The sequence below is a fragment of the Mustela nivalis genome (assembly GCF_964662115.1).
Source record: "Mustela nivalis genome assembly, chromosome: 2".
Classification (NCBI taxonomy): Eukaryota; Metazoa; Chordata; class Mammalia; order Carnivora; family Mustelidae; genus Mustela; species Mustela nivalis.
The window spans coordinates 143,115,464-143,237,359 of NC_139021.1; the positions used below are offsets into that span (position 1 = coordinate 143,115,464).

At 47.6% G+C, this 121,896-nt stretch overlaps 5 protein-coding genes across 5 annotated transcripts; 3 read left to right on the forward strand and 2 right to left on the reverse strand.

The window, feature by feature from the left end:
- Nucleotides 1–8,825: 8,825 nt before the first annotated feature.
- GHITM (growth hormone inducible transmembrane protein) lies at nt 8,826–27,380 on the forward strand. Its single transcript, XM_082719672.1, has 9 exons — nt 8,826–8,985; nt 10,365–10,529; nt 11,955–12,054; nt 13,340–13,451; nt 14,053–14,194; nt 17,368–17,476; nt 23,691–23,879; nt 24,320–24,491; nt 25,929–27,380. The coding sequence occupies exons 2-9, from the start codon at nt 10,401–10,403 to the stop codon at nt 26,011–26,013; spliced, it is 1,038 nt and encodes a 345-aa protein (XP_082575798.1). The 5' UTR covers nt 8,826–8,985; nt 10,365–10,400; the 3' UTR covers nt 26,014–27,380.
- Nucleotides 27,381–52,375: 24,995 nt separating this feature from the next.
- CDHR1 (cadherin related family member 1) lies at nt 52,376–74,764 on the forward strand. The gene is made up of 17 exons (XM_082719683.1): nt 52,376–52,734; nt 53,320–53,415; nt 54,396–54,541; nt 55,552–55,602; nt 56,774–56,863; nt 58,047–58,133; nt 59,385–59,501; nt 60,581–60,724; nt 62,407–62,485; nt 64,023–64,123; nt 66,743–66,946; nt 67,445–67,597; nt 69,312–69,476; nt 69,971–70,038; nt 70,514–70,742; nt 71,413–71,670; nt 72,362–74,764. Exons 1-17 carry the CDS (start codon nt 52,680–52,682, stop codon nt 72,896–72,898), a joined length of 2,580 nt encoding a protein of 859 aa, XP_082575809.1. The 5' UTR covers nt 52,376–52,679; the 3' UTR covers nt 72,899–74,764.
- A 6,102-nt stretch (nt 74,765–80,866) lies between these two features.
- LRIT2 (leucine rich repeat, Ig-like and transmembrane domains 2) lies at nt 80,867–85,223 on the reverse strand (the record flags this gene model as incomplete). Its single annotated transcript, XM_082719057.1, has 3 exons — nt 80,867–81,615; nt 83,834–84,615; nt 85,114–85,223. The coding sequence occupies 3 exons, from the start codon at nt 85,221–85,223 to the stop codon at nt 80,867–80,869; spliced, it is 1,641 nt and encodes a 546-aa protein (XP_082575183.1).
- A 5,790-nt stretch (nt 85,224–91,013) lies between these two features.
- Nucleotides 91,014–101,259, reverse strand: LRIT1 (leucine rich repeat, Ig-like and transmembrane domains 1; the record flags this gene model as incomplete). The annotated part of the gene is made up of 4 exons (XM_082713675.1): nt 91,014–92,270; nt 93,335–93,640; nt 97,076–97,542; nt 101,138–101,259. 4 exons carry the CDS (start codon nt 101,257–101,259, stop codon nt 91,300–91,302), a joined length of 1,866 nt encoding a protein of 621 aa, XP_082569801.1. The 3' UTR covers nt 91,014–91,299.
- Nucleotides 101,260–104,159: 2,900 nt separating this feature from the next.
- RGR (retinal G protein coupled receptor) lies at nt 104,160–115,430 on the forward strand. Its single transcript, XM_082719390.1, has 7 exons — nt 104,160–104,284; nt 106,149–106,305; nt 107,408–107,529; nt 110,440–110,593; nt 112,060–112,177; nt 114,233–114,346; nt 114,778–115,430. Exons 1-7 carry the CDS (start codon nt 104,206–104,208, stop codon nt 114,907–114,909), a joined length of 876 nt encoding a protein of 291 aa, XP_082575516.1. The 5' UTR covers nt 104,160–104,205; the 3' UTR covers nt 114,910–115,430.
- Nucleotides 115,431–121,896: the final 6,466 nt, after the last annotated feature.

A 121,896-nucleotide genomic window follows, 5' to 3' on the forward strand; every position in this document is an offset into this window, starting at 1 on the left:
GACTTCGGCCATAGCAACTTCTTCCTAAAAACATCACCAAAGGCAAGGGAAGCAAGGGCAAAAATGAACTATTAGGACTTCATCAAGATCAAAAGCTTTTGCACAGCAAAGGAAACAGTCAACAAAACCAAAAGACAACTGACAGAATGGGAGAAGATATTTACAAATGACATATCAGATAATGGGCTAGTGTCCAAAAATCTATAAAGAGCTTAGCAAACTCAACACCCAAAGAACAAATAATCCAATCAAGAAATGGGCAGAGGACATGAACAGACATTTCTGCAAAGAAGACATTTAGATGGCCAACAGACACATGAAAAAGTGCTCAACATCACTTAGCATCAGGGATATACAAATCAAAACCACGATGAGATACCACCTTACACCAGTCAGAATGACTAAAATTAACAATTCAGGAAATGACAGATGTTGGCGAAGATGTGGAGAAAGGGGAACCCTCCTACACTGTTGGTGGGAATGTAAGCTGCTGCAGCCACTCTGGAAAACAGCATGGAGGTTCCTCAAAAAGTTGAAAATAGGGCGCCTGGGTGGCTCAGTGGGTTAAACCGCTGCCTTCGGCTCAGGTCATGATCTCAGCGTCCTGGGATCGAGTCCCACATCGGGCTTTCTGCTCAGCAGGGAGCCTGCTTCCCTCTCTCTCTATCTGCCTGCCTCTCCATCTACTTGTGATTTCTCTCTGTCAAATAAATAAATTAAATTAAATTAAAAAAAAAAGTTGAAAATAGAGCTACACTACAACCCAGCAATTGCACTACTGGATATTTACCATAAAAATGTACTGATCCAAAGGGGCACATGCACCCGAATGTTTATAGCAGCAATGTCCACAATAGCCAAACTATGGGAAAAACTTAGATGTCCATCAACAGATGAATGGATAAAGAAGATGTGCTATATACATACAATGGAATACTATGCAGCCATCAAAAGAAATGAAATCTTACCATTTGCAATGACGTGGATGGAACTAGCAGGTATTATGCTGAGTGAAATAAGCCAATCAGAGAAAGACAATTATCATATGATCTTTCTGATATGAGGAATTTGAGAGACAAGGTGGGGTATTGTGGGCGGTAGGGAAGGAAAAAATGAAACAAGATGGGATCGGGAGGGAGACAAACTATAAGAGACTCTTAATCTCACAAAACAAACTGAGGCTTGCTGGGGAGTGGGGGGAGTAGGGATAGGGGATGGGATTATGGACATTGGGGAGAGTATGTACTATGGTGAGTGCTGTGAAATGTGTAAGCCTGATGACTCACAGACCTATACCCCTAGGGCAAATAATAAATTATGTGTTAATAAGAATAATTTTTTTAAAAAAATACAACTCAACAACTACTCCTGAAGCACTTGACTCACTAGATTTGCAGAATCTCATCACCTATGCTGTCCCTCATTGGCTCTGGACCTAAAATAAAAGTTAGATTTAAGCATAGTCCTAACAGAGCAGTATAACTCTGCTCCTGGAGAGACATATCATATACCAAAAGGAGTGATGGGATATCACCAACTAGTATCATCAGGATTCCAGTTAACATGTATGGATGTAGACCCCAAGAGTATTATATTAAAAAAAATTAAATATGTGTTTTGAGTTTCAATATAGATGCACTTGCTGGAATTTGGGGTTTTTTTTAAAAAGGTTTTATTAAGTAATCTCTACACCCAACATGGGACTCAAAGTTACAACCCTGAGATCAAGAGTTGTATGTTCCACTGACTGAGCCAACCAGGAGCCCCCAGAATTTGAGATTTAAATGTGTTAGTGTAAGCTTATGAAAGTGCCTTTATAGTTTCTAGTTGGTGGACTAAGACTGAAGCTTAGACACAACAACAGCCTATAGTCTATGAGTTTGAGATGCCAAAATTTCTGTGGCATGCTGTAGAACAGTGATTTTCTTACATTTTTACAGTGATTTTCTTACATTTTTACATGCATCAATATCCCATGGAGATGTGCTTAAATAGTTTCCTGGATCTCACACCCAAAAATTCTGATCCAGTAAGTTGAGGGTGTCCTTGAATTTGCATTTCTAACAACCACAGGGAGTATGCCACTGCTGCCAGCACTGGGACCTGGGACTACACTTTGAGAAGCACTACTATAAAGGAATCTGAAGACTAGGGGAAAGAAGAACATTGGAGTATATCCATTATGTGCAACTGCTGAACCACCACTTAGTCCTACTCACAGAAAGTGCTTTGGTAAGAGGATACCCAACATCCTCAGAATTTCCATGGTGGTTGTCCTCTGCAGTTTAGAGACGACAATTTTGTGATGTCAACATGGAATTGTGCTCCCTGATCTCAATGGGAATGATGATATCCCAGTGCACTAGAGGCCAGATTTTGATCCTTAGCAATTAGGTAACAATGGTAATAATTGCTATAAAAAACCTCAAAGACAGAGTAGTACTCAGAGTAGTGCTGTGTGGGCAAATGTGACTAACAAAATGGACCATTCAGTCCCTGGAAATGAAATAAACAAGTAGCCTAATGAAGTGTTGTTTCATAATATATAAACAGAAAATGTCTTAGTCCGATAAGTGGACAACAGATTGAAGTTGCCTTAGTGGAGATTCAGTGCTTCTTGCCTAGTTCCTGGACCAAAACCATTAAACATACTCAGAAATCTTTGTTTGAATGGGAGACTAAGTCCCTCTGAAGAACGATCTTGAAATACAGCCATAAGCATGGACTATGACGCTCCTTCGAAGTCTTCTTTGGAAAGATCTATGACCATTTACTAGAGAAACAAAAATACCCAGCCATTCTGCACGTTATTAGATACTGCCTCTGAAGTGTCACTAATCCCTGAAGAATCACAACATTGCTGTGATCCACTGTTAAGCATGAAAACTTACGGAGGTCAGGTGCTATGTAGAATCTTAGCCCAAGTCTGTCTTACAGTAAGTCCAACAGGTCTATAGACACATCCTGTGGTTGTTTCCCAAGAACTGAACCATAGAGTAAAGAAACTACTTATAACTGGAAGAATCTACACATTGCTTTCCTCCTCACACAAATTATGGAAGGGTCAAGAGGAAGCCCCTGGAATACTCCTCGCCAAAATAGTAAACAAAAAGCAATATGCATTCCCAAAGAAATGCAGGAATAATGTCATTCCCAAAGACCTGTAAGACCCAAGGGTGGTAATTTCTTCATATCTCCATTTAACCTTCCAAAATAGCTGGTGTGAAAGTCTTCTACACCTTGGAAATGACTCTTAATTATCATAAATTTAATCAGGTGGTGATGTCAAGTGTGCCTGAAGTTCCAAATATAGTATCTTTTTTAAATCCCAGTATAGCTAACAGACAGTGCTACATTAGTTTCAAGTGTATGATGTAGTGATTCAAGAATTCCATACATCACAGGGGCTCATTACAAGTGCACTCCTCAATCCCCACCTTCTATCTTACTAGTTCCCCCACCGATCTCCCCTCTGGTAACCATTAGTTTTTCTCTATCCATAAGAGTCTTTTTCCTGGTTTCTCTCTCTCTCTCTCTTCTTTACTCATTTGTTTTGTTTCTTAAATTTCACATGTGAGTGAAATTATATGGTATTTGTCTTTCTCTAACTGACCTATTTCTCTTAGCATTATGCTGTCTGGCTCCACCAAATATAGTATCTTTACTGTAGCAACCACAAACACCCTAGCAGCTGGTAGGTAACAGTTAATGTAGAAAATATTTCCTTTTATATTCCCATCAATAAAGATTGGCAGACAAAATTTGTCTTCTTGTGTTAAGGTGATCAGTCCATCTCTGTGAAGCATTGTTTCAGCTGCATCACACGAAGGTTCTATGTTCCATTTTTATTTTAATTCAATTAAAAAATATTTTCTATATTCCTTTGAGAATTCTTCTTTGATTCATGGGTGACTTAGATATATATTGTTTAATTTTCAAATTTTCTTTATTCTGAAGTTTACTCTAAAATTAAAATAGTTGCTTCTCCTTTCTTTTTCTTAATGTTTGCAAGGTATTTTTTTTCCCATCATTTTACGTTTAATCTATGTTATTTTATTTAAAGCGGGCTCCTTCCAGATGGCATGTACCTGGGTCTTCTGTCTTTAAAATACAATTTGAAAATCTGTATCTTTAATTAGGGTATCTAGACCATTTATATCCCAGTTAATATTGATATGGTTGTATTTGTTGTATTGATAAGTTAATATTGATATGTTTGTCCCCTCTTTTTTTTTTTTTTTGTTCCTTTTTTCTCCCCTCCCTGCATTCTTTTGGAATATTTGACTATATTTTAGCATTCCATTTTAATTTATTCCTTGACTCTTTGGCTATATAACCTTGTATGATTTGCTGTTGTTGCTTTGGTTTTATTTTCTTTTTTGTTTTGGTGTGGTTGCTCTGGGACTTACAATATATACAAACCAAACTTTCACAATTGACTCGAATTTAATATTTACCACTTCAAGCAAAATTAAGACTTACCACCATATAGATTTCTTGATATCCTCCCTTTTTGTTAGGATTGTTGTAAATTGTGATTTACAAAAAATATATATTTAAGTGGCCATGATTACTGGCACACAATTCCTAAAAACCTTAGAATTTCCTAAGTGATAAGAAGGGAGATAAGAAGGGAGAGATCACAGGTGGGCAGAGAGGTAGGCGGGGTGGGGGGTAAGCCAGCTCCCTGCCGAGCAGGGAGCCCGATGTGGGGCTCTATCCCAGGACCCTAAGACCATGACCTGAGCTAGAGGCAGAGGCTCAACCCACTGAGCCACCCAGATGCCCCAAGAACCAGCTGGGGGGGGGGGTTACTAGAAAACAATTTTATTAGTTTTTCTTTTTTTTTAATTTTTTTTGTTTTTTTTAATAAACATATAATGTATTTTCCCAAGAACCAGTTTTTAACCCCCGTTGAGAATGCTTCTTCTAGACCCAGATCTACCATTACCTTGCTGTGTTTACTTAAGTTAACATCATTTATGAGTTTTAGTGTCCTCTTTGCAATCTGACCAGAAAGTGTGAGATTATTCTCAAGATTCCCCCAATGTTCTGCCCCTTCACAGATACTATCCCATTAATGAACTTGCTCTTTTGATCCATATGCAGTATTTGGATGCATCTCAGTGAGGGGTATACACTGAAAAACTGCCAGTGAAATGAGTATGAAAATGAACTACATTCTTCCTTAATCTGGAATCAGTGTTACTTTTGAGCCAACAGTCGGCCTAAAGCACATAGCTTAGTCTATTCCATTCTGGTAGGCTCAGGACAGTCTGACAATTTATTAGTCAGATTTAGGACATCTCATTACCAGTCACCTTCCAGTTCAAAGAATTTTCTCCTCTCCTGGGCCCCTTATGGCTGAGAAACTTTACATTAAACAAGAAGAAACAGGTGTGGACTGCTTTCTATTCCTCCACTCTATTTTCTGGTCAATGTACCTGCTTCCAAGTAATCCTTCCAGCAGAGCCCAGAGGGAGCAGTTTCTTCTTAGCTATGGCTTCATTTCTCTTCGGTTGAGGTTGGCACAGTTGGATCTCTGACTCAGACAGAGAGATGCTGGCTCTGTTGTGTATCACCCACCATGATCTGCTGGTGCCCATCTAAGTGTATTTCTGGAAAGGGACTGCCTCACTGATGAACAGTGTCTTAAAGGGTGCAAACAAGCTAGCCCATACTCACAGCTACATTCTTGGGTTTATCCAGGTCTCAAGAATTCTAGGAATCTGACCTGGCAAATTTTAAATCCAAGACAAAACAAGGAGGGAAGATCTTGACCCCTTCCCACCTGCTTTGTTTTCTGCCACTTAACAAACACCATATGAAAAGCAGCTACCAGTTGGCCCCCCATGTTCACAAGCATAACCAACCTTTCAGGGAGAAGCACCTTTTCTTTGTACGGAGACACATTGAGCACATTGGGGAGAGCAGTGGTAAAACCTTCACAAACTCCCCTTCCAACTCTCTTTCACCTACCCCACGTCTCCTGATCGAAAAGTTTAGTGGGGGAAAGGGAAAAACATCTCCACAGTCCTCTTGAATCTTTTTAACCAAAAAGAAAGAAATTCTTTTTTCTTCAGTCCTTGAATCTGATTTTTCTCCTCTACAACCCAGCAGTTTTCATTTAGTCAGCAGGTGGAGGATAAGGAACCAGTAAGCAGGCTTCAGTAAAAATAGTGGTGGATATACAGCATTAGGATTCATGACTCAAGTCGTGTTCTGGTTTCCGTCCTATGCTCCAAGGCCTTAAAACCTGAGAACTTAGAGTTTAACACTTCATTCTGATGCTCGCAGGCAGGGTCCAGGGATCTAGAGGGGGTCCTGCAGGACCAGCCAAGAGGGTCCTTGGTTTCCTGTAAGATGGAAATTAATTGCGAGCCAGCAGGAAGTGAGAGTAGAGCTTATGGAAGATACAGAGCAAGCAGATAGAGAGGGAGTGTCTGGGAGACACAGGAAGGAAAGGACCATGAGTCTTGTCTTTCTTTGTTCAGGGTCTGGGGGTTTTAACTGAGGAGGGTGGTATGGTATACATGTCCCCTTAGGCATCCAGGAACTGGTTAGAACAAAATGGGGGCCCAGGTGTTATTCCTTGGAGCCAGGGGGCCTTGGCTTCTAGATGTCTAGCACTGTAGTCTGGAATATCCATATAATTGCTCTGTCCAGCTATTGTCACCTTGTCCTTCCTTAGATATTATTGATTCTAAAGAAATCATTAACTCCTTGTCCCTTACAAGGAGGATATTACGAGGCATATGTAAAGTGGGGTGGAAGTGCAGGTCCTCGCAAGAATAGAAGCAGGAAAAGAAACAAAAACATAGATTTTCGTGGAGTCCTTCAAATTCCCTGTCTCAATACCAACTTTTACTTACCTACTTCCCCCACATCTGTATCTCTTTCCCCCTCCTATCTCTAAATTAATGGTGAAATTATCCACCCAATTTCACTCAATTCAGAATACATGGATTACCTTGGGTGCCTCCCTCATCCTTATCAGCTATATTCCATCAGTCATTAAATCCTGGATATTCCTCCTTAGTCATATATCTCTGTCATAAACCCCCTCTCTGTCCCTCTACTCTCTTAATTCCAGCCCTCAACACCTTTTGCTTGAACAATTGCAATAAATTCCTAATTAGTTTCCAGTCAAGGAAATCTCTCCCCACCCCACACTCAGTATATCTTCCCAATGATGTGACCAGGTAACACTGCTTTTTCAAAATATCTGACATCTGTGGAAACAATACAAACCCCATACTCGAGAAAAGAAAATAATGCAATCAGAAATGTATTTTTCTTTATAAGGAGAATAAGCTTTAATTAATAAGAATCTTATAAATAGCCCGGGTGGCTCAGTTGGTTAAGCATCTGCCTTCTGCTCAGGTCATGATCCCGCATGCTGGAAAGGAGCAGGTCAGGGTCCTTGTTCAGCAGGGAGCCTGCTTCTCCCTCTCCCTCTGCCCCTACCCCTGCATGTGCTGGCTCTCTTTTTTCTCTCTCTCTCTCAAATAAATGAAATGAAATGAAATGAAATGAAATAAAATAAAGAATCCTACAAATCACTTAAAAAGGCATATTGTTTATTCAGGTACTGTGTTGTGAATCCCTTCTCTTTGCTGATAACAGAAGCTATAGGGAGAAGAAGAAGAAAAAAAAAACACTAACGTAGCTAAACAAAGAATCCATTTGCTAGCTAATCAAATTGGGTGAAGATCTAAAGATTAAATTGATCTTGCTTGACCTGTTCACTATCTTAAGTGACAGCTTCTCTACAGTGTTTTCTTGCTATTTTCAAAGTACAGATATAAAAATTGTGAGCTGCCAAACTGTTTTATTATCCACATAAAATGTAAACCTTTATGTTTGTCAAGATTTACATGGTTAGAGGATTATCATAAATCACAATTAACAATAACTGAGGAGATAAGGCTCATGAATTTTACATGTTGTTAATCATCTTATCTAAAATAACATCCCTCTAAGGCTTTATGCGGCTTTATTTTTCTCCATGGTACTTATCACCACCAAACGTTTTGTCTATTTTTTGTCTCCACCAGAAAGTCAACACAGTAAGGGCAAGGACTTTGTTTTGTCCAAACAACAGTATTGGTTGTGTTTTATTCATTTGTATACATCCCTAGTTCCGTGTTTGGTACAAAGTGCGACTCAGCAAATATTTGTATAATGATAAAAGATAGTGAAAGAAAAAAACAAAACAAAATCTCGGTCGTGTAGCCGAGACGTGGCTTTTCACTTTATAAATTGTGTGTAATGAAAACATCTTCACAGTTCTCAGGACAAAGTAAGATGCAGAGACTGTTGTATCATGCTTGTAATACAAGTACACTCCGAAGCTTGAAAATGTTTCGTGGAAGATCAGAGCAACCGGGAGGAAACCCTGCTAAAATCCGGCCGGTGACCTTGTGTGATTTAGACCCCTTTCTAGATTTCATGAGCCAGCCTTAGGCGTCAGACCCAAGAAACGGACTGGCTCCACTCTGAAACTACCACGTTTGGCGCACTCTCCATCTCGCAAAAGGAGAAAAAAAGCAACATGAGGAAAGTAAAGGGGCAACGGAAATTTTTTTAGTTCTCACACATTTAATATTCTTTTTCAATTTTTACGTTTTTGTTAAGTGCCGCTAGTGAAACTGTTCAGACAAAAAAGAAGACTAGCCCCGCTACCCATAGATAACATGGCTGAAATGCCTTCGCTGCCCACACCCAAAATGGACTCCGACTATGACGCTTCCCTCTGGCCCGGAAGCCCACCTGCCTACTGTACCAGCCCTTCCGTCAGAGATCTGCTCATGATTGGGTGACCCTAGTGTTTGGCGATTCTCCGGATGTTGCGTCACTCAGTGAGTAGGGGAAACTGCGCGCGCAGAGGCAGTAAGGAGCGGGCGGAGGTCCAGAGAGGTGTGCGCGTTTGCGTTTCGCCGGCCCGGAAGGGTAATTGTGCGGTTGAGGTGACCGGGGACTGAGGTATGGCAACTCCGGGCCTGCTAGCACCGGAGATCCGCTGCCCTGACGATCGGCTTCGTGGGGCCGTTGGGTGCATCTGAAATGGGCTGAAGGCGGCGTCGCTGCTGGATGCGTCACAGCCTGGCGGTGCCACAGCTTGGCGGCTCGTTAGGGTCATCGTTCTGCGGGTGACCGGGTGAAAGGGGGCGGCGGCGGCGGGGCCTGGGCTGGCGGGCAGGGGCTCGTCCCCGCTGCCCTCTTCTCCCTCGGGCAGAGGTGCTGAATCACCCAGCGGCTGGGCCGCACAGCCGCCGCCCTTTCAGATAAGGGAGTGCGGGAGTGGGGGTGTTAGAGGCGAGGGTGTTGTAGGGTTATGCGTTAACTTTGGGAGACTGGACACTTGCTGCCGAGTTCTCAACCGAATCTGGAGAGCTGGGTGAACTTTCTCGGGGGACCGGGCGTCTGGGCTCGGTCATACTTCATCCGTTTTATAGCCAACGCACCTGAATCTCGGAGGGCAGACACTCACGAGGCCACTTCGGGCAGATTTCCATTTCGTTCTGTTGCGCGACATGCAGGCCACTCAACGAGGCCTCGTTCCGGGTCAGTGTGTTAACTACCGAAGGAGGTAAACCGCCACAGGCTGAGATGATGTAATGGCGTGAAAGTTGTAGAAGGTCTCGGTACTTTCTCAGTGGTGTACACCCGGTATAGATTCAGGGGCAGAGCTGGAAGTTCGCTGGGTCAGGTATTTTTTAGCAAAGATTCTTAGCTTTGGGGGAATGCTAGGTAAAACATTCGTGGGTCCCGGTCCTAGAGGTTAAATCATTAGGACCAGAGTTAAGACCCAGCATCTGTATTTTAAGATGCATCCCAGGTGGTGTCAGTGCCTTGAGTATTTTTATCACATTTTGAAGGGAAGTAATATTTGGCATGTTTAGCAGAAATTTAAATGTTTGATTATTGTTGTGAAACCTTACAGTGCAGCATGACCTTGAAGAGTTACTAATCTCTTCCTTGGATGACATTTTTCTTCTGCTCAAAAGTTATACAGTCTTGTTTTAAATTTTCCCATTGAATGCTTAAAACCACAGTTATAAAAGCCATCACATACACTGCAGTCGTAGTAAGATATTAACATCTGCACAGACAAGTCATACATCATACTGTTCAAGCTGGGATTTAATTCTGTTTTGGTGATCATCCCAAATTGGGTTCTGTGGAAACCCAATTGTGAAATAACAAGGAATAAGCCGACAATTCATCATTAAATTTTAAAAGGTCCCTACTCCATTTTTCTACTAAAACATGATTGACCGGCCCTTCTGTGTCTCTGCATCTTTTCTGTGCCATTCCCTTAGTTGGTTAATGGGTTATTTTTTGTTTGTGTCTCAAACTAGCATTTCAGATCTGCTTGGTAAACCTGGTGCACCACCATGCTGGCCGCAAGATTTGTGTGTCTCCGGACACTCCCTTCCAGGGTCTTCCAACCAGCTTTTACCAAGGCCTCGCCTATTGTGAAGAATTCCATCACGAAGAATCAATGGCTCTTAACACCCAGCCGGGTAAAGATAATCTGATATCTTAATATTATGTCCATCTCTTTGTGCACGAGGAGGGGACTCTTTCCTTTTTTTTTTTTTTTTTTTTTTAACTGTATGAAGCTCCCTGTTCTACCATTAGTGATTTACTGAAACACTTAGCCATGACAATAGTCCCACATCAGCTCTTACTCCCCATTAGTTTTGTGTCATTGTGTTCCTCATCATATAAGATAGAAAGAGCTGCTATAACTTTCTCTTTACCTACAGCTTTTAGAGTTTCATTCTGAGAATTTACAGTGATTGTGTGAGATTGAGAGCTGTATGGTACAACAAGGAGATCTTGGAGCCTATAGTCAAAAGCTTAAGAACACAGGAATATTAACATTTCATCAGTAGCTTATTAATAATGTCATTTCAGCTCTTGATTAAAGAGTGGTAAAATCCATCAGGTTAGAGATTTTCTTTTTCTTTTCTAATAGATTTCTCCAGAATTCAGATTAGAAGTATAAATTTTGAAATGTGAGGTAGGTAAAGAAATATATATAAGCTAAAAGAGACAACTGTTTTCCTCTTGAATTAACTGTTCTGCTGTTGAAAAAGAGCTAAAAAAAAAAAAAAAAGGGTAATAATCATCCGTCCCTTTGACTTTATGTTAAGGAAAGGTAATTTTCTTGAGCCCATTTCCCAGGTGAAAAATAAAAGGTAGCCAATACTTAATGCATGAATGTTTTTTATAATTTTTTTTAATATTTTATTTGTTTATTCAACACAGAGAGAGATCACAAGTAGGCAGAGAGAAGAGAGGGGGAAACAGGCTCCCCGGTGAGCAGAGAGCCCGATGTGGGGCTCGATCCCAGGAATCTGGGATCATGACCTGAACTGAAGGCAGAGGCTTAACCCACTGAGCCACCCAGGTGTCCCTGCATGAATGTTTTTTAAAAGCTAGTGTTTAAAATATGATTCTGGAGATATAAGTCTGTATTTAATGAAGTAATTATTATTGAAACTTTAAGAAGTTAAGTTGTAGGGGCACCTGAGTGGGTTAAAGCCTCTGCCTTCAACTCAGGTCATGATCTCAGGGTCCTGGGATCGAGCCCCACATCGGGCTCTCTGCTCCATGGGGATCCTCCTTCCTCCTCTCTCTCTTCCTGTCTCTCTGCCTATTTGTGATCTCTGTCTGTCAAGTAAATAAATAAAATCTTTAAAAAAAAAAAAGTTAAGTTGTAAACTAAGTCTTTAAGTGAATCACTTCAAAGATAGACCATAGGTAGGTAGGGTCTGCATTTAATTTTTTAGATTGGCTAACAGACCTTTATAATGAAACTACATACATAGAAAGTACCAAGTTATATAGAGTTTTCTAGTATAATGAGATATAATTATCTTCTATTAATAACATTCTGTTTTGCTTTATGTGTTAATTGTCTTTGTTTTCATGTATATCAGCAATATGCCTCCAAGACAAGAGTTGGGATCCGGCGCGGGAAAACTGGTCAAGAAATTAAGGAGGCAGCAATGGAACCATCAGTGGAAAAAATATTTAAAAGTAGGCAGTAGTCTTCAGTTTTTGAACTAGAGTATGTGAAAATGTTTTAAGAAGTCCATGAACAGCCTTCTAAAAATGTGTGCAAACTTATGTATGTGACTGTTTTCTGGGAAGAAAGGCAGTCATTCTTCAGGAACTCATGATCCAGAAAAGGTTGATACTTCACACTGGTTTCATTGATTCCAATCATATTTCTTCTAAAGAAAATTTTACTTTTACCATTAAAGTAAAAAAAAGGATTAATAGTTAATATGCCATGATATAAAAAATACAATCTGTTAAGGAAGTTCAGTTGAAGTTACATGAACTCTTAATTCAAGCATGTAATTATGAATGTTTTAGGAGAAAAATCACTAAAACAGATATTAATAAAAGCCTAGCTCTTCAATAAGAGTCCTCATAATTGGTTGTTCATATATGGCCTCCCTGGAAACAATACCTTAATGAAGTTTGTTTGAATTTCATCTTTGCAAGTTTAGATTGTTAATCTACCCAAATCTATTCATAGAACACTTGCTGGCTAACAACCTTACAAAGTGTCAATATAATGGGAAAGAGCTGTAATCTGTATCCATCTGGACAATTCTTCCTGATTAATAAGTTTGCCCTAAAAAATAAATTACATGAATCATAAACTATAACTTAGTAGTACTCTGAGTGAACAGATTCAAACTAAAAGGAGTGAGGTGCAGCCAGGTAAGGGTTGGTCAGTTGTTTGTTTCACCTGCTCTTCTTCAGGGCACCCTCTCCCTTGATTGTGCTACATAAACACTGATTACATCCTTGGTTCCTTTTTTTCTTTGTCTACATCAAGCATCATCTTTGTTAATGGCACTTTATTTTATTTTTTTTTAAGATTTTATTTATTTGACAGTTAATGGCATTTTATACACTGGTATAACTATTAACATTTCTTTCTCATCTTTTTCTTTCTAAGAGCATGAGGACATAACCCAGATTCTTATGAATGAAATAGTATGTATTAGAGAAATATCCCCATGTCTACAGACACACTGCCTCCTTAAATTTCTTCAGAGTGAAATTAGAGGCTAATCAGTTCTGGTCCTTTTTGTATTATTACACCTGTGTTTTAGCAGTGCCCATTTTACTGGTCCCCTAATTTTGAAGCCACTTATATCCGCCTATGTTCTAATTATGGCTGTTCACAAAGGACTGTGGTATATAGATTTTCCCCATACAAATATTAGAAAGGGCTTACCGTTAGCATGTTTAATTTAGTCAAGACATGACTGTATTAATGTGCATTTCCCCATGTGTTCTGCAGTTGATCAGATGGGAAGATGGTTTATTGCCGGAGGGGCTGCTGTTGGTCTTGGAGCATTGTGTTACTATGGCTTGGGAATGTCTAATGAGATCGGGGCTATTGAAAAAGCTGTGTAAGTAAATCATTCCCAAACATTTCCTATCTTCAAGGCTCCAGTTTTGTTTTCATCCATCTCTTTTGCCACTTTTGGAATGTTTTATATCTAAACTTCTAACTATAGAAATACACTTGCATGAAAAAAATTTCTTAGCATCTGTTCAAACTTAAGTCTTTTGCTAAGGTTATATGTGTTTAAGCAAGGAGGAAATGTGTTGCTTTGTATATGTGCCGAGTACTTACGTTTTGTATCATTTAATTTTTTGTTTTAAAGATTTTATTTATTTATCAGAGAGGGGGGGGGAGTACAGGCAGACAGAATGGCAGGCAGAGGCAGAGGGAGAAGCAGGCTCCCTGCTGAGCAAGGAGCCCGATGTGGGACTCCATCCCAGGACGCTGGGATCATGACCTGAGCTGAAGGCAGCTGCTTAACCAACTGAGCCACTCAGGCGTCCCTTGTATCATTTAATTTTATAACTCCCAGTATATCCGTCATTTCCATAATAAATAAGACTAGAGGAATAAATTGGTATTTCCCAAAGTTTCCCAGCTGTAAATGATTTAACCAAAACTTATATCCATATTTCTGTAAATTAATCATGTTGTGTTTCTTACAGAATTTGGCCTCAGTATGTGAAGGATAGAATTCATTCTACCTATATGTATTTAGCAGGAAGTATTGGTTTAACAGCTTTGTCCGCCCTGGCAGTGAGCAGAACTCCTGTTCTCATGAACTTCATGATGAGAGGCTCTTGGGTGGTAAGTCAGATTTGTTTTCCTTTTTCACTAATTATCAAATGATTAAACCAAAAATATTGGGGGGTTATTAAATGGAAGGGAATCCCTTACTATATTGAACAGTTGTTCAGATCTATGAATTAATAAGGCAACTGAGACAAAGTAGAAATTATATTCTGAGGTAAATCACAGATTATTCTTTGTTGAGTATTGTATTCAAATAGTGGCAAAGGGGTTGAAAATCAAACTTTACAAGGAATATCCAACTCACCTGGGAGCAGAGATCAAACAGCCTGTGTTTTATAGTTTGATTAATGGGAGGTGGGGGAGGCCGGCAATAAATGCAAAATCATCAGTGGAAAATATTTGTTGCTAACACTCTGAACTCTCTTGACCCTGTGTAAGGTTTTAGATTCTATGTTTCTTGAGCTTTTGTTATTTTGCTAGATACAAAAAAAATTCAAAAGTGATAGCTATTTTTCTATTGTCTGGTTGAAGAAATGAGCTTGAGTAAGTGGTAAAGGATGAGCAATAGGAATTAGAAAATGTAAAACAAGTTGAAAGACTGTTTTTGTCTTAGACCAGTAGTGACGTTCTATGCAAGAGACATTGCATCAGAACTGTTGGAGGTTGGCATTTTTTATTGCAGGAGAGGACAAAGGTAGTCAAGGTTTGCAGAACAACTTGAGCAGAGGAGAAGAGGAGTCATTAAAACTGGCTTCACACATGATCTGAGGGTCCTGGGATTCAGCCCCGCACTGACCTCCCTGCTCAGTGGGAAGTCTGCTTCTTGCTTGCTCACTGTCTCACTTGCTCACTCTCTCTCAAATAAATAAAACCTTAAAAAAAAAAAAAAAAAAAGACTGAGGTAAAACTGGCTTCACAGTAGTGTCAAGAGTGAAGTTGGAGTATTTGAGGTCTAGAGTGTGAAGAAGACAATCAGGAAGACAATGTTCAATTGCCACACTGAGGAGAGTACCCAAGTAGTCAGAGGCCAGGGCAAATACTGAAACAGCGAAAAAATTTTTTTATTTAAGAACTCAAATGAAAGACACGAGAAGCGAGTATACCAACTACGGCTTTGTAAAATCTGTGAAATGAGGAATTGTAAGAATGTGAACTATGAATTTGAGACTAGAAGGGACTGAGGGAGGGGAGAGTTTGTATCATACAGATGTCCCATCGCTAGCCAGATCTAACTAACTTCCATCCATCTTCCAAAACCATACTATTTCCACTGCACTTTCCAAAGGAGAACCATTTAGGATAGCGTGGCCTTTTGGACACAAGTATAATTCAAATGGGTGTTAAGAATCTCCTAACCCAGAAGTTCATGAGGGCGCAGACTAAGCATGGTGCATTCTCACCAGAAATGTAAGTTTTTATCAGGTAGATAATATAAAACAGGGCTTTTTAACAAAACACTATGGCTGCAAGAGAAAAATTAAAATGTACAGAAGAGTTCAGCCCCTGAAGTAAGACTTCAAAGAAGTTTTGTGCTTGGGCCATATTCTCAGCTTCCTGTGGGCAGAAGATGACTCACCTGCTGTTAGGGCTACTTAAATAAAATAGTTTGGAAAGCCAGGCAGCTGCTACAGAGATGAAGATGAAGCTTTTGAGGGTTGACAGACATACCAATAAGGTCAAAGTTAGTACCAAGTGATTTTGGAACAGAGAAGAGGCTTGTGGCAGTCAGGGTCCCTCCCAGAAAAACTTCCCATGCGAGAAGGTAACCCTTGGATAAGTCAGCCAAATAGAAAAGAGGATTTCTTAGGCAAAATGAATAGAATTAAAGATCTATTTGCAGCTCCACCATTTCATGTAGCTGGAGTGTGTAGAGTATGGAAGAGTAAAAAGCAAAAAATGCAGTTGGGTCATGAACATGAAGGACCTTAAAGAAAAAAAAATGTAATTGTAAATATCCTGAAAATGCCTTACATTTGAATGAAGTATGAAGAAATGTATGAAGTCGTTTTTAGTAATTATCTCTCCATTAAAAAATGATTAAGTAGAACCCAGTGTGCTTATTTATATTAATGGGAGAAAAAACATCAGTGGTTGAACATTCTCATGCCGTGGGTCAGACAGGTAATGCAGAGGAAATAAATTGATCTTTGAATAGTTGGGCTACAAAATATCTGCCATTTTATCCAAGAGCTGCAGGTGTGCAGTTCCTGCTTCATGTTTTTTAAAGGTTCAGTATCATTTTCTATTATATGCACAAGGAATATTTAAGTGTGAATATGCACAAGCCATATTTAAGTGTGAAAAACAATATGGCAATCTAAGGCAAAGAAGAGGGATGGAAGACCAAGTCAGCCAGAAAACTAAGAGAATAGATAAGTAGAATCTTACCCCTCTCCTCTATTTTCCATGTGCTTCAGTTTTTTAGGTTTTTATTTAGCATATGATGGAGTTCAAGACAATGCACTATTATGTATATATTCTAATTGGTGTATCATGATTAATTTTTTTTAAATGCTGTCTGTGCTATACAAAAAAAAATATTTTGGAATTCTTATTTTTTAAGATTTATTTATTTAAAGATTTTATTTGAGAGAGAATGAATGTTGGGGGTGGGGGGCAAAGGGACAAGCAGACTCACTGCTGAGCAGAGAGCAGGATGTGGGACTCAGTCCCAGGACGTGAAATCATGACCTGAGCTGAAGCCAGATGCTTAACCAGCTGAGCCACTCAGGCACTCTCAAGATTTATTTATTGAGAGAATAAGTGTGATGGAGCATGTGTGCCTGAGGAGGTGGGGGGTGGGGGGGTGGCTGGAAGTAGTGGGGTAGTTGGGGCAGAGAGAGAGAATCCAAAGCTGACTCCATGCTGAGCTCAGAGCCAGACATGGGCTCCATCTCATGACCCTGAGCCAAAACCAAGAGTCAGATGCTTAACCAACTGAGCCATCCAGGCACCTCTATTTTGGGATCCTTAAAGAGGTTTTGTTAGACCTCTCTGTCTAGCAAAAATAAAATTTTAAAAAGATGGTATCTGTCAAAGCTCAACTCACTTGAAGGTGTCTGCAAAACTTTGTGTGACAGTAGGGGGCACTCTTGCCTCCTGCTTGGATCCCTTCACTATCCTTTAAGTGGGGTGTTTTGGAGGGACTAGCAGAACTTGGAACTTGTAGGCTTCTACTTGGTTGTTGTATAAAGATTGATTTTTCTCAGTAATAATGTGTCTTTTAGACGATTGGTGCAACCTTTGCAGCCATGATTGGAGCTGGAATGATGGTACAATCAATACCATATGACCAGAGCCCAGGCCCAAAGCATCTTGCTTGGCTACTGCATTCTGGTATGTCTAATTTTAATTTTTTACTTAGCAACCTTCATTACTTTTTTTTCTTCTTTTTTTAGTGGCTCTTCATAACTGTAAATAACTTGTGTAATTTAATAAAACCTTGTGTTTAGAAAACACTTACTAGTTCTTTTGTACTTACTAATGGTTGTTTATTGCTAGACATCTTCTCTGAAAAGTTAATGATTCTGCTGCTTAGACCATGGGCATCCCCAGTATTACATTTGGCCTCCTATGGCAGTCTAGTATATATGCAGAGATTTCCTTTATGTATTTTGTGTGCTTCTGGGAGGGTTTCAGACCTGGTACACATTACCTGAGAATTGTTCTTAATGTATTTTTAGAAAATTTTTTAAATGAGGGTGGAGAAGAAAAGGAGGAGGTAAGACACATGAAAGAATAGGAGTAGAGGATTTTTCAGTGGAGCATTGGAAGAAAGAACCCAGTAAAAAAGATCATTGGAAATGCACATTTGTGTCTGATATGGTTAGCTCAGTCATTATTTAGATAGGTTTAGCACAAAGTTACTGTAGACAGGGTGAAGGCTACCCACCTTTGGTATTGTAGGACAGTTTTAATATCCTTTTGTAGGTGTATGTTGTGATTCCTCCCTTAATTGTGGAGACACAAATACTTTGGATAACGTGTTTTCCTTCTCAGGTATCCCAGGAGAGTCTGACTGTGGGTTGAACAGAGGCAGCTAGACCCAGAAACAAAAGTACTTAGATACATGTTCTTTACCACAAAATGAGACATATTTTGGTTTTTTCCAATTTTTTTTTTTTAAATTTGAGTATTGCTGACACAATGTTACAGTAGCTGCAGGTATAGTGATTCAGTTTCTCTGTATGTTTTGCTATACTCCCCACAAGTAGCTACCATCTGTCACCACACACAGCACTATTGCAGTATCACTGATTGTGTTCCCTGCGCTGTGCCTTTTGCTCCTGTGACTTGATTGCATAACTGGAAGCTTGTATCTCTCACTCCCCTTCACCCATTTTGCATACCCTGCCACCTCCCCTCGGGCAACCATCAATTTGCTCTCTGTCTTTATGGATCTGTTTCTGCTTTTTATTCTTTTATTCACTTAAATAAAACAAGACAAATTTTATAAGCATTTTCCTGAAACTTACAGGGAAACAGACGGGAATGTTTCTAACCTGGGTCAGTAAATGGAAATTAGGTATTTGGCATCCAGTATGAAAAATTTCTGGCGTGAACTGTCATTTATATTCTTCCCGTGCTGTCTTTGTTTTGGTAAATATGAGACAGCATGACTTGACAGCCTTAGTTTTGAAAAAGTCTCTTCTGTTAAGGTCTGAGGTTATTCAACTGTAGGTATTCTCCAGGGAGCTTTACCAGATAAAATCCTTGTGATTGAGGGAGGTGGTCTATTGTCTTCTAGTACCAATAACCTGCTTTTAAGGAAAAAAAATTACTCAAGATACATGTACTTCTATGCCATGTAATATCTGAGTGCTATCTGCAAATATTTAAGGATTATTTTGCTTTAGAACAACTACATACCATAGTAGTATACAAAACTTTTTTCTCTCAGGTATATGTATTCTTGCATTAAAACACCAAAATCCTCACCATCTGAGTTTAGCATTAGTATGTTACCCAGAGAATGGAGTTCTGCACCTTTTTCCCATTTTAGACACTGTTTTCCTTGAGAGGACAAGTTCAGTGTTTTTATCTCTGATAAGTATTAAATACTTAGAGGCTTATTGAATTAAATCAAAATAGCTATATAGTGTGAGTTTAGAATAAGGGCTCTCTGGGTTGCTTAGAAAACTCCTTTAATGTGCTATAAACTACTGGGCTCAAAGTATTTTATGTGTTGGAGGAGGCCCCCAAGACCACCCATTCATTCGTTTAGAGTTCTTTTGGTTTTTTTAGAAGAAGCATATACTTGTACTCAGAGCTAAAGTTTATTACAATAAAAGGACACATGATAGCATTTGCAAGGGGAAAAAATACGGGTAGAGTCTGGAGAAATTCATCCACAGGCTTTCAGTGCTCCCTGCTTTCTTTGAGGGGACTTAGCAAGGAAGTGAAAAGTACAGTGAGATGGAAGCCCATTAGAGACTTGAAGCCTGAGGGCTGAGGGTTTTTATTAAGGGCTAATCATAGAAGTACCTTCCTAGTAACTACCAAGATACAGATTTCCAGAAGGAAAGCAGGCTTTCAGCATAACTCACATGGTTTTCACAAGTAGTCTAACCCTGCCAGTTACAGAATGCTTCATGTGCCAAGTTCTTAAGTAGCCAAGGACCAGCCCAGCAAGCAAGTCTTTTTAAAGATGACCTTGGGCTTGCTATAGTGACCTTTCGCTGTACAGCATGAATGTCAGTTTTTGCTTTACATTTCATCTGTATCTTGAGCCATGCAGACAGGCATTCGCATTTCCATTTCATGGATGAGGAAATAGAGGCTATGTGAGGTCACACTGGCAGGTGCCATAGTCAAAACTGACACACTTCTTCGAGTCCAGCCCTCTCTCTCTTCTACTCTTTCTTTCGCTGGTATGATTGAAATGAGACTTGCAGGGAGTTTGGATGACCCAAAGGCAGTCCCTCACAATATTAAAGGGACATCAGAGTTGGCTTTTGACGAGTATTAACTTACCAGTGCATTCCATTTTCATTTTTCACCCAGATGTCAGTTATCTCCTCATTTCCCCCACATTTCTACCCCTGGTAACCACCACTCTTCTCTGTTTCTCTGAATTTGACTTTTTACTATGACTTTTTTACTATGTAGGAATTACTGAAATGATCATTTTTTTTAGGTTTCCTAATACAATTGAGATCATGTGCTGTTTGTCTTTTTATTCTTTCTTTTCTTTTTTTTTTTTTTTTTTTTAGATTATTTATTTATTTATTTGACAGAAAGATCAGAAGTAGGCAGAGAGGCAGGCAGAGAGAGAGAGGGAGGGGAGCAGGCTCCCTGCCAAGCAGAGAGCCCAATGCAGGGCTTGATCTCAGGACCCTGAGATCATGACCTAAGCCGAAGGCAGAGTCTTTAACCCTCTGAGCCACCCAGACGCCCCTCTTTCTCATATTTCACTTAGTGTAATGCCTTCAGGGTCCATTCATGTTGTCAAAAATGGCAAGAGTTTATTTTTTTTATATCTGAATATTACTCTGTTTTATATATATACCACATCGTCTTTATCCATTCACCCATTAAAGGACAATTTGATCTTTGCATCTTGGAGATTGTGAACATGGGGGCACTGTCACCTCTGTGACATCCTGATTTCAGTTCTTTTGGTTAAAAGCCCAGAAGTGGGATTGTTGAATGATATGGTAGTTATAGTTTTAATTTTTTAAGGAACCCCCATACTTTTCCATACTGGCTGTACCAGTTGGATGAATGCCAGTTTGATCCACAATAATGTTGAGCTATCCTTGTTCTGTAACTGATATGTCCTTAAGTAGCAAACATCTGTTACCATTTAAGATTTTTATGAGAAAATATTGAAAGATCTCTGACAGCCTCCCTAAAAGTTTTGCTAAAGGTGCAGGACAGCTGGACTACAGCTGCCTACACCATCAGAAAATTAGCCTTAGAGAACAGACTCACCAAAGAGCCAGATGGTGCGGAACAGACCTTTGGAGGGACCTTCCTGCAGCTGACAAGAAAGTCCTGGAGGACCAGACTACCCCCCACAAAGGCCTCTAACTTAGGGGCTACTGTTGTGAAAAGGCCAGGACTCAGGTGCCCACATTCTGTGAGGACAGGTCTCCCAGAGGGCCAGAACACACGAGCCTGATTGCCAAAGAGTTAGGCCACGAGAGTTGGACCTCTCAGAGGACTGTGGCATCTAGGATGAGGCCTTGGCAGAGCATGGTGGCCAGGATCTTTGGAAGATTAAGCCACCCAAGGGCCAGCCCCCCAGTGATAAAAGCTCCAGAGATAGAATCTCCAGTGAACCTAGCCATGAAGAACGGAAAGAGGATTGTACCATGGTTGTCAAGGCCAGCTGGGAAATTGTTCGGCAGGGTCAGCCTACATAGGAGAGGACCATGGGAGGGACAGACCATGGAAAACAGGACCACCAAGCTAGACCCTGGAGAGCCAGGGGAGGACCAGGTGTCATGGGGTGGGAGGTGAAAGGGCCATGAGGAAGACAGGGCCTCATTCATCCTTGCTCCCTGGTACCAGCTCTGTGTCCTACCCCCCGCCATTGGTGGCTAATGGGGTCAAAGGAAGCTGGAGAAATTAGCTGGCACATCAGTATAGAGAAAGGAGGAAGAAGGACACTCTTTCATCCTCTTCCTGTGGCTTAATCCAAATTTCAGGACAGGGAGTTACCTGGGGTAAGTAAAGTTGGGAGCCTGATGGAGAATAAAGGTTTTTCTTGGCTTCTGCAAAAAAATACATTTTGGGAGCACCTGGTTGGCTCAGTGGGTTAAGCCTCTGCCTTCAGCTCAGGTCATGATCTCAGGGCCCTGGGATCAAGCTCCACATCAGGCTCTCTGCTCAGCAGGGAGCCTGCTTCCCCCTCTGTCTCTGCCTGCCTCTTTGCCTACTTGTGATCTTTCTCCCTGTCAAATAAAATCTTTTTTAAAAACATCTTTTTGCTAAAAATTTTGCTGTCTGTTGTAAAACTGATGGGATTCCTTATACACAATGGAATACTATGCAGCCATCAAAAGAAATGAAATCTTGCCATTTGCAACGACGTGGATGGAACTAGAGGGTATCATGCTTAGCGAAATAAGTCAGTCAGAGAAAAACAACTATCCTATTATCTCCCTGATATGAGGAAGTGGAGATGCAACATGGCAGGTTAAGGGGGTAGGAGAAGAATAAATGAAACAAGATGGGATTGGGAGGGAGGCAAACCATAAGTGCCTCTTAATGTCACAAAACAAACTGAGGGTTGCTGGGGGGATGGGGTTATGGACATTGGGGAGGGTATGTGCTATGGTGAGTGCTGTGAAGTGTGTAAACCTGGCGATTCACAGACCTGTACCCCTGGGGATAAAAATACATTAATATGTTTATAAAAAATTAAAAAAATTAGAAGAAAGACAGTAGAGTAACCAAGAAAATTAAAAACATACACACACACACATACACACACCCCTACACCTCTGTTGGGATTCCTAATAGAAATGTAAAGATTCCTAGAGGAATGTTTATCCAGTGTCTTTCTTACAGCAAAATATATTTTTAATTATTTATTATCATGAGTTATATCTTCCTACTCAATCTAGAAATGTTACTCTCAACAAAAGAGATACTGGTGTTGACATTATATATGGCAATAGCTGTGCCTATTCCATGAGTTAAATATGGACATTTAATGTTTAAGAGGATGGATAACTTGCTCTACTTACCACTGAAATAATGCCTTGTCTACAATTAATTTTTTTTTTTTAATTAGGGAGTTCTGTTTGCTAATTTTTGATACCTTTTGCTGTAATTTTTCTGAACTTGTTTGTAAATATCTGACAACTGAAATTACTATTCAGAAGCTGAGATGATATTCCCTATTCCACAAGGAAACAGCACTGCCTGTCCTTGAAGTTCCTGCATTTTAGGATTAGCATCCTATACCATTCTCTGGCTCTACCTTGTTCCCTCTTGGCAGGAGCCAAGACCTTCAGTTATTCATATCAAGGCGTTTAATCTCAATTCTCATACATAATGGTCGTTGTTGCATAGAATACCAGTAGGCTCACATCCCGGTAATGACGTATAAAGAATTTGATAAAGTTACTTAAAAATCTAGATTAGTGTTTGTACTCTTGAGTTGAGACAGTTTAAGAATAGTGTTATTGGGGCACCTAAGTGCCTTGGTTAGTTGGGCGACTGCCTTCAGCTCAGGTCATATTCCTTGGAGTCCTGGGATTGAGTCCCACATCGGTCTCCCTGCTCAACAGGAAGTCTGTTTCTCCCACTGACCTCTTTCCTCTTGTATTCTCTGTCTTATTCTCTCTTTCCTTCTCTCTCTCTCTCAAATAAGTAAAATCCTTAAAGGGAAAAAAAAAAAAGAACAGTGTTATTGTTGTGATTTCGAATTTGGATAGCCGCAAGTTTAGGTTGTGGGATTCAGGGGTAGTATGACCTAGATAAGGGAGAGACTTCGTAGTTCTGTTGTTTAACAATGAGGTGTACAATATTCACCTAAAAGTGGCTTTTTTTTTTTTTTTTTTAGTTATTTAGTAAAAACTGCTTGCTGTTTCTCCAGGTATAATGGGTGCAGTGGTGGCTCCACTGACGATATTAGGGGGGCCTCTTCTCATCAGAGCTGCGTGGTATACAGCAGGCATTGTGGGAGGCCTCTCTACTGTGGCCATGTGTGCACCCAGTGAGAAGTTTCTGAACATGGGAGCACCCCTGGGAGTGGGCCTGGGTCTCGTCTTCGTATCCTCACTGGGTAAGCGGCTGTGTTTTGAGACTCTTGGTATCCTAAAACCATTGTTGGTACTCAGTTATCCTAATGGAGGGAATTTATTAAGAGTCACTTTTAAAATTTTAAAAGGAAGACACTGATTAGAGTGTATTTTCCTGTTTGGCATCATGGTAAACTATTATTTTTTGTTTTACCCAATACATCTAAAATGGAAAAGTTGGTCTGAAGAACATGAAAGTTACTCTTGATCAAGAGCCTTTCTGTAATGTAAGCAAGTGACCTGCTGCAGGAATGAGTATAATGGATTTGGAATTGAATATGCATGAAATTATATAGTGTGTATAGTCAGTCCTTTTCTTATCTGTGCCGTACATCAAAAGAAGTTTGCTTGTTTCTGTCGTAAGTAACATTCATCATAGATCAATTATAGAAATGAGGCTAGTTTTTTTTTTCTCCCCTTCCAGGATCTATGTTTCTTCCACCTACCACTGTGGCTGGTGCCACTTTGTACTCAGTGGCAATTTATGGTGGATTAGTTCTTTTCAGTATGTTTCTTCTGCATGATACACAGAAAGTAATCAAGCGTGCAGAAATAATACCAGCGTATGGAATTCAAAAATATGATCCCATCAATTCGTAAGTAGTCTTTAACGTCTTCCCTTTGTTACATAGTATGTTTGTGGAATTATCTATTTTAGTTTCCTAGGGTTACTGTAACAGACTACAAACTGAGTGGTAAAACAAGGGAGATTGACACTCCGGCATTTCTGGAGTCGAGAAGTCTGAAATCAAGGTGTGACCAGGATTGATACCTTCTGAGGTCTTTGAGAGACTGTTCCATGCCTCTCTTCTAGCTGTTTGTTTTGGCCAGCAGCCCTGGGTATTCCTTGGCCTGTAGACACATTACCCCAGTCTCTACCTCTGTCTTCACAGCACTCTTCCTATGTGTCTGTCTCCAGTCATTTGGAATTGAGCCCACCCTACTGCCATATTAACCTCATTTTTTTTTTAATTTTATTAATTTATTTGACAGGCGGAGATCATACGTAGGCAGAGAGGCAGGCAGAAAGAGAAGGGGAAGCAAGCTCCCTGCTGAGCAGAGAGCCTGATGTGGGCCTCGATCTCAGGACCCTGAGATCATGACCTGAGCCGAAGGCAGACGCTTAACCCACTGAGCCACCCAGGCGCCCCATATTAACCTCATCTTAACTCACATCTTGTTTACATTTGCAGACATCCTATTTCCAAATAAGGTCACCTTTACAGGTAGAGGGATTAGGATGTCAGTGTATCTTTTTAATTCAACCCACAGCAGTAGGTTTGTCAAATTGTATCATATTTATTTCTGTTGCTGTTTGGTCTGTTTTTTATCTCGTCAGTAAGCTAAGTATCCACAGAACATTTGATTAGATCATGACTAAGTAATATTTAGGTATTCGGTTAAGGCAGTATTTACCTGTTTTTGTTGATTAGCTTTATGGTGCAACTGTTACATAATAATGCTTTTCCCTTGGACTCTTCACCAGAATAGGTTGTTTTAGCTTTCTTGAGTTTCATGTTGTCTGTCACATTTTTTGAAGTAATTTTTTTTTCCTTGAAACTGAAATTCAGTGTAATTTTTTTTTTTTTAAATGCTGCTTTAACACAGATTGTAACACTTTTCTTTGGTTGGTGGTAGGAAGAGGGGTTGCCTTGAGGAGATATATTTAAAAATGCTAGACTTCTGTCTAACACATTTTTGTGAAGGTGTTTCTTTGGTTTTGGCTCGATCATTTCATTGTCTATCACCCAGGGGATTTTTTTGGCAAGATACTACACTCATAAGAACATGTCAGAGGATAGAATAATGATTTTTTAAATTGCCTTTTAACATTTCAAAGATTAATCTGCCAGAAAACCTTGACTTCAGTCCACGGCTTCCTTAGTTGACATCTTTTCTTTTTTTAATTTCCATTTCATATACCTATGACAAGTAATCAGTATTAAGAAATAGCTTGTCTAGATTAAGAAATAGTTTTTATCATTGTTATTAGAATTACATCCTCTATAACTGACCATAATTTGCTTTTCCAGGATGCTGGGAATCTACATGGATACATTAAATATATTTATGCGAGTTGCCAGTATTCTAGCAACTGGAAGCAACAGAAAGAAATGACATGCCTCAGCTTCTGACTTCTTTATACGTCAGATATCTTGCTTGTTTAATAGGGACAAGTATTCATTAAATAGTTCGTACAAGCAGCTTTCACTGAAGTTTAGAAGATAAGACTTGTCACCATGTTTCAGTTGTTCCGGTGATGTGATGCTTCTGGTCTCCTTTTTCTTCTGCAGAATAAATTCATTTCTCTTCCAAATAAGCACACACATTTCTAGTGCTCATGTTTGAGTAATTCTTAAATGTTTCAATGAATGTGAAAACTAAAGTTTGTGTTGTGAGAATTTAACTGTTCTATTCTAAAATTAATTTGACTGAAAACTAGACAACTCTGTTTTGCTGCGTATCTTTTGAAATGCAGAAATATTACAAGTAATCTCGTAGGTGATGTAGAGGTTTGGTAAAGGGACCAGAGAGAAGCAAAGAGTCACCTGCAGTCATTCTTTGAATATGTAGCACTTGTGTAATTGGTGCCGAGCTACTGAGAGGGTTTTGGCTATTTAAAAACAAATCATAGCTATTTTTACATTGATCTGTTGAACTTTTCAAAAGCATTGAGCATAAAACAAAAATACAGGTGATTCATTCTCCTGATGTTCCTTTCTTTCTCAGTGCTATCTTTACAACATCCATATAATTTTGTTTGGCTTCTCATTGTTTGACATTGCTAGGACAGTCCAGAATGTTAATTGTATGGAGAATTCCTGATACGTGTTATGTATGTGTAAGTTTTATTTTTAACCTTATAGAACAAAATATCCTTAAAATTCTTCTCAGGATAAAGCATTCAAAGCATGAAAACTCTTGCATTTTCAAATATACAAACACTGTGTTCCTAATTGCTGAATTTTTGTGCATATTTATTATAGAGATATTACTGACATATTATTAATAGAATACATGCTTGCGTTTCCCATCTCACTTCAGGCATCAGAAAAGCCTTATGTGGCTCACACATAAGATTATGAAAGCAGTTTTTCTCCCAGCTCCCAGGACTTGGTTTCTTCTGTTCCTCTCAGACTAAGCACTTAAAAAAAAAAAAAAAAAAAAAAGGGAGGATGTAGCTAGTCTTTCTTCATGAACTGTGTCAGTCAAAACTGTAATAGGCAAAATGCTTTGTTAGAGTTTCCCACAGCACACTTTTCCTTCACCTGCATAGACTATTACTTGACTCTCTTGTGACATTTGTGTTTTGATACGAAAGAGTTATTTTTGGAAGTTCTTAATGAATGAACTAAGTATGTATGATTATCGAAATGACTTGTATTTTTGACAAATATTTATTACAGTAATCCAGAAGTAATTATTCTTACCACCTCAAATTACATAGGATGCTTCTTTCTGAAATAATAAAGGTTTCAGCCAGATGGTGATTGGTCTATAATTTTTCCAGCTGACCCATATGCATACTGTTTGAATAGAGGATTTGTTTCATTTGTTTTCTCTTCCTGACCTAGTACGTAGAATATAGTGTGATTATGACCATGGTGCTTACCTCCAGACTACCTTTAATTGAGCCTGCCTTTTCCACCTATTTCTTAGGTGACCTTGGGCAAATTACTTCACCTCTCGTGCCCATTTTCTTACCTGTAAAATGGAGATGGTAACAGAACCAGCATCATAGGATTGGGGTAAAATGTGTGGACATTTAGCACTATGTAAGCTTTAACTGCTATTGCTGGTTTGTGGGGGGCTGGGTGGTGAGGAGAGTTGTCCTAAGAAAAATCCAAGCGCCAAACTTCTATTTTTTCCCTTCTCTACTTTAGTCACTACCCTTCAATGTGATCTTGAAGGTCCTTCTGTCTTCAGTCATTTTAGAACCCAAAATTTATATCCCTATGTTTGGATGGTATCACACAAAACAGAATGATAGAATTTCAACAGTAGGTATTAGGCAGAAGCTTATTTAGGAAAACAAGGTGGTTAATTTAGTAACTTGGTATATTTTTACATCACTTTTTCTGACTTTGCTAAGACAAGACTTCAATATATAAAGTGAATTATATAAAATGTGAATTCTACAAAATAAAATACTATATAAAGTGGTAATGAAAAAATCTCTGGTTCCTAGGCTCTGTTAACATGCCGCTGAGGGGTTTTCTTCACATCACTCACAGGAAGAGTGAAGACCTACACATTAATAGGCTTTAGGCAAAAAACAAAAACCTTCTCATTTTCTGAAGCATCACCTGAAGCTTTACAGAATAACTGAGATGTGTGTTTAAAAATAATCACACAAAAAATAAAGGCCCTTTTGGTTTGCCTAGAATGCTCTTGTGAACATGCAGTCAGAAAATGAGTGTGGCAGGCACCGTGCCACTGAAACCCAGGGGAGACAGCCAGGGTCCATTAGGGCAAGTGTCCTAAGAGCACAGCAATGAGTTTCCAAAGTGTGCCAGGAGGAAGTCTTCCAAGACTAAGCAAGAGTTCCAGCACATAATAAAGGCAGTTAGGGTGTTTTCTCACAGCCAGAATGTGATGGAGAAAGGGTCAGAAAGCAGGGAAGGATGGCAAGAAATACCAGTCCCTTGAAGCCTGTGTTCTGTGCATTTTAAAGTGTTAGCATGTGGAGGAGGGAAAGGCAAGCACATTTCCCTTAAAATTGTTCATCTACATAGAGGGTGTGTATATCCATGTTCAAGTTCTTGAAACTGAATGACGACTGAGATTTTTGTCCTTTCAGTATGGTAGGAGGGTCCAGATACCCTGTTAATTGCTCATGATTCAGTTATTTGCATAATGTGTGCTAAGTCTTGTATAAATCATAACATTACTTTGAACTAGGTTCTTAATCCCATCTTGCCAAGGACTAAGCTGAAGCCCACAAGCTCAGTATTTGCACAAGGTCTTAGGGCTGGGAAGAAGTGGTAGAGTTGAATGTCTTAGCCAGTTATGCTTGGAACGTTTGACCAGTACCACAGATCTGAAATCCTATTTGAGGATCAAAAGCACTGTACAAATTAAATAGATTGAGACTTTGCTAAAAATACTTTAGAGCATTAGAATTTTAATGTTTATCAAAAGGGGCACCTGGGTGGCTCAGTTGAAGTGTCTGCCTTTGGCTTAAGTCATGATCCTGGAGTCCCAGGATCAAGCCCCGAATCTGGCTTCCTGCTCAGTGAAAAGTCTGCTTCTCCCTCTGCCCCTCACCCCACTTTTGTACTCTCTTCTCTCTCAAAATAAAGTCTTGGTTGGGGGGGATTGACCTTAGTATCTTAAGAATAAGTGGTAATCATGTTTCACTTCCCCAGATCCTACTTCTTATATATAGTACCAGAAACTCCTTTTCTCAATTGCTGAGGTCACCTCTTGCTACAAATCAAAGGTTTTTTTTAAGGTCAGTGTAATGAGTAAGATGGAGTGCTCCCTAAATGTACTCAATTTAGCTAGCAGTCAGAATGGAAGCCATTTTTCAGGAAAAGATGAAGCTATGACCTTGAAGACTTGGCCTTTTGTAAAGAAGCTGTTCAGGAAGCTGGAGAAAATTCCCCCAGTACTGACACTTGAAAACTACAAAAGGAGCATATTGTGCCAGAAGCAAAGGTGAAATTAATTAGAGGTCTGATGGGGGAGGAGGGATTATGTGGGCTCTTCTGGCCAGTTAGCATGAGGGCAGGCGCTGCACAATCTCTTCCTGCCTTAGCATTTCATTCTGCCTCTCAGCTTGCTATCCTTCTACGGGGCCAGAGTCTCATAGATTGGGTGCGGGGAGGGTATGGCAACCTCCCTGGATCTAGAAATAGAGAATTGATACTTTCTAGCAAGACCACATTGACATTCACACTCAAAGATGAGCACACAATTTGAGGAACAACTTTTGAAAATAAGACCTGCTTTCCATGAGCACTTTATAAAAGTTGCCTGATTACCTGTCTGTCCACCTGTCTCCCTGACCGTACTGGGTGCCTCAGAAACGAGGGAGATCGCTCACTACAGCATTTCAGTAGAGGAGTCATCTACAAAGAAGTTGGAGACTATGCCAAGATTTTCACTGTTAGTTCTGAGCAGCAGAAAAAAAAAACCAACGGGTATTTGGTAGAAAACTGGGGTGTTTGTATCTTCGTCAATGTATTACAGCCGCCCCTAAGCAATTTTTTTTAATGGAAAAATATATTCACATATATGCCCCAGGGTGGTTTTACATAGCATCACAGAGCTTGGTGAAACAAGGTTCATACGATGATTTCACAGGAAGGGTGTTATATTTCTTAATTTATTTGCTCATTAGTCATGTTAACTCAAATCCAAGATGCTGTATTTTTCACACTTCATTTCTGAAATGTGTATTTAATTTCATGGGTGTTTAATTTTAATGTGTGTTTAACTTCATGATTACCATTCTTCAAATACTAAAACTAGGTGTTTTTTTGGTTTTTTGCAAAACTAAATTACCTTAAAATCAGTGGAGTTTTAGGATTTAAAGTGTTATTTTTCAGTGGTTGGCTTATTCCTTTCTAATAATTGTCCTATAAGAACAGATACCTAAAGGATTATCTTTTCATAATTGTAGCTTTTTATTTTTAAAAATTTTTATTTATTTGAGAGAGAGAGATGGAGAGAACCGAGTGGAAAGCAGGGCAGAGGGAGAAGCAGATTTCCCACAGAGCAGGGAACTGTATGTGGGACTCAATCCAGGTCCCTGGGATCATGTCCTGATCCAAAGGCAGACGCCCAACGGACTGAGCCACCCAGGCACCCTAATTGTAGGAACTTTTACTGATGATTCATAGGGGAATCCTCTACAAGACAGTACAAACTTAGCCCCACCCAGTTATGTGCACCATGGAGGTTAAAGGGACTGATTTCCCAGCAATGCAGAATGATTCCAAACAGGAGAATCAGTAGAAGTTGAGAGGGAAAGCATTGGTGGTTTGGTGTGATCTGACTGTTAACAAAGTAAGGGATTTGACAGGTTTGTTCAGTTTGCTACTCAGGAGGAATTAACTCAGCACCAACTGTGGGGAGAAACAAGGATGAATGAGGAACTTTCTTCCCCGACATCACAGCCGGGCTTGAAAGTCTATAAAACAGCATCTGATGGACAGAGGCAGTGTGTGGCAGCCGGGAGGGATTGATGGTGAGCAAAGGTTGGGAGTCCTGCTGGCCTTTGGGCAGTGAATGCTGTAGGCCGAAGGCCTTAACTGCAGGTGGGGGAACTTAGGGCCCAAATACAAGTCACTTTTTTTTTTCTTTTTAAGATTTTATTTCTTCATTTGACAGAGATCATAAGCAGGCAGAGAGAGAGGGAAGCACACTCCCCGCTGAGCAGAGAGCCCAACACGGGGCTTGATCCCAGGACTCCGAAATCATGACCTGAGCCAAAGGCAGATGCTTAACCCACTGAGCCACCCAGGCAGCACACAAGTCACTGTTATTAAGCAATCAAGTCAACAAATGCTTATTGAGCCCTCTATTAGGTACCATGTAGATAAAATATGAGAAATAGCAAATAATGACCCAAGGTAATTGTGAGGTCATTTTCTAGAAACTTCAAAAACATATCCAGGCTAATTGTTCCGGGAGTTCAGAGAAAGGGGGCAGTTGTGTGAGTGCCCACAGGAATGTAGGTGTCCACACACCCCAGCACAGGGCTGAGGGCTGGAGGGGGCTCCTCACCTCTGTGAAAAGGGGGAGTGCTTGGGCAGCCCCCGTTTGCAGCATCGGGAGGAATCCTGCGTGGCTTTGCTGAGCCCTCAGCCTTCTCTGCTTGCAAACCAAATGTGTTGGTGACTGTGTGTGCTCACAAAAGGTCTCCCTGACCGTACTGGGTGCCTCAGAAACGAGGGAGATCACTCACTACAGCATTTCAGTAGAGGAGTCATCTACAAAGAAGTTGGAGACTATGCCAAGATTTTCACTGTTAGTTCTGAGCAGCAGAAAAAAAAAAACAACGGGTATTTGGTAGAAAACTGGGGTGTTTGTATCTTCGTCAATGTATTACAGCCGCCCCTAAGCAATTTTTTTTTTTTTAATGGAAAAACATTGGAACACTTTAAATAAGTTTTTCAGGTTTTAGGAACTTAGTGGAAAGACCCAGAACACAGAACATCTCTCTACTCTGTGGCCTTTGACACATCTCTGCTCAGACGAACCAGACCCAGAGCCTTCAAGTTCCCCTTAGCTCTGCCCATGCTGTGTCTACAACAACAGGACTTAAGTTTCCCCCAGGACGCAGCGCTCCGGTGGCACCTTGCTCATCCACCCTGACCTGGTGGTGCTGGGTGTGGGGGGTGAGAATCTGGGAAGGAGACACCTCTCTTCTGGGAAGCCTGCTGCCAAACCTGCAAAGCACAGAGCAGATGCTGGCAAACAGGACTCGTCCAACTCTACCTGCAGCTTCCCAGCCGCAAGTGCTGGCAAAAGTGACCGACTTTGGCATTCCTCGCGCCCCCGCTGCCCAAGTCTCTGGCAATTGCTGTCCTGGCCCTTACCCTCTTAGTCCAGCTTCACGTTTATAAATGGACCTGCTCTTGAGTCATTTAGACCTGAATTTCAGTGTGCTTTTTATTTTTTTTTTAATTTTTTTTTAAAGATTTTATTTATGTAATTGACACAGATTACAAGTAGGCAGAGAGGCAGGCAGGAAGAGAGAGGAAGAAGCAGGCTCTCCACGGAGCAGAGAGCCTGATGTGGGGCTCCATCCCGGGACCCTGAGATCATGACCTGGGCCGAAAGCAAAGGCTTTAACCCACTGGGCCACCCAGGCACCCCTCAGTGTGCTTTTTAAAAATCTTCTGTGAGGGGCACCTGGGTGGCTCAGTGGGTTAAGCCTCTGCCTTCGGCTCAGGTCATGATCCCAGGGTGCTGGGATGGAGCCCCACTTCAGCTCTCGGCTCAGCGGGGAGCCTGCTTCCTCCTCTCTCTCTGCCTGCCTCTCTGCCTACTTGGGATCTCTCTCTGTCCAATAAATAATTTTTTTTAAATCTTTAAAAAAATGCTTCCCCTCTCCTCATACCTCATACTGCAACACCAATGGTCTATTTAAAAAAAAAAAATCTGCTGTGAAATGCAACAAAAGACAACCATTGTTCTGCATTAAAGAAGCATCATACATCCTTGAACACAAGTGGAAGGTATGTTTTGGATGCTGTTGACAAAGGGAAGGAAACTATGCCCCCCTCTCCTGGCAGTGGACCACCTAGTCTGACAGTTGTTTTCATATAGCACGACACTTGAGCGTTACCTTCTCAGAAAGATGTTTCTCTCGAGCTTCAGCTACTCTCTTACTGAAAAACAGGCTGAGCCATTTGGCCAGGGTCACACAAGCTAAAACGTGGCAGAGCTCTGGTTAGAGCCTGGACCCTGTGACTCTAGGGGGTAGGGAAAGGAGGAAGACAGAAACTGCAGACGGGTCCTTGGTCCCCCGCACTGCAGGCTAAAGCCACGGGGTGAGGGTGAGGTGATGAGGGCAAAGGGTCAGGCGCTGCAGAGACAGGAGACAGAGACAGGAAAGCAGCCAAGGGAATATTCCTGTCAGACAGTGGCTTCAGAAGTATTCCACTACCAACATAAGTGGCCGCAGGATTAAAAAAAAAAAAAAAAGACAGTGCCTACTAGTGTCCCCAGGTGCCTTGGTGGTGTGGAAAAGGTGACCTTCCAGCATGATTTCCATGGAGGAGCCCTGGGCCTACTGGCACACACCGCGGTGAGGCAGGACTGCCCACAGCCATGGCTAGGGGTAGACAGTCCACACCACAGGGGAGGGGACAGAGGGAGGGTGCATGGCATCTATGAGAACCCAGGAAACCAGTGATGGCAGGGGTAGAAGGGACAGATCCTGGATTTACCATCTTATTCCAGGAGCAGGAGGCAGGCAAGGCCCAGGGAGCTGGAGGCTTATGAGGAAGTTCGAATCAACTGTAAAACATGGAGGAAGCTATTGGTTTATTGTACAGTTTGAGGGTGGCATGTAAGATGAACATTTTCAGCTACTTGTGAGCTCTCATAGAATCAATGTTAGAAAAGAAACTCAGCTTTGGAGTCAGGCAGACCTGGTTCCAGATAAGAAGTTACCACAAGTCTTTTTGTGAGATAAAAGAAAACCTCATTTTCCCCTGTTGCAAGCTGGAAATACAAGATCTGTATCCTTGAGCTTGGTGGGGGGTGCGGGGGGGTTGTTAAATAAGCCAGTTGAAGGATCGCTCCAGTGTCTGGCCCCTCCTACTATAAAAACTGGTCTACAGTTTGCTAAGCAAATAAAGGCAGGAGAGTCATTTCTGATCAACTGCAGGTTCATAAAACATCTTTGGAAGAAAGCCTCACACAGGTGAAGAGTAAGGTGTGGGAACTCCTGCCAAAAATGCTCTACCTGTAAAAGGTGGGGACGCTTCAGGCATTTTCCTAATTGACTATAGAAATCACAAGTTTGACTTGAATACACTTCCTTCCTAGTAAATTTCCCTTCGCCTTAAGTGTGTTTCTGAGTTTTCTTAGGAAGGCTTCCAAGTGTTCAAAATCATCTTTAGAAATAATTCAAAGCCTCAAATATTATTTTTGTACCCAAATGGCATAAGCTTAAAAACTAACAGGTAGCTGTTCCTGTTAAAACGCTTCTCATTTTCACCTCCCTCAACTCAACACGAGATCTCAAATATTCTGAAGTGCCCAAGGTGTTTCTTCCTTTTTTAAAGTAATAAGTTGATAGCTATCTTTGAAATGTTAAAAAAGCAAGTGAGAATTTGTGAACAGTGTCTCTGGGTAAGGGGGTGGGGGAGCCTGGGGGAACCTGGGTGGAACCAAAACTTTATACCCTGTGTTATTTAAATTCGTGCAGGCCTAGCTTGCTTCAGTAAGTTTTCATAAGTATTTACAAAGCACGGTGGAATTCTGACATCTGAATCTATTCTTCTGTTTAAACATATCAGTCCCAGGAACACCTGCAAATCTGTGAATTTTATGTGTGAGTGGATAAGGAACAGAAGAACCCTGGAGAGAGCCAGTTCTGGCCCTGATCTGTGATCTGTGGTGAGAAAAAAAACGGGTTGAGAACCTAACATCTGTTTCTGGCTCCACAGCTGCGGGGCTGAGGGGCCTGGGAAAATTACCCAAGTCCACTTCGTCCAGACATATCTCCCCCTTTACTAGCCTGAGAGTCTAGTTTCTGCACCACTGCTCAGCAACTGGAGTTAGTTTTAAGGCCTGGCCTAATCCCTGCCCCCTTCGGCAGGAAGTTGCTCTTTTCTCCTCTTATGATAGTCTGCCAAAAGCAAAAAGTACCTGTTACAACCACAGATAATGGAGGAATGGCAGCCCAAAGGTGTGTTGTTGTGCAGAGAACTCAGTGGGGTCCCCCAAATGACCTCACATCAAAATGAATAAAATAGTGGTGCTAGTCCTTGATGTGGACCACAGATGCAATTCTAATATCAGGAAACGACATCTTTAGGAAACTTTGTGGAGCTTATGGGCCTGTAATGTTCAATCTAAGTAAGAACAGGGTGCTGGCTGGCAAGTGCAACCTCAGGATCCATCCCACACTGCTCCCAGCCCTCTTTCCAACACTGGCTGCTTGGAAGTCTCTCCTAGGTTCCAGCTCCGGAGTTGTCTATGGTAGGCTCTGGGGCGTCTTCCTGACCACACCCTCTGCCACGGCCACTGCCTGCTCAGAACTCAGCCTGGATAGGGAATCAGGCTGGAGCTGGACAGGTGACTCACATGATAAGATATATGGTCCTTAAGTCCAGTGGCCCAGCCAGTTTCTTTGTGTGGTTTGCAAATTTTTACAGTTTCTGCAAATGCTAAGAGTTGACTTTCAAAAAACATCCCCAGCTACCACTTTGCTCACCAAGCTATCTGAGCACGTGGTTTAAATTGTATCTCTAATCTCTAGCCAGAGAGGAGGGCCAGTGAAGCTCCCCACTGACCAGTCTCGGACAGCAGGGAATGTCTGCATTGGCTGCCAGGAACCAGCAAGATTCCTGGTAATGGAACCGGATACTGGCTTCTTCCCATGTGCCCTTGGAAGCTGGAAACCAGAGAGATGGTTAGAAGGACATTAGGACATTACCACAAGGGCAAACACAATTCTGTGTATCTGCACGGCTGTCTCCACCAAAAGAGGCTCCCTGAGGCCAGGCGCAGAAACTTCAGCATCGCCTGTGCACATCCTAGCCCAGAGAATATGTCCAGTTAGTAGGTGTTGATGGCGGACTCTTCCTTATACCTGCCCTTGTAAGATGTTTTCTTCCTCTGTACATTTGCTCAGGCTGACCCTGTGCCCGAAGCCTTTTCATTTCATCCTAAACATCTGTCAAGGTCCGGCTGCAGCCCCACCTCCTTCATGGCTCTTCACCGTGTCACACATGGCCCCTCACACACGTGTGCACATTCAGGCTTGTGTCCATCTCACCAATGGGAAGCAGACTCCAAGACATTTCATGGCAAGTGCAAGGTCACAGTGCTGTTATATGGCAAAGAACTCAAACCCAGGTCCTCTGATTCCAGGCTCTCTGCTCCCTACATTTCGCGGATATCTTGACACTCTTCCCTGAGGCTTCGCAAAGGGTTTTATGGCCCTCCCAGCCCCATCTTAGGACTGATCAGGAAGATCTGTGTTTGATGGGATAATTACTGACAGTAAAAGTTAACGTTCAACACTGGAAAGTGGCCCTTCCCTGGTGGGAGTTTCCCACTCTGACCACTGAGGCCGGTGCTGGGAGCTCCCGGGCTGGGCATTTATAGCTCTGCGTGTTACAGTTCACTAAATACCCTCACATTCTTGAAAAGCTGGTTTTTTCCTCTTGGGAGCGGCTGACTCTACCCTTTATGAGAATTCCAGGGCTGCCGGTGGTGCCCTGCCCATTGGGAAACACCTTACTGTGTCACCCTATAAAAGTCTGAGGCAGCCCCAGGAGGACCTCTGCAGCACCGCTCTCTCCCCGGGACGTGAGGTTCTGGCCACCCCGCCATGAGGCTTCTAGTTGTCTCCAGGCTGCTCTGCATCTTGCTCCTCTGCTTCTCCATCTTCTCCACAGAAGGTAGGGCCCTCTCCTGGGGAGCCGGCTCCTGAGCAAAAGGCAGGGCCTGGGGAGGTTGGAATCAGGTAACATCTGAGGGCAGGCCCCCCAGGAGGCAGGCCTGGGCCCGGAAAGACAGGCTCACCCTCCGAAATCTGTGACACCTCTATCCACAGTGGCAGTACCCCCTGATCTACATCCATAACCCCAGCTCCCCTAACACACACACACACATACACACAAGCTATGTAGAAAGTGATGTGTGACTGCAAGCACACAACTTCCCGGCAAGACTGATTCTTACACCTGAATCCTACCTAGCTAGAAATGCTGGAGCCACTCTGCTGTAGGCATATCATGCTTTCAGGACAGGAAGTTGGAAGAGTGGACTGTCTGAGTCCGAACATCTCCAGATCTCATGCACAGCAACCACGTACAGCAGACGCAGCAGACCGGATGCATGGGGTGGGGTGGAGGGACATGTTTTCTGTGTTTGCAAGTAGGGGAGATAGTCCTCGCACCTCTGTGGATATGCATATTTTCGCTCTCCTGCCTTTCTTGTACCAAGTAGCTATTTTGAGCTTTTTCTCTTGCCTACTCCACTAGACCATGCCTATTACTATGATTATCATTATTATTATTATTAGCAATTATGGTTATTTTAACATTGATTGGAGTTGGGGATACAGACATGTGTAGAGATGGAGCAAAACACACCCATACCTTCATGACTCAAGAATACCATGTTCAACATTTTATTTCTTTTTAATATTGCAGGCAAGCATTTTTTTTTCTTGAAATTGATATATCTCTATATGTTCAATGCTGTATCTCTTTGTTATTACTGTATTATTATAATCACCAAAGATACTTATGATCAAAATTATTCTGGAAGCATTTCCACCAGAATATCAACAGCCATTGTCTCTGAGCTTTAGGATCATAAGAAGTATTTGTTTTCTAAAGTTTTTGCCATGAACATTGCTGCATATGTAATACAGAAAACAGTGATTAGAATTGCTCGTCAGCACCGTCCAAAGCAATGCAGTCTACCAGACCTCGGATTTGGGGCCATGTGAGAGGCTGCCACTGTTACCTTAATGACAGCCCGTTGAAGATAAGTACCTTTCCCCATAAAGTCTCTAGTCCATTTAGGAGCATCGCTGGCATAGGCTCCAGTGTGTGTTATTTAAGTAATATTTGAAGGTATAACGTGCCATCCAGTGAATGTGTTATGATGAATTTCATGCTTCGACATTTAGATGGTTCACAACGTTGACCTGTTTTACGCCTGTGGTAAAAAGCATATCTGTAATATCAAACATGTCTTGTATCTAAGATTATTTTCTTAGGCTAGATGGCCAAAGGGAGAATACTGAGTTAATGGGCATAGACACTTTATGTGTGTGTGCACATTTTGAGCACTTTGAGCGATGGTGTTGTTTTTTGAACAGGGACGTGAGGAAGACGGTAGCTGCACACACTGATTTTGTTCTTTTTGAAGAAAAAAAAAATCACCCCCAGGCCTACCCTTCCCCCCTCGGCCCTCCCATAGCCTGGCCCATCCTGATTTTCCTTGAATAAATACTCCTGACCCCTGCACCTTGGGAGTGGAGGCATAATCAAGTCATTCCTTCACAGATCCCAATACCATGGTGTCCCCTAAGGTGCCCCTCTGTGTCCACCCTCAGGGAGAAAAAATTCTAGTCATCTCAGCAGGCCCTGGAAACGCAGACCATGCTGTTCCCGAGTTCCTAACCCTGCCCTGATGACCCGGAAAGGTAAGCACCGCACCCTGTCCAGATGGTTAAGAAGAGCTTCTGGGGAGGCCATGGGACAGGTGGTACATGTGGGTCAGCCCCCAGCTGTGCCTGACATGGAGGGGCCACAGCAGATGTGACCTTGGCCTCGTGGAACTTCCTGTCTAATGCAGAGAACCATACCCTCCCCACCAATAAAAATCAAAGAAGTAATCATCTTGAACAAAATACTTCTGTCAAGAGAAAGAACGGAATGCAATTTGAAATGATACCAGGAACAACCCCTACCCTGGGTGGGTGACTTCAGAAGAGGCCACATTTGAGACCTGAAAAAAAGCAAGGAGTCAGAAGGAGGAATGTGGAGGGGAGTGTTCAAGTAGAGGAAGCAGCAGTCATAGGGGCTTGAGATGGGCAAGAGGGGGTCATGGAAGACAGAAGAGAGGCTGGTGAGTCGGGGGGTGTCCACAGAAGCTATTACCCAAGGCAAAGCTGACCTTGTGAGTTGCACATGAGGAAAGGTGATCCAGTAGGGGAGTGGGATTCACAGGTTCAGAGAGTCCCAGGGTACAGACTGGAAGTGCAGAGCTGGGCTCCATGACAGGGTGAGGCCTGGAAGAACAAAACTGCCCTCTCCCACAAGGCCTGGCAGGGGGGCACTGGATGCTGAAGGAGACAAGCCCAAGGGGGGTTGCAGACCCCCGGTTTCCAGCACTGGCCTAGGCTGGGTGCCCACTGGTGCATGGTGGTCGCCTGGCCCCAGCGTGCAGTTAGCACCACTAGACTTTCGCTGGCCTTCAGTAGAAGGGCCCCACGGCCCCGGGGCAGGCAGAGCGCACAGGGGAAAGCAGCAGAGCCTTGAGCCACAGACCTGACACTAATCCAGGGCTCCTGCCCCCTACTCTCTGCAGCCTAAAGTCCCTCCAGGGGTCTGAGAAGGCCCCATTCCTGCTGGCTCCCCTGGGGCCATGGCCCGGGGAGCCCATGACCAGAGTCAGAGCCTCCAACCCACTCCCAGCCAACCACTGAGAGTCCTGTGCCAGGGGAGCTTGGGTGTGAAGGGGAAGGAGGGAAGGAGACAGGGTAGCTTAGTGTCAGGCCACTTCTCTGGAGAAGCTGACAGCCCCTCCTTCCAAACTGGCATCACATGAATTTGGGGCAGGATAAAAATAACCAGTACTCACACACTGGACCCAAGTGTGAAGCACCCGCCCAGGAGAGGTGAGAGTAAGTCACTGACTGACAGACTGCGGCTCCGCTCCCCGCTGAGGCCCCAGCCAGTGGTGGTGGTGGTGGTGGTGGAGGTGGAGGAAGAGGAGGAGGAGGAGGAGGAGGAGGAAGAGTGTTTCCATGAAATAAATAAGGCAAAACCCTAGGGAAGAGAGAAGTAGGTCCTTCGCTGCTGAGTGAGCTCATCCCCAAACCCCTCTCCAGGATGGACTCACAGGCTGTAAAAAGAAGTTAAGGATGTGCACACACGTACATGGACACACAAACGTGTACACACACAAACACACAGTTCCTAGGAGAAACAGCCAGTGCTGTTTGTTTAACTCCTTGTGCACAGTACAAGGGCAGCTGTTTTGTTAGTGACTCAACACTTTAGAATAATCTAGGTGCATAACTTTCATGTTGACTCTGGATTTCTCTCTCTCTCTGTGTGTATGTGTGTGTGTGTGTGTATATAATTATATATTTTTAATTAAAAATATATTTTTTAATTCAATTGCAGAAACTTGCAAACAACTTTGAACATAAAGAGCGTAAAGGTCCCTATTATATAATCTCATTTAAATCCTCAGAACCACCCCCAGGGAAGCATTGTCTCCCTTTTACAGATTGGGAAACTGAGACTCAGAAAGAATCTGAGGCAGAGTCAGGAACCTGTATCTATCCACCTCTTTCCACTGCAACAAACTGCCTCCTCCATAGAGAGCAGCTTTCCTGCAGTGAGCTCCAGAAGACATGCCCATGCCCAAGACCTCAGATTGCCCCAAAGCAGAACACCTCCTGGGCTGGAATCCCAGCTCCACCACCTGCTAGCTGCGTGCTCTTGAGCATGTCCCCCAGCTCTGCTAAGCCTCAGTCTCCTCACCTGTGAAAGGGTATGATACTAGAATCTACCATGCCAGGCTCGGGTAAGGCGTCAGTGAGGTCATGACTATAAAGACAGGTGTTAGCCTGTGACCGAGTACCCCATCAACACATCCAACTGTTGCTGTGGAGGAAGTCGGAGCCCTGCCAGGGCACCTGAAGAAGGAGGCCAGCGATTTCCACACTGAAAACCAAAGCCTAAGGTGGTTCCACCCGCCATTTTCCTGGCCCGACCCTGGGGCTTACACAATGCCGCCCAGTCAACAGCAGAGGGACTGGGGGAGCCACGCTCGGGGAATTTGGCCTCTCTACTCCTGTTTCCTGATATATGAGTATCTGTACACCTGTCTGTCCAAGGAGAAAATAACTGAGTGTGCCAAGAGGATGTCCCTGAGCTGACACCACCAGCACACACGACTCTTCAAACGTCTTTCCAGGGCTTTGCTTCATATGCAAGTGCAGTGCTAGGCCTGTGGGCATTACTGAAAGTGGCAGGCACAGGACTCTGGGTCAGTTCCACAAAACCAACACCCAAAATCGATGGGCTAAATGAATAGCCAATTTGCTGAATTTACTGCATTTACCAGTTCACTAAAAAAGAAAAAAAAAAGAAAAGGAAAAAAATACTCTTCCAAATATTTGAAAAGTTGTGTACAGTGTATAAATCTGTATGGCAGCGTCTTTTTTTTTTTTTTTTTTTTTTTTTTTTTGATGGAGTGTTCAATTTGTGAGCTCTGTTAGAGTCTGAGGGACATCAGGGTGAGGCAGCGGCAGAATGACAGCTATTTAGGCCCCACCTGGGGCCTCTGTCAGGTCACTTTCCATCCAGGTGTCCCGAAGCTGTTGATAAGAAAGCTCTGGGGGGAAGGCTAGGAAGTCTTTCTGGAAGACCCCTGGAGCATGAACATGTACCTGCCCCTCCCACAGACTGCCCGGGACCCAAGAGTTCCACGCCACCTTCCCTGTTTTGAAGACAAGCAAAATTACTTGACCCACAGTAGGGAGACGGGGTGGGATGGGCCCAGAGAGATTCTCCCCTACTATGGGGTTGTCCTTGTCTTTGAGAAGGAGCCCAAACTGCAGAGACAAAGATTACCCACCCAGGACCACGAGTGTGATGACTTGAGGGTTTTGGTGAGTTTGGGTGACACCTGGGTGGACACAGGGCCAGTACCATGGACCCTGGAAGGGAGGAGGTGAAGAAGATGCCCTGTCTATCCTGTCCAAGGGCTCACTAGATCAGAGGCTCTCACAGCAGTAGCCTGCTTCCTTGGGATTATACTTATGAGCCATAGCTACATAACAAAACACTCCCGGGGCAAGCTCAGGTCATGATCTCAGGGTCTTAAGATCGAGTACTGCATCGGGTTCCCTGCTCAGTGAGGAGCCTGCTTCTCCCTCTCCCTCTGCCCCCACCCCCTGCTTATGATCTCTCTCCCTATCTCTCTCTTAAATAAATAAAATCTTAAAATAAAAATTCCCAACTTCAGTGGCCCAAAGCAACATGTATTTCATATTTTCCACGAATCTACAGGTCAGCTGAGCAGTTCTTCATCTATGGTGATGTTGGCGGGGCCCTCTTACATGTTCAGGGGTTGGTGATCTGCGAATGTGGGATGGTCTCAGTCAGGCACCTCGACCCTGTTCCACATGGTCTCTTGTCCTCCAACAGGCTAGCTCCAACTTGTTCACAGAAGCTGCAGGGTTCCACCTATGTGAATGAGGGCACCCCAGGCTTCTTGAGGCCCCAGAACTGGCCCACCTTTATCTCTGCATTCATTTGGCCAAAGCAAGTCACCAGGGCAGCCTCGCTTGAAGGAGCAGAGAACTAGACTCCCTATCTTGGTGGAGAAGATACAAAATCACATTGTCAAAACAGGGTGGAGAATTGCAACTATATTTGCAATAAGTCAACCACTGTATTTATTGTAGGAACCAGAGAAGAGAGTCTTGGGGATCTGAAGGAGGGGGACAGGGAGTGGAAACAGGGTTCAGGAATCATGGTCCTCCATCAGAAATGCTGGTGAAAAATCCTCGCAACATGATATTAATAGAAAAGATAATTTCACACTGTATAATACTGTGACAATCACATTTGGAAGATGAAAGCGCTTTCAAATAAGGGGGAAAAAAATACAAAGAAAACCACACCAATACTAGCACAGATTCATGGTTAAGATATGAGGCCATGAATAAATTATGATAATTAAATTTATTTTTTATAGTCAGTAGCTATACAGCAATTATTGTATAGCATTTACATCTGCTAAATCACAATAATTTTAAGAGTTAGATGCTATTACTGTCCCCACTTTTACAGATGAGGGGCCAAAACGTAGAGAGGTTGAGTCCTTGGTTGACGGTCACCCAGCTATTAAGTTGGTGGTAAAGCTAGGACTTTGAATCTAAACCCTCTGGTTCCAGATTCTGTTTTCAACTCTCACACCACTTTGCACATAGTAACAATCTGGAAACTGAAGGAGAGAAAAAAAATAAAGAATAATCCCATCACAGCAACTTAATAACTCTTCTCATTCGTTTCTTTCGTTTTTATCTTAATGCAACCATGTTTCATTTTTATTGTATCTCATTTTTTTCATGTTAAAATGAACATTACATCATGAGCATTTTTCTTCCTGTTGCTACCTAGTCTTCATAATCACAGGGTTTTATCACCACTAACCATGTGCCATTGTAAGATACCACTACCAACATACTGTTTCTCCACCATGCAATATTCAGTTTATTTTCAGAAATTTTTTTTCTGGTATTCAAAACCAAACTATAAAGAACAGTTTGTTGCCGGCGGGGTTTTTTCTTGTGCATTATTCCTCCCATAAGTGGAACGGGTCTGTCAAGATGCAAACATAGCTTTGAGAACACGTTGCCTGCAACATGCTCTCTGGGAGAAGAGAGCCTGAGGGGTCTGAGGGCCTGCGAGGACATATAGGCACACGCTCCGAACGCGGCCATCAGAAAAACGCCTCCCAGACCTGTCAGCTTCAGTAGACTGTGCTCTTGACGGAGCCAGTTTAGCTCATAAGCCGCCTTCTCTCCATCTTCTGCTGGTAAATCAGATTTCTTGCTGATGCTACTAAATAAACTGAACCAGTCATATTTGCCATGAAAGGTCCCTTCTGGTCCTCCGGGAAGGAGATAAGCTTCTTGCCTTGATTTTTAAAAACTCTTTGTGCCTAGAAATGACCTTACTTGTGTTGTCTCCTTTCTCCACCCCAACTCTGCCTTCCTCTCTGACTCTTGTCTTGTCTGCACCATCACCTTCCCAGGGCGCCGTGTGAGGATCTGCAGACTGTGTAACTTCAAGCCAGAGTCCCGGCTTTGGGTGGTACCTGGGGCTCTCCCGCAAGTGTAATGTTCCCCAGACAAGGCTGCATGCAGCTGAGACCCTCATGCCCAGTGCCCGAGACCTCCAGAAGTCTTGGGTTCTCCCAGGATGCTCCTCTTGAAGCTGGGGCTGATGGCAAAGATGTCAAGAGCTTTGGCCCATGGAAGCTTCTGCCCATGAACCACGAACCTCTTCTCTTAAAGACACAACATTTCTTGCCTGCCGTGTTGGACTGTATTCATAATGTCTTTTAGAAAAACCTGAACCAGAATTTTCTAAAAACCACAACATGAATACTAAGGTCAAAACTCTGGATTGCCTGTCTTGCTGTGGGACCTTGAACAAGTAAATTAGCTTCTCTGGGTTCATGCTGGCTTCAGGGATGTAAAGTTCAGAGAGGAAAAAAACCCTCCAGGGAAGACCCTTCGGTCACCGGCATCAGTGGGTTTCACTACCCTTTTCAACCTTCATAGCAGTGAGCTGGGAGGTTGGAGGGATTCACCTTGGGCAGGAAGGGCCCTGAGAAAGTTCTGGAATTCCCAGAGGCCAGTCCCAGTTGTGCCACCAACTTTAAGAGCTATTCAGGTTCAGCCCACCTGGTCTGAGTCCCCACCTGGCCCCTCCAGTGCAGACGGTCAAGATTCCACTGTGACGTGGGGCGGCTGCAGATCCAGACACTTTCGAGCCTGCTAGGGTGCAGGGTAACAGGCCCCCAAGAGCAGAGGCCAAGTCTGCAGAGGCTCAGTTGTCCTGAGATACGCATAGCCTTTATCCGCCCCACCCCCGATAGCCCCCTTCCTAACTTCCTGATGTGAGTCTGCTGGAAAGAACACCAAAGCTCACAAATAATAATAAATAAATGCGTAAAACCCATGGCACATCCCAGTTTGAGAAAGACAGCAGTGCGGCCTGAGCCTCCTCTGCTAGAGGAGACCTGTGCCCTGAAGCCTCTCCTGCAGGCCACCCCTTCATCACAGCAAAATCTAACTCTGAGAAGGAGGAGTGGGCACTACTAACAATGGCAAAACTCTTGTTCTGATACACCAGGACTCAAATCCCAGTCCTGTCCAGGATTTTCTGTATGACCCGGGCAAGTCAGTTCCCTTTTCTGTAAACTGCAGAGCCCAGGACCCATTTGGAGGGCTGACAGGAGGCTCCCGCATACAAATGGATGTAAAGGGCCCACAAAGGGGCTGGCACACAGACCGACTAGCTTCAGGAAGTCCCTGCTTTCCCTGCCCTCCCCCAGGGCTGAGCTTCTGCCCACAATGAGCCCGGGCTCTGGAGCTGTGACTCAGAAGTAACAGATGGCCCAGGTCTAAGAGGCTTATCTCTCTGTAAAGCTTCCTTCTTATCTGATTCTCCCGGCAAGGTGAAAAACCCCTCCCCACACCTCCCCCATAGCCGTGTCTGTGAGTGCCAGGCCCACCAGGAGAAAGGCTGGTGGGCAGAGGTTCTCTGGCATGGGGCTCTGCAGACAGCAGTCCCAGGGTCAGCCAGAACCCTTACCTTGCCGTCAGCCAAACCTTTCACTTCCATTTCGGAGGCTGCATCCATGGGCTGGCTCCTTCACTCACTCACCCATCCCCGCAGTAGGCAATGGTCAGACAGCGCGAGGTTCTGAGGCTCAGACATGAACCAATGGGGTCCTTGCGGGCTGAGAGGCACTGGGGTGTGAGCACAGGGGCAGAAACAGAGGGACGTGCCCAGAGAGGGAGGGAAAAGATGACCTGACGCTTGAGTTGAGTTAGGGGAGAGTTCCAGCTGGAGAAGGGATGTGTGGGCGTAAGTACAAGCATGTGTAGATGTGTGCATGTGTGTACGTGTACGTGTGCCTGTGTGGGGCAGGGGGTGAAGAAGGGAGCAGTTAAGGCCAGGCAGAAGACTTGAGTGAGAATTCCCAGCAACTGGACAGCAGGATCAGGGGACAAAGGGAAAGCAGAGAATTCTATCTGCGGTGTCCAGACTGTCATTAGATGCTGAAAGTTTATCCTAAGGACGATGAAGAGCCGGATGTATTTGCAAGCAGGAGGGAATGCAGAGAGGAAGGGCCATTCATTAGGAGGAGATGGAATGAGCTGGAACCAAGGCAGGGCCATCGGCAATGCACAGAGGAGAGGAATTAAAGGGTTCTGAGTACCAGCGAAGTGGCCTTACAGACTTGGTAGCTGGGTGGGCTGTGGACACAGGCCCACGGTGCACATTCCCGTGCTGGGACAGACCCTCACCAGGAACTCCCTTGACAAGGGGCACCACGCAGCTACCAGCAGGGGGTCAGCTGACTGTTCCACATCCTTGTCCCCATCACCACCAACCCCACCCCCACCGTGCAAGACACAGACAGATAAGGAAAATACTCACCCTAACTAAACATGTGTGCTTGAGAGTCAGCCAGGAAAAACAATTCAGAGGCTGTGTGTCCACCACTGAGCGAAGTCTGACCTTATGCTCAAGAAAGCACAAGCCCCAGGAACCTCAGCGTCCTTGTCGGCAGGAAAGACCAGTTTCTTAGTGTACAAAAATAAAAAGAGGACACAGCCAGCCACTGGGGAAAGGAGGAGGGTGTCTGTGGGGCAGGAATGCAGCACCTGCAGCTCTGAGCCCCCTGCTTACAGGGAGACCAGCCCCAGGTAGGATGGGCAAGGACTTTCAGGGACACCAACCCCTCCTCAGAGCAGCCCAGGCCAAAAGTGGGAGGCACAAAAGGGAGCTGAGGGCTCTGCTCCTCCTGCCTGCCGCCCTCCAACTCCCTATCTCTTCTTCCTCTGGGAAGTGAGGGAAAGTGTAAGACCCTCTCCCAAGCAGAGATTCCCATGCAGACCTGGAGGCTGGCCAAAGGCCAAAACCTTTCCTTCCCACTCTCTCCCCTGTGGGATGTCACCTCCAGAAGTTGCACCATAAAGAATGTCACCCTCGAAGGGTAGATCGATTCTACGGGGAACGTCTGATGAATAAGGTTATTTGACACTACTGGGGATCCTGGGGTGTCTGGGTAGCTCAGTGGGTTGGGCCTCTGCCTTAGCTTGGGTCCTGGGATTGAGCCCCTAGTCGGGCTCTCTGCTCAGTGGAGAGCCTGCTTCCTCCTCTCTCTGCCTGCTGCTCTAACTACTTGTGATCTGTCAGATAAATAAATAAAATCTTTAAAAAAAAAAAAAAAAGACTACTGGGGATCCCATGAGTACTCCAAACATCCAGAAGTGACTTGAGTTTATAAAACTCAAATTCTTATTTTGCCCTTAATTGACTCCCTGAAGAACCTAGACAGAGTGGCTGCTGGCACTAGTGTCACTAGGGAAAGTGTACAGTCCCCTTGGCAACCCCCTGGCTGTGGAGGACACATGACAAGGTGACAGAGCACAGGCTTCACAGATGTGGGTTCAAATGAGGGTCCTGTCAGGTGCCGACTGGGTGACATCAGGGAGGTCAGGTGTCCTCTTGGAGCCCCAGATTCCCCACCTGTAAAATGAGGCTGACCCCTTGCCACACAGGGCTGCTGGGGAGACTAAGAAAACAAGAAGTGCCTGGCTCTGAAATAGAACCAAATGGTGGTCGCAGACCTGCTTCCACCAAACTAGACGGATCCAGCTCTCGACCCCGTCCCCACCGCCATTCAGGATAGGGTCCTCCTGGACCGATCTCTTCCCTGGCTTGCCACATGCCCTTCCTAGCCCTGCATGCTCACCCGCTCTGCTGACTCGGCTCCGAGCTGATTTGGGGGCAAACTGTGCAAGGCAGACCACCTCCTGGAGCGCAGCAGAGGCCACACCCTGACTGGCTAATGGTCACGAGCGACCCCCCACGTGACTTCCCTGACTGACTCCACAGCATCATAAAACTTCTAGGGTAGGAATGTGTCCAGGCTTCTAGTCTGCTGTCCCAAGCAGTGGCTGGACCTTGTCTGTTGACTAGCAGCTTTGTAGCATGTGGACAGGTCCAGAGGCAACTGGCAGACTTGTTGTCAACAGCTCTGCCTCTGGAAAAGATCTTCGGCTCATCTGTTGTTTAATCTGTCAAAGCACACTGCCCCTGAGGAGTTGCAAAGTGTGAACCAGAAGGTGGGAGAGCAGAACAGAAAAATAGGTTCTTCTAAACATCAAAAGGCAGCCATGTCGCTTGTTCAATTCAGTGTTTATTATTATTTTCAAAGATTTTATTTATTTGTTTATTTATTTGACAGAGAGCAAGAATAAGAGAGCATGAAGCAGAGCGAGCAGCAGGAGAGTAACAGAAGGAGAGGAAGAAGCATGTTCCCTGTTGAGCAAGCAGCCAGACACGAGGCTCTCCGATCATGACCTGAGCCAAGGGCAGACACTTAAGCAGCTGAGCCACCCAGGGCCCCCATCAACTCAGTGTTCAGAGACACTGTGGGTATGAGCACATATTCCTGTGCGGCAATCTCCAGCACTCTCTGCTGCCTGTCCCTCACCCTCTTCACACACTAGCCTCCTGCCTGGCTCAGGAGACATTCAGTGGATGCTCGTGCCTACCGCAGTCTACCCACTTAAGGATGGAGACGATTAGCTACTGACTAGGATCAAGAATCAAGAGTTATGATGTCATCAGGGACCTTGTCATGCATTCATTATTCAGTCACTCCTTCAGCTGGTCAACAACTACCCACTGAGGACCTACTATGTGACAAACCCTGTGCAGATACTGAAGAAACCTACGCATGACTCCGTCTCTGCTCTAAATGGTTCACAGCACTCTGTGGGAGATAACAAGGCAGACAGATTACAGCACTAAAGGTTTTTAAAGACCCTGTCAACGTCCCAAGTAGGGACCAATTTCTCTTGGGGGCAGAAGATGTCAGAGGGAAAAACTCTTCTGGAGGAGAAGACATTCTTTGCTGTGTCCCCTACCTAGACTTAACCAGGAGGCAGCCAGTATAGCAGAGGAGAGTAGTGTGGCCTGAAGACAGGTGACATCAGGATGGAGCTTCTGCCACCTGTGTGAGTGTCAGTGGCCAAGAGTCAGCATTACAACCCAGAAGTCCAAACCAGTGGGTACTAGTACCAATGAGATGGGTACTGGGGAACAGGTGGCAGCCCCAGACTCCTGCCTAGTACCTCAGTTAGGGGGGCAGGCAGTGCCTTAGACAGATAGGGGAGGAATCCCATCTACATGCTAGAGAAAACGGAGACAACCACCCTACACCTGGCCCGGACAGAGCAAGGGGACAGGGAAAGCCACATTTCTGAGTAGACGGTGTCCCAGGCTCTCAGGTCCCTCAGCTACTAACCCCAGAGGCCACTGCTATGGCAAAAGATTCCCAACTTCCAGCTAGGTGGGTACACCCTGATCCACAACCACAGAGGACAGTTGTCAGGACCTCACCTGGGCTGGGACAAGTTGGGCAGCTGTCCGAGCGTGGGCACAAGGGAGCAAGGCTCCATGGGTTAGCACATTCAGGTAGGCCATATGGGGTCAAAGAGGCTGTAAGAGCCTGGGTTGGTGTGCTGGCAACTAGAGGAAGCACCCACGTGCATGCCCAGGCTGGCAGCTAACACTTGAATTCCCACTTACTGACACCTGGACCAGCTATTGTAAATCTACCTGAGGAAATGCTGTCAGGACAGGACCAAGAGGCGAAACTGATTTGATGCCTTAGATAGGAGGCCCTGTCAAGAGAGAGCTCAGCACCCTGCTGGGGTAATAGACACGTGGAGGACAAGGTAACGTGTCCGAGGCTGCCCAGGATCGGCAGGTGAGAGCCAAGCCGGTGTCTCACAGCAGGCGAGCCCTTCCCAGCTATGACAGACTGAGTCCTCCACAGAGCCTCTCACTCCTCCACGCTAAAGGTCAAGACCAGGGTCCATGATGAGAACCTCCATGAATTACTGCTGTTCTCCTAGGTTCTCAAATGCTCTGTGGACAGGGATCGATCTGCAGAGACCAGTTTGTGCCGGTTTACCCCAGACCTTCCTAGTTTGAGCACTGAATGTCCCACATTCCTGGAAACCCCCTCAGTCCCAGGCAAACCAGGACAGATAGTCCTTCTCGCAGATCTGAGCCTATACAATTGAAAGGGGAGGTGACCTCTTTAAGGAAAAAAAAAAAATAGATGTAAACCACAAGTAGAGATAGACTACGGAAGAGATGTGTGAATCAGGGGCCCCAGAGCTGAAGCTTCAGTAGTTTCACGGTCATCTCCCTCTATCATGGAAAGTTTCAACTACTTTTGGAGCCAGCCCAAACTGGATGTGACTCTAGGCTCTGTCCCCAACCGGTAGTGTGAAGCTGGACAAGTGACTTACCCTCTCTGTGCTTGACTTCTTCCTTTCCAAAGCAGGGACAATCGCATCAGAAGAGGTCAAACTGGTTACAGGAGATAATATGGGTGAACACACACACACACACACACACACACACACACACACACACACAGCATGTGGGAATGTGCCTTCGCTATCCCTCTCTAGTGCAAGTCTGCTGACTGAGTGAACGGAGGCCAGAGAAGTCAAGGCACCAGAAACAAGTGATGAGGAAGGAGACAGACAGGCCACAGGGAAAGCTGCTTTGCTCAGCACACGGGCAAGATGTTGGTCCCAGGACACACTTGCTCTGGCCTACTGAGTCACTGACAGAAAGTCCCAATCTCCTCATCTCTATGCAGACTTATGAAAGCTTGCCTTGGCCTTATCCCAGTATTTTGTGACCAAAAGATGCAGACATGTCTGTGCAATTTAAAGTGCATTTTCCAGGGCCATGTGGGTGGCTCTGTTGGTTAAGCATCTGACTCTTGGTTTAAGCTCAGGTCATGATGTCACGTAGTAGCTCCACGCTCAGTGGGGAGTTTGCTCCTCTCCCTCTCTTTTTCTCTCCCCCAGCTCACTTACACATGCATGCTCTCTCTCAAATAAATAAAATGCAGTGCATTTTTTTAAAAAAAAAATATTTAAAAAAATACAGTGCATTTTCCAGCCAAAGGGCCAAACCCATGGGGATTCAAGAAGGATTCTGGTTAACTGGGCCTGAAAATTGCCCAACACTCTGGGATTACTGATTCATCTCCTTGTTCTGAATCCCTAACTCTTGCCAACAGTAGGTCAAGAAGGGTTGGCCCAGGGGGGTGGGTGATGTTCTACTCTGATAAAGGGCCCTGGGGAGGAATACCAAGACCCCAGCAGTGGAGGCCTCTCCAGGAAGCACTCAAAGGTGTTTCCTCGGTCTGCGGACACACCCTTCCAAGACCATCCTGGGAAGTGGCCAGGTTTGGGCCTAAAGTGACCTCCCTGTGTCTCCTCTGAGTAGAAGAGACCAGGCCGCTTCTCCAACCAAACTCCAATATCAGAGTGAGAGAATGAGTGCCCAGCCCAGGGAAAAGCTACCACCAACCAGGAAGGTTCCTGAGCTTACCTGCTTCTCCTTCTTCTCAGTCTCGGGGGGCCCCCATAGCAGTACCTTGCTTTGACTAAATGCCCTCGGGGATGGGGAGCTCACCCTCTTGGGGCAGTCCATACCTGTGCTGGCCAGCTCTGTTGGCAAGTGGGTCCCAGGGAGGTGCTTGATTCTGCCCTCAAGCCATTCATCCTTCCTTACAAGGCTTGGGTGGGTCTGCTACTTCTCCATCGGCACCCACTGGACCCTGGGTATAGGGAGTGAGGCCAGTGTGCTACCTGGTAACTTTCACCTCCCACTTTAGCGGTGACTTGAACACCCTCCCTGCTGCGCACCACGTATGTGGACCCTCATTAGTGACCACATTAGCGATCCAGCGCCTGGAGGTTAGGACAGGAAAGAGTGGGGATCTCAGTGAGGTGGGCCTGATACCCCCCCCCCCCATTTGCTCCTCTCTTAACCCTCCTCTTTGTCTTTTGATCTCCGTCCCCACCCCAAGCCTGAGGTACTATCCCTGGAACCTGTTTGCCCTGGGGGGCACCCGCCACTCCCGCCCCGCCAATCCACCCGCTTCTGCGCATTTTCCCTCCCAGGAGGGACCCCTCCAGTCTCAGGTTGGTCTGTTTCCCGCCTACCGCCCTCTTAGAGCCCGGAATGATCAGGCTCAGAGTGCCAAACTCCCTCAAAGTCACAGTGGAAGTTCATAAAAAGGGAAACCTCCAGCGGAGCCCCCCAAAGCGCCGATTTTCCAGTGTCCTGCTCAAGGCCATCTAGGGGAAGACACCGCCCCCGTCCCCCCTTCTACCCCGCTCCTCCCCGCTGCGGAGCTGGGGACCCCTCGGCGCCTGCGCTCCAGACCTGGGCGAAGGGGGCGTGGTAGGGAGAGGACTTCGCCACCACCCCTCCCGGCCCCGCCTGCTGCTGGGAGCCTGTCCCCTCACCTCCGCGCTCACTAATTGGTCTCTTTTGACAGCCGGCGGGAGCGCTCCAGCTGCGCGGATCCGAGCGGTGTCATCCGCTTAGCGCCCTCGCGCCACCCAGCGCCCCCGCCCTGCGCCCCTCCCGCCGCCGCCGCCCCCACTCTCGGCTCTGCACTCCGCGCGGCCCGGGGCATGCTCCGCGCTCCTGCGCCCGGCCCGGCTGTGGCGAACGACTCTGTCCGCCCGCGGAGACATGAGGCGCAGCCCGGGGGCCGCCCTGGCCCTGGTGCTGCTGCGCCTCTGCCTGGGTGAGTGGTCGCGGGGCCCCGAGCGCGGGGCTAAGCGCGGGTGCGGGCACTGCCCTAGTGGGCGCCGAGGGAGAGCCCTGGCCGCTCATTTCTACGGTGGGACTCGGGCGGGGAGACGGGACGCGGCGGGGTGGGGCGATCCTTCCACCTGCTGGCCGTGGCGGCTACCCTGGAGACACCCCGGTTTGGAGCCAGGATCATCTGATGCCCTTGTCTTCTTCAGAAGGGAGGTTTGGTGATTGCTTTGAAGGCTGCTGGGGCAGAGGAGGGTGCCCCAGCTCCCAGAGTGACCTTGGCCAGGGCACCGTCCCTCTCTGGGCGCGGGGTTCCAGGTCTGTCCATTGGTGGGTTGAGATTGGCCACTGCCTGGGTTCTAAGTGCCCCAGATGGTGCGTGTCCCTGACAAGCCTGAGCCGAGTCTGAGCCTGCAGGAGGTGGTAGTGGAAGGACCCCTTCGCAGCTCCCAGCCCAGTCTGACGGTGTGCAGGGGGTTGGGGAGGGGACACCCAGCCTGGCCAGACTGGGACCACACAGATGTGAAGCTGTCCCTCCCTGTGTCTGTTCTCCTGCCTGTTCTCCCCCTAGCCCAGGCCAATTTTGCCCCCCACTTCTTCGACAACGGGGTGGGCAGCACCAACGGAAACATGGCCCTGTTCAGCCTTCCGGAGGACACCCCTGTAGGTGAGTACCCCTGGCACCTGCTCTCTATTGGTTTCTCGGAGGATGGCCCTCATTCCCCTGGACACAAGGACTGAACCCGTGACTCCTCTGAACCTATGGAGACACCCAGTGCCAGGCTGTGGGCCCTCTGGGGCGCCCTGTTTGTGCTCTGAGTTCCCCAGGGAAGTTGCAGGAAAGGAGGTCACGGCTGTCATGGAGACCTAAGCCAGACCAGTCCTGGAGACCCAGCTGCGGCTGCAGGGCCCAGAGACAGGGCCACCCTAGACAGCAGGCAGCAGTTGGCAGCTTGATGAGAAACCCGAAGCTTGGCCACAGCACCGCCCCTTTCTCACTATTGTGACCTTGAGCAAATATATTTACCTCCTGGAGCTTCGGAGCTTGGGATCTTTAGGCTTTAAACAGACCTACGAAAGTCCAACTTGCTGGGGTCTGCATGAGAAAGGGGGAAGGGGGAAAGAAGAGGTTCTCCCTTCTTCCCTCTCCCTCTGTCTGGGTTGGGAACACTGAGCAGGATAGCAGTGTAAAAAATGCATCTGCATCTACTTAGAAATCCCCAAAGAACTCATTCAGACATGGAGGCATAACGCTGCACCCTGGGTCACCCCTCCTGTCTTAATGGCTCCTCCCTTTTCTCCAACCCCCCCCCCCATACCAGGGAACCCCAGTCTTGGTGCCTGGGACTGGAAGAAGCCCTGGGGTTAGGCACAGCAGCCCTGAAGCTCCTCTGTCATCTGTACTATGGCTTACAGTCCATACAGTGACTGACACTAACATCTCCCTGACAGTTGTAAAGAAAAGAGTCGGGGGTAGGAAGCAGCCCTTGGGGGTGAGCCAGTGGCCAGTGCTCACTTCGGCTCAGGACCTTTAGCACTGGATTGATTACCTGCCTTAGAAACAGCTGAATCCTTGGTCTGAATAGATGCCACTTTTAGGAAATTGGGGTCCCAGATTCTAGTTTCCCCTTCTGTGTCTCCTTCCAGGTTCTCATGTTTATACTCTAAATGGGACAGATCCCGAGGGAGACCCTGTCTCTTACCACATCAGCTTTGACCCCAGTGCTAGAAGTGTCTTTTCTGTTGATCCCAATTTTGGAAACATCACCTTGGTTGAAGAGCTGGACAGAGAGGTATGGAGAGGTGTGAGAAGTGCTATCTCTCAGGTGTGCAGACAAACCTCTGTGGGCTGGATGTTTCCCTAGAGGTCATCCCTGGAGAGATCCTGTAAGCCTCAGAAAACTGAAAGCAGCTCAGGACTGGAAAGAGTAATTTTTTTTTTTTTTTTTTAATATGTAACCTCTATGCCCAACACTGGACACGAACTCATAACCCCAGGATCAAGAGTTGCATGTTCTACTGACTGAGGCAACCTGGAAAAGAGTGGTTTAGAGAGTGGGTCTGAGTTTGGTAAACCTCCACCCCTCTATCCCTCTGCACCTTTCTGAACCTACAGGTGCTGGGGCCTTGGCTACATTTCTTTTTTGAGCCCCACACCAGGATGTTGGGCCTCGTGGACTCCATAACTGAACCTACACTGTGGGCTTACTGCCAGCTCTGGTCTGACAGCCGACTTACCCTGCCGCAGGCCAGAGTCGAGAAAAGAACGTTGGGTCTCAGAGGCTGCTGTAGGGACCACGAGGGGGAAGTATCACCATGCACCCCTCCCCAGCACCCTTGGGGGCCTGTTGACCTCAATACCCTTCCTCGCTGGGGTCCCACCATGGGCTAGGGAGTGCTTGAGACACTGCAGACCTGGACCATGGAACACAGAGAAGTGTGGGAGAGATGGGGAGGTTGGGGAGGAAGAGAGGGGAAAGAAGAAAAAAGGGAAAAGTCCAGCTCGCTGGGATGTCCAGCATGCTGGGTTAGCGTCTTTCCTCATTCTAGCAGGGGAACATTCTCTCTCGGTGCCTCAGTACTACTGTGGGTTTATGAGAACCCCTGATGTGCCAAGACCCGAAACAAGGTCTCAAACACGGCCAGAGGCAGATTTTGGTCACCCTGCCTTGCACCAGGGCTCCCTTGACATGCACAGGTCTGCTCTGGTGGGCTCAGTGGGGGCAGGGAGAGTCTTCCCCTGCCTCAGGGTCCCCAGGTACATCAGACTCTCAGACACTCACTGGAGCTTTATACTTTACAGAGGGAGGACGAGATTGAAGCCATCATCAGCATTTCCGATGGCGTGAATCTGGTAAGTGTGCCCCTGAGCCAACCTCCTGGCGGCACCTGCTCCCTAGGCTTGCCCACAGCTTCTCCTCCCTCCTAGGGGCTCTCTGGTAAATCCAAGCCGAGGCCCTCCAATGTGCCCACAGGACAGGACTGCACCAGGGGAGGCCAGTGGGGATGTGTTCCCATCTGCCTCCTCCAACCAGCTCCCGCCCAGCCAGGCAAGGTGAACGCCTGGGGCCCCAGACCTAGTTGCTCCTTTACCTCCTCCCCCACAGACACCACTCCCACCCGGCCCTCATCAGTGCTTGCCGGGGTGATTGCAGGGGTTCCCCAGCTTTCAGGCTACCTGACCCCAGTCCATCTCTGAAGTTCAGCCATAGCCATCACCGTGAAACTTTAGGCTTGGCCACAGCTTGGCTGCAGAGGCACTCACAGCAGGTCCCCACTGCCCTCAGAATGTGGTCCAAGCCCCAGTCTGGCCCTCAGAGCCTCCCCAACTAGCACTATCTGCCTCGCCCACCTTCCCTCTCACGTTCACCCTCCTGAACATCTAGCCCCAAATCTGCTTATGTTCTCTGAACTCATCATACATGCCACTCCTCTCGCCTTTGCATATGCTGTTCCTTCTTCCAGGCATACCTTTCCACCTCTTTCCCTTTCACCTGCTGAGGAGCTTAAATCTCACTCCTCTGTGAAGCTTTTCTGCCGTCCCCACCACTGGCTGGACTAGATGCCTCTTCTCGGGGCCTCTGGAGACAGCCTCTTAGACCATGTGCCTACAAACCCAAGGGGTGCGTTTACCTAGGCCATCGTGCCCCCAGACTCAGATAGCACAGGGGGCTGCCCACAGTGCCTGGCATGCCCCTGTTAGCACCCTGCGTGAGATCACCACCTTTCTTTTATACGGGGATCTTGCCTTGCCATCCCATTCTGCAAAACATGCGCCATTAGAGGGTGTCTTCTATCTCTGGGATGGAGGGCAGTGTTCGCACCTAGTGGTTGCTTCGTAGTATTTGTTGCATGGATGAAGAAAAGAATGAAGGAAGGGGGTGGAGGGAGAGAGGGAGAGAGGCAGGGATGAAGAAGGAGAGACACCAGGCAGAGACATACACCTGGGCTATTAGAGGCCACTGTCCCTTTATTGCCCAGAAAGTCTCACTGCCCCAACTCCTGTTCTCTTTGCCCCCTCTCAGGTGAAAGAAAAAGTCACGATCCTGGTGACCGATGCCAATGATGAGGCCCCCAGTTTCATCCAGGAGCCCTATGTTGTCCAGGTTCCTGAGGTGAGCAAGAGGCCTCTAGGCAGAGCCGATGCACTCCATCCCCAGACTCCGCCCAGCCTTCCCCCTGGGCTGCCCTGTGACCTGCCCCCAGGGGACCAGCCCCAGAGGGATGAACACCTCCTCATGCTAACTGCCCTCCACCCTCCGGAGAACCCCCACTTCATGTCCTCCCCTCACCTCTGTTGCCATCCCCTCACACATTCTCTTTTATCCACAGGAATGTCCATTTCCCATTTTCTGTTATAATATATGTTTATTGTGGAAATTTGAAATATATAGAAAAGTAGAAAAAAAAAAACAAATTTCTCCAGCCTGAGACAATATTGTCAAATTTTGATGTTGTTCTCTCTAGTCATTTTGGGATTACTGGATTTATTTTGTTTGTTTTATTTACATAATTGTGACAATACTAAACATATGCTTTCTGTATGCTACTTTTCACTTAATTTCACAACATAATGCACAACAAGCATTTCCTCAGTAATTGTGAAGTTTAGGCAACTGTCGTCTTAATAGGTTCCACTTAGTGCATAGTCCATCATTGACTGGATGAGTCCTTTACATCTGGATGTTTAAGATGCTTTAGATTTTTGCTGTCATAAGAAACATCAAATTCTGAACATTAAACATCAACATAAAACTTCCATATAGCTAATTAGAACCATTTCCTTAAGAAATGGTCCAAGATGTGAAGTGCCGAGGTTGAAAGCGTGAGTCACCAGAGCGGCACACGCTGGCTCTCTCCCCTTGCCTGTGTCTCCCCATCCCTCCCCAACACTGGGGATTCTCGAATTTTTTAATGTTTGCTAATTCAGTAGGAGGAAGATACTTCATTTGGGCTCTAAATGGTATGTACGCGATCCCTGGGAATGTGGAATGTCTATTAACCATTTCCGCACTTCATGTTCAAACGCTTTGTCTAACGGGAGTCTTATTTTGAGAGAATGTCTGTTCTCACCTTTCTTTCCCCTTCCTTCCTCCCGGCACCCACTCACCTACGCTGACTTTGGCTGCCTCCTCCCCAGCGGGGTGCCCTGGTTAATCCTCCCCTCTTCACCTCTACTCAGCCCTTCACTTCCTGACGCCATCTTTTTATGCCTCCCCTCCCCCGTCCCCTGAGCATTCTCTCACTCACTGCCCTGGGACTGACCCCTCCCCCACCTCCATGGCTGTGACCCCTCAGGACTTACCTACTGGGAGCAGTATCATGAAGGTGCATGCGGTGGACAAGGACACAGGCTCTGGAGGGAGTGTCACCTACTTCTTACAGGTAAGGAGGGGCACACGGGTTATGACCAGAGGCCCCAGGCTAGAAGGGACACCTGGATGGCCACCCCCACCTCCATCGCCAAGGCTCTGAGCCAGCACCTCCAGTCTTCCCAAAGATTGTCAGAGATGTCACATCAGCTTCTCAGGGCTGGGCTGAGCTGGTGGGGAGATGAGAGGAGTGTGGGTGGAGGCCATCCTCCCCTGACCCGGCCCGTCCTGGTTCCGTCTGCGTTCCCTGCCACCCTCTCCCTGGATCTCCAGGACCCTCAGCTCTCTACCCCCAACCCCTTCCCCAGGAGAGGTCTGGGCACATTACACCCACACAGGGTGGGGAAAACAAAAATAAAAACAAAAACAAAAAACCTGCCTGGCCTAGAACTGAGGAGAGGGAAAAAGGGCGAAAAGGGCATCTGTCAGGAGGAACAGAGTGATGACACCCCCGCCCCACCCCTTTCCATTCCCCCAACCCTGTCAAAGGCAGAGACCCCTTCCCGCACCTTCTCCTCCTCCCTGTCCTCCTCCCTGGGCTCCACAGGAACCAGCCACACCTCTCACAGCTGCTGGTCCTGGGGCCGCTCCTCAGCTCCCCCAAGGGTTAGTCCCTGGCTCTCACAACTGTCAAGGCAGTACAACTTGGTGGCTGATGACAAGGCTCCTGGAGAAATCCCCCAGGCTCCACCTGTACCGGAAAGATGCCACCCCCTCCTGGGGGGGCCTTCACCCCCTCATCTAGCTCTCCCAGCTCTCGCTCCTTGTGGGCAGAACCCGAAAGGCACAAGCCCATCCTCACAGGTTCTTGTGGGGATTAAATACACGTGCAGCTCTGATAACAGTTTGTGACACCCAGTAGCCCTTTTCCAGCTTGAGGATCACCTCCTGTCCCCACCCACCCTCCACCATCCCCCAGGCTGCCTGTGACTGGCCCCCAGGCCCTTCCTTGTTGAGGTTCATGATCCTGAAGCTTGTCTCCACCACTGCGGCTTCTGAGCCCTGACACTCTCTAGGTTAGAGCACTCTGCTGCCATGTCTACCTGTTGGAAAGCCCAGGCCGGAGCTGAGCTGGAAGCTGGGCAGCCAGAAGGCTAGGGCCCTACCGGGGTACATGTTGAGGGACGGGAGGGGGACCTTCGGGGCCCGCAAGGCCAGCGTTCCTGTGACAGAGGACAGTGAAGACCCTGTCAGAAGCAAAGCAGCCATTCCTGGGCCAGCCTGGGTCCCCCTCTGAGGACTAGCGTGCCCCTCATTCTTACAGAATGTACACGCCACTAAATTCGCCCTGGACCACCACAGCGGCGTGCTACGCCTCCGGGCTGGGGCCACCCTGGACTACGAGAAGGCCCGGGCCCATTTTGTCACCGTGGTTGCCAAGGTAACAGAGAAGGAGGCACTGGAAACCTCTGGTCTTCCTTCAGCTTTATCGTGGGAAGCGGGCCCGGGGACTGGAACAAAGAGTTCGGTTCTGCAAGGGAGTGGGGGTGCTTTGGAGGGCTAAAGGTATGATGGCAGCAGGGGTGGGGGGTGCAGCTGCTCAGAACCTCTGTTGATGTGGACTCTGCCTGGACATGGAAATAGTCTCCAGGGAGGCTGGAGTGTGGGGGCTGGAGAGGGTATATTCTGTTCTGGAAGATGGTGTATGTCCCGTGACAGGCCAGGTTCCCCTCCTGAGGACCAGGTGGCCATGGCTTGGAGACCCGGGCCCCCTCCCATCCCCCCACAGCCTGGTCTCTAGGCGCTTCCCTCTCTCTGCCTGGGCTTGCTCACCTCACCCTCTCTGGGTGATCAGTGACTCTCTCTGCACCTGGGGTTTCTTATCTGCCCACCCCTGAGGCTAAGCAGTTCCTCAGATTTCTAAAGGGCAGGGAGCGGGAGCCGCAAGTCAGTGGGTGCTCCGCCAAGGTGGCACTCTGTCCCCTGAGGGGGGGACAGCCCAGCTGTCCCTCTGGGCTCAACATTGTCTCTTCCAGGAACAGGAAGGCTCTTGCTGGTCACGTATGGCTGCAGGCCATCCCTCTGCAGCCCATAGCACCTGCCCAAAGCTCCTCAAGGGCTGGGCTTCCTGGGCACACACCTACATCATACGGCCCCCGTCGCACTTTTAGTAGGTTCTCAGGAGTTGGAGGCTCGGGTCCCGGCAGGAAGGGGAGTTTGGCACTGACCCCTCCTCTTCCATTTGTCCAACATAATTTCCCAGGAGAAGGAACTCACTCTTTTTCCCAAAGGAGCACTTGAGTGCCTAGGGCCTACCAGGCGCTGACTAAAGACCTCCACACATCAGCTCATTTCAGTAAGCTCTTCGAGGAGGAACTAATCTCCAGGTGACACAGGAGCAGACAAAAATCAGAGAGGGAAGCTGGTCTTGAGGCCAGGAAGTGGCAGAAGCCAGATGCCGCCGGGGGGCGGGGGGCCATCCAGGGCCCAACCTCTCTTCACTCTCTGGTTCTCTCCCAGGATGGCGGAGGGAGGTTGCGAGGGGCCAACGTGATATTCTCCACCACCACTACAGTCACAGTCAATGTGGAGGACGTGCAGGACATGCCCCCCGTCTTCGTGGGCACACCTTACTACGGCTATGTGTATGAGGACACCCTTCCGGTGGGTGGCTGGCCCCTCAGCCCATTGTCCCCTCCAGGCAACACTGCCCTGGGATCCCCTGTGGCTTGGCTCACATGGCTGGCTCTGGACGGGCCCAGGCTCAGCCCCTGTGCATGTCCTTTTGCCAGTGGGAGTGGAAGGGAGAGGAAGCAGATGCTGGTGTGTGGAGCGCCTGCTGGGTGCCAAGACTGTGACAGGCATTTCTTCCCTCATTCAAACTTACTCTAATCCAGCTGCTGATGTTCTACCCCTCAAAAGGGCTGAGAAGAGGGGCTGGCAGGTGGCCCCTTGCCTTGGTTTGGGTGGGGTCTTTTCTACACCAATAGGCGGGCAAGGGGGGTGAGATTCCTTTATGCCTCCCTAGCTCCAAGCCCCCTAGCTTGGGGTCGCTCTGACCAGTGGTTGTCTTGAACTTTCAAGGCCAGCCTCATCTTCCTCCCCTTCAGTGCAGTCTTTGCCCCTGATGTTTTGGTGACTATGCTTGTCTTCAGGCCTCTCAGGGAAGGTCCTGCCCCCAACCCTGGCATCTAGGGGCCGGCCTCCCCTCTACCCCTGAGTCCTCAGCCTCCAAGCACCCAGCCAATCTCCCTGCTGTGCCTTTAGCCTCTGCCTAAAATGCGCCCCCAGGCCTGAGGCTCCTTGCCCTTCTCAGGTCACCCCAGGCACTGTTTTCCTTGCCATCTTCAGCTGAGACGGGAGCTCTCTTCTCCACTCCCACACTCTCCCCATCCCGCCTTGGGATACATCCATGGATTGACATGTCCCCACCTCAGACAGACTAAGAGCTCCCTGGAGGCAGAGACCAGGCGGGAACAAACTTCCCAAAGACTCTGTAGAACTGACCCGCATTGTCCCTTTCCCTTCCCCTGGTCTGATGATTCTAGACTTGAGGAGATAACGAAAGCACTTTCTGAGGACCGCTCACATGCTGGGCCCAAGCTAAGGTACCTCGTGTCCAGAAGCTGGCAGCTGAGTGGTAGAGATGAGCTCAGAGTGAGGGAGAAATGGCGGGTTCCTCTGGTGGGGGCCAAAGGCAGGGCCGGGAGAGGCCAGCTGTCCTGCCAGGAGCTAAGGGTGGAAAGCATTGCTGAGGGAGAGTGGGCAGCATGGGGACAGTCAAGAGGCAGCCATGAGTGTGGACAGGTGGAGGAGAAGGGCCTGAGCAGAGGGCTTAGAAGAGGGCGGCAGGCTGAGGTGGAGCAGGCTGGTTAGTTGTGCCATCCCTGCCCAAACCAAACCCCGGCATTAGACCCTTCTGTGGCCAGCCCCTTCTCACCTGTCTCTGACTCTCCCTCCGTCTACCTCCAAAGGCAAAAGGTGGATGAGGCAGCAAGGGTGAGACTTGAGGGCTGGATAGTGGAGGCCAGAGCTGAGTGTGTGTGTGGGAAAGGAGGGTTGTGAGGAAGAGGCCTACGTGGGGGGCCTGAGTGTCGCTGGGTGCCCATGTGCTAACCTATGTGGTGGGGAGAAGCAGGGCTCAGGCTGTTCCTCCAGCCCACTGCTCCCCCCGGAACAGTGGGTGCTCCGATCTCCCTGTAGAACTGGTGTGGGGCCCCACAGAGGCCTGGCCCTTTTCTTGGGTGGCAGGAGCACCTCCCCTCTGACGGTGGCAATATTTGGGGGGAGGGGAGAGCCCCAGCCATACCGGTTGGCCTCAGGCAGCTGCTTCTGTTCCCCCAAAGGGCTCAGAGGTACTGATGGTGGTTGCCATGGATGGAGATCGAGGCAAACCCAACCAAATTGTCTACAGCCTCTTGAATGGTAAGTCTGGGCAACTTTGAGGACAGGCCCGTGGCTAGACTGCAGCTCCTACTTCCTGGGTGACCAGGGTGACCTGCCCAGATCTCTCTGGGTCCCAGTTTCCTCATTTGTAAAGACAGAAGTACAAGATGTATTGAGTGAGGGGTCTGGGTCCCTCCAGGAGGTGACAAGTCTCTTGGGCATGTGCTCCTGTTTGTCACTATGTCCAGCAACAGAGAGAAGCATTGGGGGGGGGGAGCGAAAACAATGTGTGTGGCTCCAACTCATGTCCCTTCACCCTGGGCACACGCTGATTAACAAGAGGGAATGGCCACATTTCTTACACTTTTAAAATTACTGGGTTTTTTTTCCCCCTCATGGGAAAGGGGCAGAGGGAGAGAGAGAATCCTAAGCAGGCTCTACTCCCAGCACAAAGCCTGACATGGGTCTTGATCCCATGACCCTGAGATCACGACCTGAGCCAAAACCAAGAGGCAGATGCTTAACTGACCGAGCTACCTAGTCACCCCTCTCATTTTTTTACATTTCTGGCCTAGAGCATATAGTTGAATTAAGAGAATTAAATGCAACGATGATAGGACATTTCCTACCGTAAGCCCTATATATGGACAAGAAAACTGAGGCTCAGAGAAGCTAAAGGGGCATCCCACATTCCCATTTGATTTGAACCTAAGTCTTCTGTCTCCAAGACTCTTCTTTGCATAACTGAGCAGCAACTGAGCAGGTCATGGTGGCCCTGGGTGGGTGGGTTCTGTGGCCCTCAGTAGCCAGTCCCCACAGGCCCAGACCCCTCAGTGGGATGGTCACGCTTGGTGCCTGATCACAGATGTGTACATGTCTCTGTGCTCTCATTCAGACCCTTCCCCTCCCTGACCCTATCCCTGGGATATGCCTGGTGCACACTCTCGCTCCAACAGCTCACGTATGCGTGAATGTGCCCCCATCACTTGCAGGCTCCTTTCCTCAGGCACGCAGACACCCCCACCAGACCCCACCCTCACCCCATTGCTCCGCGTCCCTGACCTTCACCTCTGCAGCCTTCCCTCAATTACCCAGCACCTACCATCTCTTCTCTCCTCTCCCTCCTCCGTTCTTCTCTTGCAGCCTCTGGCCTCTTTCTTCCCTTTTTTCCTTTCTCTCCTCTCTCTCTCCCTCCTTGTCTCCTTATCTTGGTGTCTGTTTCGCCTTTTCTGTTGCCGTCACACACACGCATGTGCGCGCGCGCGCACACACACACACACACACACGCATATACACGGCAGTAAGAGAAGCCAGTTCTATGAAACCTGAAAGCCAGACTCAGAAGTGAGTTTAAGTCCCAGCTCTACACATGCTGTGAAATCTTAGAAAAATGCCCTAGCCCTTCTGGAACTCAGTTTCCTCATTGGCAAGATCCAGCTGATAGAAATACATTGTATACAGACCTCAATATGGGAATGAACACCTGAGGAGCACGGGGCACCCTGCCTGGCCTGGCTCCCCTGCGCCTCCCATGGCCATGTGTGGAACTACAGGGCACGTCTTTCCCCCTTGACAGGGAGTGATGGAGCCTTTGAAATTAATGAGACGTCTGGAGTCATCTCAGTCATGCAGAGCCCTGCCCAGCTCAAGAGAGAGGTGTATGAGCTGCACGTACAGGTACCCTCCCTCTAGCTTGACCCTTCCTCCTACCCTCCAGCCCTGGGAGATTCCAAAGTTGATGAGACCCAGCCACCTCCAGCACCCCACGTTCTACCCAGGGAAAGAGCTAGCTGCTGCTCCAAAGAACACCTACATCACATAGCCTGGGTGAATGTTGCAGCAGACACACAAAGCCCCTGGCAAGAGGAGAAGTGAATTCACAAGGAGGTAGGACTGAAGCAACAAGGTCTTGAACAAGGGGAGGACCCAGCAGATGGAGATCAGTGAGGGGCACCACTGGTGGGGGTGAGGGTGAGCTGGAGGCACCGTGGGCTAGGAGAGCCAAGTGAGGCAAGGCTGGAGGTGAGAGCACATGACGGACTAGGGAGGCAGCTAGGAGTCATGAGCTAGATCCATGACTAGAACTAGAGTTCACGGGCAGCATGTAGACAGAGAAACAGTTGGATCCAGGCTGGGGCCAGAGGAGTGAAAGCCCTGAATATGAGATACAGTTTTTATCCTGGAATAGGGCCAGCTTTGTGGGCGTGTGGTCTATGTAATTACACAGGGATCACCGTCAGAAGGTTCCCATGCTGGGCGTAATGCTCTGCTCTTGCTGTCTTGAAATCCTTAATAATTTTTTAACAAGATTTTAAAACAATTTTTAAGAAAATTTTTGTTAGAGAATATTTTCATTTTTCACTGGGTCTGCAAATTATGTAGCTGGTTCTCCCTAAGAGGAGTAAAGAGACATTGAAGGGTTTTGAACATGATTAGAGTCTTGTTAAAAAGCTCATCTGTCTGCTTTAGACCAGGGGTGGAGGGGCAGGGGGATGGCGGGTTTCAGATTCAGAGTTTGGCAAACAAAGATTTCCAGGACCTAGTCCTGGCAGCAGGAAGTTTGTGTGTCTGGAAGAAATCCAGGACTCTGCATGTTCTAATCTCTCAAGTGACTCTGGCACCAGTTCCAGCCTAAAATTTGAGAACACTGGTCCCACCTTGAGTTTGGAGGAAACTGGATGAGAGGCAGGGAGGCAAAGCCATTAGTTAAGAAGGCCCTTGGGGATGGAGGGAGGTGGAATAGCAGAAATAGACAAATTGCAAAATATGAAGGAGGCTGACTCCACAGAATGTGGCTGTGAGGGGTAAGGGAAGGGACAGGGATGGGGCATCTGGAGTGGTGCCATGCCATCAGGAGCACAGAAGAGGAGTCCAGCTAGGGAGGACAGGCATGGAAAGCTTCTCTGTCTCAGGAACATTCAAGTTGAACATACAACTTGGATATACAAGTTTGGAACCTGGGGAGACAGTGTCAGCATACAGGCAGCTGTGGAAGGACGGTTTTGGGGAATGGGATTGCCCAGAGAGTGGCCGTGGGGACAGAGGAGCACTGGCTGAGAATGCAGCTGTGGGGGCACTGGAGGCTGAGTGAGGATTGTGGGGGGTGGGCGGGGCAGGTGAGGGAAATCCAGGAACAATCGGAGAGGTAGAGAGGAGCCTGCCAAGAGCAGAGTCACATTAGCAGAGGACACTCAGGAAGGCAAAGGAGGTGACACTGCTGCATGCAGCATGGAAATTGGTGTGAAGGATCTCTGTTGGGGATGGGCTGAGAGAGGAGGAGGCATTAGGAAATGGAGGTGTAGGCTTCTGAGAAGGGATCCAGGATAGCAACTAGGGTGTGACAGAGTAGTTCCCAGGAGCAGAGTTTCAGGATAGGTAGGACAGAGCATGCTTAAAGAACAAGGGCAGGGAGGTCCTTGATAGTATCTGTCACAAGGAGTGGTTCACATGGAGCCTGTGGATTCTCAGCCCTGGCTTTGCCGCCCGTGTTAGTTATCTGTTGCTGTGTCACCACACCTCCCCTCCCTACAGCCTCCCTGTGGCCAAATGGACACCAGGACAGAATGCGGCAGGGCTGGGATTTGATCCCATATGTCTCAGGATGCAAAGAGGGGCCAGTGTGGGGGATGGAGAGAGCGCTGGTCAAGGAATCAGACACACCTGAGTTCTTCCTGTTCCAGCTCTGCCACTCACTAGCTGTGTGACCCCAGGTGACTACTTCACCCCTCTGTGCCTCATCTGAGAAATGGGATCAGTACTAGCACCATCTTGTTGCCTGTGGCTGTTGAAACGTTTCCGCAAACTTAGAATCTTAAAACAGCTCACATTTGTATCTCGCAGTTTCTGTGGGCCAGGATTCCAGGTTAGCCGGGTCCACAGATGCGAGATCTTTCATGTAGCTGCCATCAGATTGTCAGCCAGGACTGGGTTCTCTTGACTGTGGAAGGATCAGCTTCCAGGCTCACATGATTATGGGCAGAATTTAGTTCCTAGTGTCCTGTAGGCTAGAGATCACCATTAGCTCCTTGAGACATGCACCTCTCCAACATAGCTACTCGTCTCACCAGAGCCAGCAAGAGAGACAGTCTGCTAGAAAATAGAAGTTACAATCTTCATGGTCTAATCACTAAGTATATGCCATCACCATTGCCATGTGCTATCCGAAGTCAGTTGCTAGGGCAGGCCACACTTAAAGAGAGGAGATTATACAAGAGGATGAACACGTGGAGGCAGGGATCCATGGAGCCATCTTGGAGTCTCCTGCCACACAGCAATAGCCACCTGTCCCCACCCCAGGTGACTGAGGTCAGCTCTGCCGGGATCCCAGCCGCCCAGGCCATGGTCCCAGTCACCATCAGGATCGTGGACCTCAACAACCATCCGCCTACATTCTATGGTGAGAGTGGACCCCAGAACAGATTTGAGCTGTCCATGTACGAGCACCCACCTCAGGGAGAGATCCTGCGGGGACTCAAGATCACCGTCAACGACTCAGACCAGGTGTGTGGTCCTGCCTTCCACCCTGTCTTCCAAGGGACTTGAGCTGAGCGCTCACCAGCCTTCACTGCTTATGTCCCAAGGGCCTGGCAGGTCGCAAAATGAATGAAACAAGAAGGTGTAACCAAGAGAGAGATAGGGGAGAGTAGCTAACCACAGACTCTCTGCTTAGCCTAAGGACATTCACAATCAGTTAAAAAGTAAAGCCAGCCAAACAGAGGTCCCTCTGTATTAGATCCTCCGGGGACTTTTTTGTGACCACTTCCCATCACCTCCTCTGCCCGGCAGAGGGCTGGGCTGTGAGCATTTGTTACCTGACTTAGTCTCCATAGCCTGCTAAGTCTTTTTGATTCTCCATGGTCTGGCTGACAGAAAGAAGTAATAATACTCACCTGCCAGGGCTAAGGGCATACGGAAGGCTCCTCACTTAGCATGACCCTCTAATGAGTTTCTATTCTCACTAATCTTCCCCGTTGCCTCCCTCCAAACTCTGTGGTCCAGGGAGCCAATGCCAAATTCAACCTGCGGCTGGTGGGACCTGGGGGCATCTTCCGAGTGGTCCCACTGACAGTCCTGAATGAAGCCCAAGTCACCATCATTGTGGAGAACTCAGCCGCCATTGACTTTGAAAAGTTCAAAGTGCTAACCTTTAAGGTAGGTGATGCTTTGCACTGCCCTGAATGGGGGGGGGGGGGTCCTAGGAGCTCATAGCAGCTCCTGGATTCATTCCTGAGGGGGCCTTGTCACCTCCTGCCCCTTCTGGCCCTCCTTTTTTCCTCTTAGTTCCTCTGCCCCTCCTGCTGACTGGGGGAGCAGGAATGGGGGCGGGGAGGGAAGAAAGGGAGGGTAAAAAGAGCCTGCTCCCACTGCTCACACAGCCTCCGTAAGCCCCTGTTCCTAAATTATCATTGTCCCAAGAAAGCACTGGCATTCAAGGTGCCATATTAATAAATTGAGACGGAAAAACTATTTGATTATCAAGATAAACGTATTTCTCATAGGTGTTTGACATCTATCATTGATTCTGATAAAAACTTAAATAGAAGTTAAAAAATACTCCTTTGTCTCTGATTTTTAAAAATTATGAACATATGTAAATAATGAATATTAGATATAAACATAAATACTATTTATTAATAAGAAGGAAAAACATACTTCACTAATATTATTTAAACTATTACAATTATTTATAATTATACCTACATATACCACTACAGCAAGTGCCATGCTTAGAAGTGAGAATCTAAAGCTTCTTAGGAAGTCAGAAACAAATTGTGGGGGCCTGCTATCACCACTGTTATTTAGCACTATTCTTGGAGTAATGTTATTCCTGAGTAAAGAAAGGAAATAAGAAGTATGAATGTTAGAAAGGAAGGGACAAAATTATCATTGTTTGTAGGTGGTGTTTTTGTTTGCTTAGACAAATCTAAGAAATGCTGGAAAAACAAACACAGCAAAGTGTTTGATTGATTACAAACTTAATACACAAAATTTGAGTATTCCTACATAAGAAAAATAGCAAAGAGAATAATGGAATAAAAGGTCCTCTTTTATAATAACAACTAAAAGATAAAATTCCTAGTTATTAGGATAATAAAAAATATACAGCATCTAAATAACAAAAAAACCACAAGAATTTAACAAAGGGATATAAAGAAAGCAAGAAGTGTAAAGGTGTACTTTGTTTTAAAAAATGCAAAGTCTCATCAAGTGAATAAAGAATCCAATATCATTCCAATTAAGTCTTATGTGGAATTTCCTTCGGGGACAGGGAGGGGGATTGACATTACTCTGATTTTTATCTGGAGAAATAAACTTGTAAGAATAGTCAGGAAAACAGAAAGAAAGAACATGAGGCAAGAACTTCCCTAACAAATATTAAATTATATTATATAACAAAATAATTTTTGAAATTGAAACTGAAAAGGAGTAAGCAAATCAATGGGACAAAAGAAATTGGCCCAAATACGAAGGCCTTTCAAGACAGTGGGCCTTAGAAGTGCCCCCTGCAGGCACCTGGGTGGCTCAGTTGGTTAAAGCCTCTGCCTTCAGCTCAGGTCCCGATCCCAGGGTTCTGGGATCCAGCCCCACATCAGGCTCTCTGCTCCGCGGGGAGCCTGCTTCCTCCTCTTTCTCTGCCTGCCTCTCTGCCTACTTGTGATCTCTGTCAAATAAATAAATAAAATATTTTTTAAAAAAAGAAGAAGAAGTGCCCCCTGCAGGTGGCGGTCAGTCATCACAGGCTGGCGGTGGAGATTGAAGTGGTACTAGGCAGGTGTGCGCCAGACCCTGCTGGGACAGGAAGTGGGAAGACTTTCTGCCCCGTGACCACTGCCCAGACAAGTCCTTATTTTCTTTCCTTCCTCAGCTACTGGCCATTGAAGTGAACACTCCAGAGAAGTTCAGCTCCACAGCAGATGTTGTGATCCAGCTCCTGGACACCAATGACAATGTCCCCAAGTTCACCTCCCACTACTACATTGCCAGAATCCCTGAGAATTCTCCAGGAGGCTCCAACGTGGTGGCTGTCACAGTGGGTTGAGGACTAGCCCAGGGACTGGAGCTGTGGTTAGGAGCCCCTACTGAAGGAGGCTTGATGAAATCAGAGAGACCTGGGCTCCAGTTTGAACCACAAAGTCCAAACGCATTAACTGTGTCCTTGGACAAACTACCTGACCTCTCTGAAGCTCAGTTTCTTCTTCTGTACAATGGGGATAACAATACCTCTCAGGACTCTAAGGAAGACATAAGCAAAAACCCCGAAGTCAGGGCACAGGATCCATCTTCTTTTCCTTTCTCTTTTACAAAGGAGGGATATATGCCTTCTAAACCTTTTGTTTGATCTAGGAGGTTGAGACCTCCTGGGTAGAAAGCTAGGGCTCTGGAGTAGGCCTTCAGATCAATTTCTGCCCAGTTGGGTAAACCCCAAATCCCCTTTTGTTGCCAGGGAAAGCAGCCCGCAGATACATGAGCTGCCAACATTCCCCAACAAAGGACAGGGACCACTAAGAGCTTTCTCTCTTCCAGGCTGTAGATCCAGACACAGGTCCGTGGGGTGAAGTCAAATACTCCATCTATGGGTCCGGAGCAGACCCGTAAGTAGATCCAGAGTTCTGGACAGAGACTTGGGCAAGGGATTTGGGAGGCAGAGGGCAGAGGGGATCTGGGCGAATGCAGGAGGGACCTAGACCCAGTTGGAGAAAGAAAGGAAAGCAGTAGAGACCCTGAAGCAGAGGTTCAGGGATCTAAGAGAAGAAGGGTCACTATCGTGGCCTGGAGCTAGGGAGGGGTAGGCTCTGGGTGGAAAGGGAAGGGCTGTGAGTCTGAGCCTGGGTAAGTTCAGGGTTAAGAGGTGGGTGAGTAAATGGGTGGGCCTGCGTCCATCAGACTGCAGGGTTGGGGAAAGGATCAGGTGAGCTACTTTGGAGAAGCTGCATAATGCATTAGAGGTAGGTCACTCCTGCAGGTGTGCATGTGTGTGTGTGTGTGTGTGTGTGCATGCACGCTTGTGCCTGTATGCATGCACCTGTGCTTGTGCACACCCAAGCCTGCTCTCCCTATGCCTGGCAGCTTCCTGATCCACCCATCCACTGGGATCATCTACACCCAGCCCTGGGCCATCCTGGATGCTGAGGCCACAGCCAGGTACAACTTCTACGTGAAGGCAGAGGACATGGAGGGCAAATACAGCCTGGCCGAGGTCTTTGTCACTCTCTTGGATGTCAATGACCACTACCCGCAGTTTGGAAAGAGTATCCAGGAGAAGACAATGGTGCTGGGGACCCCGGTGAAAATTGAGGTGAGCTTTGAAGGCAACAAAGTTTCCCTAAAAGCCTTGTTCTAGCTTCCTCTGCTCCAAGAGGCACCATAACAGAAGAATTTATTTTAAAATAAAGCTAGTGGCTTCCCAATATGAGCAGAGGATTTTACGGTTCATTATACATCCTACCCCCAACTCAACCCAAAAATAACCTCTAAGAGAGAAACTATTATTGCCACTTTACAAAAGAAGCAATTGAGGCTTGGGGAGCTTACGTGTTTGGGTTGCTTTTGTTCACACAGTTGGTCTGCCTGTTTTCAGAGCAGCGCTGAGCAAACTGTCTTGCTAACCTGGAAGAAGCATGAACTCTGAAACCCAAGGGACTTGACCTTGAATCCCATCTCCCCTCCTTCTCTATATCCATCCTTAGACAAGTCACTTATCATCCAAAGAAGAATTTTTTTTTTTTTTTTTTTAACAATACCTACCGCCCAGACTTGTTCTGAGGATGGAATGGTGTAATACACATAGGGGGCCTGGCACAGACCCTGGATCATTCAATACTTCTCCCAACTCCAGTCTACTCCAGGTAGGGCTAGGATCATTTCCCTTCAACCCAGCAAGCCACATATGATTTATTGGTTTAGCCAGGGCACACAGGTGTTGTCCTCGAAGCCAAGCTCTGTCCAACCCTCCCCCCCACACCCAGGCCACGGACCAGGACGCAGAAGAGCCCAACAATCTGGTGGACTATTCCATCACACACGTCGAGCCAGCCAATGTGTTCGACATTGATGTGCACACGGGGGAGATCCGGCTCAAGAACTCCATCCGCTCCCTCGATGCCCTGCACAACATTACACCTGGCGGGGACTTCACATGGTCCCTAGAGGTGCAGGCCAAGGACCGTGGCTCCCCATCCTTTAGCACCACAGCCTTGCTCAAGATTGACATCACAGACACCGAGGTGGGTACCAAGTCTGCGTCGGGGAGAGGGTCAGAGGGCCAGCTTGGGCCTTGCTGCAGTGTCATCAGAGGAACAAAGACCATCTCCAGCCTTCCTCCAAGAGACACCCAATGCTAGCAAAGGCTGCTTCTGCCATCAGACACATAGGCTTTGGAATCAAATAGAAATCCTGTTGCAACAGCGTTTAACAGTGTGATCTGGGGGCTTTGCCCAGCCTCTTCTTCTTTTCCTGTAAACTGGGAATAGTGATAGCTCTTTCGCATGGGTGTTAAAAGGCAGAAATAAAATCATGGTACATAGTTCTCAGCTCAGTAACTGGAAGAAAATAATCACTTAATAGGGGTTCTGATTCACTTGGACAGAAGAGGCCCTCCATAACCAAAGGTAAGCAATCCCCTAATCTCTCAAGAAGAGAGTCCAGCTAATGTGGGAGTTCTTAATCTGAAAAATGTTGTTTGCATTATGCTCTCTTGCTGTGCATTTTTCTGGAGAGCTGTATGCATCACATTTTCTCTGTGTGCATTTTTTCTGGACCACAGCCCATGGTGCTCATCAGATTCTCCAGGGATGCCTGACCCCAGAAAGATGTTTTTTTTAATCCATTAGGCTTCAGGGAGCTCATGAGCCCTGCTCTGTCCTCCAGGGACCGGGCAGGAGTCACAGAAGGCAATGGAATGGCTCTCTCTTCCAGATGCTGTCCCGAAGCCCCATGGCTGCCTTCCTGATGCAGACCAAAGACAACCCCATGAAGGCTGTGGGTGTCCTGGCTGGCATCATGGCCATCATTGTGGCCATAACCGTCCTCATCTCCACTGCCACCTTCTGGCGCAATAAGAAGTCCAACAAGGTCCTTCCCGTGCGGCGCGTGCTCCGTAAGCGGCCCAGCCCTGCGCCCCGGGCTGTGCGCATCGAATGGCTCAAGTTCAAAAGGACCAAGGCTGCTGCCAAGTTTGTGCTCAAAGAGGATCCTTCCAATGAGAACTGCAACAACAACAGCCTAGGAAGCACACTGCCCCCCAAAGCCCCAGCTCCCCCTCCACCACCCACAATGGCGCCCAAGATGGGCGTGGCCCCCTGGACTGTGCCTACAGTCTCTGGCTCACTCACCCCTCAGCAACCCCAACGGTCACCAAAACCCAAGGTGGGAAGCCCTGTCCAATCAGCTCTGGTCTCCGAGCTCAGGCAGAAGTTTGAGAAGAAGAATGTAGGTAATAAGGCTTACTTCTAGCATGTGTCCTGTGGACCTCCTTTCCCCAGCCCAGTTGTCCTACACTTGGGCCACGCTCTCTGCCATCCACTCCTTAGGGTCACCTCTGTTTTGGACCATGATATAAGCCCCATATCCATGGCTCTGGATACGCCTTGGATGAGGGATTTCTCTGTTTATGGGATGCAACTGGCAAATACTTCCTCATCACCCAGATGGTTGGCACAGCTCTGATGCTCCCCATTCCACAGAGGCTGGGAATCCACAAAGAGCCAGCTCTGGGTGTTTTCTGCTCACCAACCTCAGGCCTCACAGAGTCCCTCAAGTCCTCCTGGACCCTCAGCATCCTCAGTTGAGGACCAGGGCCCTGGCTGCATGTAGCAAGGCCAAGGGGGATCTGGATTCTAAAGCCTCCAACTAAGAGCAGGAGCAGGAAAACGAGTCAGCCCTGGTGAAGATTGTGGTCAGTGACCCCTGCAGGTTGTAGGAGAGTGAGTGCATCAGGGCAGGGCCATGATGCACTGAAAACTCACACCGACTGTGGGGCTGATCCCCAGAGCTATTGGAAAGATGGGGGTTGGTGTCTGGGCAGAGTCTGTGGCCCCCTGCTGTACTGACACGGGACCAGGGGACAGAGGTATGAGAGACCCCAGCCAGGGCTGTCCTGGGTGGGCCCAGAAATGTCCAAGCTGGAGCCCTGCAGTGGTCCTAGAGACCCCCAGAAGAGCTCCAGCCCCTCCTTAAGGCGCTGCCCTATCACGAGTCCTGAAAGAGACAGGGCAGGGCTGAATTTTAGAGAGATCTGTTTTTATCCTTCTCACATCGTATAACCTTGGGAATGCCGTTTAAATTCCCTGAACATTCACCTCCTCATCTGTAAAATGAAGTAAATCTGTCCTCACTGCCTCACTCACATGGCCAAGGTGAAGATTGAAGAAAATGTGATAACAAGGGCTTTAGCCAAGTGCAAAGCACCACAAAGGCAGAGTATTTTTCTGCAGGCCAATTCTCTGGGGTAAACTCTTCCAGAAAGTATTAGGAGCCTTTCAAGCTGTTCTGCCAAGCACCCCTAGGAGGGCCTGTGCTGGGTTTGAGTGAAGCCCCTGATCCATGGTGGCCAGAGCTGGATGATGTCACTGGCCTTGACTGAGGCTCCCCCAGTTTCATTCTCCCCCACCACATTCCCCCATGCTGCCCTAGCCAGCCACCGTCAGGAAGGACCAAAGCCAGGTAGCACATGAAGCCCAAGCCTCCATTTTGCCAAGAAGACAAATGGGTTTCCAAGGGAGGAGTGATTGCTAGAGACCACACAGCAGGTTGGTAGCAGAGACCTGGTTGGAGGGTCCTGGATTCTCGATGTTTTCCCCTGACTGAGCACACCTCGTCAGCTTGTGACAACCTGCCACAGGAGAGAAGACATGCAGGCCTCTATGCTTAGCGTGAGGAAGTTCTTCCCAACTTCAAGGAACCCTGCTTTATGAGGAGTCTGGCCATGTGCAGGGAGAAGGAAGTAGAATAGTTCTTTGCATCTTGCTCCCCTCACTAATAACTGCTCTGGAGTATCGTCGGTGGTTTTATTTAAACCGATTATATGCACATGCACTTTTCTTGATCTCTGAGTCTGTGTGTCAAGGTGTTACTCAGATATGCCGATGTGTAAGCTCCTGGCTGGGGTTTCTGCAGTCCCCACCCCGGAGTGTATTAAGAAGTGAAATCTAACAAGCTGGGATCCCGGACTGAACAAAGGAGGCATTGTGCAGCGTATATTTCAGGAGGGGACTGCACTGGACCAAGTTTGTCCCGTACGGGAAATGCGACATCCTTCCAATTTGCATGCGATCAACCTCTTTTGTAAATGGTCAATAAAATCTGTTAAGCAAGGGCCAAGATGACCTCCTGCTCCCTCCTTGCGTGTGTGTTAGCTCACTCACAGGATCAGTCTCCCGGACAGCCAGGCGTGGCCTGCCTCCTGGCTCCTTCAGCAGGTGGATCCATCCCCCAGCCCCCAGATCTGACTCTGAGGGAGACTGCAAACCTTTGTCCGAAGGACCACGCATGTACTTCTAATGGTAATATTTGCAGGGTTTGTCTATCCGGCCGTGCCCCTCAGGGGCCTGGACTGGGCTTTTCTCCTGAGCAGGACAAGCCCCCAACAGGGTTGCTTGGGAGGGAATGGACTCTGGAGCTAGAGCTAACTAACCCCCAGCCCAGCCCATTGAAGGCAGGGATTGGGAGGCCTGACATGGACACAAAAGCCTGGGCAGCTGTGCAGTCTCTGGGACAGTGGTCATGAGAGCCTCTGGGATAGAGGCTCAAGCCAGCATCCAGGCCCTGGGAGGGGTGTGAGCTCTGGGACAAATCCAGAACTTGAACCAGGGTAGAGGTGATCTGAGAAACTGGGCCTGTGGGGTAACCTCCTGCACTGAGAAATACGGGGAAAGTACCCACTTGCTGGCAAGAGCCATACTGAGAAAGAATAAGAGGTACAGCCAAACCTTGGGTTCCAGCAAATGTAGAGACACTGCAAGTTACCCCCATCCAGTGGCAGTGAGGCTGGGCCAAGATCTACTGCATGAAGGAATGGTGAGGGTCCAGGGGCTGCCTCCCCAACCGCGCTGGGATGGGCCTGGCCTCTAAGCTGGCGTAATTTTAAGCCTATAGCTAAAGAGCTGGGAGACAAGGTTTCAGCTTAGGGGTGCTCTCCCATTTCTGGGGCCTAAAAAATGGATGGGTAATTAACAGATGTGTATCCAGATGTGTCTCCAGGAAACCTGCTCGGCATTGTGTGCTTCTCCCCACGGTTGAGGTCAGACTTTCTGACTATATGAAATAACATGGTACTTTCTGGTCTGACAGCCCTGGGCCTGAATCCTGGTTCTGCTGCTTACATGTGACTTTGTGCAAGAGACTAAGTCTCTCTGGGCTTCACTTCCCACATTAATATGTGGTGTTAAAAAAAAAAAAATCGTTAAAAAAAAAAATTGTAAAGATCCTAGCAGCAGCTCTGTATCTGCTGATACAAGCTCAGGAGATAATTGCTATTCTTAGGTGGATGAGAGGACATTTGAGGATGTCTGCAGGCTGGAGCGCCGTATTCTGGAGAGGAGGACCTCTGCGCATGCTGACCTCCAGGATGTTGCCACCCACCAAGAGGCCCGGGAGCCTCTCCTCTGTATGAGAGGAGAGGGGCCTCGGAGGGAGGTGGAGGAGAGCAGGAAAGAGGGCACAGCTTTGGCCCTGTGCAGCCCTGAAGCCTGCATTCTGCAGGAGTTAAGAACTGAGGAGACTGGACACCTGGGTGGCTCAGTGGGTTAAAGCCTCTGCCTTCAGCTCAGGTCATGATCCCAGGGTCCTCCGCTCAGCAGGGAGCCTGCTTCCCTTCCTCTCTCTTTCTGCCTGCCTCTCTGCCTACTTGTGATCTCTGTCTGTCAAATAAATAAATAAAATCTTTAAAAAAAAAAAAAAAAAGAACTGAGGAGACTGTCCCTAAGAAAACCTGTGGGACTTGGTACGGAGCAGCTACCCTCAGAGGCCAACAAGCAAAACGTGGCAAAACCTGGGCACAGCTGGAGCCTCCTGCTTCTCCGAGGTCTTCTGCAACACTGCTACCCTGAGGACTGGTGCCTTCGAGAGAAGCCAGGTCCAGCCCCATCTAGCATGGGTGTTGTCATCTGTTGGCAGGCAGTGATGCTCTCTGACAGTCCTGGAGGGCCCTGGCCACAGGGGGAAGGACAGGAGAATGGGGAGGATGCCCTGTGAGGACTGAGGCTGCCACAGTCCATGTGGACACAGGGAGGGTCCCTTAGAAATAACGTGGGTGCAGTGGGGGATGGTGTTGTGAGGTTTGGTGTAGTTTGCAGGATTAAGCGGTGGTGGTGTAAACCCACCATAAATTGATCCATAAAGTAAGTGACTTTATTTTGCAGCAACAGGCTGGTGATGTTGGGATATGACATTAGGAAATTGTGCAAATGCACGTTTTGAACGGAATGAGGTTCAGTCATTTATTTATTAATCAATAACATACTCAGTCTTTTTTTTTTTAAGATTTTATTTATTTATCAGAGAGAGAAGGGGGGGGAGAGCGAGCACAGGCAGACAGAATGGCAGGCAGAGGCAGGGGGAGAAGCAGGCTCCCTGCTGAGCAAGGGACTCGATCCCAGGACGCTGGGATCATGACCTGAGCCGAAGGCAGCTGCTTAACCAACTGAGCCACCCAGGCGTCCCCTCAGTCATTTTTTTAATAACACATGTTCTGAGTGTACTGTGCCAGACCCTCTTCCAGGTATTACGTCTACAGGCTCCAACAAGCCAGAAGAAAGGAAGAAAAAAGAAAAAGGACAAAATCCTGCCCTCAGGTTGACAGTAGCAGACGCATGCGGCCAGCAAAGGCTTCATTCCAAAAGCAAGTAGCACTGCTTACAAATGTCTCCTGAACCAAAGGCACTCATCTTAAAATCACTAGGTCTAAGCTCTTAAGAGATAAGATTCCCAAAAGCATGACAACTGAATCTGAAACTATAGCATCTTTTCTTAAAAATAAAATTTATTTATCTATGTGGGGTAGGGGAAAGGGCAGAGCAGAGGGAGAAGGAGACAAGCAGACTTTCTGTTGAGCGCAGAACCCGATGCAGGTTTGGGTCTCATGCCTCTGAGATCACGACCTGAGCCAAAATCAAGTGACTGAGCCACGCAGGCGCCCCTGAAATCACAGCAGCTTTTAAACATTAATTAAACAGAATGTGAAGGGTATTGGCATAGTTACCACATTATCACACATATATCTATACATACGCAAACACGTAGTCTTAGTAAGACCTGATGTTCCAAATGGCCTAATCTGTATACTGACTCACAGTCAAGGAAAACACAGATTGAGATACTCTTTTTTTTTAAATTTTTTTGATTTTTTTAATAAATGTATAATGTATTATTAGCCCCAGGGGTACAGGTCTGTGAATCGCCAGGTTTACACACTTCACAGCACTCACCAAGCACATACCTTCCCCAATGTCCATAACCCCACCCCCCTCTTCCTTCCCCCCTCCCCCTGGCAACCCTCAGTTTGTTTTGTGACATTAAGAGTCACTTATGGTTTGTCTCCCTCCCAATCCCATCTTGTTTCATTTATTCTTTTCCTACCCCCCAAACCCCCCACATTGCATCTCCACTTCCTCATATCAGGGAGATCATATGATAGTTGTCCTTCTCCAGTTGACTTATTTCACGTCGTCGCAAATGGCAAGATTTCATTTCTTTTGATGGCTGCATAGTACTCCATTGTATATATATATACCACATCTTCTTTATCCATTCAACAGATTGAGATACTCTTAATGGTGATAACGTTTATTGTGATGACATTTATTGAGGGCTTACTATGTGCCAGGCTTTGTTCTGAGAGTTCTGAGAGTTTTACAACATCAGGAAAACCTTAGGAGCAGGTAGTATTATTATTCTCATTTTTTTGAATGAGGAATTTGAGGCACAGAACAGTAGAGTAATTTGCCCAAAGTCACAAAGTCAGTAGGAAGCAAAGCTAGAACTTAAGCCCAGGAAATGGAGTTCCTGAGTTCCTGGGTCCCAGAGCCTATGTTTCTTTCTTTCTTTCTTTCTTTCTTTCTTTCTTTCTTTCTTTCTTTCTTTCTTTCTTTCTTAGATTTTGTTTACTTATTTGACAGAGAGAGAGATCACCAGTAGGCAGAGAGGCAGGCAGAGAGAGAGGGGAAGCAGGCTCCCTGCTGAGCAGAGAGCCCAATGTGGGGCTCAATCCCAGGACCCTGAGATCATGACCTGAGCCAAAGGCAGAGGCTTAGCCCACTGAGCCACCCAGGCACCCAGAGCCTATGTTCTTAACCCTACCGTCATCACATTGCCTAATCGAGCTGGAGAATGTGCATCTCTTACCCTAGATTTTTTTTTAAGGGCAATTCAAGGGTCTTGAAATAATTAGAAATCCTCTCCAGACCTTGAATCCTCTCCCTGAATTTCCATGTCCGTAGAAGCACCTGGATGCTGCCCCTGCTATGCTACACATGTCCTCCATGGCCCTTCCTCCTATCCTGTCCCTTCTGCCCACCACGAAGCTTTCTTTGCTGGAAGTGGAGGCCAGAACATCCACTCTTGCCTTCCTGGTAGTCCCAGGTCACTTCAGAATTGCTGTACCCTGCATGACCCATAGACAGACTCCGATTCTATGGAGAGAAAGACACAAAGGCCACAGAGGCCAGAAGTGCAAGCTCTTGCTTTGCTCTGATCACGTTTCTTCAAAAGGTATCATGGGAAATTATTCATGAACAAATTCTCTACTGCATTACACGCATGTATATGTTGTTTATATACATATAACTATACATATGTATGTATGATTTTAAAATATATGTTCTTAGGTGTGATCATGTCTCTGTATGTGTATATATATATATATATATATATATATATATATTTTTTTTTTTTTTTAAGCCTAGGAGACCATAATACACGAAATGGGCCTGGAAGGATGACTAGGAATGGGTGAAGAAGGCAGGAAGGAGGGAGAAAACATTTCTTGGAATGTCACAGAGAGATAATCAACAGTTTGCAGGGAATTTTCCTGTGGCCCAGGAGAAGCTGCAGAAAGGCAGATGTGGGTTTATATCCTGAGAAAGATCAGCAACCAGCAGGGATGCCTGGAGGGACAATGAGGTTCTCTGGGGTTCATGGGTACACTACATGTACACCCAGATAGGAGGAGACAATTACCTCTCAGGGGTTTAATAGGAGAACCTGAAACATTTAATAGGGGAAGGGAGTGGAGATTATACCCTCATTCATGTAATAGACACTTGTCCTCAGAGCTGAGATGTTATGGACATGGGACTAGAAAAACCATAAGACTGGTTGGCCATCAGGGTTCTGTAGCCCCCCTCCCATTTGTAGATAGTAATAATAATGATTATAGGGTCATTTGATTCTATATAGATTCTGTTCCTTCTGGGTATGGCCCTTCCAACTCTACTTTCTTTTCTTTCTTTCTTTCTTTCTTTTTCTTTCTTTCTTTCTTTCTTTCTTTCTTTCTTTCTTTCTTTCTTTCTTTCTTTCTTTCTTTTAAAGATTTTGTTTATTTATTTGACAGACAGAGATTACAAGTAGACAGAGAGGCAGACAGAGAGAGAGGGGGAAGCAGGCTCCCCACTAAGGAGAGAGCCCGATGATCATGACTCGAGCCAAAGGCAGAGGCCCTAACCCACTGAGCCACCCAGGTGCCCCTCAACTCTACTTTCTAACAATCCCTGGAGCATGAGCCCTGGGTTGCAACCAGTCTCCTATTCCTCCGTCCTAATGGCTCCAGGCTCTCCAGAGCCCCAAGGACTGCTCATGGAGACACAGACACCCACAAACAGAGAGTCACATTACCCATTGGATTCTCATTGCCCCATAGGGGAGCTTTTTGGATCCTCAAATTTATGTGATCTCATTGGGAGTTTGCAGTAAGAGGAAGAAGAATACTTTCTGAAGGAGACACAAGAATGTGGCAGAGCAGACATTTAGGGGAAACAATGGAATGAGAGCTCCTCTCGAGTGGTGCCCCCACCAGCTGGTTAGATGGGTGATGTTGCACAAGCCACCGTAACTTGCTGGGCTTCTGCTCATTCGCCTCTAGAAAGGGGTGGAATTCTACCTTTCTCCAACAGGATAGCACATGCAGCATGTCCTATGTAATTGTCCTATGTATGGCTATATCTATGGAAAGAGTAATATGTATTGACTTCTAGCCATCATGTATAGTAAGATAATTAATTGGGCCAGCATCCCTTCCATGAAGAATTGTGTCTTCCTGATCATTGTGTCAAGTTCAGTGCCTGGAACAGAGTAAGTGCTCAATAAATAGAGTTGAATAAATGGGTCAAGGCAAACTGAGTTGCCACAGAGGTTGGGTTTGGGGACTACTGCCCCACATTCCCTGCCGCAATGCCCCCCACCATGACTGCCATGCCCAGCCTGAGCTGTTCAGCCCCAGTCTTCCTCTCTGTCTTTCTCCTCATGCCCTTCAGCATCTCTGGGGCCCAGGCCATCCTCACAGACTGCTATGGGTTCTCTGCAGGAGGAGTCCCACTGCTGTGGCGCCGCACGCGGGCACCTGGGGGCCTTCCTGCGCTGAGGACAGCAGGGAAGCGTCCATTCCCCACAGCTGCAGGGAGCCTGGGCTGCCCAGACATAGGCACCCACGGGCACCACAAGCAGCACCGCACACAGGACCACTGCGACATGCAGCAGGCGCTCCCGGCCCTCCAGCTCATGGTGGTCTCTGCCCGTCACAAAGACCACACACCGGCCCCGGTGTGCGGGCTGGCCCTCCAGGCTGAGGCATGCCTCATATTTGGTGCCAGGAAGGAGGTCCTCCACAGCGTACATGTTGTTTCCGGGGCCAAGGTGCACCACTTCCTTCCTGAGCGTTTCATCTGATGTAAGGTAGAGGGTGAACCATTTCTCCTCAGTAGCATCTGCCACTGCCAACCACTCCAGCAAAATCCCGTGCACCGTCTGCCTGACGACCCGCAGGTCAACATAGGCATTGTCCTGTGAAGGGAAAGAGGGAGGCAGGGCCTGGGCGGGCTGGACGTAGAGGGAGATGACAAGGGTGCTCCTACCCAGGAAGTTGGAGGCCACACAGGTGTAATTGCCTCTGTCTACCAGATGGGCAGCAGGTATGATCAGTTCCGACAGAGCAGTGTCTTCTGCAGTAGATGAAGTCAACACTGGGAGAGAGAGAGCAAAGCAGCTCGATAGACATGTCTCTGACAAAAAGCTGGACAGTTCAGCAATACCAGTTATTTCTTTTTAAGCTGGAGGTGACCATTTATTAAGCAGTGTTTGGTGCTGTGTATTTGCCTCTCAGCCCCCCCCTGTAAGGTAAGTACCCCAGTTTCACACATAAGAAGCTGAGGATAGGAGTGAATAAGCAGGGGCGCCTGGGTGGCTCAGTGGGTTAAGCCGCTGCCTTCGGCTCAGGTCATGATCTCGGGGTCCTGGGATCGAGTCCCGCATCGGGCTCTCTGCTCAGCGGGGAACCTGCTTCCCTCTCTCTCTCTCTGCCTGCCTCTCTGACTACTTGTGATTTCTCTCTGTCAAATAAATAAATAAATAATCTTAAAAAAAAAAAAAAGGAGTGAATAAGCAACTTGCCCATAGGGAGACATGTTCAGAGGCGGTGACTAATCAGGAACCTCGTTCTTCTGCCTATAAAGACCATACTTCCAACCTCACTAGCTGTTCCCAGCAAACCACCGGAAGTGTTGCTGAGCTAACAGCATGGTTTTGGGGAGATCTCTTACAACGATGTGGTATTGTGAGCTTCAAAAATTGCCTTTTGGGGGCACCTGAGTGGCTCTGTCAGTTAAGCATCCAACTCTTGGTTTCAGCTCAAGCCATGATCTCAGGGTCATGAGATGGAGTCCTGTGTTGGGCTCCATGCTCATCAGGGAGTCTGCTTTTCTCCTTATCTCTCCATCTCCCTCTGACCCTCCCCTCCACTTGTGCTCTCTCTATTTCCAAAATAAATAAATAAATCTTAAAAAAAATATTTAAAAGAATTGCCTTTCTACTTCCCAGATATAGAGAGGCTTAGAGTCTGGATCCAAATGCTTAGATTCTATTCCTTACTAAGTATATGGTCTTGGACCAGTTGCTTAGATACTTTTGGCCTCAATTTCCTCATTGGTAAAATGGGATGATAATAGTACTCATTCCCTAAGTTTGATAGTAAGTGCTCAGTGTGAGCTGTGTTATTACTGAGAGGATACATATAACATGGTACCAAAGAAACTGACTACAGAACACTAAAAAAGACATATGCATCTCACTGTTCTTCAAGATGCTACAAAAACAAATCCTACATTTCTCCTTCACTGGTATTTAATCTTAACCCAATAAGATATGATCAAAATGATAGGAAAAGTCAACAGTTCATTTTGTTAGGTATTTTTAAATCTTCCAGCAATTTGTCACTATGCATAACAAATATATATGGGTAACTGACTGTATTTCTCAAGTTTTATTTATATATTCCTAGTTGTTGTCTAGACAGCATTAAGATGTCACCAGGGAGGCCATCCTTGGTCTTGTGCTGTGTCCCAACCCTGTAGGGTTGCACTAAAGGTGATTGCAGCTGAGGTATGAAAAGAGAGCATAGAGTTTCAGGACATGAGAGGCAGGCTTGAATCCCAATGTTGAGGCCCATGGGGGTCATTTCCTCACCCAGTGTCCCAGTATTACAACTTTAAACTAACAAGATCTGAACAACACTGTGGTGGGAAGTATAAAATTCAACCAGTATGTAGGAATTCCCAACCTTGCCCAATGGTAAGAATTACTTGGGAAAGGAGGAGTGGAGAAGAGGAACCCTAGTCAATATACATTAACCTCAGACCCTTCCCTAGACACAAGGAATCTGAATCTCCAGGGCAGGGCCTGGAAATCTTATTTCTAACAAGTACCTCCAGATGAGTCTACTCCAGAAATTTTAGGAAATAATTAATAGATAATCTCTAGAATCAGTCCTAGTCAGAAATTCTATGATTTAAAAATACACAGCACAGTATTTTTGCATCTAGAAGTCTCTCAAAGAACATATTTGTTCATATATGATTTTATAATATTTATACAATATGTCAAGTATATATATACGTATGTGTGTGTGTGTGTATGTATGTGTGTGTGTATATATATATATATATATATATATATATATATATCCCATAAAGATCTGCATGCAACCATTTGAAATAATGCCAGTAGTGGAACACTGTCTTGGAAAATTTCTATTGTGGTGGGTATAATTCAGGTCCACCCCAATCTTACCAGTCTTACCAATCCTACTTTGTGATTGATCCAGTATAGAAAATCCCTACTGAGGACTGGGTTGCTGTAAGACCTCACTATTCCCCCAGATACATTGAGAGGGTGTCTGTGGCTTACCATTGAATTCCCGCCACATGCTCAGGGGGTAAGTCCACGCAATGGTTGGTGAAGGGCTGGCCCGTGCCTGGCATCTCAGGGTCACATTCTGTCCCTTCTGGATGGTGACACTGGCACTGGGGGTTGAGACTTGTGGCTTCATGCAAGCACTGAGCTCAGTTTCATGAAAAAGTTGCCCTGCCTTGGAGAGAGGGCGTTGGCACATCAGGTAGGAATTCGCCAGGATGACCGGGATGCTGATGGACTTTACAAACTGGACAAGTCCCCTCAAGCGACAGTCACATACCCAGGGGTTGTTGTGCAGTGCTAGCACCATGCTGGAGAGAACCTTGGCTCCACAGCCAGGCTGCGGGTGTTTCTGATAGACTAGCCAGTTCAAGAAGACACTCTTAGATACAACTGTAAGCCTATTGGAGGATAGGTCAAGGTAGGTCAGGTTGATCAAGAACTGAAGGGCTAGCTCAGGGAGCACATCAATCCTGTTGTGTTTGAGATCCAAGACCCTCAGGAGAGGTGTGGCTTGGAATGCTGTCCATGGTACTGAACGGAGTTTGTTCCCCTCCAGTCTCAGCTCTTTCAGTTCTGACAGGTGCTCTAGGGCTCCCGGGTGTATCACAGAGATGTTATTAAAATTAAGCCAAAGGTATTCCAATGTGCTCATGTTGATGAAGGACCCTCGAGGCAGTTCAAATAAGGGTGAATTTTCAATTCTCAACAACTTTAACTGTTCAGGATGGTTCCTTGGGATCTTTCCTAAAGAGATAGATATGCACCGCAGAGCCCTGTACAAGAAACCAAAAGCTTTAAGGTGAATATTGGAGGGGTCTCCTGGGTGGCTCAGTCAGTTAAGCGACTGACTCTTGGTTACATGCAGGTCATGATCTTAGGGTCCTGAGATCAAGCCCTGAATTGAGCTCCCAGCTCAGCAGGGAGTCTACTTTACCGCTCTCTCTCTCCCTCTGCCCCTCCCCCAACTCATGCACATTCTCTCACTCTCTGTCTCTCTCTAAAATAAGTACATATATCTTTAAGAAAGAAGAACATCAGGCAAGTGATATCAGGTTTATTCTAGCATTAGGCATATGAATTTAAAAAAATAGGTATTATTCACTTGAAATAAAAGAGACCCATTTTGGTAAAAGTGCACAGTTCTCCAAAGTTTAGCACCAACTAGAGATTTGGCTGATTTCCTGCCAAATATAGGTCTGTTCCCACTCCACTTCATCTCTAAAAATAGCCCACCCCCTACAACCTCCTGGCATCTTGTCAGCATAGCCCACCTGCTGAAACTGTCCTCTGAGCAGGTACATCCTGGCAGACAGGGTGGCTGAGCTGCATGTGAATCCAGAAAGACAAGAACTAGCAGGAAATAATAGAAAACTGAAGCCATATTCTTCTGTAAGAAATCACCTTGCAAGTTTTGAATAAGTATAGCCCAAGCTCTGAGTGGCAGATCCTATTATTGGTAATCCCTGGTGATGTAGGTCAGCACAGCAGTGGCAAAGCTCCTGGATGCTCATAGGTCTGTTATGGCCCAGATCCCAAGCTCAATAAGAACCCATGAAGAGGAAGCTATGCCCCTTAACTAAGATCACAGGATTCACCCTTTGTCCGGTTCTTCAGTCTGCTAAGCAAACTCTAAACCAACTGTCCTATTCAGCACCGATACTGCCTTCCCCCAGTTTCTTACAAAATGATCTAAGAAACAAGCAGGAAATACTATCCTGGGCACTGTGGTTCTGGTTATCAGGCCAGAATCCATCTAATATTTCATCTATCACAATTGGCTCCTGAAAACTCAAATTTTCAACCACTCTCTAGAAGTGAATGCAGATGGTGGGTAACAAAGATGGAACCACTGCCATCCCTGGTTTTCTCCCCACACCTCATGTGATGGATTCATTCGTATACTGCATTAAGACAGCTGTCTATGCCACGTAGATGAGCTGAGTCAGAGAAGCATCACAGTGCAGAGGTTAAACCACAAGACTGTATTTTCTGATTAAGGAAATGTGTGTTTGTTATTCTGGATCTCACAACTTTCCCTGAATGCTGTGTATTTCAAATGATAAGCATGAGACTTACATTTTAAGGTGAGATATATGTGATTTGGGGCACTTGCTCTTCCACTCCTTAATTATTCAACAACTATTTATTGGCCCTCTTCACACACTTTCTAGGTGCAAGGAATCCACTGGTGGGCAAAGCTTTTTAGACCCTATGCCATGGAGTCTTCTCTCTAGTTGATGCTTCCTTGTCTTGAGATCTTTGGAAGGTCACTTAACCTCCAGGAGTCTCAATTTCTACCCTGCAAAGTGAGGAAATTAATAAATACTTTACTGTGTTTCTAGGAAACTTTGAGGTTATGTAAATTAAAGTACCTAACATACAGTAATTATGTTAATTCCCTTCCTACACCAACAGACTCTTGAAGAGCAGCTGATTCCACGGTCCTAGGATCAAGCCCCACATCAGGCTCTCTTCTCAGCAGTGAGATTGCTTCTCCCTCTTCCTCTAACTGCTGCTCCCCCTCCTTGTTCTCTCTCTTAAATAAAGAAAAAAAATTTTTAAAGAAAAAAAAATTTTTTAAAGGATGACCCATCCATATGCTGTCTATAAGAGACTACAAGGTACTTCCTGGTAAATATTGACATTCCATGAGCTCCCCTAAGACTCAGGATATACATTATACTGTACAAAAGGCCTAAAGGAAGAAAATCCTCTTAGTAGTTAACCAGTGATGAGGGAAATGGGTCACCAACTAAGCTGATTACATTTCAGGCTTTCCATCAAAGCCAGATATATTTGTTCGAGTTTCTTGTCTAGCTCTACAATATGGCTAGATCTCTGATGTCCTCTTAAGGTAAAAATCAAAACAAAGACAGTGCAGTGGGTGCAAAGCTTGTGCTAGACATGGAGATGTGTGGCCTAGACCCCCTTCAAGGAATTGGTTCATGCTCAGCTGCAAAGATTGCTTGCATGAGATCATGCCCTTCCTAAAGCAACCCATATACAGCAACTGAGGGTGAAGAGGTTCCAAGGGCCCAGCGAGTTTGGTCTAATGGTGTGGGAGGGAACTCTGATCTCACTTCAGAGGTTTGCAGCAGATTGGTCAGGATTTTATCAAGCTTTCTTTTTGGGAAAATTTGATTTAATTCACTGCATCACACCCCACTAGTGAATTATTTTCTCACCTCCAAATATAAGGAATTAAAGATATCTCCATCCCCCACAATTTCTTCTATGTTCATGCCAGGCTACCCTCTTCCAGTGAATCCAGCTGAACCTAACCTTCCACTGGTTTGCTGAAAGCCTGAGAACAACAACCACTGGCATGTCAACTCTGGAATTACGCAGGCCACTTCTGCACTGCTCCTTCTCTCTTGACCTCCCTCATCTTCTGATTTTCTTATTTGGCATATGGGCACAGATGTGTAGCTGTGTTGTCAACTAAGGCAAGAGATTGGGACAATTAAAGCTGAGTTATGTCATTTACCTCAAATAACTAAGTGGTGTCCCTAAACTCAAGAGATATAACAACAAGGGGAATTGAAAGCATCTTGGGGGAGCGCCTGTGTGGCTCAGTGGGTTAAAGCCTCTGCCTTCGGCTCAGGTCATGATCCCAGGATTCTGGGATCGAGCCCCGCATCAGGCTCCCTGCTCTGCAGGGAGCCTGCTTCCTCCCTTCTCTCTCTCTGCCTGCCTCTCTGCCTACTTGTAATCTCTCTCTCTGTCAAATAAATAAAATCTTTAAAAAAAAAAAAAAAGAAAGCATCTTGGGGGTCATTCCATCCAGACCCACCCAAATAGGTCTTAATGAATCATTGAAAAGTTTGAATTTTCTGTCTGTCTCTATCTCTCTCTTACACACACACATCCACATAATATTGGATAAACACTAACAAATTCTTGCTTTCAATTCCTGAATATTCATCAAACAAAATTTAATAAAACTAATTGGATCTTACTTGTCTTTAGGCCAATAATTTCTCAATCTTGATTGGCTCTGTCAATCATTTAGAGGAAACTTCCTCACTATTTCAATAGGTGGCTGCTTTCATCTATTGCATTTATATTTGTGCTAATTTGGGGAAAGCCTGTCAATCTCATATATCTAACAATCAGAACTGAGTCTTGGGTCTTGACAGCAGAAATACCTTGATAAATTTACATCAGAGGTTGGAAAACTACAGCCTGAGAGCCAAATCCAGCCTGCCATCTGTTTTTGTGAATAACATTTTATTGGAATACATCCATGCCCATTAACCTATATATTGTCTATGGCTGCTTTCACATTCCATCAGAGGACCTGAGCAGGAGTGACAGAGCCTACACTATTTACTATGTGATTTTCTTTACAGAATATGTTTGTTGATCCATGATGTAGACAGTGGTCTTGTCATCTTCCAACCAAATAATTTCTCTTACCAATGGCTATGGCCCTTAAGTTATGTTCAGATGTATCCTCCAGATGATGGCCAGAAAATACCCATATATAGAAATACCATGTGCATGTATATTGGTGGTCTTATGGTTCTTACGGTTTTTGGTGACTTGAAAAAAAAAACCCATTTCCATACTGAACTTGCTATAGATTGCATTGCAGAGATCACCACTGAATAAAGACCCTCAGCCTGGAAGAAAGTTATCAAAGGCTTAGACCCTCCAAGAAAAACTGATAGCTACTCTCTATGAATTATTCAACTCATTGCGCTTGTTGTTTCATCTGTAAAATCAAGTAGCTTAGCATCCATAATGGGTTGATGTAAAGATCAAATGAAAGAGAATAGGAAAATATGTTGTAAGGTCATATGTTGCAAGGTCTTTTGTAAATATAAGAGGGAGTACAGAAACTTTAGAAATCACTGCACTGGGACACCTGGGTGGCTCAGCTGGTTGAGTGTCTGATTCTTGGTTTCAGCTCAGGTCATGATCCCAAGGTCCTGGGATTAAGTCCTGCACTCAGCATGGAGTCTGCTTGTCCCTCTCCCTCTGCTCCCCAGTGCCCCCCACCCCGCTCACTCTCTCTATCCTCCTCCCTCTTCTCTATTTTTCATAAATAAATAGTCTTTAAGAAAGGAAAGAAATCAATACATCATAGTGTTTCATATTTGGCAATGGTTCAACACAATATGGAGTCTCTTAGTTGATATCAGCAAAATAATTTTCTTGAACCTCTTGCTATCCCCAAATTTCCCCAGTTGTTAGCTAAAGGCCTTGGCACCAAACACCCTGGATGCCCCCTTTGTTAGAGCTCAATCCTGCAGACAAGACACAACATTGACTCTTTTGCTGGGATCATTCACCCTCACTTGTGTGCAGAGACAACCTCTCAGCGGTTCCCTAGTTTAAAACAAACTGAACAGGAATCCCACTTTGAAATGGCTTCCTGAATAACTGGGAAGGCCCTGAGACACCCTCAGGCACCCAGGGAAGTTAAGTCAAATAACAAAGGCCGCTGCACGGGGACCAAGGTGAGCTGTGTGTTGAATGCTCCGTGCCACCCACCGCGAATGCTCCCTTAAACTCACATTCCTCCAGCCCAAGAGTAAATGAGCAGGAGTCTCTTCGACATCATCTAAACCTCTAGAATTTACTGAAAATCAAATGATGATCTAGGATGAATGGCACCCAGAGACAAAAGTGTTAGAATCCTTAAGTGTAGACAGTGAGGACATAACATGCATCTCTGCATGTGTGGGACTGAACGATTGTGGCTAATGCATAAAGAGACTGTGTGTGTGCGTGTCCGTGAGTGTTGGGGTCCAGGAGACCTGGTCGAGGGCATTGCCCCACTAGGTTAAGGTTTGAACTAATGCTGGCCTAGGCCTTCGCGGGGCAGGATCACCCCACAGGTGACTGCAGAGGGCGGGATAGCCCTGCAGATAAGCAAGGTCTGTTAGTCTCTTGCCTTTTCCTCTGATCCCTGTATCCTCTCAAATAAAGACCCCTTGCTAATCTGCCAGAAACATCTCTCAGGCTTATGGGCCGGAACTCCAAGGAGATAAATTATTCTGTACCTAGGACAATGGAGAACTTTAAATGTGGACCGCAATAGACGGTTTTCTACCTAAGTTGATGTTTGTCCAAAGCTTTCACAAACTGAGCCATTAAAATACACTCTGCCTCCTGCAAAGCTAACACCTTCTTGTTCCTACTTCCCTCCTATATCCTTAGTTTGTACAGAAAGCTTCTCGTTTTCCATGAACCTATCTCTTGTTTTCCTACAGTTCTTTATTATCTAGTTCATCCCTATAGCTTCTTGTTTTCCATCAACCTATATCTTGTTTTCCTGCAGACCTAAGAATAAGTTACCAAAAAGCACCTATTTGTGCTACCTCCCATGGCTTTCTGAGGGACATGATTACTCAAGAAGCAAGACCCTGTCCCCCACCCCTGGTGCCAGTCTGTACCATTATGGCTTAAATAAAATAACATGGGGTGAACAAAGAGGAAGTTATCTGATAAGTGCTTGTAACCTCCTACCCCAATTAAACTGCCTATATAAGAAGCTCAATAATCAGAATAAAGATGGAGATGCCTGACTACTGACCAGAACTCGCTGTGTGTCTCTCCCTTTCATCTTGCCAGCACCACTCCTCCTTCGGGGATACCTGGACCTGCCGAGGCTGGACCCCAGCATGTGCGTTAGCATAAATGTAGTCAAGATGCCAGTGAGGGGAGTGGTAAGGACTGTCTGCTCTGGAACTAATTCCTGGTCCAGATTCTGGAGCTGTCATTTGCTCTCTGTGAGCCTTGTGGGCAATGCAGCAGATCAGATCCCTGCCCCACTGTCAGGTCCCTGCGAGAACTGTCCTTGGCTGCTCTTTGAAAGTTGGCTTTGGCCCTGGGACTTGCTTTGGCGGGTAGGATATGGGTGGAAAGGGCAGCGTGCCAGTTCTAAAGTTGAGAACTCAGGAGACGTCACCTATTTCTGCTCATGTTTCTGATATCATCCCACCCCTCCAGGAAAGCCGCCGGCCCCAGGCAGCCACTGACTTTCCATCCGAGGCCACAAAGAGAACTCATGGGGCAGAACCACCCGGGTCAACCCGCAGACCTATCATGGCATGAAAATAAGCGCTTATTGCCATGTACCACCGAGGTTTTGCTTTTATTTGTTACACAGAAAAAAAAAAAAACTGACTGATACAGGCAAGTTGGTTAATCCCCTGGTTTCTTCTGCAGGAGAATGGGGGGAACACATAGCGCCTGCTGCAAAGGGCTGTGAGGAGAATGGATTAAGTTAATGTACATAAAGCACTTAGAACACTTCCTGGCATACCAGAAGTGCTTAATAAGTGTTACCGGTTGTCGCTGTGGGTAAAGGTCTGAGGAACTGGGTACCCGAGCTGGGAAAGAGTGGATGAGTGTGGACCCAGGTGTCAGGGTAAGCAGGTGGGAGGGGTCGAGGGAGAATGGGCTGGAGCAGGTGTGTGGGCATCTGGAGGGGAGTGCCCCCCCCTTCAGCAAAAGTACTCATTGATCCGCCTGCCCCCCCTGGAGCCCAGGACCTGAGAGTCCAGGCTGGACCGGGCGGAGAGGAGCCTGTCGGCCTCACTGAAGCTGTGCTGGGACAGCTCGGAGCCATCCTCGCTGTGGCCCAGCCTCTCCAGGTTGACATAGGCCCCTGTGGCCTCAGCAGAGGCCCCCGTGCGGCACTTGCGGCAGCGCCGCTGCACAGCTCCGCAGCACACGAGCAGGGTGAGGGGCAGGGCGATGACAATGGCCACACTGATCACCACCACGTTGATGAGCCGCTGAGTGGCCTCGGCATCCACCACCCCGTCTGTGGAGAAGATGACGCACTGCTCCTTCTGGGGCATCAGGTCCCGCACGCAGACACATGCAACGTACTTTGTCTTGGACGTCAGCCCACGGATAGTGACGCTGGTCTTCCCAGGTGGCACCGCCAACCGCCACATGTTGTGCTGCCCGAAGACCGCATACAGGACACTGAAGGTGGTTGTGTTCCCAGCTTGGGGCGCCTTCCACACCAAGGTCACGCTCTGGTAAGTGTCTCCCACCACCTTGAGAGACCTCACCATTCGGGCCTCCTGGCGTCCTGCCTGCCCATTCGAGTGCTCTCCTGGAGTCCCCACCTGGAAGTGCTGGAGGGTCAGCTCCCCCTTCGTGTTGGACACAGGGGACCCAGTGGCCGGAACAGCAGGTCCAGGGATGTCAGGGACATGCCTGGCCACCATCTTGTTGTATGCAGCAGCTTCCGCCCCCTCACCTGTCCTTGTCCACAGTGCCCCTGGGCTCCCACTCCGTTCTGTGGAAGCCTGAGGCTCTGTGATGGATAGGGAGATGACAGTCTCAGAGACTCCCAGAAAGTTCTTGGCCTGGCAGATGTAGTCTCCAGAGTCGAGAACGGACACAGCAGGCAGGCCCAGCAGCGTCCAGCTTGTGCCATCGCTGGAGACTTCCTGGTGCACTGTGGGGAAAGAAGCACAAGGGGGGAAATGAATGGGCTCATCAGTCCCCAGCTTCTCGCCAGGGCCAAGTTCATAGTCCCCGGACTATGCATACTCTTGTATACACAGCAGACCTTGTCATCCCGAGAAAACTCTGGAAGTTGTTCAACTTTCCTTAGACGAGCCAAGGGAATCAAGATCACTGGGGTTCAGAGTGGGGAGACCTGGCTCAGGCCAAGTCTAAAGATGATCTGCCTTCCAAAATCTGCGGTATTCAAGCAATATTCTCCAGGGCTCTGGAGTCCTATAGAACGGACTCCTTGGGGCAGCATGCAGTGCTTCGGGGGGTAAGATGGGTCAGGTAAAGATGAGACAGAGGCCTAGCTGGAAGTGCTTGGCGACCCTGTCCAGACCCACTTGCCACCCCAACACCAGCATTTCCAGCTCTGTTTTACATAATGGAGATCTTGATCCAGTTTTGCTTGTAAACTGATTACAAACTCACAGTCTTAGAGAAACACTTGCCAACCTAATTGAAGGAGACGCCAAAGAAAGTGGCAGAGACATAAGGTTTTCTGGTCAGGCGCTAAGAAATGATTACTCCTCGACCCCCTTTCTGCACATAGGTGGGCCATGACTCCTGCAAATCCCACCACCCCAGGCCAGAGATGAACCATCTCTGTCTAAAGGGCAGAAAGAACACAGGCTGTGCACTGTAAGCCAAGTGCTCAGCCTCTCAGAGTCTGCATACGTACAAAACAAGAAGGATAATCAGGTTGTTCCTTAAAATTCAGTGACATGTGTGCATAACACACTTAACATGTGAGGTGCTCAAGAGATGGTAACTCATGTGATTATTTACTCCTCATGATATTGGCTTAACAATTATAGCTGGACACTTACTCTAAATATTAAATATACTGAGAGTATCTTCCACCTAAATGGCAGAGTCTTGTTCTTCCCAGGGGGGCCCAGATTCCAGGGCCCTGGATGGAACGGCTCCTGGAACACGTAGGACAGGTTGAGAGCCACTGTCCCCCAACCTCCCCCGACTGAGCCTGCACAGTCTCTGTAGCTCACACACCTGTGCCTTTGAGTGGGTGCCCGTTGGCTCTCCTCCAGCTCATCTCTGGCCCAGGGACGCCGGTGGCCCCACAACGTAGCAATACCGCACTGCCCAGTGGGGACCTGACGTTGGCCGCCCCCGGACGGAGCCCCGGACTCTGGCACTTCCTCAGTTCCAGCTGGCTGAAGGCCACTCCGGCCAGGCTGCGCGGGCTGGCGCACTTCAGCCTGGCCTCTATGAAAGCCAGATGTGGGGCCCAGCCTTCCAGGAAAAGGGCCAGGTCATAGAGGCGGCAGTCGCAGGCCCAGGGGTTGTCCTGCAGCCCTGCAGGGGTGAGAAGGGAGGCAAGTGGTGAGCCCTCGATATTCAGATCCCCACACCCAGCTCCTCTTCCCCCTCAGGGAGGACAAGGCATGTCCTGAGCTCAGAGTCAGCAGAACTGGCCTCCAGGTCCAGCTCCTCGCCTCGCTAGCTGTGGAACCTTAAGGCTGGTTCTTAATCTTAATGGTAGCAGTACTTCTCTTTCAGAGCTGCTACAAGCATAAACAAAGGTAAATCATAGTAAGCCTTTGGGTAAGTCATGCAGCATACTGAAAAAATTGGCCAATTCCTGCTGCCATCCTTGGACTGAGCCTTTCAGGCTACTGGTCAGGCAGGGAGTATTTCAGCAACACCTGCCAAGTGCCAAAATCCATTTCTCAAAATTATCAAATTCAAAATTTCCCCAAGTTTTTTTCATGACCCCTGACCCTTGACCTCTGTCCTCCCGGCTTACATGGCACTTTCCACATCACGCTAGCAATGAAGGTGACTGTTCTGAGCCATGACCCCTTCGGCACAAGCTCAAAAGCGGAGGAGTGAAGAGTCCAGGAAATCAAATCCTATGTCATATCCGCAGACTTCTTTACTTTAAAACTGAACTTCTTTATAGAGATGAAAGCTCATCTCTGTATTGAGCCTGCCCAAGAACCTTCTATAGATAGAGGGGTATCATGGGTCCTCACTTCTAAGTCACAGTTCCTTTTTATATGTTTGCATTTCTAAAATATGAAATGAATGCATTTAATGCAGTATCTTTTTATTTTCCAAAGATTGTTACTAAATTTGAGAGTATGTCTGAGAATCAATGGCATATGATTTATTTACATATTTTATTTGATATGGTTGGAAGTGGAAACTTCAGGGGGTGGGCGGATTACGTTCATCCGCTTGTACAGGGGGTATAGCTCAGGGGCAGAGCATTTGACTGCATCTGCTTGTACATCCACGACTCTGAGGTCCTTCTGAACACTTGCTGGGAGAATACCAGTTCCTTCCCCCACCCCTCCACACCCCGTCCCTCTGGTAGCTGCTACCCTGTGTCACTGTTTAAATGCACCCCAAGAATTGTCCCTGCCCCACTGTGGTGGTGAGATAGTTGGCTTTCACCTGTTGTAAGAGAGTTCCCTAAAAAATTAATCCAAACAGGAAAGTTAAATGACAGGGAAATGTTTACCCCTCAGGCTGGCAAAAGTTAAATGTTCCAACCATTTTCATTATTAGCCTCATGAGGGAAGAGATTTTCATCTATCTTCTTTTCTGCTATATCCCCAGCACCTAGAACTAAGACCCCACATTCATGGGCAATAAACTTTCAGAGTGGGAACATCTGCATGGGTGGTCTCACGCATTACTGGTCGGCATGGGGGAGAAATGGCCCAGCCACTTGGAGACTATCAGACTGATATCAAAATGTCTAATGTGCACACTCCATGACCTAGGATTCCCCTTTTCAGTTCCTACCCTAGAGAAATATTTGCATGCCCAAGGAGGCATTGTCAAGAATGTTCTCTGTGTCATCATAGGTGTTAGTAAAATAATGGAAAGAATCTAAAGGTCCATTAAAGGAAGAATGGCTAAATTAACTGTGTGTAAGTCTACTATGGAAAATTATGCAGTTTACAAAAAACGAAATGGATCCATATGTAGTAACTAGATCTCCAAAACATGCTGTTGAGTGAAAAAGTTAGTGCTGGTTGATATATACAATATGGTCTGTACAGTATGAAAGTTTATATAAAACACACAAAGAATTTCTATGTGCATATATATATATATATATATATGCATGTAAATGCATTCTAAAAGATAGGGAGCATGCAAATATAACAGTGGCTACCTGTTAGAAGGGGAAGTAGGAATTAGAATCAGAAGAGGGAACAAGAGTCTTTAGCTTTTTCTGTAAAACATATTATATATATATATATATATATATATATATGAATATATCATTTAAAGGGCACTTAGTTAAATTTTATTTTCAAATAAACAATTTTTTTTCCACATAAGTACTATCCTATACACTATTCTTTATCAGGTGAGAGAGTTTGCACGGCGGGCAGAGCTGGAATGGGGCTTGCTGTTCCCAGCCCTGCTTCTAGTCAGTAGGGCTTCTAAATATTCCCTCCTCCTGAGACTCTCCTGGGCCTTAGGGCAGAAGCTGCCCCAAGCCATTCTAAGCTTTCCCTAGCCCCTGGTGCTGAACCCCATAGGAGCCAAGGCCTGCCCCAGGCACATCCTGCTAGGAGGTGTCTCTCCTACTACCCATTCACTGCCTAACCACCCACCCTCTGCCACAATGCCATCAAGGTTCCCATCCCTTCACAGGACAGAGGAAAGAGAACCAGTCTATCTGACATGAGCCTTGGGCCCAAACCACTGCTTACTACTAATCCCTAGGTTGTGTTTGTTTTATAAAACAAAGGGCCTTGTACTTGTGCTATCTACCCTGGGATGCGGAAAGGGTCAAGTTCTATGAGAGGGCAATAAATTAGGAAAGCTTCAGGGCCACACTAATGCTAGATGGCCTGTAAGGACTGACCGGTTAGCAAAGAGCTAGCACCACCTTCCTGCCATCTATGCATACTTAGTGCTCCAAGGAGATTCTCAAAGGGATGGGGGTGGTCACGAGCCTTGAAGATTGTCAGAGGTTGGGTTTCCGGGAAGCAGACCCTGAGATGAAGATTAGCACACAGCATGTTCATTAAGGAGGAGAGGAAGGAAGAGAGCAGGAGGGAGACATGGAGCTGAGATGAATGGGGGTCTGGTGAACCCTGGGGGTTCGGGAGCTGAAATAGCCCATCTTAGTTATGCCAAGTGGCTGGGCCCTTAGACTCCCACCTGACAGGTCTTGGGATGGAGGCTGTGGCCAGAAAGGGTGCATGGCCTTGGTCAAGGCTATTCTGCTGTGAAGGCTGTCCCTGACAGCGCTGACAGCTGAAGGCTGCGGTTGACAGCCCCTGGAAAAGTGGGGCAGCCAGTCCTACTTTGACAGGGAGCTGGGCGGGACATTATTGTGCTGGCCACATGTACCTACCATATGCTAAGGACTGTCTTTTTACCTGCAACACAACCTTTTGAGAGAGATATTATTATTATTATATTATTATTATATATATTATATTATATTATTATTATTACAGATGGGAACCAAGGCACAGAGAAGCTAAGCAGTTTCCCCAGGGACACACAGCTGGTAAGAGGCAACGCCGGGCTTTCCACTGGCAGCAGCTTGAGCTCCAAAGCGGCCAGTGGAAAAGGCCAGTGTGTGCCTCTTACCCAATCTTCCCTCGAAGCCACAAGGCAGGCGTGATTTCTGTTTTTCAGGTAAGGAACAGAGACTCAAAGAGGCTTAATAATTTGGCTAAGACACCACCTCCCACCCGCCCACTCCAAGCCCCACGCACAAGGTGGCTCCAAGAGAAGAATGCCGCCTCTTACCTAGCACCAGCCTGGTGCGGTGCCCGGGAAGGACGGGCCCAGGCTGCGGGTGAGCCCAGGTGGCCAGTAGCTCCTGCGGGAGCCTCAACAGCTGGTTGTTGGAGAGGTCGAGGAAGGTGAGGTTCCCTAGAAAGCGCGCGGCCTCGGGCGGCACGGCGGCGAGCCGGTTGGCTTGCAGGTCCAGCAGCCGCAGCTGGGGGGCGTCCTTGAGCGCCGCCCAGGGGAAGGCGGCCAGACGGTTCCCAGGCAGGCGCAGCTCGCGCAGCCGGCGCAGGCCCCGCAGCATCAGGGCGCTGAGCTCGCTGAGGGCGTTGTAGGGCAGCCACAGCTGCTCAAGGCGGCCTAGCGGCTTGAAGACCTCCCCGGGCACCCTGCGAATGGCCGTCCGCTCCAGGCGCAGTCCGGAGGTGTCGGGAGGGAGCGACGCAGGGGGCAGAGTCATGTCGGGGTCGCTGCACACCACCGTCCTGGTCACAGAAATGGGGGACATTTGAGTGACGAGCCTGTGGGGTCCGACACCCTCTCCCACTCCCTCCCGGACCTCCTTACACAAGGTGTCTTCTGGTCTGCACCGAACCCCGGACCCCCGAACCCCCGAACCCAGGCTCCGAGCTGCCTTGGGCCCTGGACGTGGGCCCGGAAACAAACAGCCTCCTGATTTCCCTTCGCGAGGCGGGGATGAGGGGGTGGTTCTTGCTTTCAGACCCTCGCACAAGGCCCCTTGGTCGCGTCACTGGCCTGAAGGACCCCAAGCTTAAACTGCCCTCTCTCAGTACAGCTCACACAGCCTGCCTGCACTAAGAATGAATAGTATTCATAAACCCTGAGATCATTTTGTGCACTGCAGCAGGGCACGTAGGTATTAAAAGTGTTCCTTTGTTAAATTATATCTCAGTTTTGGTGACCACTTTGGCTTATCTTCATTAAAAATACATAAATATAAATTATATATAAATATATTAAATATATATAAATATATATTTATATATTATATATAAATATTATTCATATATATATATATATATATATATATATATATAATTTATCTCAGTGGGCGTTAGAAATGGAAGCCATACACCGGGTCCTTCAGGACTTCCCTGACTCAGGGACCACAAGATGATGAAGGCCTCTAAGAGCTAGGACTTTGGGGCTCAGCAGTTGGATTCATATCTGGGCTATCTGCTTCGGGCTATGTGTCCTTGAGTCCATTGTATAACTTCTATTTCTTCAGTTTCCAATAACAGACTCCACCCCTCAGGGTGGTTTCAGGGATCAAATGAGGTCACATTGTGGACCCACTCTGCATATCTGTCACCTGCCGAGGTGCCACGCTATTTATTGACGCTATCACAAAGTTCACCATCCCAGTACTGCAAGCTACTTGCAATGATCCCTCTGCCCAGAGAGGGTCATCCTAAACCTTGTTCTATTAAATTTAACACTAAAGCAGAGACTAGAAAGAGAAAAGGAAGCAGGGCTTGCCCTCCGAGAGCCTGCCATTCAAGGCTGTGTTGCATGCTATCCTGGAGAGCAGCATAGTCACATAAGGTAAAGAGGGGAAGATTCTCAAGGAGATAAAACTCCTTGAGGGACTCAGCCCTTGTCCAGCCTGTTCCATCCGGAGGGCTTCTCAGCTCACAGGGGAGGAGGTGGGGACAGGAGTCATGGTTTGCTTTGCTAGGCGAGTTCGTTCTCTTACTGTAATAATGTCACAACGCATTGTTCGTTGTGGCCTTCCCAGGGTAGCACTCTCTGCCAGCATCCATCAGCTCAGCTTGAACGCTCAAAGTCCACTGGCTAGACTTGGTTGGCTTTTTTGGGTCAGTGGTGTCCACAAAAGGCACAGTGACTCCCACCCACTCACATTCCCGAGCTATACATGGTCCCCCTCCTGAGGGATGGGTGCTGTAGAGATTCGCAAGAATAGCCAACTCACTGATGCGCTGTCCCTGTCCCCAGATAGCCTATAATCCAGCTAAGGAAGAAAGAACACTGGAGGCTGTGGTATTTTCAATGATAATGGAGGTTTGGATGCTGCAAGGAAGAAGGTCTTGTTGTAGGTGGGAGGAAGGTGGTGGCGGAATAACATGTCTTGAAAGGTAGGAAAACATGAAAACATGTCATCAAGGGAAGAATCAAAGAAATCATTAAGAAGCCAGCACAGGCCAGTAGCACATCTAATGGGGCAAACTGGGCCTAAAGAACATGGTGACACCCTCTGTCCAGGTGCCCAGACCGGCCCCCCCAGGAGAGTGCTGTAGCCAAGAGTACCAAGAGTGCACACACCACGTTCATGATGTGGGAGCATGGAGGATGGGCAGGGAGTATGGGCAGCTCAGGTATAAGGACTGAGCCCTCTGACAGGCACTGGTTGGAGGAAAGCTGAAGAAGACATCTGGGACACAAGGGGAACCTTCGTCTGACTGCGCTATCTGTTCCTGTGGCCACTGAGGACCTCAGGGCCCCTAGAGCCTTTCATGGCATCATTGCCCTCCTAGGACAAAATAGGTAGGTGGGCTCATGCGTATCAGTCATGGGACAGTTAGACAGGTAGAACTGATGAGCTCCGGCTTCAGAGGAAGGATGGCCACTGGCTGACATTGAGGACCCTGGAAATTGACCTTGGAATTTTATTTTCAATCCTAATGTTAATCTGGGGATGCCCTCCCCTCATCCCTGCCCATGACATCATCATCAGATGAGAAGAGATCCAGAGATGGACCTAAAGCCCTGGGTTCTATGACCAGGTCTGTCACCGATGCTGGGTGACTTTGAGCCTTGTGCTTTCTTTGTGGTTCGGTGGGCAGGGGAGGCTCTTCATCACCCTGGTCACACTGTCCTGCACTGTGGGCTATCTCCTGGCCTGCTCAGGGCTCTGCTCTGGCTTTCCTTGGGGAGAGGATCCTTATATCTAATGATCCATGTGGGTTGGAACATCAGAGACTTGGGTCAAGAATGGAGCTTTTCTTGTTCTTCAGACGACACGGATATCCTTTCATGGGAATGCCTCTCCATTCACTCCATCCCCTCACACCCCATCAACCCAACATGCATTGCCAGGATCACTGTAAGGGTCACACTGATAACCTGCTGCTCTGATCAGAAACCTCAGCGGCTCCCAGCAGCCACCTAAAGCAAGGGAGAAAAGGAGAATACCGTTCCAGGATGTTGAAAAGATGTTAGGAAAGACACTGTACCGGGAGCTAAAATCCTTGAGCACGTTTGGAAATGCAATGGTCCTTAGTGGGTAAGTTGACTATATCAGAGAAAAGACGGTGTAAAGACTGCCAGAGAGAAAAAGGAGAGTGGCCCATGGTAGGAGAGCGAGGGTTCACAGATCATGGGGGCTTTGGAACATCCCATGGAAGTGGAGGAGGCGAGGATGGAGGTATTCTCAGGGCTCAGGTGGGGCTTAGGGAAGTGAAAGAAAAGGCTGAGAATAGAAGGGGGCTTGCCTGTACAGAATGAGGATTCCGAAAGCCCAAAGAAATGGGTTGAGGCCAAGGCTGCTAGGGGCTAGGCCAGAGGAGCCCAAAGTGGAGAAAGCAGGAGAAGGCAGGTGGTCGCATTATGGGCAGGGTGGTATGAAATACCTGGGATGTGACTGTGTACCCCCAGGAGCCGGGGCAAGAGAATGGAAGAGGCCGGGGAGAAAAGGGGCTGGGAGCTAAAGGGAGGATGGTGGAATGGGAAGAGGAAAGGAAGGAGAGGACAAGAAAGAGGTAAGGGGGAGACCCCCCTGCCCTGCAGAGGGCTCCTCACCACCAGGATCCTGGAAGAGGACTCAGGAAGGATTTCCTGGAGTGGGCACACTGGTGCCCCACCCCCACTCCCATGTGTAAAGGGACTTGGTACTTCCCATGCCCTGCTGGCTGGAGGACAATGCAGAACAGACCAGCCCCCTTGGACACCTGGGTCTCAAGGGCCCAAAGATGGAGGTCTCACCCAGCCATGTTCTGGGGACCCTGCATCCAGGCCTCCCAACCCAGCCGAGATGCTACAGGGACCCAGGGAGGGGGGTGAGGGGAGGAGGCCACCCATCCCCCACACCTGATGCCATACCTGGCCTTGCTGCCATCACCTAGGATGTGGAGGCTGCAGCTGCATTGAGACGGGCAGGAGCCCTGGGCTTGGGGGTGCCCCCAGAGGGCCAGGAGCCAGAGCATGCCCACTGCTACCCTCATGGCTCCTGGCTCCTCTGTAGCCCGGGCAGGGGCGTCCCTGCAGTGCGCTGTCGTCTTGGCCCAGGAAGCCCAGCAGCTGCCCACTGGCTCATCAGCCCCCTCCACACCCCTCCTGAGGCCATCGGATAAACAGGGACAGACCGGGGATTAGGGAGGGGAGCCCTGGCCACAGCACTTAGCGGCTTATAGCTCCTGGGATCACCCAGTCCTGAGGGTGAGGGTCAGGGATCCTCTTCGGTAGCAACAGCCCCAGGCCCAGAGAGGCCAGGGAGTGGCAAGGTGGGGCAGGTGGGCAACGACTCAGGGGCAAGTGGCTCCTGGACTTGCCAGCTTGGCTGTTCACCTGCAAGGTCACCCCATGCTAGCCAGATTGTGGCCTACAAAGACCCTGCCTGGGTACCTGGGCTCAGAGAAGATGAAGACAGACCTGGCTTCTGATAAGGGCCACTGGAAATTCTCTCCCGTGACAGCTCAAGGGTGAGGGTTCAAATCCCAGCTCTACTCATTTACTAGGATAAGTTCCATAATCTCTTCATCATCTGAAAAAGGGAAGTAATATTTCTCTACCCCGCGTGGTTGTGAATAATGAACACCCCACGTTTCCCAGATTTTGATGGCCTGTGGGAATAGAAGCCCCCTCCTAAGTTGTAAGTACTCAGTTTCACTAGTCCTTACAAGCACTTGCTCCTAGAGATATTGGAAAGATTCAGAGATCTTGGGGGAGACCACAGAGGCATGTCCCATGGCCTTGTGAACTTTCCCACTCTGCTGAGCAAGCAGCTGGCTCCTTGAATGCCCCCTGGACATGCAGTGTCAGAACACTCTGTCCCAGCCAAGGCTATGTGGGCATCGCCATCAATGCCAAAGGTGTGAGGTGTCTCTGCATGAAGGCAGAGAGCATCCCTCTCCTCTGGTTATCATACTCTGAGCAAAGTCCCAGAGCAGGATCTCAGGACTTCTTAGAGAAAGCACTTTGAGTTTTTGCTGCTTGTTGCCTGCCTCCCACCTCGTCGCATCATAGACATCACCCTTCGCTCATTCGTTCTTCACTTGTGACCCCAAAGCTCTGCTCTTTGGTCCGGCATGGCCTTCCTGGTTCCCTCAGCTTGTCCAGAAGATTCCCTAGTTCCTCCAACCTATAGGCCTAGGCAGCCTTAGACCAGTGAGGTATGACCAAGCAGATACCTGGGACCCTGGTACATACATGAAATGCCTAGCTCTGTGCCAGGTCTGTTTTTGACAATCTTGGCTTCCAGGAAATGTTGGTTTCCCTCTCTTCCTCTTTTCCAACCTAGCCAATATGATTTTCTCACTGCTTCCCACCTGTCTCCCCTCCTCCCCAAACCAAGAAGAGCACTGCTTACTATTCCCATATCTCTGCCCTTTCCGCCTTCAGCTGGGGATGTCTTCCCTTCTCTCTCTGGCCTTGAAGTCTTCTGTGATCTTGTAGGCATGGAAAAAACCTGACATATGTATGAACCAGTAATGCCAGATAGAAATTAGGAAAAGGGGGTAACTGGGTTATCAAAGAAAGTTTTCCAGGAGGATATGGGCGGTCTGCTCAGCCCTGCGGGGTGGCTGGGCTTGATTAAGTGGGGACTAGCAGCAGGAAAAGCATGGGAAATGAACATCTGTGGGATAGAATGAGCTGCTTGACCCAGAGTCTGGGGACAGGAGATGGGGCTTTGTTTCAGCTTCATTCACAAATCACTGCCTGACCTCAGGTCAATTCTGAACTGCTTTGAACCTGCTTCCTTACAGGAAATGAAAAGGATGATTGTCTCTAATTCATAGAGTTGCTGTAGGAATTATCCTCAGATCAATTAGCCCAGAGTCTGGCTCTTAGCAGGGCTTCAACATTAGCTATATTGTTGATAGAGCTCCAGGTCTTGGTTTCTTTATCTGAAAATGAGTGAAATCACTCTAGATATTTCCCCATATCAATTTCACCACTGGCCAACACATAACTTCTCATTTGTAAGAGCCAAGGCTCTCAGTGGGTTGAGAGGCTGCTAAGACAGCAGCCCCCCTGTGCCAAGCTCGTGCCTTGGGAGATTTTTTTATGCTTGTGTAGAGTAAATGCCTTGTGGGAGTTGGGAGCTGCAGCCCAGAGGCTATATGTATGACGTATTCTTCCACCAAGACGTACGCAGGCCATGGGAAAACATGTTTGTTTGTTTAAAGATTTTATTTATTTATTTGACAGACAGAGATTACAAGTAGGCAGAGAGTCAGGCAGAGAGAGAGGGGAGCAGACTCCCCGCTGAGCAGAGAGCCCGATGCGATGCGGGGCTCGATCCCAGGACCCTGAGACCACGACCTGACCCGAAGGCAGAGGCTTAACCCACTAAGCCACCCAGGTGCCCCAAACATGTTTGTTTACCTTGCAAAGGAGGAAATTGAGAAGACCCAGGTGGTCCCACCCCAGCACACCCAGCTGGTTAATGGCAGGTTCTGAACCACAAACTCCGTCACTGGTCCCCGTTGGGATTCTTTCTATGACAATGCTGGCTTGCCAATTATCATCCTTTACCCTTCGTTTGTGAGGACACACATGCGGGGGAGGGGTTGGCCCCGAACAAATTCTCAGGGACAGCTGCCGCTCAAATCCCTCTCTCTGCCCCCCCCCCTCCCTTGGTTATGCAACTCTTTTCTAATTTGGCTCTCAGCCACAGCCTTCGGATTCTGGGAACTTAATCCTGCCTGATTGGGCTGAAATGAATGAAAAAGGGTTCCATTCCAGCTTCACAAAGGCTGCACTGTCCAACTGATGAATGTGTTCCTTCTACTTGGGCCAAAAGCACAGTTTAGGGCAGGGGCAGCAAGAAGGAGCCCAAGGCCTAGCATAATCACCTGCATGTGCCTGCACGTGGACTGGCCCTTTAAAAGGTGGGGCCTGGCTTAGCGAGCCAGAGAAGAGCTGGGAGGCAGGGACAAGGACCCAGCATGGCAGAATCTGGGTCCCTGCCCACCGGCTTTGGGGAGCTGGAGGTGTTGGCTGTGGGGACGGTGCTGCTGGTAGAAGGTGAGCAAGGAAGGGCCTGGGTGGGGCAGGGACCCAGTGGGCTCCCAGATTCAGGCCACAGCCATGGAGCTGACAAGCAGAGGTCCCCAAACCCTACTCCTCTGTCCCCAAACCCTACACTTATACCCATGGTGCTTCTGATGGGTGCACCTGTGGGATGCCGGCTGGGAGCTGAGAGAAACCAGCAAGGCTCAGAGAGTCTGCCTAGAATATAACCAAGAACCAGGCTCAGGCCTTTTCTTGTCCCTCCAGCTGGGTTAAAGTTTAACCTACTCCCTGAAAATCCTGCTAAGAATCTCATGTAAGCTCAGGCCTCTGGCAGGCTCTGGAGACAGACAGCTCTGTCACCTGCTCTCCATGTGACTATAACCAAGTCAGCCAGGTTCTTGGACCCCACGTGGGTGATCTTGAAGGTTAGGAGGGGTCACGGGCGCGAAGGTCTAGTCTCGACAGACACTCAGGATTTAATCTCTTTTGCCCCCACCCTTTCCATCTCCACATTGCTCCTGTCATCCCCATTCCCCAGCTCTAAGCATTTCCATTCCAGGGGCTGCCTAACTTCCTGAGGGGCCCATCTTAGCCCAGAATCCCTCAGATGCTCCTCGAGGCCAGAGTTCACCCTGGAGACCTGGTGCCGGGTCCGTTCACAACTGTTCATCAGGAATGCAGCCCTTGTTCACCCCTGAACCAGAGAGATTGTCAACCTGTTTCCTCCCCCAAGGAGACTGACATTGGGGAGGGAGTGACAGCCACTAGGCCCATCCCGAAGGCCCTGGACACCATTGTCTGGGGGACCTGCCCCTCTTCCTCTCTTCTAGGAACCCTACAATCCAGCAACCCTCTCAGTCCTCAGTCATATATTGAAACTTTACCACTTTAAGTCTCTGCACATGCTGTTCCCCTTGTCTTGAATGCTCTTCCACACCCTCTCCTCCCAGTAAACACCCGCATTTTTGAAGGCAGGATCTCTCCCCATTCCTACCTTTCTTTCTTTCTTTCTTTCTTTTTTTTTTTTTTTTAAGATTTTATTTATTTATTTGACAGACAGAGATCACAAGTAGGCAGAGAGGCAGGCAGAGAGAGAGAGAGAGGAGGAAGCAGGCTCCCTGCAGAGCAGAGAGCCTGATGTGGGGCTCGATCCCAGGACCCTGGGATCATGACCTGAGCTGAAGGCAGAGGCTTTAACCCACTGAGTCACCCAGGCGCCCATTCCTCTCTTTCGATGGGGAAGTCAGGGTTCAGAGACCTAAAGGAGCAGCAAATGAGAGAACAAGCTAAAGCTCCAGGTCTGGTCTGCCTGCTGCCTAAGGTTGCCCCCTCCAGCCCACCTCACCGGCTGCTGTCCCAGGCAGCCCCCAGCTCAAAACTCAGACCCTTCTCCTGGCTCTCCCTAATATTGCTGAACGGCCCTCAGAGTGACAGATGTGAGTCGTAGTCCCAGCTCTGCCACACTCACCAGCTGTGTGCTTAGGGCAAGCCAACTAGTCCCTCTAAGCCTGTTTCCCAGCTGCACATGGAGAGGACAGCATCCAGGTGAACACTGAGCAGGAGGACCGGAAGAAAGTTTTTGGTCCCCTGCACAGATTAAGTGTCAGCCGCTGTCGGCAACTGCTACTGCTCCAGCATGAACCACGCTGCGCCTTATTGCTTTCTTCCTTACTTTTGAGTCAGGAGGAGGCAGGATATGCATCTTACGACTGATGGTATCTGAGAGCCAGCACTTCTCAGATAGTTTGACGAGCTGTACCGACAAGGTTGCTGAGCATGGAGAGGCAGGAGGCTGAGGCTCTGTCCACCCCAGGCCCTTGGTTCTAACCCCAGTCGGCCTCTCCAGCCCTGACATCTGCCTCCCCCTTCTTTCCAGCGCTCACCGGCCTCTGCCTCAATAGTCTCACCATCCTCTCTTTCTGCAAGATGCCAGAGCTGCGGACCCCTACCCACCTGCTGGTGCTGAGCCTGGCTCTGGCAGACTCTGGGATCAGCCTGAACGCCCTCGTTGCAGCCACAGCCAGCCTCCGCCGGTACTAGCTCCCCCCACCCCCTGGGGCCTGACCGCTGGGCACTGGGCACCGGGCAGCCAAGCCAGAGGCATTTTTCTCCTCCTATAGAAAACCATAGGGGACAGGGTGGGCAGGCAGTACGAGGCTAAATCCGAATTCCACACTATCCCTGAAGGCCCATGGCTGATTTCTGGAGCACAGGAGTTGCTCCAAACCTACCCACAGACCCGGCAGACTATAGGGATGAAGGGCACAGGCTCCACAAACAGGCTGCCTCGATGTGAGTGCTGTCTCTGTCTCGGTTTCTGCTGTAAGTTGAATATTATTCTCCAGCTCATAGGGTGGCTGGAAGTATTCACTTGATATTAGGTGGAAATAAGTGAAAATGATGCGTGGCACGCAGGAAACCCAACAGACGTCAAAATGAGGTTGCTTTTACAAACATAAGTGTCTAAAACCTCCATAGGTGAAAACCAGGATCTTTCAAGATGGTGTCGGGTGTTTACAAATTGTTTTCTTAAGTGAACCTGCTCCGGTTCCAGGCACTCAAATGAAGGCTGGAGCCCACCTGAGTGTGCGTGCTTAGGGCTGACCAGTCTGTGGGGCTGGGATCCGTGAGGATTTCCTGTCCTGATCTCCTCCTGCCCCTTAGGTTCCAGGAAGAGGCAGTAGAAGCTTTTACACTTGCTTGGCCCTTGGGGCTGAGAGCGGGGAGCCCTGGGGTCTCCCCTCTGACCTCGCCTTCATCTGCTGTCTGACCTTGGCTCAGTGCCTCTTCTTCTCTGAGCCTAATTTTCCCTCTCCATAGAATAAAGGCATGGACTCTCTTCCCAGAGTGTCCCATTTCCTTTGCCCAAGGCTTCGGACCACACAGGAAAACCCTTTGGTCTGAGATACAGAGAAAGACACTGAGCCCAGGCAGTTTGCATTGGGCTTCACTTGGTCAGCCCAGGGACTTGACCTCTGGGGCCCCTGTTAGCTTATAGGAGAAACAGACAATGAAGCCCTCTTCTGGGGACCCGGGCCAACATTCAGGAGGGTGCCCTCCAAGCTCCTGAGGGGCAGGTGTGGGAGAAGGGCAGGGACAGAGGGCAGGGGTTGCCGGTCCCGATGTCTCCCACAGGAGCTGGCCCTATGGCTCCGATGGCTGCCAGGCTCACGGTTTCCAGGGCTTTGTGACCGCGCTGGCTAGCATCTGCAGCACCGCGGCCATCGCCTGGGGGCGCTATCACCACTACTGCACGCGTAAGTCTTGGTGCTCCCAGAGGGAGGGATGTCTGTGCGGTGAGGGTGATCAGGCCAAAGGTCGGCTCTGTGTTTCCCAGTCCAGGGGAGACGAGGTGGGCCTGAGTGTCCGTAAGTATGTGGAAAGGAAGGAGGCAGGGAGAGCCGACGGGAAAGGTGCCCCAGGCCCATGCTGGAATGTCAATGAAGCATCAGGCAAGTCAGGAGTCCTCTCTGAACCTCTGTCTCCTCTAAGAGCAGATTTTTATAAGCAACCTCCTGGTTTTATTCTGAAAATCAACTAAGGTCATAGATACAGAAAATGGCCTTGTAGTTGGGCTCCATTGGGGGGCAGAGACACTGTGTGTGTGTGTGTGTGTGTGTGTGTGTGTGTGTGTGTGTGTGTAGTGGGTGTGTATCCCTGCACTTCACATTCCGTGGGGCCTCCACTATCTCAGGGCTTCATGAAGACCAGTCCAGCCCCAGAGCTCCCAAGAAGCACTGTCAATGCCACCTTCTTAACTGGCTATGTCACTGTACGACCCGCTCTGTTATTTACTTGATTTTTTTTCTTAAAAGTTATTTATTTAAAAAAACACAAACACCTGCTCTAGTCTCATCCTAAGCAACGTCTCTGAAAACTTTAATGTCCTTACAATTTTAGTACACATTAAAATTTAAAAACACGTTTACCCACTGGCCTTCTAGAATCTCGCTCCCCACCAGGGATATGTGAACAGACCTCGGGGAGCTGTGAGTCTGCTAACCCTAAATCCCAACTTGCAGACTGGGAAGTGGGGGCTCAGAGAAGTTAAGCCCTTCCCCAAGGTCACCCAGCTAGGAGAGGCAGAGCAGGCACTGGGCGTGGCCAGGATGCCTCCCACCTCAGTCACTACTTTTGTCTCCTGTGCCCTACATCCCAGCCTGTGGCTTTCTTGGCATGGAGCCTGCTGTGGTGGCTGTGGCCAGCATGGCCTGAAGCCCTGGGCAAGGCCCCTTTGGAATCTGCAGTTCTGCTCTCACCCCGCCATCCCCCCAACATACACAACCCAACCCACCTCCCCCCTCGGCAAAGTCACTTACCTCTCCCCAGGCCAGAAAGTTGATAGAAATGATAAGATTATCATTTCTAGAGGCAGATGAGTCTCACTTGCCCCACCTGACCTCAGAGCACCTCTCCTGCTTCTCCTATCCCAGTCTGACCCCCAGGGCTCCCTCAGACCACTGTATGCACACATATACACACATACATACTCACACACATGCACATACCCAATGTACACCTCCTCGGACAGCAACACACTTCCCTCCCTCAGTATAGAGCAGTTGATCCCTATTCTGGGGTCCCTAGAGCAAAGCCTCTCCTAAGCTGGAGGGCACTGTGGAACAATATGAAAGCAGGGGAGGGGAAAGGTGGGTGTCTGAGCTTATCCACTCCATACTGGATGACCCTGGACATATCACTGTGGTCATCTGTTTCCAAAGCCAATAGAGCAATACATCGTTATGGTAACTATTAATCGTGTCCCAGTCAGGGGGAGGGGTGTCTCGGTCAGCTTGGGCCTCCATAACAAAATACCATACATGGATGCTGAAACAACAGAGATGGATTTCTTAGTTTCTTGGTGCTGGAAGTCTGAGATCAGGGTTCCAGCATTGCTGGCTTCTGACATCTTCCAGGCTTGTGGACAGCTGCCTTCCTGCTCTGTCACCTCATGGAGAAGAGCGATCATCTCTCTCTCTTTTTTTAAAAGATTGATTTGTTTCACAGAGATCACAAGTAGGCAGAGAGGCAGGCAGAGAGAGGGGGGAAGCAAGCTCCCCGCTGAGCAGAGAGCCCGATGTGGGGCTCGAAGCCAGGACCCTGAGATCATTACTTGGGCTGAAGACAGAGGCTTTAACCAATTGAGTCACCCAGGCACCCTGAGATCATCTCTCATATCTTCTCACATAAGGGCACTAATCAAATCATAGGAGTTCCACCCTTGTGACCTAATTACTTTCAAAACATTCTCTCCTGGAATGCCATCACATGGGGCGGGGGGGCAGGGAGGGGGAGGGCTTCCACACAGGAGTTTGGTCAAGGCTTAAACACTGAGTCCATAGCAGGAGGACACATTCAAGCAAACTGCCTCCAGGGCTGTTGTCGGGGAAGCAGTGTCCGGATGCGGGAAGGTATAGATCTGCTCTTCTATGTGGATCAAACCCCACTTGGAGACCTGCACTCTGCCCTGGGGTCTTGTCCACAAAAGAACATGACAAATAAACCACAGACAGATGAGGTACAAGGGAAAAGCTTTCTGAAGCCAGGACCAGGAGGAGCCACCGGATGGGAAAGGCTGGAGGAGGCTGCTACAGACAGGGGCGTGGGAGGAGGGGCCAGGGAGGAGGTCAGGTCCGTGGGACTGGTCACATGAAAAAATGATGTTGGGACCAAGCCCCTGCCATCAGCACTGAGATGGCACCCCAGGTCCTCAGAAGGTATCCTGGAAGTGGGACAGTGGCCTGTGTCTGAGCCACAGCCAAGGACCATGGTAAGTCCAGACTTCTGCCTCCCTCCCTGTGACCCTTACCTGAACTGCACTGCCCATGCTTCTTCCCTAGTTGACTTGGGGAGGCATACCTGTTTTTTTGCTGCTCCCTCCTTCTCTGTGCTCTAAAGAAGGTGGTATAGAATGTCTCCCAGGAAACATTCGCCACCCATTATCTCTTTTATTCTTCATAACCATCCTCTGAGACCTGGATTATCATTCCCATTTTGTTGAGGAGAAAATGAAGGCTCAGAGAAACTTTTAACTTGCCCGAGGCACTAAACTAGGAGCATCAGAGCCAGGATTTAGGAGCATTCTGTGTGACCATGAAGTCCATTCTTTGGCATGCCAACAAGCAAGTACCTCTCTGACCCTCTTCTTCCTCCTCTCTCCCATGCAGGCAGCCAACTGGCATGGAACACGGCCATCTCCTTGGTGATCTTTGTATGGCTGTCTTCTGCCTTCTGGGCAGCACTGCCCCTCCTGGGCTGGGGCCGCTATGACTATGAGCCTCTGGGAACGTGTTGCACCCTGGACTACTCCCGGGGGGACAGGTGAGGTGGGAGCAGCTTCAAGGCTCCCTTCCTTGGGAATCTTTGCTTTGAGTTCTTATAACAACAGTGTCACAGCTGAAAATCCACATGGGAAAATGTCAACATGTGACAGATAATCTCAACTCCTTGGTCATGATACCCACTTGCAAGCGGACAGTGGGACTAGGGAAAGCCCATTCTGCAAGCCGGACAACTGATGGGCATGTGATGCAAATAATTAAATATTAACAAATATAAAGTTGTGCCCCAAAAGAAGTATTGCCCAGTGAGCTGTTGGCCTGTGTGAGTCACTGAGTCACAGTCAGCAGTCACTGAGCCCCATGACCCCTTTGCCGTCTTCAGTGCAGCCAGGCTGTTCCAGCTCCAACTTGATCAGTTTCTTAAGGGAGTTGTGTCCTTTGTTCAGTACAAAGAATGTTAAGGTCTTTGCATTGGGAGGGACCTCCTTGGCATAGAGTTTAGTTCTTGAGTTTCCTGAGCACCTGCTGTGAGCCAACCCCTGGGCCAAGCCCTAGAGAGACAAGATTGATGCATGATGGCTCCCACCGTCATGGAGCATGTGTCCAGTACTGCCCCATCCATGTGGCTCTGGAGACACCAGGGCCTAGAGAGACCCTTTAGGGGACATCTTGGGGAGGAGCCACATAGGCTCCAGCCCCGCTCTTTCTTCTACTAGAGCCGTGTTGCATTCATCTGCTTTACGTGTCTACTCATGACCTATCTGCCCCTGATGATAGGCTTTCCAGGTGAAACCTGCTTGAGACCCCAAGTCTGGTACAATTGTCCTTCCAGGACACTCCCTACAGGTGTCCTCCTGGCCAGTGTCCAGTTCTCTGGCAGCCTTTCCTCCTACTCCTCCCTATTGGGCAGCACCAAGGTAACACAGTCTTCCCTTCACAGAATGGGAGACTACCTTCCTGGGACTCCCACCTGTTCCTGATCAGCCCTCCCACTTTCCCATGACCCTTCCTGGGACCCCAGACTCTCCTGTGGTCCTTTCAGTGATTTCTTCATTGACACTGTCCAGTCTCTTTGTCATCTCCAGAGCCCTTTCAAGTCCCTGTGCCAGGAGCATTCCTTGAATGATCCTTCCTCTTGGTCCACTGACCTATCTTCCACTTGGTAAACCATATTTTCCAAACTGAAGTGTCCTAGTCTCCATGCTTGGAGCATATACAGAAAGCAGGCCTGAGTACCTGAACTGCCTAACAGAAAGCTGAAGTAGGACTCCCCCTCATCTCAGCCCTCTGGCTCTTAAAGGCAAGTTCAAGAAGGACCTAGTGTCTCCCTGTCTCTAAGGGGAGTCTGTCTGGGACCTGGGTGCAACTGCACTCAGAGCTTTTGTCTGATGAGAACAGTTCCTCACATGTGGCTGTCTAGGGTGAAGGCTAATATGCCTTCAAGGGCAGCTGACCTCCCCCCATCCCCAGAGATGACCCTGACTCCTCTACCCCCTCTGCCTGCAGAAACTTCATCAGCTTCCTCTTCACCATGGCCTTTTTCAACTTCTTCCTGCCTCTCTTCATCACAGTCATATCATATCAGCTCATGGAGCAGAAACTCAGGAAGACGGGCCACCTCCAGGTGAGGATCAGTGCCAGAGAGGAAGAAATCCCTCTGTCCCTCTCAAGGAATATGACTGATGTGAGAGACAGTAGTTAGGGGTTTTCTGTGTTTTCAGTGATCAGGAAAAAAATTCAATGTTCACAGAGCTTGGGCTGTTGGGTCAGGAATGTCCCCTCCCCATTGCTGGGCATTGCCAAGACCCAGGAGGAAGGGTCAGGACTGCTCAGACTTACCGGACCCCAGAACCTTGAGAGTCAGGGCACCCTGCCAGACACCATTCATGCTGTCACATTTCATTCTTTCCAAAGACTAAGGGGTAGGCACAGAATGACATACTTTTTAAATATTCCTTTTAAATTTCTCCAAGATGTTTCATTTAATCACAGACTGTTATCCAGAACATAAAATCACACTTGCAAGCACATTTGTCCAAGAAAAACAAATCTTTCAAAAAAAAAAAAAAAAAAAGCCCTCCTGGCCATTCCTGAATTTCTGCATTAATAGTCCCTTTCTACAATTTTCTTTTGTCCCCTTGACAATCTCTAGCAGATGAGCCATAATAAGCACCCAAGTTTCAAAAGAAAACCAGATACTAATACTACTTTTCTGTGTATGAAGACATTCCATCTTTGCAACTACTCTCTAAAGAAGGTTTTGTTATCACTTTGCCACAGGCTAGAAAATTGAGGCTATAATAAGGGCTTGTTAAGTAACTAGCTACAAGCCGGGAAGCTAGTAATAACAGAATTGGATCAAACCCAGGCCTGGGACTCTATGACCCAAGTGGTCATAGTGCATAAAAGAAACATTCAATCTTTGTTGAGACACTTAATCTGCCACATTATTATTATTATTATTTTGTCCTTGTGAATTGGGAAAGGACTGTACAAATCGATTTTAGCCGGACATCCACTGCTCAGAGTCAGTGGGAGGACGAGAGCTGGGCCGAGACAGGAATCCTGCTTGGCTCTGGGCTCCTGCTCCCCTGCCCCTCACCGCCTCCGGGCTGTCCTCCACGCTGCCTGCCCAAGCACTACCTGGGTGCCCAAAGTCGCCCACGTTTACTGGAAATCCAATCAGCCAGGAGACAGGGCTGCCACACCGGTGTGCTTTTTCCCCTCTGTGGCCTGTCGTGAAACCATCAGTTCCCCCAGCATCAGCAGAGGTCGCGGCGTGTGGGCCAGGGACCTCGGTCAAGGGCAGGCCGGACTCCGGCGGTTCTGTGGCCTCAGAGCTCCTCTGGCCTCAGCTCCTCCCGGAGCCCCTCTGTCAGTGCGAAGCACAGTTTTGTTTTTTTCTTTTCTTTTCTTTTCTTTTTGGAATGAGGGAGGGGCAACTCAAGAGAATAAATGTCTCCCAACTAACATATTTTTATTTCATGAAAGAAATGTGCCCTCTTTCAACTTAAGTCACCTTCTTCGTTAAAGGGAGACGCAAAGAGAAAATAGGCACTGATTTCCAGCTGCAGCATTTCAACATCTGAATGTGCGGGGGAAGCCTTAACCCCAGCTTCCATCCTGAGAATAGATCGCAAGTCTTACGCCTTCCTGTGGCCAGAGGCGGCACCACAGGGCTCGCTCCCCGGGTTGTCTCACACCTTGCAAAGCCGTTTTGAACCGGGGACAGGTAGATCCACCAGGTGACTGCAGCTGCGCAGGCTGATGGCAAGCGGGTTCTGGAACTGAGCTGTGAAGGCAGCTCAGCCTGGGGAACCTCGTTCACCCAGCTGCACTCACGGAGCCCAGAGTTCCTCAGAAAGAGCGTGGACCAGGAAGGGAGCTCATTATCCAACCCCTAGTCCCTGCCTCCAGGTAAGTGAAGCATTATCAAACCATTTTTGCAAACAAGACAACTGAGGTCAAGTGAGGTTAAATGGCAGGTTTAGGGGTCACACAGCTTACCTGCCAGAGAGGTCCACCTGACCTCGAGCTCCTCTGCAGGCTCAGCACCTTCCCACAGCTGGGTCACACAGTCCCCCGGCCCTGCTGAGTGCCCACCTGGTCCCTCCCCGTGGGGGGATGCAGCCAGCGAGAGCGACTCAGCGCCTCTCTCCCCGTGACCGACTCTCCGCAGGTGAACACCACTCTGCCCGCCAGGACGCTGCTGTTCGGCTGGGGCCCCTATGCCCTCCTGTATCTCTCTGCAACGATCGTGGATGTGAGCTCCATCTCCCCCAAGCTGCAGATGGTATGGAGCCCGCCCGGACCCAGAGTTAGAACTCTCTCCATCTCTGTGTCTCTCTGTCTTGCACCATCTCTCTTTCCTGCCTTCTGGCTTCCTGGGAGTCTTTTCCTTTTTCCTTAGAACACCCATATTGCACTGGGAATTTGCTTTTCCTGGGGGCCACACGGGGCTGCTGCTTGACATTGCCTCCCGTGAGAGGACAGGGACAGCCCCACTCTGGGACCAAGGCTGAGACTGGTGCTCAGGACGGGGGTGCTTCCATGCCTCATCTGCCAACTGGACAAGGAGGCCTTGGGAGTTGCAGAATCCAGCCCAGGACCGATAACTGGTGGCTGTGGCGTGCGGGGTGAGGGTGGGACTGGGGTCACCAAGTGGGACCAGGGAGAGATGCTGAGGCTGTGAGGCTTCTTCCCTGAACTTTTCTGTCCCAACAGGTGCCTGCCCTCATTGCCAAAACAGTGCCCACGATTAATGCCATCAACTATGCCCTGGGCAGTGAGATGGTCCACAAGGGCATTTGGCAGTGCCTCTCACCCCAGAGAAGCGAGCGGGACCGAGCCCGGTGAGGTTCTCTGGGGGGCTGCTCAGACCCAGGCCCACTCCAACACCCTGGACTGAGCCCCATGCTAGGAGGCTGCCCCAGAGTCCTGCCCAGCAGCCTCAGAAGCCAAGCTCCAGACACTCATTCACACCCCTCCCCACCGCACGGGGATGGCCCTGTTGGGTGTGGCCCTCAGTCAGACACGGGGGATTCAGAGAGCACCCAGACAACATGGGAGGACCTGGGACTTTGGAGCCAGACAGACCTGAGTTTCCACCACAGCCCTCCAAACGGAGGCTGAGAGACCTTGGGAAAGTCACTCCCTCTGAACTGAGCTTCCTGACCAACAACATAAGGACTCCACTGGGCTGCTGTGAGGTTTAAGCAAGATAATGCGTACTCACCACGCACAGGGAACTTCACTAAAACAGCTCTCAGGGTTCCGAGTCTTACATAGAAAGGCATGAAAGCTCCTGGTTTCTTATGGGAGGGCCACTCAGGCAGGCAGTGTTCCAATGCCACTTATTAAATTGAGATCTGGTGCAAGCGACCGTGTCTGTGTGTGCATCTGTTTCCTGGCTTGGGAGCGGTGGTGACCAGCACGGTGACTTCACTGTGCAGAAGGGACCAGAACATCACATGGTGCATTAAGCGTTCACTGACAGCCACCGGCACCCGCCAGCCAATGACAGCCAGCTGCATGCTGCTTAGTTGCCATCATTAAAAAATCAAGATAATGTATTTAAAAGCCCTGATTTCTGAAGATAAGGTCTGAGGGAGGCTCGATGGTGATAGTCTGTAGAACTCGGGGCAGCTCTGCCCTTTGCCTGGGGCTTGTCCCCTTCCATCAGTGACAGCTTGTATGTTCCCTGCAGAGCCTATAGGCATCTGGGTTTGTGACAGTGGTGGGGTCCCCAATCCTGGATGGACATCTGCACCTCCAGCAGAGTCAGCGTTTCAGGGGCAATGTGTGGCAGGTGTACAGACGTTGGAGGGGGGGGAAGCATTGTCCCAGAGGGAAATGGAGGTGGTTGGCGGGGAGGTAGTGGGTTCTGCAGAAGGTCTGATGATGGAGAGCCGGCTGCCCCAGGCACCCAGGATGCAGGGAAAATGAAAGTTCAACCCGTAGATGCTGAGCAGGGAAGAAACAGGATAGGGTGGTCACGAGAACAGCATCTGGGGGCCCTGTGTGCCAGCACCTGCCTCTCAGCTTTGCAGATGCGGAAAATCAGGTCACATAAGCATGACTCATAAGAAGTCTGCACTCCGCAGAGGCTGGCTCAGTCATTTTGCAAAACCAGGTGAAATGGAGAGGAAAGCAGCTGTCCCACAGCCCTGTTTTCTAGACCATGCCCTGAGCTGCGTGCTGTAGAGACAGGAAGCCATTCAGCCTCAATCCAGTGACCAGTCAGATTCCTAGTCATAGGCCCTGCAGTGGGAACTGAGAGGGGGAGTCCTGGGGCCTGAGCTGGGTTTACACACAGGCTGAGTGGGTGGCCACAAAGGTGACAGTGTCCAGAGTCCAGAGATACTGGCCCTTCCCCCACAGTCCACGAGTCCTTAAATTGTCTTTATTTAAAGAGGACCCACCCTTCACTCCACCGTTAAAGACACTCACCCTGAAAGGTGGGACAAGAGAACACAGAAGAGAAGGGAAGGACACCCAGACTCAGAGAGAGAAGTGGGGAGATGAGAAGGCTGAAGATGCCCAGCAAGAGTAGCCGGTGTCCCCACACAGACTCTGCCCTACCTGTGATCAAAGAGGTGCGGGGCAGCTTGGCCAGGCATGGTCATAGCTCCTGCCCTGTATCCCAAGCTTGTGTAGAGGGGAGAAGGTGGGCTCCGTGCATGTCCACCCAGGACTGGGTTGGCAGAAGATAGCAGGGACTGAAGCAGCACCCCATGGGGAATGACCAAAGCCCTATGGGAAGCTCCAAGCCTATTTACACCCCCGCCTCTCACCCACGGAATGGGTTTAGGGCACCTTTGAGCTTTACTGCCCATGTCCCAAAGCACTTTCAGGATCTCAAGTCCTTGTGGACACTATGTGCAGAACCTCTCCTCTGCCCTACTTGCCACCACCCACCAGCACCCACCCTGCCCTTCCATGGAGCCACTCACTCCCAGGCCAGAGGGCAAAAACAATGGCTGGGTCCTTTCCGACGCCCAGCTCCCTGCAAGACTCCATCCCAGGGACAGGCACCGGGCTGGGAGAGGAATTAGAGCTGTTTCCTGGAAAAGTCAGCACCTGAAAAAAGTTAGAGCACAGCCCCCAAAGCCCTGGAAGCTTCTGGGGCTCCCCCTCCTCTGCCAAAGCCTCCCCCCCCCCCCAAGACCCATTCACGGCACTCAAAATGCCTGCTGATTTTCTCCATGTTCACTGTAGACTACGTTGGGAACTTCCACAGTTGGGAAAACATATGAAGAAATCAGGTAACTTCTGTCTCCTTGACGTGTTTGTTTCCTGGACCCTTTCTGTTCATTGATTTCAGTGAGCGCACCCCCCCCCCCAACTCTCCTGCCTCCCCAGGCTCGGGTTGAGCAATCTACCCCCCAACCAACCCACCCTGTTCCTTTCCTCCATGTGTGCATGTGGCCTCCAGTGCCACTAGTAGGGACAGTGCTCTACTTCCCCCACACAGACACAACTGGCTTTGGGAGACATGCCAGCCTTGTCCCCCAGCCCACACCATCCATCACTGTTGCCATCATGCTCTCCCCTAGCTCCTTTTGGACCACATGGTGGCAAACATGCTGTGTCTGTATCAGACCCTGGGCTGATGGGGTAAGACAGGTCTGAGATACTTTCCAGTCACCCCAGAAAAAGTCCACACCCCTTTATCTCTTCCTAGCTTTTGTGGGTAAAAACTGTGCTAATCCGGCTAAGAAGTCTCAAAAGTAGAGATTACAGTCCAGCTGTGTCCACGCAAGTGGAGTCAGACGTAGTCATCAGCATTATCAACATTACCCATAAGTTTCCTTCAGAATCTTTGCAAATCTTACATCAAAATGAAACTTTCCCCCCATTCTATGGAAATTAGGCATGCCCTCTGAGTGTCTCTGTATGTTTGGTTTAGTCCCGTGTTTCAGTAGAATTGTCCCCCACTGACTCTCAATATGCAGAGCATTTGAGCCCTACTCTGGATTTTCCTTTAAGTTTCTGTGGCTTGACTTGGTAACCTATATATCTCCAGTAATTTAAAAATGTAAACTATGGGGGAAGAGAGCCCTGTGCATGCTGTCACGTGTGGTGATGCAGCCTCAGCCCTGCCATCCTGTCACTGGGGGGGCCTGAGTGAATCCCGAGCCCTCTCTGGCGCATCCTGTCTTCATTTCACCTTCCTCTTCATCATCTCAGTCTGACGGGGCTCTGACAAGGGCACGAGGCTTTCAGACGCTACCAAAAGTCTGTTTTCATCCCCTCCTAAAATCCATATGTTGAAGCCCTAACCCCCAATGTGACTATATTTGGAGAGTAAGTCTACAAAAATGATCAAGATGAAACTAGGTCATAAAGGAGGGGCGCTGATTTAATAGGACTAATCTTTTAGTAAGAGGAGACACTAGAGAGTGCTCCCCCAGCCCCCTGCATAAGCCCCAGGCAAAGGCCAAAGGAGGACACAGTGAGAAGAGGAATGTCTGCTAGTTACACCAAAGCTTATTGTTCCAAACAGATGACCTCAGAAGGGAAGGAGTGTCCAACTGTTGTCACCTGCTCACCAGCACCCAGAGAACCCAGCTAGTCTCCCTTCTGCAGAACCTGGAATTATATGAAATTCAATTTAAAAGGCACAAAATTTGTCTTCTAGGATCACCCACCCCTCTCAGATCCATTTTATAAAAGATTATTTATTTATTTATTTATTTATTTATTTATTTATTAGAGAGAAAGCAAGCAAGCACAAGGGGGAAGGGGCAGAGGGAGAAGCAGACTCCCCACTGAGCAGGGAGCCTGACTTGGGGACTCCATCCCAGGACTCCAGGATCATGACCTGAGCTGAAGGCAGGTGCTTAACGGGCTGAGACACGCAGGCACCCCCTCAGATCCGTTTATTTCAGAGTTTATTTTTGTAAGGAAATATAAGTACAGTAGAATGATATCCCCCACGCCACCCCATTTCTTGCTGGGAAAGATGGCTCTGCCTATTGACAAATAGACTTGAATTAAAGTCACAAACAAAATAGCAAGTTATCTCTGAGGTATAGGAGTGTACAGTCTCTGGCCTCCTCCCTCCCCTCCACAAATCCCCACTGTAATAATTTTTCTGGGGAGGGGAGGGACTGAGTGATTGATTGATTAGGAAAAAAAAAAAAGAATATAAATTAATTATAGCTTAAACTACGTCTATACTTTCGCTTAAAAGTAAGGAGATTTTTCCAAATTTTTCACATAGAGAAACAAATTCAGTAGAAAGGTAACAGGCCTCATTTATTTATACCTTTCTCCTTGCCATGAAATTGATAGGATTTCTGTTGTTTTTCCTGTTAGAGACACTCCTGGTTCAATTTGCTCCAATACAAGTTCACTCTCCCTCCCATCAAACTGCCTCCAGTATTATTTTCCCTACCTCAGTAAATATCATTATTCTCTGTCCTGTCATATACGCTAAATGAAAAGAAAATGAAGAGAAAAAGCAAAGATCTGAAACGCATAAATACTTGGCAGGTTAGGACCACGCAGTGCTTAGCTTTTACCACAAGGTGGCAGTGCGAATTCAATGATAAATTTCATCCGCAGCGGCTGCTCTGGAGGTGCCTTTCAGAAGAGCCTGGGAGTTCCCTAGTGAGGCCATACGGGTGATTCTTGAATCCTGCAGGATCTCAGGCAAGTTTTCTTTTCTGCTCTTGGTACGGAAGCCTGATGTCTAGCTGTTTTCTACCTCAGATGATGTGATTCCCCATCTCTTCTTGAAGGGAACAAAATTGCATGCCCATTGACCAGAGAATGCCCAGATGGCCCTACAGAGGCCCCCTTTTCATTGCCTACAGAACAGTCACTGGAAGTCTACCAAATATAAACCTCCCAAGTCTTCCTGCACACAGGATTTGGTCAGGAGGACATTCTAAGTACTATGCTCCGAGAAGCAGCCTCAGCCTCCAGGAATGTGCAGTAAATGGCATTTGGTGATGGTAATGTTCCTAAGATCATGAGTGCTGGTAAAGCCTTGGATCAAGGCCGACATCATAATCCCTAAATATTCCCTCTTCTCTCGGTTGTGGTAACTTTCTGTTCTCCTCGTAAGCTGCTCCCTGGCCCAGACACCACACACCTGTTCTTTCCTCCATCTATCCAGCTGCTCCTACAATGCCTCCATTATCTCCCTGCAAGGAACCCTCAGCCCAGCTGCCCCTCCCTCTGCTGCTGTGGAAACACATGCAAGTCCTTCACTCCTCTAGGTAAGAGGCAGCCTGGTTGCTTGGAAAACACTTAAGTGTGGGCATTGCAGAGACCGAGGCATGAATCCATGATTTGCCTTTTATTCAGTGTGTGAACAAGTTGGAGCAAGTGTTTTCTCTCTGAGTGGGTTCCATGCCCACCAAAATGGAGTCACGGGCTGGCATAAAATGTAAAGCCCATGGTGGAGGGTCAACAGGTATTCAAGTCCCTCCCTCAGGGACCTTATCAGCCATTCCTTGTTATCCCCTGATTTTTCTTATTAGTCACTCAAGAAAGGAGTATATAGGAAAATTATGAAGGTTGCGAGGCCACTATATGCAGCATCAAATCTACTGACTCATTTAGTTCCCTGCACATCCTTAGAAACAGTTCATCTGCACATTTGCGTCATCTGAGGCTCGGTGATTCAGAGTGTGGTCTCTGGACCGGAAGCAACGATTTCACCCAAGTGCCTATTAGAAATATAGACTCTCAGTCTCTGCCCCAGACCTCCCAAATCTTAGTGTGCTTTTTCACAACCCCCTACCAGGTAATTTGTGTGCACTTAGAGTTCGAGAAGCCCAGCACAGCTTTATAGACTACTGATGTCTGGGTCCCTCCCACAGAGACGATGATGTAATTGGTCTGAAGAGCTGGCTGAGCTGGAGACTTAAAAGCTCCCAGGGGATCCTAATGTGCTACCAAGATTAAGAACCACTGATTGGGGGGGGTGTTATGGACATCCATTTTACAGAGTGATTTACCTGAGACTTACTGAGTCATCTCTGAGGCCATTCTCTGCTGTTTTATACGCACATATAACATCTATATACAGATGCATATATGTACATACATATACAACAGAAGTATGCATATTAATATATGCACATACCCGTACATATATTATCTATGCACACACACACACACATATAGTATATACACACATGCATATGTATGTACCTTTGCATATATAATATACAGGCATATGCATATTAATGTGCATGTGCATATTGATATATACACACATGTGCATATATAATATATACACATGAATATATACACACATAGGCATACACATCTTCCTCCAGAAGTCCTTTATTTTTACTTATCTCCATCTCATCCTATAGCTTGCTTTCATCTTTCTCTTATTATTTCCCCAAATCCCAAAGATCGTAGACCAGCAGGAGATCATCAGCCCAGGGTTTTTTGTTTTATCACCAAGATATCATTTACAAGATAATAGAGTCAGGTCTTGTAAGCAATTGAGAGACTAAATGTTGAATATACTGCTTAAGGTCATAAGTGCCTGGGGAAGCTTCCCGGCTCAGAGATTTTCTAGGTATCAGTGCAGACAGTACATTTTGAGGTGGTGGAGAGAGAGCCTGGCTTCTCCAACCATAAAATTCACAAGATGACCAGGGATCTTAAGTGCAGACTCTTGGTTTGTCAGTGTGGGGTCGGGGCAAGGTTCTGCATTTCTAACAAGCTCCCAAGTGAAGGGGGTGCCACGAAAGGTGTGGTGTATTTGGTCAGAGCAGCGCACTACAACGTGATCCCAGCTGCCTGGTGTTCAAGTCCCAGCCGCTGACTGGGGTGTTCATTCCGTCTCTCTCACCAATGTTAAACATGTGTCAT

Coding starts and splice junctions, on each gene's coding strand:
- CDHR1 (XM_082719683.1), top strand. CDS start 52,680: ATGAGGCGCAGCCCGGGGGCCGCCCTGGCCCTGGTGCTGCTGCGCCTC. Junction 56,864..58,046: donor ATGTTGTCCAGGTTCCTGAG/GTGAGCAAGAGG, acceptor GTGACCCCTCAG/GACTTACCTACTGGGAGCAG. Junction 62,486..64,022: donor TGTCTACAGCCTCTTGAATG/GTAAGTCTGGGC, acceptor CCCCCTTGACAG/GGAGTGATGGAGCCTTTGAA.
- RGR (XM_082719390.1), top strand. CDS start 104,206: ATGGCAGAATCTGGGTCCCTGCCCACCGGCTTTGGGGAGCTGGAGGTG. Junction 107,530..110,439: donor CTATCACCACTACTGCACGC/GTAAGTCTTGGT, acceptor TCTCCCATGCAG/GCAGCCAACTGGCATGGAAC. Junction 112,178..114,232: donor GGAAGACGGGCCACCTCCAG/GTGAGGATCAGT, acceptor GACTCTCCGCAG/GTGAACACCACTCTGCCCGC.
- GHITM (XM_082719672.1), top strand. CDS start 10,401: ATGCTGGCCGCAAGATTTGTGTGTCTCCGGACACTCCCTTCCAGGGTC. Junction 10,530..11,954: donor GGCTCTTAACACCCAGCCGG/GTAAAGATAATC, acceptor CATGTATATCAG/CAATATGCCTCCAAGACAAG. Junction 17,477..23,690: donor TGCTTGGCTACTGCATTCTG/GTATGTCTAATT, acceptor CTGTTTCTCCAG/GTATAATGGGTGCAGTGGTG.